The sequence below is a fragment of the Xenopus tropicalis genome, chromosome 4 (assembly GCF_000004195.4).
Source record: "Xenopus tropicalis strain Nigerian chromosome 4, UCB_Xtro_10.0, whole genome shotgun sequence".
Lineage (NCBI taxonomy): Eukaryota > Metazoa > Chordata > Amphibia > Anura > Pipidae > Xenopus > Xenopus tropicalis.
The window spans coordinates 34,280,387-34,388,817 of NC_030680.2; the positions used below are offsets into that span (position 1 = coordinate 34,280,387).

Here is a 108,431-nt window from a genome sequence, read left to right on the forward strand (position 1 = left end):
ACAAGGGGGGTTCAATAGTCCTGTTGGACTACTCCTACAACAAGGAGGAATCCCTCCCGCAATTGGCAGATGGCAATACATATCGTAGTTTACCTAGAGATCCTAAACAGACTTTTAAAAGGGAACTGGATAGCAAATTAGCGCTTGCCCTGCAAGCAGGACGGATTGATCAGAATACCTTCCTTTATCTTACTACAGACTTCCCTCGCATCACAATTATATATACAATCCTTAAGGTTCACAAGTCGTTGTCTGCCCCCCCCCCCCCCCCCCACCAGAAAACAAATTATCTCTGCAGTTGGCTCCCTTTTTCAGCCTGTTGCCACCTATATTGCCTTTTTTCTCAAGCCCAGTGTGAGAATGTCTTTTGGCCACCATGGATGTTAGCAGTCTATATACTGTGATCCCCCATGAATTGGGAATCCATGCATGCAGATTTGCCCTGAGGAGTAGGACTGTCCGGGTGGCTATGGGAAGTGGGTTTGCACCTTCATATGCCAACCTGTTTCTGGCCATGTATGAACAGGAATATTTGATAACAAAAGCAAGGTCTGACTTGCTATTATGTTCTCATTATATCGATGACCTGCTTTTGATTTGGAAAGACTCTCTCACATCCTTTCATAATTACCTCAATCATCTTGACAGACCCATCAGACTGACACCTCACATTCAAGATGTTTCGGGTACTTGTCTTCTTGATTTCCTTTTCTCCTTTTTCTGATTCCGGTTACGGTGTCCTCTCCCTCAGTGGTTTGTAATGCCCCTAATTTTGGTTCTCCTGCAAGTGGGTTTCAGCAAAAGTAAGTCAGTAAATAGTTCCCTTCTGCCTTTTTCAGTCTGCTGTTTTTCTTTTTTCTCATTCTTTTGTTTTTACTTTGCTGTTGCACTGATTTTTTTCCCCTGAACTATTCTGATTCGGCATTACCTTATTTTAACCTGGGCTCATTCAGGTGATTTAATATGTTATAGTCACTTTATTTGTTTACATGTGGGAGTCATCCTTTGGTTGCCTAGCAACTTGTTTTGGCACCAAACACTCCTCTAGAGCAGTGCTGTCCAACTTCTGTGGTACCGAAGGCCGGAATTTTTCCGACGTACGTGGTGGAGGGCCGATAATGGAAGCCAGTTTTGACCACTCCCCTTTTTGAAACCGCACCCACTTGAAACCACACCCGTGTTATCACATGGCCATACCCATATAAATGGTTGTAGTACAGCAAAAACCTGCCATACTCTGCCTTCCCTACCCTGCCTGTGTGTGCCATACTCTGCCTGCCCTACCCTGCCTGTGTGTGCCATACTTTGACTGTGTGTGCTATACTCTGCCTTCCCTATGCTGCCTGTGTGTGCCATACTTTGACTGTGTGTGCCATTCTTGGCTGGTTTGTGCCATACTTGGCCTGTGTGTGCCATACTCTGCCTGCCCTACCCTGCCTGTGTGTGCCATACTCTGCCTGCCCTACCCTGCCTGTGTGTGCCATACTCTGCCTGCCCTACCCTGCCTGTGTGTACCATACTCTGCCTGCCCTATGCTGCCTGTGTGCGCCATACTCTGCCTGCCCTACCCTGCCTGTGTGTGCCATACTTTGACTGTGTGTGCCATACTCTGCCTTCCCTATGCTGCCTGTGTGTGCCAGACTTTGACTGTGTGTGCCATTCTTGGCTGGTTTGTGCCATACTTGGCCTGTGTGTACCATACTCTGCCTGCCCTACCCTGCCTGTGTGTGCCATACTCTGCCAGCCCTACCCTGCCTGTGTGTGCCATACTCTGCCTGCCCTACCCTGCCTGTGTGTGCCATATTCTGCCTGCCCTACCCTGCCTATGTGTACCATACTCTGCCTGCCCTATGCTGCCTGTGTGTGCCATACTCTGCCTGCCCTACCCTGCCTGTGTGTGCCATACTCTGCCTGCCCTACCCTGCCTGTGTGTGCCATACTCTGCCTGCCCTACCCTGCCTGTGTGTGCCATACTCTGCCTGCCCTTAGCTGCCTGTGTGTGCCATACTCTGCCTGCCCTACCCTGCCTGTGTGTGCCATACTCTGCCTGCCCTACCCTGCCTGTGTGTGCCATACTCTGCCTGCCCTACCCTGCCTGTGTGTGCCATACTCTGCCTGCCCTTAGCTGCCTGTGTGTGCCATACTCTGCCTGCCCTACCCTGCCTGTGTGTGCCATACTCTGCCTGCCCTACCCTGCCTGTGTGTGCCATACTCTGCCTGCCCTACCCTGCCTGTGTGTGCCATACTCTGCCTGCCCTTAGCTGCCTGTGTGTGCCATACTCTGCCTGCCCTACCCTGCCTGTGTGTGCCATACTCTGCCTGCCCTACCCTGCCTGTGTGTGCCATACTCTGCCTGCCCTACCCTGCCTGTGTGTGCCATACTCTGCCTGCCCTTAGCTGCCTGTGTGTGCCATACTCTGCCTGCCCTACCCTGCCTGTGTGTGCCATACTCTGCCTGCCCTACCCTGCCTGTGTGTGCCATACTCTGCCTGCCCTTAGCTGCCTGTGTGCCATACTCTGCCTGCCCTACCCTGCCTGTGTGTGCCATACTCTGCCTGCCCTATGCTGCCTGTGTGTGCCATACTCTGCCTGCCCTTTGCTGCCTGTGTGTATGGCACACACAGGCAGCATACAGTGACACAATGCTGGCACTGCTCCTACAGTCTGCACAATAACTATATATTAGAAAACATTTTAATTGCAGTACCACCACAGTATATGTTCTTTTTGTAGTGTGCAGGGATTATTTGTGGGTTTCTACTGCCCCTACAGTCTGAGGTGTGAACAGGGGAACAATGTGGGTGATTACAGTCTGAGCCTGAGGTGTGAACACTGCAGGGGGTGAACAATGAGATTAAAAAGTGTGAACAACACAGGGGATTACATATTTAAACAATACAGGGGGTTTACAGCCTCAAGCTGATGTGAGAACCATGCAGGGGGGGGGGCAGTTAATCACAGTACTTATAGTTACATAGTTACATAGTTACATAGGGTTGAAAAAAGACCATTGTCCATCAAGTTCAACCCATCCGAGTAAACCCAGCACACAACCTATACTAACCAATCTATACACTCACATACACAAACTATATATATATACAACCAGTAACACTAACTGTAGATATTAGTATCACAATAGCCTTGGATATCCCGCTTGTTCAAAAACTCATCCAGGCCCCTCTTAAATGCATTAACAGAGTCTGCCATTACCACATCACTAGGAAGGGCATTCCACAGCCTCACTGCCCTCACCGTGAAAAACCACCTACGCTGCTTCAAATGGAAGCTCTGTTCCTCTAATCTATAGGGGTGACCTCTGGTGCGTTGATTGTTTTTATGGGAAAAAAGAACATCCCCCAACTGCCTATAATCCCCTCTAATGTACTTGTACAGAGTAATCATGTCCCCTCGCAAGCGCCTCTTTTCCAGAGAAAACAACCCCAACCTCGACAGTCTAACCTCATAGCTTAAATCTTCCATCCCCTTTACCAGTTTAGTTGCACGTCTCTGCACTCTCTCCAGCTCATTAATATCCTTCTTAAGGACTGGAGCCCAAAACTGCACTGCATACTCAAGGTGAGGCCTTACCAGGGACCTATAAAGCGGCAAAAATATGTCCTCATCCCTTGAGTCAATGCCCTTTTTTATACAAGACAGCACTTTATTTGCTGTAATAGCCACAGAATGACACTGCCTGGAATTAGACAACTTGTGATCTACAAAAACCCCTAGATCCTTCTCCATTAAGGATGCCCCCAACACACTACCATTCAGTAGATAGTTCGCGTTTATATTATTCGTACCAAAGTGCATAACTTTGCACTTGTCAATATTGAACCTCATTTTCCAGTTTGCTGCCCAGTTTTCCAATTTTGTCAAATCGCTCTGCAAAGCGGCAGCATCCTGCATGGAACTTATAGTTTTGCACAATTTAGTGTCATCAGCAAAAATAGAAACAGTACTGTCTATGCCCACCTCCAGGTCATTAATAAACAAGTTAAAAAGCAAAGGACCAAGGACTGACCCCTGCGGTACTCCACTAACCACACTGGCCCAATTAGAAAATGTTCCATTTACCACCACTCTTTGTACTCTATCCTTCAGCCAGTTTTCTATCCAATTACAAATATTATGTTCTAGGCCAATATTCTTCAATTTGATCATTAACCTTCTGTGAGGTACTGTATCAAACGCTTTAGCAAAATCTAAGTAGATGACATCAACTGCCATTCCAGCATCAAGGTTCCTGCTCACCTCCTCATAAAAGGCAACTAAATTAGTCTGGCAAGATCTGTTACGCATAAAACCATGCTGGCACAAACTAATAGTATTGTGAACTGCAATGTATTCAACTATCCTATCCCTTATTACCCCTTCCAGAAGCTTTCCTACTACTGATGTCAGACTAACAGGCCTATAGTTTTCAGGCTGAGAACGAGATCCCTTTTTAAATAACGGCACCACATTAGCAATCCGCCAGTCTCTCGGCACCATGCCAGACCTCAACGAATGTTTCCTGAAAAATTATGTGAAGAGGCTTGGCAATCACAGCGCTCAGCTCATTTAATACCCTGGGATGAATCCCATCCGGTCCTGGACCTTTGTTTACCTTTACATGTTCAAGTCTCTTTTGAATTTCCTCCTGAGTGACCCATGCGCCAGTAGTTAAATTACTAGAACTGGGCATATTAAAAGGGAAGCCTTCATTATCTGGCTCCTCAGATGTATAGACAGATGAAAAATAAGAGTTCAAAATTTCAGCTTTTTCCCCGTTCTCATCAACCAACGTACCTCCCCGTGATAATAAAGTTCCCACCCCTTCTTGCTTCATTTTTTTACTATTCACATAATTAAAAAATAATTTAGGATTCTTTTTACTCCTAGCTGCAATATCCCTTTCCATCTCTATTTTAGCTTGCCTGATAGCTTTTTTGCATGCTTTATTTGCTTCCTTGTACCTGATGAAAGTTTCCGCTGTCCCAGCTAACTTGAATGCTTTAAAAGCACGTTTTTTATTACCAACCTCGACCCTAACTCTTTTATTCAGCCATAAGGGTTTTGCTTTGCGATGCCTCTCCTTGCTTACAAGGGGAATATACTGTTGTGTATACCTGCAAAGCAATGTTTTAAAGATGTTCCATTTTCCTTCTGTGTCTAACCCCATGAAAAGCCTTTCCCAGTTGACACATTGCAGAGATGCCCTTATACTGGCAAAGTCTGCACGTCTAAAATTGAGCGTTTTAGTTACTCCCTTATAGAGCTGTCTCTGTAGCATTATCTCAAAGGAGACCATGTTGTGATCACTGTTCCCCAAATGCTCACCCACACAAATGTTAGAGATAAGTTCAGTATTATTAGATATTACCAGGTCCAAAATAGACTCATTCCGAGTAGGTTCTTGAACCACCTGAAATAAAAAGTTGTCATTTAGCATATTTACAAACCTACTAGCTTTTTCTGACTTAGCCACCCCATTACTCCAGTCAATGTCCGGATAATTAAAGTCCCCCATAATAACAACTTGACCCAATTTTGAAGCCTCCTCCATTTGCAAAAGTAGCTGGGACTCATCCCCCTCATCTATACGGGGTGGTTTATAGCATACACCAATGATCATTTTCTTTGTGACCTTCAGCCCTACTGAAATTTCTACCCAAAGAGATTCAACGTTTTCATTGGTAATGTCTTTATTACATGGCTTTAAATCTGACTTTACATAAAGACAAACCCCTCCACCCTTTTTAATCCCTCTGTCCCTCCTAAAAAGCGTATACCCATTTAAATTCACAGCCCAGTCGCATTTTTCATCCCACCAGGTCTCAGTGATACCAATTAAGTCATAATTTTCAATACATGCAATAGCCTGTAGCTCCCCTATTTTTCCCGACAAGCTACACGCATTAGCCAGCATGCAGCGGAGATTACTACTTCTTCCTCTACAGCTTACATTAGCTAAAGGACAGTTAGAGCTAAGGTGAAAATTAGTCTGTTTCCCTTGTAACAATGGAAGCTCCTTATCTGATAAACTATATGCCCCCCTCACTCCTCCCCCACAACCCTTTACTGGTCCCACTGCCCCATCTACACTAGCTCTCCCATAAGAATCTAGCTTACCAACCCCCCCCTTGTCTAGTTTAAACACTCCTCCAACCTCTTAACCATTCTCTCCCCTAGCACAGCAGACCCCCTTCCATTGAGGTGCAATCCGTCAGGGCTGTATAGATTGTACCCCAAAGAAAAGTCAGCCCAGTGCTCTAGGAACCCAAACCCTTCCTTCCTACACCAAGACTTTAGCCACGCATTTAGCTCCCTAAGCTCCCGCTGTCTCCCTAAACTAGCAGGCGGCACCGGCAAAATTTCCGAAAAAATGACATTGGAGGACCTTTGCTTAATTTTAGAGCCTAGATCCCTGAACTCACTCTTTAAGGTCCCCCACCTACCGTTCATTTTGTCGTTAGTACCGATATGTACCAAGACAGCCGGGTCATGCCCAGCCCCTCCCAATAATGTGTCGACCCGATCAACCACATGCCGAACCCTGGCACCAGGAAGACAGCAAACTGTCCGGTTGAAGCGATCCGCTCGACAGATTACCCTGTCCACTTTCCTAATGATCGAATCCCCTATAACCACCATCTGTTTAGGCCTAGCTCTGCTCTCCTCCCCACCACTACTAGAGAAACTGGTCTCCCGGCTGTTAGAGAGATCAGCCTCATCTAGAACCGCCAGTCCAGAGTTCACACTCCCATCTTCTTCACACAATCTGGCAAATCTGTTGGGATGCGCAAACCCTGGAGCAGCCTCCCTTTTTCTTTTCCCCACACTAGATTTTCTAACTGTCACCCAGCTTACTGCCCTATCATCCTTTCCTTGCTCCCCTCCCCCCATACGATCTGACCCCGCTAGTTCTTGTTCAGTTAACAAGAGACTTCTTTCAAGATTGTCAATAGAACGCAGTGTTGCAACTTGTTCCTCTAGAGCTCTAACGCGAGCCTCTAAAGTGGCAACTCGCTCACATCCACAACAGAGGTATGCACTTTGGAACTGTTGTTCCACAACTGCATACATGCGGCAGGCTGTGCACTGTGTCATACCTTCAATGTTGCTGCCACTCATTCTCCCAGTTACAGAAACAGTTAAACAAAAATTGGTGAAAAAAGGCTATTAAATAAACACAAAAATTTTTTTTTTTTTTTTTACCTTGTTTTAACTCCTTTAGTTTGTAACTCCTGTGATTATAACTCCACTTACAGAACCCCCACTTAAAGAGCAATCACTTATAGAGCACCTACCACCAGAGCAAGCTCCACTGGAGTGCCAGTGGTTCTATTTATACAGTCTGTTAAGGTGAACTAATCAAACCCCACCCCCTCAAACTGAGGGTAATTACAAAGGAATGTAACTCTGGCAAACCTGCTGTAAGCCTTATAGTTAACCAAACTTTGTAAATTGGCACCAAAAAGAGCAAATACTTTTGAAAAAATTTAAACCCAACAGTTAGAAAACACAGTGATTCTGAATAAAGTTAATAAAAAATACTTATCCCTTTTTTTGTTGAATTGAAAAAGCAGTTGATTCAGTCAGCCACCAGCCTGTTAGTTAGTACTGATACCATTTAAAGCTTACACAAGAGTGTAAATAGATGTGAGGGGATGGAGTGCAGTGTTTGTTTTTCATTTCAGATGAAGGTGTAATGTGTGTCCTTTATTTTCACAATAGCATATAGTGTCTATTCCAATATCTATTTCAATATTTCGGTCCCCCTTTCTTAAGGACTTTTCTAACTTTTTGCCCCTGTTGGTGAGGCCTATTTATCAAAATTCAAATTTGTGTAATTTTTGTGACTTTATCTACCATGAAAAAACTAACAAATGAAAAAAAACCAATGTTGACTTATTTATTATTTTTAGAGCTAATAAGTACAATTTGGGAAAATGAACAATATATGTTTGTACAAAGGCCCCTAATTGTTATGACAAACAAAATGCACAAGGCTACCTCTGCTGTTAGTACTTTAATAAGTCCACTTAAATTTTACATTTCTGCCTGCTCTCATACATACACTTGTTACAGCTATTGCCCACCCTTGGTATAGTGCCAGTGTTCTCCCCTTGCCTAATGGCTCCTACCCCCCAAGCTATCTCTTTTGCATTGGAGAAGGTTGAGGGGCTGTATTTGCACTTTCTACACTGGAAGAGCTGAATTTCTGTTACCTCTGGTAACCTGTACAACTGAAGAGATAATTTTATACATGGCCTACAATGTTCAGTCCAGTAAAATAATTATACATCACTGAAATGATGCCAGTTAATGACTTACCAGACTTGTTCTGGGCGATACAGACATTGTCTGGGTTTAAATAGTTTATAAACAGATTACAAATGGGTCAGGCCAACCATAATAATTCTGATCATGTACACACAACCTCAAAATCTTATGGAATGTCTTGTACAAGCACAATCACCACTTGCACACACATTCTCACTCAGTGAGACTTACCCCTTCACTTTTACAGTAACAATCACAAGAACCTTTTACACTTATATTCACAAAACAAGTTTTATTTATGTTAAGTAAAACAACAAGAAAAGAAAAAAAAGGGAGGGAAGAAAGGGGGGAAAGTCAGGGTTTACAGTATTATGGGTACAGTTTATAACAATATACAGTATCCAAGTTGTAGGTACAAAAGCTTGAAGAATCATTATCTGAGAGCAGTTTTTACATAGGGAACAAGGTATGTATTGAGCTAAGCCATCCCTCTAGGCTTGGTATGTTAGGGGTCCCACAAATGTACTTTTACAATCAAACACAGTTGCTCAAACAGAGACTCTTACACTAATTCCCCTCATTCCACACATACACACTACAGAGAAACAATCTTGAATCACTTACTTTCTTACGTGCACAGTTGCACCTATATCTCATGATTCCAATCTTAATTACTCAAATGAGTCTACTAATTAAAATATTTTCTGTTACGTTCACACTGATAGAATTGCACTTGTAATACAACAGAATTACACAATTTCTCACTTCCTTATTCTTTCACAATCACAAGACCCAAAACTGATTTGCTTTGTTCACAGACCTTTTGAAATTTGTTAAATGTAAAGCTGTAAAGCGTAGAGCCAGAGAGGTCGCTTGTAAAGGAGGGATGTGAGAGCCAAGGACAGTTTGGTGCGATCTTGGAGTGGGCCTCCGACCTTCAGACAGCAAGCAGATAGGGTCAAATGGGTTAAAGAAGTATTAGTTAGGCTGAGATCAAACCAGGTAAACAGAGAAAACAGACAAGCTATCAGAGGGGTGAACTCTTTAGAATGTAAGCTCTTGCGAGCAGGGCCCTCCCCCTAGTGTCTCCAGTCCTCATCCAATGTAATTGCAAACCATTTTTGTGAATTGTTTATATGTACATGTTAATGTTCTTTTGTACCCCTCTACTCTGTAAAGCGCTGCGTAAATTGATGGCACTATATAAATAATAATAATAATAATAACCCAAAATAAAAGTCATGGAAACCAGAAGTCAACACATGAGTGAATACATAACAACAATACAGACAGAACATATGGCAAGATGATGTCTGAACACCAAACAAAATGCAGAATGTAGGCACAATTAATTTTATACACGGCATAGAATGTTCATTCCAGTGAAAAAATGATATGCTGATCAAATTGACAATCAATGACTTGTTATATTTGTTTAAGATCTGGTTAAGAAATTGGTTAGATTAAGAGTATTAACAGTACCCATGTTGCTTACCTTAACAATACCATGCTGAGTCAGGCAAGCCATACAGTTCTGTGAATAGATGGTTGGACAGCAAGCTCCAAGCTTATTTTATAATTAATCTTCTATTTTTATAGTGGCTATATATTCTGGTAACTCCCAAGAAGGTCTATGCTTACTTACCAGACAGGCAATAGCAAGATCAAAGCTCAATTTCTAACTAATGTTCTATTTTTCACAGTGGGAATATCTCCTGGCAACTCCCCAGGAGTTCCGCACCATGCAGAAAAGCACAATGGTCGCAGATATCCACCCAACTGCCAGAAATAATAACTTCTCAGATCTTGCACTCACTGTAGTCAGGCTCAAGAGTTATCTTAGTACCCCCAAAGACACAATTTTATAGTTTTCAAGAAGCAATCCATAAAATCTTTATATCTGCAAAGAAGCTTTTTCTGTTGTAACTTCCATCAGTTTAATCACATCAAAGTGATGAGTGAATTTTTTGCCAGGCATGGATTCGCAGTGAATTCCCCCATTTTGCTATTGGTGAATTGTTTCACGCAATTTCGCAATAAAAATTCGTGGTCACGTCAAAAAAAGGGTGCGGCAGGGTAAAAAAAGGTGTGGATGCGTAAAAAATTGTATGTGGCGCCGGCATTTCACAAATTTTTCTCCGTTTCACAAATCTTTCCATAGTTTTGCTAATTTTTCAGTGTAACAAAAATATATACGTAGATTCGCTCATCACTAATCAAAGTTAAAGCCTAGAAAGCAACCACTTGGTAATACTGACCTCACTCAGTGAGTCTGTGTATATGTTATGATACTCACGTGATCAGGCATACTCTCACTTCCTTTTCACTTCACTTTTAAAAGCAACTTCAGATTACCCATATGAGTCCAGTTGCACATAACTACACTGTAGATAAGACTCTCCCAGACAGTACCTCAGTAGCATACAAGGCATTGTGAAAGCAACTGAGCCAACACATATTTTGCACAAAATGCTGTTATTGAGGGTAAAGACTCTCCAACTTCAAATAGTCGGATCAGGTTAAGCAGATAGTAGGTGCCAATGTGCCATTCCTACTCTACATTTGCTAAATGTTTCTTAAATACCAATAATTATTATAATTGGTACAGTATAATAATTATTTGAAGCATAAAAACTTTTTGCTCCGTCAATTTTTTGGTTTTAGTCATTATCATTTAGCTGAGTGGCAAACACCTCATGGGATGAAATGCCACCCTTCCAGAGCATAAATATAGCAGCATCAAAGGGCAACATGTGCCTCACCCAAAGACACACCTGCTGGCAAGGTAATTAGCTTGCTTTTTCATACAAAATTACATTGGCCACAATTATGGTGAATTTCTAGAAAAAAAAGGCCGCAGGTACAAAATATGGCAGTTTGCATAAATAAAGTGAACTTAGAACCATACACTGTGCCTGTAAATAAAATTATTCATTCACAGTGCGTTCCAATATTTCGGTCCCTCCTGGGACCTTTATCAAGGACATTGTGCAAGTGAAAAATACAAACTTAAATAATACAAGAAATTAAGAATTAACTGTATACCATTCAATAAAGTTATAGTGTATATAGTGTATAGATGTTCTTAGAATGGGCTAATGAGCTGAACAAAATCCCCACATCAGTTCCAGGATCAAAGTTCATACAGTTAACTGAATGTCTCATTATAGGAGCCCAACTGACCTGCAAAGGGTCCTACACAGGGCATGTGGATATGAGTTAAAGTGTCTGTCTTTCACTGGTATCCCATGAGATGAGGGTTAAGGATCACAGGTAACAATGGGGAATGCAAGTCATGATGCACATTGATAAGTTCCTACTTGCCTCATAGACCAACTTTTCATGCTTATTCTGACATTTTTTTTAATTATATATATATATATATATATATATATATATTAGACTCTTTGTGATATTTCTATTTTTGGTAATTTGATAAACAGCCCTCCATCTTTTGTTTCCAACTGCTTGGACGTTTGGACCGTGGTTGCGAGGGTCACTGGCTTCGAGAATATTTCTCAGCAATGTTAGGTTATATGGCTTAGTCTTCTAACAAGAATGTTCAGTTACACTGTAGGGTCTAGGATACCCTAATCAGGGTCAGTTTATTTGCCTTTTTTATGAAATAATGTGGTACCTAAAGATTTTAGGCTTTGTATTAGCACATTCACCCTATTTAAAATGATAAATAAGATTTGGCTGGATTCCTGTCCCTACCATGTGCTGTATCGTTAACATTTTCTAATTATTAAAAATGTTATATCTATTTGTGATGCTTTCCTTTTTAACTGTGCTGCTAGCTGGGAGTGGTACAATTATTTTATCATTGTGTGCAAAACAAGTAAACTGGCTAGACACTCTGCACCCCAAGGTCTAACCATACCCTTACCCCCCTCAGAAACAGTTAGCAGTGGGTATAGACCAGGGGAAGGCTGTGGAAAGGCAGGAGTTAGTCTCAGTATGAACCTTTTAAAGGCTTATTTATCAATTTTTCTAATTTTTATTTTCAGGTTTTTTTGCTTGAGTGTTTGCACAAAAAAAAATCAAATTGCGGCAAATATTTGAATTTGATAAATCACCCCCTAATTGCAGATGCGCATCTATAGAATGACATACTTACCATGATGAGCTGTGAGTATCTTTTGTTACGGGTGGGCAGCAGTAGCACTTCTACTAACCAGGATTCTTTCTGGTGCCAGTTCAGAAATAAACAGAACTCCCTAGAAATTGCTCAGGATTGGGAAGATTATGAATCACATAGTGAATTGCTGTAAGTCCTTACGCACATGTGCATAGCAGCAGATACTAAACTAAACAAAACCGGCTAGTCGACCCAGAAATGCTTCACTCAGGCGCTGCTTTGCCGGCTCCCAGCTCAACTGCCTGTACCAACTTCCGGAATCAGGGTGAAAAGTCTAGTGGCGTCATTTTGTGCATTTTGTCACCATTTATTTTTTGTTGATTGCAGATTTTTTATTGATATTAGAAGTTTTATTAACATATAAAACCTACTGGACTGCATGCTAAGTGCTTTTATAAAGGTCACAGAAATTCGAGTTGATTTCTAATAGACCTTTACATTTTAGCAGGCTCTCTTTCTTTTTAGTCCATCTCTTAAGTGCCACTGGCACTGCACATGCTCAGTGTGCTCTGGGTTGCTATTGAAAAGCCATGCTTTGGAGTTGTCAGAAAACATAAAAACATTTGCAGAAAGTGAAGTTACATCCTTCATCTGTATTGGGGCGTCTTCAGAGGCACAGATCTAAAGTGCTAAATATGTTCAAGATAAAGTGGAACGGGCTGTTCAAAGACACTGGTATGTGGAATAACAGGATGTGTTATCAGAGATTCCACCAAATATAATTTAAAGTGTTGTGCAACTTGCTGCCATCATATAAATGAATAATGATCATACCATATGTATACAATGCATAAACACAATACCTATAGGAATGTGCATGTAGTGTTAAGATAACTCAACTCTTTAGAACAATATTTAGAACACAAAGACAAGGGATCACATGAGAGTGAGTATCCCCGGCAGTGTCAGAGTTCTTCCAGGCAAGTTGCCTATGGGGCACAGTCAAAGGGTGTAAAAACATCTTGTTCCTGATAATTATATAAAACACAAGAGCCATTAATAAGCTGTAAAAAATATATCTGCAGGTGTGTGCTGAAGAAGGTCTCCCATAAATAAGCAACACTACAAAAAAAGATAACCTCACTCATAAAGCACTACGGAAGGGTTTGTCAGTTAATCCTTTCTTGCAAAAGGTTTACTGTAATTGTGCAAATAGAAGGAAAATAGAATACACAAAACATGTCACACGCGGACATAAAGGACCCACATTAACCCTAAACAGGATGATGTGTTATTTCTGTGTGTTATAAGATTGTAAATGTAGATTTTTCCTCTGGTCACAGTTACAGAGTACATGCTGAATTAAAGGTATGGACTGAACAGCTGAATTTTGAGTGACTTGGCCATAGGTGGATATGACCAAGAGCTTCTTAATTCTGCATCTACTGTGAGCTGAGAATAGGGATCAGCAGAGGAGATATCTGTCTGAAAAAATACTTTGTATAAATACTGGCAATATTGGCTTGTTCGCTGGAGTGTGTAAACATGTTAATATTGGTTTCTTCATTCATTGAATTCCAAAATGGCTCAAACTAAAGGCAAATGCGACGGTGTATGTTGTTTACTTATCAAAGTACAGCCGTGAACACTGCACTTACAATAAACTTACAAAAGACCAATTTTTACTTACAGATAAAATAGCTCAAAAAGATAGGGAAGATCTAAATCTCTTGTGTAAAAAATCAACCAAGTGTCTCTCAAAAATCTCACTTTTTGGTCACTTTCTCTGACCTTGTTTTTAGGGTCACAATGGCCCACAGGGACACTGGGAAAAATGTCTCAGTTTTTGCATGGATTTTTGGCAAAATTTGTATTTTCACTAATGCCAAAATGTTTTTATGAATCTGTGCCAGCATTTTGCCATACGTTTTGTTAGGGAAAAAACTGCTTTATTCTGTACAGAGAAAAAAATGTAAGAAAAAAAACCCACTGACATGCACATTTCATGACAAAAAATGCCTATTAACTTTAATGCACATTGCATAAGGAAAAACTTTAGATAAAAACACTCACTGACTCTAACACATTTGGCACAAGACAAATGTCTATTAATAAACTTACCAGTAAATTTGTAAAACTCTTTTGTTCCGCCCCAATCGGCTCCCATTTTTGCTCATCATGTAGATTTTTAAAAGATCTTTTTGTTATCAAATGACCAGGTTTGGAACAAACGTTTAAAAGAACGATTTGTCCATCAAGGAAAACAACCATTTCATTTGATATTGTCAACTGAAGCTAGATAAAACTATGGGTAGCTGCCTGCTTGGTCCTGCAAATAATTGGACAATGGACAAATGTAATCGATTTTCTGACCAATGTCGGATAAAACACAATTAGATGTATGTTCGGTGCACATTTACCTTATGATAATCTGATGGTTTTGTCAGATTGGACTGAAATTGGTCTTAAGGAAAGAAAAATTGTTACTTTTATGTCCAGATTTACCCCCTGATCCACCATGAACATCATCACTTTGCCTACTGATAACATTGTCACCCTGCGACAAATCTTTGTTACTGGAGCGCCTCTGTCAGGTTGTGTTAACTGCCACTTTGCACTTAGCAATGGCCAGCTCTGTGTTTCAGCTCCCATCAGCCCATGTGCAGTCATGTGACCCCAGTGGTGGCAGAATTAATGTGGTTGAATTTTTTTGCACATTGTGTCACACAAGCAAACATCTCATACATTCATTCACAATGAGACTGGAAATCTTGTTTTAATAAACTGTTGAAAAAAATAAAGTTAGAACTTAACGACAGAAACTTGGCAGCTTTTACTTGCTGAGTTTCTTCATGTGACTTTTTCCCTACTCATTACTATTTGAGCTTTCAAAGAATATTCTTGTGTATATTTACACAGGCTGGAGGTTGAATTTTCATAAATTTGCCCTTTTGTCCCTGTGAAAAATGTATAATGAAGCAGTAGCATCAGATGAAACTGAGAGTAGGACTGGCCAGACTGGGGATGACTATGATGTAGTTGGGCAGCTTGAAGTAAAGTGTAATATATGGACAAACAATCCCTGTTTTGCTTATAGGGGAGGGCATTTCTTGGTAGCTTAATGCACAGAATGTCTTAATGTCCTACATGTACTGATATTGGGTGAGTGCAGAGGCCCTTTTGTTTCTGTCTATATATATTTTGTGGTCACTGCCTCCAGCTTATTGGTTTAAAATGTAGTAGTGAGCACAACTTTCCCCTTTTTTGCTATAGAGGCAGTGGCCAGCTCCATGTTGTAGCTCCCACTCTTCATTGCTACAGTCAGGTGATCCCAATGGGCCAATAATAAAGGAAGTTTTAATCTTGAAAGCAAGTTTCATGTAAAACTTAGTCCCTTTGTTAAATGTATATTGAAGCAGTAGAATTCTTACTGAATCAGGTAACAGTGAGTGTAGGGCTGGCCAGACTGGGATGACGTAGTTGTCCAGCTTGTATATATTGTAATATATGGACAGACGATCCCTGTTTTGTTTGACTGGGTGTTAGTCCCTGTGTAGCCAAAAGTGCTTTCAAAAGTGTGCAGTCAAGCGCATGTCCTCATCAGCATTCCAGGCTCATACTCAACCTCTTTCTTTTTTACATTATTAAAAGAATTTTAATATTAAATGTATTATGCCATAGTTTTGTCATTTATGAACTGGCTCTGAACCTGGGCACAAGTTGGGGTTCACCATTTTTAAAGCAACTGTAACTGAATTTGATTTCCATGGAGAAATCTTAAAGCGGACCTGTCACCCAGACATAAAAAGCTGTATAATAAAAGCCCTTTTCAAATTAAACATGTAACCCAAAGTCATTTTTTTATTAACATATCTATACCCATTATATAAGCATTTAAAAGTCCCAGCTGTCAATCATATATTGCCTGACCCGCCTCTATGCCTTAAGCATAGGGGTGGGGCAGACAGTTACTTTCACTTTCAATTCAGAACGTCTTAGATGTCACTGCACTCCTCACATTCCCCCTCCCTCCTCACCATTTAATTGTGTAACTAGTGCATGGATATGGGTCCCCCCCATACTGGCACAGAAACAAGATTTTGGCAGAATGCACAGCTTGCCTTAATAACAATGTCCACAAAATGGAGCCTGCCTGTTTTCTGCAATTGTGAATTCCAGTGCTGAAGAAAATAATTAAAAAAAAATTTTATATAGTGTAATTGAAGTTTATTTTGCTTGACAAACACAATAGAAAACAATTTGTAATTATTTGTTAGGGTGACGGGTCCCCTTTAAGGACTAGAGATATATTTGTGGCTCAACTTGCAGTCATGGTATGGTATAAGCAGCAGGACTCCTGTTGTATTACAGCATCCCATTATACGAAGTCAAAAGAGGGTGAGGCAATGGCTGGCAAGATAGTGTTGGGAGTGTGACCGGATAAACAGGTCTGTAACAAGAACTATTCACTATTTCTAGCCCATAACCTGAAAAAGCGTAATACCATAAATCTGTGACATGTGGAATTTCCCATGTATGTTGTACTAAGCACTATTCAGCTGAAAAATAGGTGCAGCTGTACCTTACGGATAGGGGATGGGAAAATACAGGTGTCGTTTCACAACTCTAAATCTTAATGTAAAATACTGACATTAACTCCTGACACCTCTTGTTTTAGTGGCAATGGAACCAGCACTAACATTCCAACGAGGCATATGTGTATATTTCTCTCCTGGAATAGGAGACCATTAATTCAAAATTTATGAAGAGAGATTTCATGGGTCAGAACCTCCATTACAATAATGATTTAGGATGGAGTTTTCAGGGTATTCACCTAATTTCCTGGACAGTCCTCGGGTTGGAAATGGCCCATTATTGTTTTCAATTGCATTAAAAGGGGTAATTCAGCTTTAAAGGAGAAAGAAAGTCATTTTGGCATTTTACTGCCTAGAAATTATGCCACATTAGTGCCACCTAGAACACTATATTTATTCTGCAGAAAGCATTACCATAACCGAGTAAAGAGCCCTAGAAACTTTCTCTGTTTGTTTAAAACAGCAGCTGGCAGCTTAAGTAGCTTCCTGCTGCAGCTCTAGCTGCTGGTAGCTCAGATTACACATTCCCAAGGGTAGTGGGAGTGAGTTTTAGGAATTCTTATGGGAGGGGGAGCAGGAGAAGGGAGAGAGGAAGCAGACTCTGGCCCTGGGAATGAAGGATTTTTCTGAGAGAGGAAGTCAGATACCTTAAGAATATGTTTACAAAAAGGAGACACGAGTGCTTACTGCTTATGGCTGTATTTACACTTTCTGATAAAGCTTACTTAGTTTTAACCTTTCCTTCTCCTTTAAATGAATGTTTAGTAAAATGTAGAGATTGATATTTTGAGAAAATGTGCAACTGGTCTTCATTTTTTTTTCATTTGTGTTTTTTGAAGTATTAGCTTTTTGTTCATAAGTTTTAGAATTTTAGCTGCTATCTGGTTGCTAGGGTCCAATTTAGCCTAGCAGCCGGGCAGTGGTTTGAAAGAGAGACATGAATATGAAGAAAGGAGGGTCTACAGAGAAAGCCAAGTAATACACAGTAACAATACAAATAAAAATGTAGCTTCACAGAGCAATAGTTTTTTGGCTGCTGTGACCCCCTTTTGAAAGCTGAAGGAGTCAGAAGAGGAAGGCAAATAATGCAAAAACTATTAAAAAAATGGAGACCAGCTGAAAAGGCCATTCTATAACATACTAAAAGGACATATAACCCCCCCCCCCCCTCTGGTTGTTTAAAGGTTAATAGTAAGGCTGAATCATCCCCTTAATCACTTGGAATTCTTCTCCGCCTCGACTTGCCCCCCTCCCTTGGGAATTGACTTTGGCTGTCGGCTACTGATCGTGCTCAGTTCCACGCTAAGGCAGTGAATATTCTCAGCTCAGATTAGTAAACACGCCCCCTCCAGTCTAGCCACCAATGAAGAAGCGGCATTTCTGGTTCCCACAGGAACTCTGCTCTAGCTCTAATCGTGTCAGGGGTAAAATGGCCACTGGGTGAAGGCTGCCATATGTTTTAAGCAATGTAACAGTGCTGGCTAATGGAGGGGATAAATGCAGTACAAATGATGCTGTTTGGGTGGGGGAGATGTGCCCAACTTGTATAAATGGCAGGAAAACCTGGCAATGAGGGGTATTAGAAGAAGGTATTGATTTGTGTTTGGAATAAATAACACAGACACTGAATAATCAGACGTTTAATGCAAATCTGCAGCAGCATATGTACAATAAATACAGTTTCCTGTTATTTCCTTCAGGAAGAATACAATCGAGAACATGTGCCTGGATACGCATGTACAATACAATTTACAGGTTTGATCTAAACTGAAATGATTTTGTTTCAACAGAATACAATAGAAATATACACCATTCTATTCTGTAATATCTGCCAGCAATAGGGTTTGTATTACATTTCATAATGTACAATGTGCTTCCACACTGCCCATAATTAGTGCAGTGCATCTCATCTACTAACACTGAAAATGTATCCCCAAGCAACCAATCATCAACTAGCTTTTTTTATATCCACTGCAGGTAGAATGAGGAAAAGGACTATGATTGGAACAGGCCAAGTGTTGACATATATGACATCTGCTAAAACATTGGTGCTGCTACTTCTTCCTGTAAAGTCCTGGTACAGCTGTGGGGAAGCAGATTGGCTTGACACTGTGGTCAGCGATGTTTACCCAGTACCCAGCCATGTGGTCTGACCACCCCCATAATGGTTTTGACAACTTTGACTGCAGCTTCCTTCTCGCCATCAGCATCTCTCAGCATCAGGAAACAGGGTCACCACCTTTTTCTGTTATGTAATACTGGCCTTCAGGTGAGGGAGTAGGAGGTGATGTCACACAGGGGCAGGGAAATGGGTAGGACTGTCCTAACGGACCCTCTCAAACAGTGGAGAGGGTTAGGGAAGGTGGGATTTAAAGATTACTAGGGATGCAACGAGACTAGGATTTGGTTCGGTATTCGGCCAGGATTTGGCATGGTTCGGTTTTGGCCGAATCCATGGTCCTGGCCAAACCGGATCCTAATAAGCATAAATTAGCATTCAGAAGGGTTAAATGTTAGGGGGAAACAATTTTTGCTGCACGCTGCCCTTACCAATCCCAATTAGCAAATGCTAATTAGGATTCGGTTCGATATTCAGCCGTATCCATCGGAGTGGATTCGGGTTTTTACAAATCCCTAATCATTACAAATTTACTGACAACTATATTACCAGTAAATTCTTTTAATTCCGGCCCCAGACATAGCTGGCAATTTATAGGCAAAGGTGGTTACAACCCTATCTTGTAACAGCCCCAACAGCTCAGTAAGGGAGCAGGGATTTCACTTTTGTGAAAATAGAACATAAGGAGGGAAAAGAAACATGGTGGGATAGAGTAAATAATAAAAAAGGGCAGGAAAGAGTGTTAGAAGAACAAAATGGGATCATAGAAAGTTGGCAGAAGAATGAGTGTACATAAGTAGAAGTTTACATAAAAGGAGAGCAAATAAAAGTAAATGAGGAAAATGAATTGAGGAAAGGCAGATAATACACAGGCAGATGTGGGAGGAGTGGGGAAAATAAAATGTAAGATAGAATGATAAGAGTTTCTGGGATGTGAAGAACAAGTATGAGAAGCACAGAAAGTACAAAATGTGTATATATACCATATAATGTGTTGGAGTGAAAATGGTTATGAATTTGGTTTGAGTGCAGTCTCTAGTTTTGCTTTGAAATAAAGATAAAGCCATGTGAGCGAGAGACCTCAGTAAGGTGTGCTCCATCTGTAGTTAATGGGGATCAAGGAAACAATGCTCCCTCCTAAACACATCAGGGACAAGGTTGGCTTCGGCTGAAACTATCCATAAGGTGTTACTGATATCAATTTTTTTAGTGTTTTTATTTTTCAATTATTTTTTTTAAAGAAAGGGAAAGGAAAACATCAGTCTTACTTTACAATCAAGGATGTGATTGGAACTTGATAACTTTGCTGCGTAGCTTTTTACTTTCATTGCAGTTGGTTTTCCCTTCCCCAGGGCCTGTGCATATGCAGCCCCAGCTGCTCCCAAAAATTCCCTTTTTTTTTCCAAGCATGTGAAGTTCAATGCAGTAAGGCAGGCAGTGAAGTAATGGTCTGTGCACTTACTGAAGTAGACATGATCCCCAGGTGTGGCACCATGATGAGCCCTGGGAGCAGAAACATGACAAAAAAGGTGATACTACAACCATAATATAGAGCTCATCCAGTTGATTAATATGAGGGGTCTGTCACCTCTGTTTGATGCTTCTGCCAAAAATGATCCCAGATGAAAAATGTGCTAGTACCCCCCCCTATCCTGGGGGGCCCTGGGCAAATAGCTCTTTTTTAAACTGGCCCTGGGCCCAAAACATTATAGCGGACGTCTGTGTAGGATGTTGCAAGATGTAACTAATCTCTTTCATTCATTTGGTAAAACAATCCTTTCATTACAAACTCTCGAATTACTTTCAGTTCCGGTCCTGAAGTGCAATATCCAGCAACAATAAATACAATATGGCCAAGTCATTACAGTCATTTGCCCCCAGTTGTTGTCATTTACTGTTCATTGGGATGATAATAACCCATTTGCTGGCAGAGTAACTCCCACCGGTGTGACATTATAATCCATGGTATAATTAATTGGATATCAGAATATAACTTCCAGGCTGATCCTACGTTGGCTTCATAGAAATTCTTCTTTAACTTTATAGCCTCACTCTATCTTTCCAGTCCTTACCGAAATTGGCATTGATCGCTATTGTCTGGAGGAAGAGCAGGAAAAACACTATCTGGCCAAGTAATGACCCGAAAACCTGAAACGGAGAAGTAAAACAAATTGTGATACAATGACCTCAATAAAAGGAAAGCGCTGGCAATGTAAACACTCATAGACAAGGAACTAAGAATGAAGCTGCTAAGCTGTACATTTACCAATATTTACATATATTTCTCTCTGCGCTCCCTCTGTTAGATTAGAAAGTAGTAGTGACAATTAAAGTTTAGCTGTTTGCAATACAGCTCCTATATGCCTACGCGGCATACTCTGTACGTTTCGTACGGTTTGTATTCCGAAGTCTCTACAAGTCATATAGTTTGGGTAATCACAATAATTAATATACTCCATATAACAGGGCTGTCCAACTGGAGGCCCATGGGCAGGCTGTGGCCCTACAAAGAACTTTTATTCCCCTCAGTCTGCTCAAAAGCTCCAATGCACCATTTTACATTTTTAAATTGATCTGGCCCTCAAACATGCTATATAAGAAATATTCCGCCCACTGCATGTAATAAGTTGGACAGCACTGCCATGGAAGACATTTTGTCTTTACATTAAAGAAATGGGGAGGCAATGTACTACCAATTCTCGGTCGATTTTGCAGAAATGCGGTAAAAACATCCAATGTTAAGGTTTCCAGATTATTATTGGCATTAAGCAACACATAAAAACACTGACAGTGCATTCTGGTATTTTCCAAAATATGAATAGTGCTCACTTGATTTTATGCTGTGTCAGGTAGTTTGTGCAATCACATACATATGTGGCAAAAACATATTCATACAAGTATGGGATCCATTATCCAGAAAGCTCTGAATTAAGGGATGGCGATCTCCCATATAGGCAATAATAAGCATATTATTCTAATGTTTAAAAATGATTTCCTTTTTCTGTGTAATAATAAAACAGTATCTTGTACTTGGATTTATTTAATGTTTAAATGATTTTTAGTAGACTAAAGGTATGGAGATCCAAATCACAGAACAAACCCTAATCCAGAACACTATACCCTGTAATTATAATCATTTTTCTATGTACTCAAGAATATGTGGGAGAAAGATGCTGCAAAGTGCCAGTTGTGAGCCAAAAGTGCCAGAAACCTTGTATACTAATCACTTGGTAGACAAAGACATTTATGTTGTTTACATGTTAAATTCTAATGCACTATTAATATTTTTGGGTACACTGCCCACAGTTTGGATAACTATATGCATATATGTCAGCAAGAGCTAATTCTTAATAAAGAAATAAAGTTACAATAAACTATATTTCACTCGATCCAACAGTTGCCCCCTGTGTGGTTTGAACCAATCAGCAGTTCTTTTCCTGGGCTCTTGAGCTCTGAAACCTCAAAAAAGCTCTGAGGGGGCAGGGATTGTACCAACCTGGGGTCCCAGCTGCAAACTCATTGCCCTGTCTCTGATGTAATTGCCAAACCCCCTAAATGTCACTGGTTGGTTTTATAAACCACCAAACCAAACTTACATCAGTTTGATATATGAAGTTACAAGTGCAGTTTTATTCCCATGGAGGAATTAGTGTAACAGTTGGGGAGAGAGGTGTGTGAGGCTGTTATCTCATTGTGCAGCCAACTGACTGAATATTGTGCTGAAGCCGGTCACAGAGGATATGTTACCTGGTTGCTATTTAGACGCATAGTGGGGAATCCTCTCTAGCCCCTCAATGTGCATAAGGGAATGGCACTTTGTGTACAATATGATGTGAGAGATTAATGTGCTTCAGTGGATAATAATAAGACCTTAATCGCACTGTGAGGTGTTAGGTTGAGCTAAGCACCTCAATATATATATACAATTAAAATTCAGCCTTCAAATTCAAGAGTGCTGGCACCCTTGGACTTTTTTACGTATATTGTTGAACTATAACAACTCACAACTTGTGTTTACAGGATATTACCTATGCATCAGGATTTCCACACTACAATTAGATATGGAGGAGGGCTCCTCCGTTGCATATTGCTAAACTACAACTTGAAGAAGTTGTGCCTGGGTTATAACAATTGTAACTATATAAATGCATAGAGGAGGAGTGATTTGAAACTCTGAGGAGTGTTGACAACACATTGTTGGTATTATTGTGCAACAGTTTACAGTCCTTTACTGCAATATTGTTGAACTACAACTCACAATTGTGAAGTTTTTGCCTGCGCACCAGAAATTTGTGATACATGGTCACAAAGGACACAATAAATGGACTTCAAACGTTTTTAATAATGATATGGTGTTCTATTTCTAAATTATATTTAATAATTGGGTGTGGAGCACCCCCCACTTTCATAGACTGTTGACCTGTGATTGTACCTGTGCCAATTATCTTAAATATTTGGAATTACATGGAACATCATCAAGTTCCTGGGTCAAGGAGTGGAGCTTGCCTGTTTGTTTAGGGTTAAACAGAATTAACAAACATACCAGTGTCTGAAGTGGCTGCACCCAGACCAATGGAACAACCCAGTGAGTGTGTCTTTTTAATTTGTGTGCTCACAAATTATTATAAATATTTTGAGGCCACACCTGTGAACACCATATTCTGCATTACAGTCATTATTTATTTGACTCATAGGTAAAAAGAGAGCACCAATGCCTATGCTTTTCCTAGAGAGCCAATGCTAATATAGATGAGTTCAAGGTTACACATGCCTGGGTGTGGAGGCTTTTACTTATTATTAGGAATGGATATTGGAAACACTGCAACTGCCTTAAAAATACTCACCCTATCAAATGCATTCAGATGCGTCATAGTAAGTCTATAAGCATGTGCTGTACACTGACTGAACTTACAATGCATTTAACATCAGTCCACAAAGAATCTCCCCCATCATTGTCAAGAGGTGCTCAAATACAGCATACACATGCATTCAAGTGGCAAAAACTGCCATTGTGCTTGCAGCCTGAGTGGCTGGGAGTGGGGCAAGGTAGCATTTAAAAGCGTAAATGGGCCTCAGCCACCATGTGTGTGTGACATCACTGGTAGGGGAGAGTCCAAGGTATAAACTATTGTGGACATCTGTAGTAGCATATAACTGCTTGCAGTGGCAAGAACTGATCTGTTTGCCAGCAGTGTTACTAAGGAACTGCTTACCATGGCAATTGCTTGGCCTTATATGCCCATGTGATGCCCTCCAAGCCACTTAAAGAGATTAAAGGAATCCGTCATCATGACAGCACCCTGTAGGGCAAGCTCACTATGAACAGCCATTTAGATTGCTTCAAGTGATATTTGTGTTTCTAAAGTCCTCTGCTTTTCCTGTAGGCCTGCCTGCAGTGTGGCTCACCAGAAGCTAACTTCCTTCACCTGTCTGACTTGACTTTCCCCCTATAAATACAGTTTATTCAGATATAACTGAAGCCCGGCCACTGATCTGGACATGCCGAGGGTTGTGGAGCCAGTGGTATTCTTGCTCCCGCCATTGGCTTTCTGAAGGCAGCTGATGGAGGTCGCCCTTCCTTTAATTAAACTTACATAAGGGGGGCTAGGGGAAAATCTGAATATACTGGGGTGGTAACGCTGCGTAACCCTCAGTACATAAAAAGAAATAGAAAATTTGCTTCAGTAGACACTGAATGACACTGCTTAGACTTACAGTTTGTTTTCTACAAAATCCCCAAATTCTTAATAAATTAGGCCCCCCAAAAAATACCATTTGTGAAATAATTATAATATATGTTATTTTTACTGCCAAGTTGCATTTTTCAAGGTTATGAAGCTTATAAATACAGCACAACACATATCATAATAGTGTTAAGTATGTATAATGTGTGTGTGTGTGGACTATGAAACTATTTATAGACAGTACTACAGTACTTCACAGTGCATACCTTTCAGTTTCTGATCTAATATTATTACAGTCATTTAGCTCTCCTGTGTAGTTACAGCCCCCTCGTGTGGTCAGTTTAAGTACTACTCTGTTAACTGGAACTTGCACTTTAAACCATTACTAACTATAGAGACAAGGGTCCCAAACTGCAGCATGATATCCACAAGGGGTGTCCAGCACAAGGGTAAGTTGCAGTGAGATTTCGGGAACCCCCACTGCCTATTAAGACACACCAGAAGGCTAGCTTGAAGGGAAGTTAGAGGAAGATATTGGGTAACAATTATTTGATGCACTTAAAGGAGAAATAAAGGTAAAAACTAAGTAAGTTTTATCAGAAAGGTCTATGTAAATACAGCCATAAGCACTCACAGAAATGCTGCACTGAGTTCTCTGTCAAAAGATTTCTTGTGTCTGTAATTCATGTGCCAGAGACACGCAGCTCTCTGCTCTTTCCCCTCTCCTGCTCCCCCCTCCCTCTAGAATGCTAAGAACTCACTCCCCCCCTTTAGGAATGTGGATCTGAGCCAATCAGCAGGAAGCTGACTCATAGTCTAACTAACTGAGCATGTACACTTGGTCTCATTCTCGGTGCAGGAGTGAGGCATTATGGGAACTTTCTTTACACAGCTCAGTGTTTTTTCTTCCTGTTTGGCTTTTGATCATCTGAACAGGTGAAATATGGGGAGACTTAAGGGCACTATTGAGAGAACTGAAGGTATGCTTGCAGCTTGAGATTAACTCTTTATTAGCCTTTCCTTCTCCTTTAATATGTCTGAATGGCTGATACAGCAATGCTTTTATATATCTGTACTGGTATCATGAGCTAAGAGAGGTCTGGTTTACCATGCATATAAGAAATAGGCATTATGCAGAACACCTCAGTATTCCCATTTATGTACCTATACTCACCCTAGTCAGGATACTACGCATTTACAATTCAGACAGCCTTTTTCACTCTCATCAGGAGGGTTCAACTTCCGTAATTTGTGCTGCCGGATCTCTCTCACCAATGTGTAAAAGGCATCTTCTACCCCCTGCATAAGGAACAGGAATAATCTTAAAAACACTAACTGGTCCTATATGGGCACCACACCACAAACAACTGCAGGCATTATTTAAGGGGCACCAGCTAAATTGTCAGATACAATAGATGCATTCTACACTGCGGACTTACCCCCATATGTAATAAAAGATACTAAGTTTTCCCAGGAGCAGTAACCTATAGCAACCAGTAAGATGTTTCCTTTTAAACAGGTGACCAGTAAATGGTACCTGCTGATTGGTTGCTACGGGTTACTGCACCTGGGCTAACAATGCCTTTTATTATATAATCTTCCTAGAATTTAAAAATAACTATATAAAGTGTATAAGAGACTCAGGGGGAGAATCTGTGATTACTTAGCAATAAGAGACATTCCGTTTTGCCTTTTATGCTTACACCCCAAACCCACATGCCATTCATTTCCTCTATACCACTGTTGGACCCACCCCTCCTCAGTCTTCTTCAAGCAATACAGCAATTCTTACCTGTCTTGTTTTGGCAGATGTCTCTATGTAGGGAATTCCATAACTCCTAGCCAAGTCTTGAGCTTGGCGAGTCTCCACTGTGCGGGCAGGAAGGTCACATTTATTACCCACGAGCACCATTGGGACATCATCGGAGTCCTTCACTCGTTTAATCTGTTCCCTACACAATTAAACAATAACACATTCTATCAATGGTTAAAGGAGAACTACACCCCCCTGGCTATAAAAGCCCCCTTAACTGGCCTGTCTCGCCCCCCCCCCCTCACCTCCCAATTATCGCATAGTCTCTAACTTTAAAAACTGTCCCTATTGCAAACCCCAACCTAAAAGTGCAGCAGTGTACCTGGGCAACATCCTCCCTTCAAGCAAACCTCCTACAGGTCTCTCTGCCGATACGGACCCCGCTTGCGCATGTGCAGTTGGAGGTAGCAGGAAACCAGCTTAAACTGCGCATGTGAAAGTGTATGTTTATCCCTTTCTCTTTTCTGGTTCTGACTCTTGAAAACAACGTACAGTGATGCATGGGCTGTGAGTTTGGCTGGGAACACGTACAGGTGGGGTGAAGTTTGCCCTGTACCAGCCGCAGTGCACTATAATATTTAACTGTTGCTGTTGGTCTTATTGTCCTATGCCAAATATTGGAGGGATAGTACTGCGCTAGACCTGCTCAATATCTAGTCATCTGTGATGTCACCATGTTAAAGGAAAACTATTCCCCCAAAACAATGTAAACATACATTGCATAAACCAACTACTTTTTAATAGTATGGGCTATTGGGTACTGCTAAATAGAACATTTTAGAATTAAGGGCCGCCTCCTGGGATCATAGGATTCACAGTGCACACAAACAAGCCAAGGCACATATACATGCTAGGCCACATCAGCCAATGAATGGGCATTCATTTTTTTTTGCTCCCACACTAATTCCTGTTACAGTTAGAGCTGCATTATTTCTGGTCATGTGATTTCTGAGGGAGCACACAGCCCATCACTAAATGGCGGCTCAAGGGAAAGGATGTAAAAGGGCAATATTTAATGATATATATATTCCAGTTTGGTGAGATTCTTTAACATGTCACTTAACATAATATAAACTATCGGTTGGTTAATTATTCATTCTGGGGGTAGTTTTCCTAAGCAGAGGTAGAAAGGCCCCTCTCCCTCCCATTCTTTCAGGAGTCACAGCCAGACGTGCAGAGGATAAATATATACCTTTTCTTTAATTATGCACAAAAAAAATAAAATAAATGCAGCCACATACCTGTACTGGTGGATATCCTCGAACGATTTGGTGTTGTTGATGGCAAAGACACAGAGAAAGCCTTCCCCTGTCCTCATGTACTGATCCCTCATGGCACTGTACTCCTCCTGCCCTGCTGTGTCCAAGATGTCCAAGAGGCACGTCTCTCCATCAATAACCACCTGTTTTCTGTAGGAATCCTGAGGACAATGGGAGAGGGAGAAGGATTGGGGGGCAAACATTAATGGTTGTTTCTTAGCAACACAGTTTTGGAAAAGTAAAGAAAATGGGGGCCATCTGTTCCATGTAAATGAAAGACATTGCAATTACAGGAAAAGATGCCTGAACTGTTTATTAAAACAATAAAAGTGACAAATCTTCTGATCAAAGAGGCAAAAGTGCAACATAAAACTATTTGCTTATAAGGAAGTCAGAATTCCCCATATGGGATCAAAGCTTTCGCTTGGAGCAATACTGTATTAGCTGGGGAGCTGGAATGTACTTACATGGAGATAATGCCTTTAATGTAGAAACCTGAAGGAAACTCGAAAACTGTACAACATATAATGTTGTTAGTGCTGTTTTTTTTTTTTTATTTAAGGGGGCTTCATGTTCTCCACTATCCCCAACCAGCGGCTCAGGGGCAACATGTTTCTCACCAACCCCTTGGATGTTGCTCTCAGTGCCCCCAAACCAGGTAGTTATTTTTGAATTCCTGACTTGGTGGCAAGTTTTGGTTGAATAAAAACAAGATTTGCTACCAAATAAAGCCCCCTGTAAGCTGATAGTGTGCACAGAGGCTGCCTAATAGCCAATCTTAGCCCTTATTTGGCACCTCCATGAACTTTTATGATGCTTGTGTTGCTCTCTAAGTCTTTTAACATTTGACTGTGGCTCACGAGTAAGAGCCAGGTGACTTGTGCTCTGATAAACTTCAGTCACTCTTTACTACTGCGCTGCAAGTTGAAAAGATGTCACCCCCCCAACAGTGGTGAAACAATAGCTTATCCGAAAGCAGTTCCATTGTGAAGTCATGATCAGACACAATGAAAACAGTGGAATAAATTCAAAATGGAACTGGTTGTTTTGTTCCTTTGCTTGCTATGGAAAAAACATGTAAGGAATCCAAATAGAATATGTTCCTACCTTTATGTTCCCTATCAGCAGATAGCCCAATCACAAGTAGCCAGATGCTGCACTTCTATACTACAGGGCATTTTTAATGGATTTTCTCTGTCTTTTTTCTGCATCAGCTCTTTCCATTTCAGCATTTAATAAAGATTACTGACCAGGTAGCCATTCGGCTTAACAATGTTCAAATTAAAAATGCCTTGCTTTTTTGGGCCTGAAAAACACCCTGCAAACCAGTTCTGTTGTTGGGGTTACACTAAATCTATAGCTTGTCAATCGAGAGCTTGAACATTAAATTTCAAAAGATTACATATAATTGAAACATGTTAAATTAGTTTACATTTATTTTGATTGTAAAGTAACTGGTATTGTAAGCAGAATTTAAGTGTTGCCATTTGCTGCACTGACAGTTTTGACAACAAGTACCACTTAAAGAGGTTGTTTACGTTTAGAATGTTATAAAACGGCTTATTCTAAGCAACCTTCTTCTGCTTCTTTTCAGCTTTCAAATGGTGGTCAGCCAAAAACTATTGCTCTGTGAGACTAAGGTTTTATTGTCATGTTTACTTTTTGTTACTTATCTTTCTATTCAGGCCAGTCTCTCTATCAAATCAAAGCCTGGTTGCTAGGGTAATTTGGACCCAAGCAAGATAGCTGCTAAATAACTAAAAAACTACAAATAGAAAAAATGAAGACCAATTGCAAATTCGCAGAATTGCACTCTCTACATTATGCTAAAAGTTAAGTTAATAGTGAACAACCCCCTTAAGTAATGTTACAATGATCAGCCCTACCCTCGCAGATATTGCTTTCAATAAAATTACATTTACAAATAATTTCAAATCAACAAATATTTGAAATTAATATATATTGGAAAGTTGCTTAGAATAAAGGTTTCCTGCCCATTTACAAAATGTTATATTTGACTTTCACTTTAAAACTACACATTTTTTTAGGAACACCCTGAAAAATACAATCCAACCCCCCCAATATTATTAAAAAGCTAGTAAACCAAATGTCTGTCACTGATGGTTTGCACCCCTCCAGCCAACAATTGTATTAAGGAGCTCACGTGTCAACAAAGATCCTTACGAGGAAACAGCCTGCCATGTGGATGGCCAAGTCATGCAAAGACTCTCTCATTAGGCTGATCATACAAGTAAAGATTTTAAGATTGCCAAAGTCAGGGATCCCCAATATTTTTTTTTACCCGTGAGCCTTATTCAAACGTAAAAAGGGTTGGGGAGCAACACAAAGCATGAAAAATGTACCTGGGGGTACCATATAAGGGCTGTGATTGGCTATTTGGTAGCCCCTATGTGTACTGGCAGCCTACAGGTGGTTCTGTTTGGCAGTTCACAAACTTCAAAAACTTGCCTTCAAGCCAGGAATTAAAAAAATAAGCAGCTGCTTTGAGGCAACTGAGAGCAACATGGGGCTGGAGAGCAACATGTTGCCCCCGAGTCACTGGTTGGGGATCACTGGCCTAACTCTTGTATAGGTTGTAGTTTTGTATGTAATCCATATGTTCAGTGCATACACCTTTCAATTGCACAGCACTGTGGAATATGGTGGTAATTTATAAACACTTTCTGACTGGTTTCATTAAATTTAATATATTTACATTTCTTTATCCTAGAAAGCCTCTCACCTCTATGGTAGGATCATACTCGTCCACAAAGTGGTTCTGTATAAGCTGGATTGTCAGTGCACTCTTCCCCACGCCACCAGCACCGACCACTACCAGCTTGTACTCCGTCATTGTTGAAGACCCTCTGCAAGAGACAGACATATACATTTCAAGTAAACTGGACATTCCATTACAGATGCAGGTACAGAGCGGTTACAAAAATGAAGCCATATAATAAATAATAGCGTGTGGGTAACCTGCAGGCCTTTACACAAAGGAGATTTTCAGTAGGGCCTAGTGGAGTGTCGGAATTCCTATTTTGGACCAATGCCTTGCGGTTCTGGAAGGTAATCGAAGGTAAGGTTTCCTGGTATCATTTAAGTTTAAAAGACAACCCTGCTTTCAGCTATATATTCCACAATCTATAGGCTTAAAAGAACAATAAAAAAGTGGCAAGGAAATGGACATAAATGCTACTCTTTCATAATTTAAAAGATGTCATAATTCAATAGAAAACTGTACATTATGTCCTAAATAAAAAAAACAACAGATGGTAGCAGTTAGAGCAAGAGAAGTTTGGATTTGGAATGTCTGGGGGCCTGGTAAAAAGCTGTAAAAAGAAACCATACCAGAGACCACATAACAAATTGCCTGTGAAAAAGCAACAAAATACCGCCATGCTTCACAGATTTGTAACTAAAAACTTCCTGCACAGTTGCCGTTCCCTCACCTCCAAAGCAACCTCCAAAGACTCCAGTCTGACCCCTTCCAAAGGCCATTTCCTCACAAACACTCTCAGAGGAGGAAACTGGACCAGACGTTCTCCTGCTGCTGAACTATTCTGCTTATTTTATACCAAACACTAAAACAGACCGAGAGGACTAATCAGCTCCATACTGTTCCACCTAATGTCAGCCCAGGGCTACTTCAGACCCTTATAGATTGACATGGTTCCTAATAGTCTTGTTTGGTTAACTGAACCACGCAAAACAGCCAGCTACAAGTGGCAGCTACTAATTTACATACCCATGGGATGAGACAGAATGCTATATATCTGCCAGTTTGTGTGTGTATGTTGTATTTAGGGCTCATTGCTCTATTCAGAGCTTTCTAGACAGCGGGTTTAGAGATCCTATAATGTTTCCTATGTGAAGTGAACTATTTTCAGAAGCATAATCAATAAACATGGCAGCAGGTATACAGCTTGTTAATGCTGCCCTTGTCTCCTCTGTTTTCACCTTATAAACATCATCCAATATATTATATATATATATGCACACCATAAGAACAAGATAATACCTGGGTGCTCGTGCAGGAGGTATAGATACTCAGGGTAGGATTGACAGCACACGCAGGGTTTTCATATGAAAAATCACAAAGGTGTAGATGAATAAATGTGAGGCTTTATTCAGTCCGACGTTTCAGTTCCTATCTGGAACTTTCATCAGGGACAGCAACATCTCAGTGTAGTACAAACGTTTTTAAGCACAAAAGGGCGCCAAGCTTGTTGCTAGGCAACCACTAACACATACATAAAGTGACAAAATCAAATGGAAAACAAAAAAAAACATGAAAAAACGATTACAAAAGTGTTTATAGGTATAGACATATAAGGACAATGTGTCCAGGGCCAAAAGGTACATAAATGAAAGGATCTCAGTATATGGCAATAGCTGGTCGTTTTGTAGCAATATAAGGTTGCAAAACATGAAAAGCCCCAACCACTCTCTGCTCCCATAGCGCTGGGCAGGAACCGCTAGTACAATAGACCAACACCAAGGTACGGAACTTAAAGCACATTAGCATACTGCTAGCGTCGCCGTTGCTAGGCAACCAACCCCACAGAAGTGAATGGGCATCGTGGGCCACATCGTATTCAGCCGTCTAGAGAGGGGGATCATATATAAGGAGCCAACGGCAGACGCACAGGTCACCATAATAATGAACCCGGTGTCGCCGCATACGCTCACTGGTTAGTCAGGAGTGTGCCAGATTCATACAACTCCCAGGAGGCACATATAAGCAACAGACATCTGGGTCACCGTAAAGGTGAACCCAGTGTCTCTGCAATAGCCCCCAAATTAGTGAGAAGCATGCCAAAATCGGGGTGCGCAAAATATTGGGTCCGAGGACCACGTCGAACCAACATTAGGGCTCACACTTGGAGGTATAGATAGCAGTGTAATTGGTGCCCTCCGCAGGGCATATATTCATACCGGGTGCCAAAGCCCTCCGCAGGGCTTATACTCGTACCTGGGGAAAGGGGGAAACGCCTACCCCCCGGGTGTACAGCGGACCTATCCAGACTTAAGGAGGAAGAGAAGCCCCCCGCGGGGCGATACACACTAATGCAGAGAAGGGGCATGGGTACGCCAGCTACCCACATGTAGCACCTATACAGAAGGAATCGCAATAACCAGAGTAGCCACCAGAGGTCATGTGCATAGTATACGTAGTACCTAAACCCAGCAGAAAGAATTGCAACAATGTTGCTAAGGAAAGAATACATAGTAACAAAATGTATCTAGATAAATTGAAACCATGAAAAAAATGGTAGCAAGTAATCATAGTGTGGAAAAGAATGCCAAAGGGCTAGCAAACGGATGCAGATCAGAGTTCATTCACAGAAAGAGGAAAAATATAAAACTTTAGATAAAGCAGCCTAAGGGCAAAGTCTCATTCAGACCACGTGGAGCGACACAGTCCAATTTGTGTATCCAACGAGATTCTTTTCTGAGTAAAGCCAGCTCCCTATTGCCACCTCTTGCTAGGGGAGGCTGGTGGTCGATGGCCATACATTTAAATGTAGGCAAGGGGTGTCGCATATTTGCAAAGTGTCTCGCGACCGGCTGGATGGACTCACCCTCTTTCAGTGCTTTGCTGATGGCGGAGCGGTGGTTTCCGATACGTTCTCTCAAAGTGGTAATTGTTTTGCCCACGTAGTACAAGCCACACGGACAGGTAATAATGTACACTACATAGGTAGAAAGACAGCCAAGTCTATAAGGAATTTTATGCCTTTTGCCCGTATGTGGATGTGGGAAATCTGAGCCGCACAGTAGGCACCTGCAGGTAGCACAATCCGGGCATTTATAGCACCCGAGTTTTTTGTACGTGGAAAGCCAGTTTTTTTGTTTACCTTCATAATTTTTAAAGTCAGTTTTGACTAGCAAGTCTCTTAAACTGCTGCCTCTTTTATAAAAGAGGCAGCAGTTTAAGGCTCATGCCTTACATCCCCTATTCAATCATATAAACAAATATATATCTATAAACAAACTCTCTGTTTTCTATATGGTTGTAAGGCAGGGGTGGGCAAACTACGGCCCGCGGGCCACATCCGGCCCGTCAGCCCTTTCAATCCGGCCCCCTTAAAAGAATGCCGGGCCCTGATTGGTTGCGCCCCGTGCGTGCGCACAGGGTCAGCACGCACGGGGCGCAACCATATAAAAGAATGCACTGGGGAGCCGGGGAACAGAAGGACGGGACGGAGGAAGCAGCGGGTTGCTGGAGGAGGGAGCCGCAGGTCATGGAGGATGCTGGGGGGGAGCTGAGAGGCCCCATAATTTTTGATGGCAGCCCCGGGCGTAACGCTGTCCCGGCCCGGTCCGGCCCGTCTGTTAGTCAATGTGGCCCCTGAGCCAAAAAGTTTGCCCACCCCTGTTGTAAGGAATCCAAAGATTTTAGATCAGGCAAAGTAAAGAATGCTCTATAGAGATTTAGCCAAACCAAATCTGAGCTGGCTTAATTTGGCCATGCATTATAAGATCCGCTCATTTGGAGACCGTACCAAAACGAGTGGATCTTTCCCCCATATGCCCACCTAAATTGAACGATATTGGGCTTATCCAATCATTTGGCCCTAGGTACATGTCTAAGCACAATCAACAGTTAGAAGTTCTACTAAGGTTCTAACCTCTAATGAAACATGCGCCTAGATCAGACAATTTCTGGAGTTCCATTTCTTCATAATGTAAATAGAGAACAAACTCAATTGCCTCCTAGAGAAAAAACCTACCATAAACCCAATACTGTACCAACAATGAATCTCCATGCCAACTCATACCATTGTTCCAAGCAATGGCTCAGTACTTTTCTTCCTACTTCTCTAAAACACCTTTCCTCTCTTGTTCCATGCGAATAAAGGTTCAAACTCACACAGCTCCGCCTTTAGCGGCCCAGGGAGAGACACCACTTTGCCCAAGGTCAGTAGGAGCTGGCACAGAGGGGGTATCAGGTACCAATGAACTCTAGCACCAACAGCAACGTCATCTTTGATCGATCTCTTCTAAACTGATCAAAGTGTTTTCATTTAGAGCAGGCAGAGAGGAGAGGGCCACTTAAGCTAAAAATAACAGCCGCATTGTCATTAAATGGCTGGGCCTGCGGAGAGAGTATTGATTCACAGAGAGATGCTTCCATTAGCAGTGTCACCAAAACATCTGATGTTTCAATGTCTTCATTGTGCTTACTGATAACAGACAGACCGGCCAAGGGAAAAGACATTAGAAGGGATAACATAACATTGAAACCCATATGAAATTATATTTTTCTTTAGTGTGAGACCTAAAAGGCCCAATGATACCATTAGGGCTTTGGCACACGGGGAGATTAGTCGCGGCGGCGCAATTTCGGGAAATCGACAAAAAAGACTCTCGAGTCTTTTTCCGCGATTTGCACGAAATCGCGCCACCGCGTGTGCCATCCCACCGGCGACTTACACTCGGGGAGATTAGTCGCCCGCGAACAGGGAGTTTTGTCTCGGGCGACTAATCTCCCCGTGTGCCAGAGCCCTTAGCGGAGCTTTGAGATGAGTGCCAGACACAAGAAACAATGGGAGTTCAGATAAAGATCTGCATATTGCTCAATTGATAATATGGCTCCATACTAAAATGATAATAAAATATGTAATATAGGTATAGAACCACTTATCCAGAGTGCTTGGGACATGGGGTTTTCCAGATAAGGGGTCTTCCTGTAATCTGGATCTCTATAACTTGGTAAGTCTACTAAAAAAATAATTTAAATATTAATTGAACCCTGTAAGATTGTTTTGCCTCCAGTATGGATTCATTATCTCTTAGTTAGGATCAAGTATAAGGTACTGTTTTATTATTACAGAGAAAGGGGAAATAATTTTTTTTTTTTTTTTTTTTTTTTAAATCTGGGAAAAAAGGAATTTTTTTTAAAAAAATCTGAATTATTTGATTAAAATAGAGTTCATGGGAGACAGCCTTCCCATATGTATAACGTATATAATGGATCCCATACCTGTATTATCATTCTTATACAGGTATCGGACCCCTTATCCGGAAACCCGTTATCCAGAAAGCTCCGAATTACGGAAAGCCTGTCTCTCATAGACTCCATTTTAATCAAATAATTCAGAATTTTTAAACTGATTCCCTTTTTCTCTGTAATAATAAAACAGTACCTTGTAATTGATCCCAACTAAAGTATAAATAATCCTTATTGGATGCAAAACAATCCTATTGGGTTTAATTAATGTTTTATTGATTTTTTAGTAGACTTAAGGTATAGAGATCCAAATTACGGAAAGACCCCTTATCCGGAATACCCTTGGTCCCGAGCATTCTGGATAATGGGTCCTATACCTGTACTAACAATTAAGGGGTATTGTGTAGACCAATAAATGTTTTAATACATGCCTCTTATTTTGTGATCCAAGCAGCAGTTGACCAAAGAATATATTAGAAACGCCAACTGCTTTTACTCAGGTAATACTTATGACACTGTGTTTAACTACAGAAATCTGAACATTAACTGCTATGAGTTACACCACTGGGGCCAATTAGCATCTCTTTTAAAAGGAATAAATAAGCCAAAACTGAAGTCATTCCATATTTTATTGTCAGCAGCAAGAGCCACCTTCCCACTGTGCTAAGGCAGTGATCCTACATTTCTGTCACAAGCTACCGGATGGCGCAGGTACATATCTGTACAGGTACATATCTGTACAGTAGCTTAATCGCTGGTTTATGAGCTGAATACATGGAAACCATACAAAAGGCTGTAGATGGTTCAGTTGGTTTAAACAAATGAAAAGACCTTCAGAGTAGATTCAATCCAATAACGAATAATTAGCAAAACAGAACCCTTGTGGTAATATAGATTTAAAGACCTGAACAACTAAAGGCTATTGTAAACAGAATATGCTATTTTGTTGCTGGTGCTGAGATTTAACCCTTTCTGGGCCATGCATGATAAATACAAGTGTATCAGTGTTGTGGATTGTAGGTGCCTGGGTCAAAATGAAAAAAAAAAAAAAAATACAGCGCAAGCCGCCGCCTGCCCCCACATCCCCAAAAAAACTTCAGAGGAACCCTCTCACCCAGTCGTGCCCTCCACCTGGCCATACCCACCTCTCTGGCCAGTCGCTCTCAAATAGGATATTGGCCAGGGAAGAGGGATGCAGCTACAGCTTTAGAGGAAGCGGACCCCTTGGTCAAGTCCCCACTCCCCCTGTGACGTGGGGGCTGGTCCCACCCCCTCTCTTGCTCTCAAGTAGGAGATTGACCAGGGAGGAGGGATGTAATTACAGCTATAGAGGAAGCTCTCAAAAGTCACACCACTGAAAGGAATCATTAATACAGAGTCCTTATGGAACAGGCTTAATCTGTCATCAAAACAGGTGATTGGGACAAGAATTTACATCTATACAGCTGTGCTTTGTGGCTCATTCACACTGCTATGGCATAGATGGCTAGGTGCAACAAAACTGATGCTAAGCATGGTACAAATCTTTTCTTTATGGTGTTTTTTATGGATGCAAATTTGTTCTTTTTAGGTCTTGTACTATTAAGCAGCTTATTTGGCATCAGTTTGTTTTGTACTTAGAAATACACATTATTCTGTCTAGTTGTCCTAAAACATAGAGTGGAATATCTCCTTATCATTACGAATGCCCAGACAATCTCAAATACTACTCCCCCCACCCCATTCAATTTTTATTATTATCAGTCACTAAATGACTCATGTAGACAATCTGTTGGGACTACCCATATTAATAGCTTAATGACTACTGCCCGAGAAACGAGACATGATCTCGCCACCCATGGCGCCAACCAAAGCCTAGAACACAGGAATGGATTGCAAGGCCACTTATAAAAATCCTTTGTGTGCACTGACAGAGAAAGGTACCTCATTCTAGGCGCCATAAAGGGGAAAAAATGCATACATATTTTATAAAATGTATATATAATGGTCTTTCTTTGTGCTAGAAACAATATATTTCTCCACCTAGGAAAGAATTTAGTAGTTACAGATCAGCTCACCTTGGGATTGATGTTCTGGAATAAGAGGCAATAGTGCCACCCCTAAATATAACAGAAAGGGTTCTTTTCATACTACTGTCAATATATCTTGGTATTTATACCTCTTAACTGATATGATCTACTGTACACCAGCTCAACATCTACTGGTCTTCAGCTCCAATGTTCTGGGCATTGTATCAAATTGCATGTCATTTCATATACAAACATGTCAATAAAAGGTGTCTGCTTTGAACAACTAATACATTATGAATAGGGGTGTGCCTGAATAGAAAAATAAGTAATACAAAGTAACAATAGCAATTAAATTGTTCACCTACAGAGCAATAGTTTATGGCTGCTGGGGTCAGTGACCTCCATTTGAAAGCTGGAAAGAGACTGAAGAAGAAGGCAAATAATTCAAGAACTATAATTTATTTTTTTATGAAAAACCAATTCTATAATCAGTAGGAATAGGCCATTCTATAGTATACTAAAAGTTAACTTAAAGGTGAACCACCCCATTAATAAATACCTTTAGAAGTATACTGAACCCTGATTTTATTTAGTAAATGCCTGTGAATATGGGCTGACTGGTTGCTGGACAGTAATCATAGCAACCAGCTAACAATTTAAGGTGAAGTCCCACAGAGCTACTAGTAGCAGCTTCTTTTACACGGCTACTAAACTCCAGAAAATAACTTGCCATAGACAATACTGAGAATTGACTCTGCTAAAACACACATAGAGACAATTATCAGTAAATGATCAGCATTGTCTATTTTAGTAGCCATGACAAGTAGCTGCTACTAGTAGCTCTGTGTGTCTTTACCCTTAAATACCTAACCGGAGAGCTATAGTGCAAGAAAAGGTAATTTAAAGACCCATAAAATTGAAACACGCATATCGTGGTACATACACTTATACTGTTTCCCCCTCTTCCCCACCCTAACACAACAGTATATCAACATTACATTACTCTGACACTTCCCTTCCTTCCTCTCCCCTAAGGTCTCTCCTAATAATAGACTACACACTTATAACAGGGCTTGCTTTCCTCTAGTAGGAGCATTTGTCCTGCTCTTTTCCTGACAGTGACACGTACACAGGCAAATAAATTCATAGAAATGAAGAGACAAATATTACAACAGCAGTTTTAAGCAGGCTAAATGAAAATCACTTGCCTTTCTGTGTCCCACATTCTTACACTGAGGAGTACAATGCCTTGAATAACTAATAGAGGTAGACAGACATTAACCTGCTGAAAATCAGGGTAGGGTTCACCTTCCTTTTACTTCACCTTTAACAGACAGGAAAGTATAACAGCATAGATTATTTTAATCACTTGCACAAGATATATCTTTCTTGCCTATTTGCAGGTATACATATGTGCGGTGCTTAAGAGGCATTCTCTATGAGCTTCACTAGCACTGTGATGTAAGCAGTCCTATAAATAGTGGCAGGGGGGGTGCTATACAATTTTGTCATGGGCGCCTACAAAATCACTGGGCCTGCTTGCACTCAGTTCCATACCTATAGTGTTCGGAGAGCCACTCATATTTCAGTATTTAATCTTTTAAATGCCAAGCTGTGCGGCTGCTTCAGGGTAGATTTTTCAACGATTGGGTTTATTTACTTAATATATATCCTGTAAATTCTATTCTTATAAACACTGCTTAGTGATGTCATCAGTTATAACCAATGCTTAATGATGTTGTTCCGTCACATGACTCACTGAAACTTGTGTATTAATAAATAATGTACCCCTGCAGTAACATATAAGGATATTAGAAAGTCCTTTGATAAAGCCCCTATGTGTGGAGGGCAAAACCCGCATCAGACGCTTTTTAGTTTTGCATAGGCAGGACTTCTAGCTTTAATAATGGTGACTGGCTGGGTGCTGTAGAGGGCTATTGGGGTGGCAGTGGGTGGTGTTTTGGTTAAGTCACCGAGTGACTTTGGAGCATAATGGTCTGGTATTTTGGTCTGGTTTATAGATCAGTAGTATAGGACTCAAGGTGATGATGTTGTATGGTCACAATTGGGCCCACTCAGGAGAGTTCCTTATTTAGCTACACTTACAAACGCGCCAATACACCCTGCCATTTAACTACCCACAACCCATAATCAAGCAGCGCAACAACCTTATATGCACTACATACCAACTCTTTTGTTTACAATACCTTAACCCTCTGATAATCCTTTGGTAACACAGTGGCAATTTTGGTAGTTAAACAGAGCTGGTTTATTATTTAGCATATATAATGGTTGTTAAATGCCGATCTCTTGGGAGTCTGGTTGGTTGGTCCTGCCTAAACCAACTATAGTTTAATGTAAATTTCAGCTTTGTTATTTCTGCACAACACATCCTTATATTTTATTTTATACACTTTGAATCTCAATAAAGGTTACGTTTTAATTGAGCAAGTTAACTCATTCCCTACGGTTTAAAGAGGGGAAGGTGCAATTCTGTTGGTCATACTTTTTCTTTCGATATTAGAAAGTCACCTCCAAGTTGCATGACCTGAATAAAAACTTATCCTTTGGCCTCATTATATTTTACAATAGGAGGTACATTATTCACTGCATTTATTTATTGATAAGTGACCTCTCGCCCACATATCCTAGACAGTTTTTGTTCCAATACACTATGTTAAAGGCTGTGAGCAGGTCTGTAAACTTACCCTTCTTTCGGTCCTAGTGGCTTCTTTCACTTGTACCCTTAAAACAAAAACAGTACCTTTATTAAAGGAAGTGCTTATGGCTTGATTAATAAACATGATTGTACATTGGTTATAATTCTAAATGGCAATAAGCAAGGTTGTAATGCCTATGCTATTTGCCCTGAAAAGCACCGCTAATGGCGCTGTCAGGTGTTAGGTATGTTTCATTCAAGCAAACCAGGGAATATAGACACAAAAGGGTCAACTGCACCAGGAACCAATTAACCTGCTTTGAAAGTAAGTAAGGGGTACCCAGAGTAAACCCTCGTAACAGCACAACATTCCAATGCTCTGCATCAAACTCAAGACATCATTGCTGCAAATGCTATGTATTAATAAAGGAAGTTTAAAGGTTTTATGATTTTTACATCTGTGTCATTCGGATTTTCTTACCTACTACTTAAGGTGTACCTAGAAGATTATACTGTGCAGCGGGGATGAAGCCCGGGGATGAAGAAGATACAATGTTCTCCCCTTTCGCCTGTAAAAGAAAAGTGAAAGCATTAAAGAGGGGAGCTTAAATTCTTTGCACAGGAATATTTTAAATCATCTGCCCTATGTGGCAATGGCTAAAGGCTCTCACCACATAATTCAAAACAAGTTGTGTACCATCAACCTTAAGCTGGCCATACCCTGTAAGAATTGGTGAAGTTGCCAAACGAGTGGATTTTCTTTGGTTGACCCATTGTCTGTCAGTGTGCACACAAGAGGGGACAGACATTAGCAGATCAACCTTTTCTATGTCAGCAGAAAAGACTCAGGGAAGTAAAACTGCGTGTAAAATCCAGCCAAATGAAGTTTTCAAATCCTACAGCTGTCATGGACAATTTCTCCTAAATTCCAGAAATATTGCAATCTCTCATCTCCTTAGGTATACTATGTCCTTGAATAAATGAACGGCTTTTACCATAATCAGGGATCTTAATAGGGAAGGAGACCCAGTAAAGCATTACGGACTGAAATGCAACCTCAATACATGTCTGACCCGATTTCCATTTATTTTCCTTACCATAATGTGTGACTTTCTATATCTTTATCTTTTAAAATAGGAGGTATATAAGGTGTCATTACCTACAAATATCAGAGAACAATGAGGCACGTGACAAGTGACATGATTAAGTGCAGTTTATTTGGTTTGTGTTAACTCCATATAAAACAGTGGGTATGCACTGTGTACATAAGTCTGTGCAGTCGTGCCCATGTACAACCATTGGTATTGGTGTCTCATGAGATGGGAAATGTAATGGGGAAGCCTATTCCTTCCTCTCAGCCCCTCCTGCTATTCCCAGGAGATTCCTAGCACTTCCTGAGGTACAGAGACTTAACTTTGTTATTGTCAGAATGGTTAACGGCAGTCGTTAGCAGCATAGAGACCATACTTTTTTTATCTATAGATCTGCTCTGACTCAGATCCCTATTGCCATGACATTTTGCTAAGCCTTTCTGTGTATGAGAAGACACAAAGCTCTGCTCAACCTCATGGTTCAAACAACCTGCACTTACAGCATACTCTACCACTGTCATTTGTCTGTTATGATAAATGTACATATGTCAAAACTATTGATTTAGCATGAAACAGGTCCAGTGATTAGGCTGCATGATTATCACAGTGACCATTGCAGCTGCTATGTGTATTGTCAGCAGAAGCCTACAATCTGCCTTCTACAGAGGCGTATTTACAATATAGGCACTCGAGGGCCTGCGCCTAGTTTAATCAGGAAATATAAAGAAACACCAAAAAAAAAAATCATTCCATTCCAGCTGCAAGGTTTGCATGAGCTGAAAAGCCCTACCTACTTAGAAACAACCCTTTTCCCAGCTGCAGCCTTTGCTAAGCTAATAGCACACAAAGGGTTTTCTTTTTCATGGGCAATTTGGGCCAGAAAATAAACAACTGAGCATTTTCTGGTCAAAAGCAGTGGTTGCAATGTTTCTGATAAATAAGGCAGAAATCGCATTCTTTGGTGGATATGTAATAAGGGTACAGGTATGGGACCCATTATCCAGAATGCTTGGGACCTGGGGTTTTACGGATAAGGGATCTTTCACTAATTCGGATCTCCTACCTTAAGTCTACTAAAAAAATGATTTAAACAGTAATTAAACCCAATAGGATTGTTTTGGCTCCAATAAAGATTAATTATACAGGTATAGGACCCATTATCCAGAATGCACGGGACCAAGGGTATTCCAGATAAGGAGTCTTTCTGTAATTTGGATCTCAATACCTTAAGTCTACTAAAAAATCAATAAAACATTAAACCCAATAGGATTGTTTTGCATCCAATAAGGATTATTTATATCTTAGTTGGGATCAATTACAAGGTACGGTTTTATTTCTACAGAGAAAAAAAGGAAATCAGTTTTAAAATTCTGAATTATTTCATTAAAATCGAGTCTATAGGAGACGGGCTTTCTGTAATTCGGAGCTTTCTGGATAACGGGTTTCCGGATAAGGGGTCCGATACCTGTACCTTAATTAGGATCAAGTACAAGGTACAGTTTTATTTTTACAGAGAAAAATTAGAATTATTTGCTTATAATGGAGTCTATGGGAGAAGTCCTTTCTGTAATTCAGAACTTTCTGGATAATGGGTTTCCGGATAAGGGGTCCAATACCTGTACTAAGTTTGCCCAGGAGCAGTAACCCATATCATATACCCAATCAGCAGGTAGAATTTACGGGTCACCTGTTTAAAAGCAAACATCTCATTGGTTGCTATGAGTTACTGCTCCTGGGCAAACTTAGTGCCTTTTATTACATATGAGGGTTTAAGTGGTACTTAAGCTTGAAGTCAATCTAGAAAATCATTATGTACACATACATATAAAGCGCCAACATATGCAATAGTGTTGTACAACAGAAGGATATACATGTTAAGCATACAAAAACTGAATGATGCATTAGGTATAAAGAGGGTCCTGCTCAACAGTGAAGTATTCTGATATGGAAACCAACAGCCATTGGCTAAAATAAGAAATGAACTGGTACAGTTATGGTATCCGGGTGGGTTTTCTACTCTGCGCCGGGCCCTTCCAAAGATTGTGGGATTGGGGATGGGGGGGGGGGCGATTGTGAATCAGTGCAGTTGCCATTTGTTTGTGTAGCCACATGGTACAATATCCAACCAATCAGCAAAGAGTATAATAAAAAATAATCAGCCCATGAGCGGGCAGTAGAGGGATAGTTCACCTTTAAATTAACTTTGAATATTACCCTGTAAATTATACTAAGAAAGAAAATTTGCAGTTGGTCCTCATTTTTTATGTTTTTTTTATAATTTCACTTTACATTCAGCAGATCTCACCCCACCATCACCTTGTTCCACTTAAATCACTGAAGTGATGGATTTCTGGGACTTGACGTCCCTCTGCTTTCAAGAGAATCTGTGAACCACCCACTATCTGTGAAACTCCCACTATGATAAGCAGAGGGATTTTAAGGGAAGTGTTTCATTACACTGTGAGCCTAAAGGGAGTGGTGTAGGAAACAGTTCATACAAGTAATATGGCACACAAGTAATATCCAAATCCTGCTGAAAAAAAAAAAAAAAAAAACTAGGGGGCAGATGTATCATAATGTGAATTTAGCTTAATACATAAAGTCTAACCAGAAAGTGCTTTTTTTGAATAATGAAAGAGAATATGCAGTAACACATCTTTCCAATACACATTAAACATGTTCAATTGTTTGTAAATTTAAAAAGCAGCATCTGACTGGCTGTTTACATTCACTGCAATTCTGGTTCTGACTCCTGAAACAATGTAGCAGAAGTTAGTCTGGAAATTACTGGCTAAATAGCAGATACATTCACATATAACTTAAAAACCACAGACAATCTTCCTACCTGTAGCCACAATATTTCTGATTTTTTTACCATATGACTGGTGACTCTCAGGTGTGGAAGTTTCTCTGGGGCTGGGCCTGCTTGCTGCCTCTTACTCTTTTCTCTGAATCCCCATGCAGCTGCTGGCCTTGGGTCCCGCCCAGTGCACTAATATTGGTAATATTGGAAATATCCCAGTTTGCTTTTCTATTGCTCTACGCTGTGGCTCTGCAATGTACCGGGAGGCACAGCAATGAATCAGCAGCCAACAGGTAGGTACATGACATCACACAGCAAGAGATGCGGCAGCAGAAACCTTAGAGAACTGCTCTGTTATTGACATAAGACCCTCCCCCATAGCAATATGAACAAAACACTGGAAAGCCTAGAGAGACCTCAAAAAGCAAATTCTCCTTAATTGCATTATCGTCATCCCATCAATATTTCAGCCTGTGACATATCGTTCCAGCATAGGCTCCTTGGTAGCATCAATAGAGCTCAGAGGAGGTTTGTTACAGGCAAGTAGCCAGGGTCAGCCAAGGACAATGAGAGAGCAACATCCCATACCCAACAGGGCTGTGCTGTGTTGCAGGGGTCTGGGGGGGTCCCTTCAGTAATTGGTGAAGCTGAATGTTATTGTGATTCTTATATGTTATTGCTTATTTTTCTTTTCAGGTCCTCTCCTAATCCATGTTGGCTTCAAAACTGGTTGCTAGGGTGATTAATGCCTAGAAACCAGATAGCAGTCAAGAGCTGCAGAAAATAATGTAAATGATTCAAAAACCACAAAAAAAAAAAATAAAAATGAAGATCAATGGCAAATTGTCTTAGAATTCTGCTTTCGACATCATTCTAATATGTAATTGATTCCCATGTTCTCCCTGAGATGAGTGCATTGGTCAAAATTCCTCTTTTACCACAGTCCTGACAGTGATTATCTTGGTGCAAGAGCTCACAATCAGATTTCCTTTTATTAATAGAACAAGGAATGTACCAGTCATAATAGCCTTCCCATCATTTCAATTCCTGCCCATATAACGGCAGACTGGGCAAAGTATGGCAATAGGCACCAGCCTAAATTCCAATGTTAATGTCCTATCCTGGGCTGGCACTACTAAACATCCACTGTATTAGGGCATGACAGAGATGGCACGGAATTAGCCCTGGGACCCCAGATTTAAAAAATCCCCTTGGAGGAAAAATGTTGCTTTAGCACATACCTCAGAGATGTTCAACCTAAACCTATTGGGAGGGTGCTGGCACCCAGCTGTAGTTCAACAACAGGGTCACAGCTTGGTAAGCCCAGAATCACATCAATCAATAACATCATCAACTCATTACTCCGCAGGGGGCGGCAGAACCATACTAACAAGTGGGTTGATTTACAAGACTGCAGCTGGGAAGGGAAAAGGGCTAGCACCACAGTTATTTGCCCCAATTAAAGTTCCCATAAATAGTGTTGGCAACTTTCCTTCTCTAATACAGCAAACAGCATAGCAAAACTGAAACAAAAACCCAGCTTCAACTATTACAATATCCCACCCCCGTTTGTATATATAAGAATAAATAGGAAAATCATTTCTGCAGCCCCTGCAACAGGAAACCAAAGACCCAATCAGGAACGCCCAGCGATCGCAGCTACTTACCGCAGGACTGTAGCAGGTGATCCCCCCCACATTAAAGTCAGCTGCTCTCCCTCGCATAGAACATAATACCTAGATCAAGCATTAGGGCAAAAGGCGCAATTTTTGCGAAGAGCAACAGATCTTTCAGCAGGCAATGTGTGGCGCTGCCCGGTGCCGCTATGTGAGCTGAGCACATACAAGCAGAGCAGCAGGGAGCAGATGAATGGGCGGCTTGGGCGTTGCTCTCTATGCAGCTGCTGCATTCACCGCTCAGGAACAATGTGGGCAGCCCACGCCCAGAGAGCTACTAAAAACCACGCCCCCAATGCAGTCAATCAAGAGTGCCTTCAAGTTGTGATTGGCCGAGGAGGAAGGACTTAGGCGGGAAGGGCATCCCTTGGGTTTGTTATTAGTTGGAGTCGGGGAAGGGGACCCATAGGGAAACGGATTCATTCATTTAGTACATTTACAAGTTTTGCGTTTTTATGTGGTGTTTGCGCTAGCGTTGCGTTACAAAGGTTTGTTTATGACTGCTGGACTCCTAAGAATAATGCGCTTATAGAATTGTTAATGTCTACCCATGTGCTGCTCTGTATCTCACAGGGGTAACTTGCCCACTTGGGCGCATTTTACTACCCGGTGCCGATGTATGCCTTTACAGCGTCTGGCGCGCAGTTTTGCAATTATGCTCTGAATTGTGGGAAGGAATTTTGCATTTTTTTTTTTTTTTAAAGTGTGCTGATTTTTGCATTCTGCAATCGGCGTTAATAAATGAGCTCCAGAGTGTTGGCTTTTGCCTGTGTAATATCATGTAAAGTAGTGTAACTTTACTGCTGGCCTGCAATAGCTTGTTTGGGCCATTCCATTAGCTCAGTGCTGTCCAACTGGCGGCCCACGACCCCCATCTGTGTGGCCCCCCACCTGTCTGGCTGCTTTGATGGCTTACCTTTGTGTAAGATTTAAATGGTATCAGTACTGTGATTAACTGGCCCCCCTGCATGGTTCTCACCTCAGATTCAGGCTGTAATCCCCCTGTATTGTTTAAACATGTAATCCCCTGTGTTGTTCACACCTTTTAATCTCTGCATTGTTCAACCCCTGCAGTGTTCACACCTCAGGCTCAGACTGTAGTCACTCCCATTGTTCACTTCTTCACACCTCAGACATGGTACTGTAGGCAGAGTATGGCACATACAGCCAGCATAGGGCAAGGAGGGTATGGCACACACAGGCAGCATAGGGCAGGGAGGGTATGGCACACACAGGAAGGGTAGGGCAGGCAGAGTATGGCACACACAGGCAGCATAGGGAAGGCAGAGTATGGCACATACAGCCAGCATAGGTCAGGGAGGGTATGGCACACACAGGAAGGGTAGGGCAGGCAGAGTATGGCACACACAGGCAGCATAGGGAAGGCAGAGTATGGCACACACAGGCAGCATAGGTCAGGGAGGGTATGGCACACACAGGAAGGGTAGGGCAGGCAGAGTATGGCACATACAGCCAGCATAGGTCAGGGAGGGTATGGCACACACAGGAAGGGTAGGGCAGGCAGAGTATGGCACACACAGGCAGCATAGGGAAGGCAGAGTATGGCACACACAGGCAGCATAGGTCAGGGAGGGTATGGCACACACAGGAAGGGTAGGGCAGGCAGAGTATGGCACACACAGGCAGGGTAGGGCAGGTAGAGTATGGCACACACAGGCAGCATAGGTCAGGGAGGGTATGGCACACACAGGAAGGGTAGGGCAGGCAGAGTATGGCACACACAGGCAGCATAGGTCAGGGAGGGTATGGCACACACAGGAAGGGTAGGGCAGGCAGAGTATGGCACACACAGGCAGGGTAGGGCAGGTAGAGTATGGCACACACAGGCAGCATAGGTCAGGGAGGGTATGGCACACACAGGAAGGGTAGGGCAGGCAGAGTATGGCACACACAGGCAGCATAGGTCAGGGAGGGTATGGCACACACAGGCAGGGTAGGGCAGGCAGAGTATGGCACACACAGGCAGCATAGGTCAGGGAGGGTATGGCACACACAGGAAGGGTAGGGAAGGCAGAGTATGGTGCACACACGCAGGGTAGGGCAGGCAGAGTATGGCACACAGAGGCAGCATAGGGAAGGCAGAGTATGGCACACACAGGCAGGGTAGGACAGGTAGAGTATGGCACACACAGACAGCATAGGACAGGCAGAGTGCTTCCTGTGTGTGCCATACTCTGCTTGCCCTATGCTGCTTGTGGGAGGTGAACCTGGCAGGGGTTTGTTGTGGGAGTTTGTTAGCAGTTGGAAATAGCCATTAAATGGTCCCTAAGGTGTGTAATTATGTACTGGGGGTTGCTCTGCTATCCACAGGGGAGGAGGAGGCATATGGAATTTAAGGGTATATCTTAATATGACATAATTCTTTCACATATGAATGATGGTTGATATCCCCACAGTAATGACCAAGCAGTTGGGATTTTGATGTGCTACCACCATTGTGATAAAATAGGTGTGGTTTGAAGTGGGTGTGGTTTCAAAAAGGGGAGTGGTCAAAACTGGCTTCCATTAGCGGCCCTCCACCATGTATGCTAGAGAAATTCCGGCCCTCGGCACCGTAGAAGTTGGACAGCACTGCATTAGCTGATAGTAGGGTTGCCATTAGTGCTGAGCAGTTTCACCCAAAACCCGCAGGACCCGTGAGTTTGGGGCCAAGAGATTGAGACTGGGGTGGGTGCCATGTTAGATTCTCTGCTGGTGATGTCATTGTGCTGAACCCCGCCCCTTTCAGATGGTAACTGGTCAGTGTAGAAGGGGACTGTAGCAGAGAGCGCAATAGTGAATAGGGAATTTCAGCTTTTTAAGTTACCAGGAGCTGCTTTTTTTGCTGGGCGCTGCTGCCTGAGGCAAGTTTCTCAACTCACCCCTCATGGCAGCATCCACCCATGATTCACCATCCCCTCCACCTTCCCCCCACCCCAGTGACATCACTGCCCCATTCATCTCCTCCATTGCAAATTAAACCACACACCCCCATTTTACCCTGACTATTGCATGGGTAGGTAAAACCAGGTCTGCATTGAGATCCACTAAATGCCCTGTTATTTCAAGTAAACCGTCCCAAACAACCCCCTAGGTCAAATAATTAGTGACTGTCTATGGCATCTTACAGCAGCCCCCCCCCCCCCGGCATTTGCCAAAACCCACAGATTGCCAGTCTGAGCCTGGGTGCAACACTTAAATGGAGCCCCTTGTGTCAGTTTGCCATGTACATTGCACCTTGGACCAAGTTGGCACAACTGGCATTTTGGTGCTAGGTGTAAATATAGAGGCACGTGCAAGTGCCTTTGATAATAGCATTTTGACAGAGGAATTTTTATCCCATTTTGGCACTCTGCACTGCAACTTGTGATCAGTGAGTCCCCAAAACTAAAATGTCCTTAAATCTGCATTTTAGAAGGTGTTTATCCATGCAATGTGATAGATGTGTATTTGTATGCAGTTACTCTTAGTTGCTTTACAGTTTTAGGGTAGTGCAAAGAGGATGCTCAGCACCTCAAAATCAGAAGAAACCTAGGGTGCTTACATAAGCATAGAAAAGACATGTTATGTTGTTACAATGTACAGATAACGGTACCTGTGAGAGCTCTGACCCTAAGATGAAAAATATTATCCCTCAGGGTGCAAAAATCTATATTATAAATAGCTCTCTCCACTGTAAATTCAATAAGGAGCCAACCGAAAAACCATAGCTGAATGCGCCAATCACTCTGCTTATGTACTAATGGTCTGCAGCAAATTGTGCAGTGACATCATTGCTACATAGAATAACATAATTCTGCTTTTTCTTTTCTTAGCATCCGTGAGGTTCTGCATGGAGCTAAACCTTCACTTAGGGCTTCAAATATCCATTAGAAGAAGTTACACTCCATCCATGTCTAAGTGCCACCATGACGAGGTTTGCAGCTCACCTTATGGTTTTATGACCCCCCAGGCAGTTAAAGTAGAAGTAGTCAATGCATTATTAAGGCACAGCTGCCATAGCAACAGCCTTTATGTGTTATAAAGCAGATTCTGCCATTTTTTTATATTTTTGATTAAGTGATTTTCTAGTGTAGAGGAAGTGTGCTGTGTATTGCACACAAGTGAGTTTTTTGTGAGAGCGTTTTGAAAGCAACACAAGGGCACACTTACCTAGACGCAATGTGAAATTTTGACTACAATTGCCATGTTTTTTCCCTTAATGGACCATTTTTTGTATCTAACTGCTACTTATGGTGGCCATACACATTGCAAATATGATGTTTTCTGAGACCATTGGTAAATGATTGCCTTTGCTCAGGGCGCCTTCAAAGGATGCCCCATCAAAATTTCCTGCCCGATTGACAAGACAACCGATATCCAAGGCCTTTGCCAATATCGGTCGCCTTGTCTCCTGCCATACACACACCAAATATTGTACAGGTATAGAATCCATTATCCAGAAAGTTCTGAATTATGGAATGGATGTCCCCCATAATTTTTAATTGATGTACATTGCAAAGTTGCTTAAAGGAGAAAGAAAGGTGAAATCACCTAACATTTTGGCACCCCTCCCCCCCCAGTGATTGTAATTACAATCCAAACTTAAATGAGAAAGTTGAATTTTTTCACTCTGCTGCACATGCGCCGGCCCCAGGATTCTGAAGATAGACGAAAGAAGGAAGAGGATTGCTCGGTAGCATGAACCCGGGCTGGTGCATTTTTCAGCAAACAGGAGCACCGGCCAGGGGTATCAGGTAAGGGATTACAATCACTTGGGGGTGCTTAACATTAGGCACCCCCCAGTGATTAAGGCTTGCCTTCTTTAAAATTATGTTTACATTTAAAAAATGTTACATTGTGTGCGGGTGGGGCTTAGGGAGATTCTCTTTGCAAATTTACATCTGAAATCAATACAGCTCTGCAGTAATTATTTTCAGCTAAACACTGGGTAAAAATCCTCACCGAAGTAATTACATTTTCTTTTGTACCAGTATAGACGGATCAGAGTGTGTTTCTAATAGAACCACTATTTAAAGTTTCAATCACTGGGAGGTGCCAAATATTAGGCACCCCAAGTGATTGTAATCACTTACCTGATACCCCAGGCTGGTGCTCCTGTTAGCAGAAAACTGCACTAGCCCAGGGTATTTCTATAGAAGTTCTTCGACGCAACCTTTCTTCCTCTTCTCTCTTCTTTTGACTGGGTGCAGGCGTGTAAATGCACACTAAAGTGAAAAAGTCAGCTTTTAGATTCTAAGTACGCATGCACCTGCCCAGGCTGGAACAAAAAGAAGACAGAAGAACCCAAAGAGTCGGACTGGGCTGTCGCAACACTGGGAAAATACCCGGTGGGCCCCAGTGGCCCAGACCCGACCCTGTTGTCGCTTCCCCTGGCCGCCGACGTCTTCCCCTGATGCGTTCCACGTACGCGCATTCAGGGGAGGATGTCAGGCCCCTGAGTTAGGGGTGCACAGCGGGGGGGCCCTGCAAGGGATGTGTCGGCGGAGGTACTTTGGGGGGTGCGGGGCCCCCTGGGCAGTAGCCCCGGTAGGCCCTTCACCCCCCAGTCTGACCCTGTGCAGGAATACCTTGAGTCGTTGCAGTTTTTAGCAAACAGGAGCACCAGCCCAGGGTATCAGGTAAGCTCTGCTAATAACTGGGTAGTGTCTAACATTTTGGCACCCCTCAGTGATCAAGTACAAGGTAATGTTTTATAATTACAAAGAGTCAATGCAAGATGAACTTTCTGTAATTTGGAACTTTCTGGATTTTTAATGAATCACATACCTGTATTATTTAGTTACAGGTAAGGTATCCTTTATCCGGAAACCTGTTATACAGAAAGCTCCAAATTATGGCAAGGCCATCTCCCTCAGACTCTCTTTTTTTATAAAATAATTCACATTTTCTCTGTAATAATACAACAGAACCTTCTACTGGATCCCAACTAAGGTATAAATAATCCTTATTAAAGGTCAAATAATCCTAGAGGGTTTAATTCATGTTTAACTGTTTTTTAAGTAGACTTAAGGTATCCCAATTATGGAAAGACCCCTTATCCAGAAAATTCCATGCCCCAAGCATTTTAGATGCAATCCTATACTCTATGCTATGCCGATTCATCCAAGCAAGGTAAACAACTGCATTCTATTGAACTGATTTATAAATTATAAAAAAAACATTTTTAATTAAAGTCTACTTTTATCACTTGCATATTTGCCCTAGTGGCAGTTAAAGGGTTAAAATATCCTGCTTCCTCATTCAGCCACTGCCCAGTTCTCCTGTTACCTAAGTGCATGAATATTTAGTTATGCTAATGACATTCTTTTATTGTCTTGTTGCTATGTTACAGTAGCCAGCAGCAACAGGGCCCTGCAAAGCACCAAAGCCTCGCAGTTCTATGCACAGAAACCTAAACTGAAAGATTTCCCAATGCTGATTTTTCCCAGGTAAGACAATCACAGGGCAATTATAGGACCACGAAGGCTAAGTTTTTAGGGTGCAGCTTGGTATTAGAGTGGGCACGTTTTTATTACTGAAACAAATTCACAATTTAATTGCTTTAATGAGTCCTGACAGCCTAGGGTTGCTAGCTCAACTCTTTAAAGCTAAACTAATAAAATACACCTAATGCATGATTAATTAGAAAAGAAGTTGTACGCCACGCGGTTGCCAAGAAACCAGCGCTGTTTGAACTAATGCCAGACAACAACTGAAATGTATGTTCTTTTTAAAAGGGTGGTTTAATACATTTTAATTTTGTGTATACTCACTTGCATGAAAAAAACTATCTGTGTGGCGCAAGGTATAGAGAAAGTTATCCTAAACAGCAAATTAACTGGCCACTGTTCTATAGCCCTGTGCAATCTGTATATTTATGCTTGGGCTAACACACAGTAATATGCCATAACTAGTTCTGACTGCTGCCAAAAAAGTGGAGACAAAACCAGTCTTAACACCATTAATACAACATTGAAATGCATGTGCTGCTAGGCATTGCTTTTGTATGTACATAAGGGCAAACAGTCTGTAATGCTACAGACATGATAATAATGCTGTCTGCGTAGTGTGTATTGTGGCTTCAAATTCCCGTTTGTTTGCTGTACATAGCCTTTTGGTATGCTTATGTGAGGGGTTAAGCAAAACACCAGCCCCTGTAAACTTTGTGCCCCTCTCCCAAAGAGCAAAATGCTAAACACAAACCACAGTCCAATATTCACATTAAAGGAAAACTAAACCCCCACTTTCAGTTTGTGTTAAGTTAAAAAGACATATTAGATATATTACAATATACATAGTTTCCCTGAATTCCAAAAAGATGCAAAAGAGCAAAGCAGACAAATTAGGCAAATGAAAAAAACCCAGAAAAACCCCACATTTTGGAACTATGTCCTTTAGCAAGGGGATTCACATTTGCCTGGCGTGTCTGCTTTGCTCCTTTGTGTCTTTTTTTGCATTGAGGGCAACTGGGGTATGTATTTTGTCATGTATTAAAATTGTATGAACTGCTGTTATTGCACATTGCACCTTTTTGATTATAAAACATTTACATAATATACCAGATTCACATATGCTGTGCTTTTTTTAAAGGTGTGCGTTTAGCAATATTTATTGTATTTAAGTGCTAGGGTAACTGACCTCTCCTCAGCTGCATCACTCCTGCCACTGGTTAAACCCCCACACATGGACATCAAATGCATAGCTGCACATTGAGGTTGGAGGCGGCCATCTTTATTCTCCTTACTGTGTTAAGCTTCATTTGTCACCAATCAGGGTTTTGTGCCCTGAAAGCCAGTCACATGCTCCTCATCCGCAATCAGTGCCAGTGATTGGCGGCTGATATCCCCTCTGCATAGCTCTTGATATGGAATCCAGCTACATAAGGTCTGTGTAATTTTGGTTAACATCAGGGAGGCAATTATTATTAACATTTATTTATAAAGCGCCAACATATTCCGCAGCGCTGTGAATTAGGAAGGGGTCACAGGATATCCTTAGTTCTTGTACATATGTGGTATATTTATCAAAGAGGGAAACTGAGCTTACCATAGTCCGTAAAAGGCAAAGTTATCAGCTTTCTTTTCATTTCTGTGGGATTTTTAGGGGCAGATTTATCAGTGCTTAAAGTGGGATTTCCTCCTTTAATAAATGTGCCTCTTAAATCCTTGAGCAAATGAACTGGGAATGTCAGACTTTGATATTTGAATATGATAAATGTGATAAATATATTCCTATGAACACTTACAGTGTTTAATGTTCCATCTACCCTCCATCATATTTATCATTTAGGGGCCGCCAGTATTTCCAGGGTTTCAGTTCTTCCTGGCAGCATGAATCCCTATGGTAGTGCAATTGCAGTTCAGTAGGATTAGTATGGAAAGGTCTGAGTGACATTGCACAAAGGTCCAGTGCTCATTCCTTCTAAGCCTGGAAACTCCTGCAGTGCATTGATGCTGTCTCTGAAAAAGTATTTGGAAAATTAACCCATGCTTAATACTGGAGGTACGAGGGGGTGTTGTGCCTGGCAGTAAATTGCTCATTGCTAGGAACCAATGGTGCCTGTCATTAAACAGCAACAGAACTGCAAACTTCCAAAACTACAGTACACTTCCTGTTAGGGTACTGGTACACGGGGAGATGCTGGGGGCAACAGATCTCCTGAAAATGCCTTCCTCCAAAAGTAAAACACATTACTCACAGCGATCCGGCTTTATCAATTCTTATTTTTTCCACAATTACGCTGGATTGCCGCAAGTAATGTATATTACTTGCAGTGATCCAAAGGTATGTGAAGGGAAAGGCATTTTCAGGAGATTTGTCATCAGCGTAGTGTGGGTTTACCACAGACAATAAATCTTCCCATGTGCAAGTTAAAAGTTCAGTTTCAAAGGAGAAAGAATAGTAAAAACTAAATAAGCTTTATCATAAAGGTCTATGTAAATACAGCCATAAGCACTCACAGAAATGCTGCACTGACTTCTCTGTCAAAAGATTTGTTGTGTCTGTAATTCATGTGCCAGAGATACGCAGCTCTCTGCTGTCTCCTCTTTCCTGCTCCCGCCTCCCTCAAGATTGCTAATAACTCAACCCCCCCTTAGGAATGTGGATCTGAGCCAATCAGCAGGAAGGAGTCACTCATAGTCTTACAAACTGAGCATGTACACTTGGTCTCAGTCTCAGTGCAGGAGTGAGGCATTATGGGAACTTTCTTTACACAGCTTAGCGTTTTTTCTTCCTGTTTGGCTTCTGATCATCTGAACAGGTGAAATATGGGGAGACTTAAGGGCACTATTGAGAGAACTGAAGGTATGCCTGCAGCTTGAGCTTAACTCTTTATTAGCCTTTCCTTCTCCTTTAAGAGCATTGGTAGCAAAGCCATCGGCTTATGGCCCACCACCCTCTCTCACAGGCCCCATATAGAGAGGTCAGTGCTATTTTGCCAGGTAGAATAGCATTAAATAGCTTTTGCTGCAGTGCCCTGGGACTTCTAGTTTTGCCATTGATTGTCTGCCTTCCAGGACCAGCTACAGATTGGGGTAATCAAGAATGACTAGCTCTACAGAGCGCTTGTTCTCTGAAATGCAAGATAATCTACTTTAAATTATATGTTTAGTATAGGGAGCCATTTGTCATAAGTCTGGCACTACTTGAAGTTTAGGGCTCGTTAGCCACATTGTCCAACCACAGTGTTAAAGGGACATGTACAAAATGTAATTACACAGGTATCTGTGGGATGGTATTTTTAAATCTCTGTATTTTTAGAGTTATAGCCCTCAAACTGCTAGTCTACAGCATTCTGCAGTAACTATAGAGCACCAGAAGTTATTCATCTGTGGGAGTTCAGAACAGTGGGTCTGTAGGGACAACGGCATTTTGTCAGTATTCCATTTGTCTCATTAATAAACGTCCAACCATCATGAGCTTACCTGCCACCTACATTTTGCCAGCACTAACAGCACAGCACCCCTTTCTTGTAGTGAATAAGAAGATGCTCTTAAGCCACATAAAGAATGCTTAGCAGAAACAGGATGAATAAAACCACAGTAATGTAAAAAAAAAAAAAAAAAGACTGCATTTAAAGAGATAACCTTGGGTTCTTGGGTTAGATATATGATTATCCAGCAAATTATTAATTAAAATCACATAGGTTAAAGACTATTCTGGCAATGCCATAGCATAAACCTCTTGCTTGGTGGACCAGGCCATAGGCAGGCTGTTAACTATTTTACATGGATAAGTAGCAGCTGCTAGATGAAGGTTCTCCTTCCTTGATTTTCCCCTATACTTATCATGCTTACTTGTGGGTCATCCTACTTCTATTCAGCTAATTCCATCCACACACCCATAGCAACAAAGGGATAGGCGAAATCCACAAATTGCACCTGGAAGGTAAGCAAGGATGGAGATTGAGGGTACAACACTGTCTGCACAGGGCTGCTGCATATAGAATTATGTACAGCAGTCCTGTGCCTTAATGCTGTCAATCTGAGCAGGCCTGGACTGGCAATCTGTGGATTCTGGCAAATGCCAGAGGGGCTATTCTAAGATGCTCTGCTAGTGGTGGGCTGTATTGGCCTCTGTGTACATGGAATGCTAGGGCCTATTTTAAAGCCCAGTCCAGGCTTAAAGGAACAGTAACACCAAAAAATGAAAGAGCTTTAAAGTAATAAAAATAAAATGCACTGTTGCCCTGCACTGGTAAAACTGGTGTGTTTGCTACAGTAACACTACTATGATTTATATAATAAGCTGCTGTGTAGCCACGGAGGCAGCCATTCAAGCTGGAAAAAAGGAGAAAAGGCACAGGTTACATAGCAGATAACAGATAAGTTCTGTAGAATACAATAGTGCTTTATCTGTTATCTGCTATGTGCCTGTGCCTTTTCTCCTTTGAATGGCTGCCTCCATGGCTACATAGCAGCTTATTTATATAGATTATAGTAGACTTTCTGAAGTAAACACACAACTTTTACCAGTGCAGGGCAGCAGCAGCACATTATATTTTAGTTACTTTTATACACTTTAATTTTTTGGTGTTACAGTTCCTTTAAGTCAGAGCCATTATTAGCATCAATCTTCAGCTGTACTTTAAATTAGAACTATAGTCTGACAGAGATAAGGCCAGAATTTATTACATTTTACTGTGGGCGTAAAAGGTACCATAAGCCCTTGTGTATGATGTTGCCTCCCGAGTTGCCTTACTGGCTGCTTCACAAGTAACCAGATCACTTGATCAACCTGTTCTTGTTGTTACCTGTGGAGCTGGCTAATCATGTCACAGCAATTAACCTTGAAACCATTATCTTTGTGGCAAATATATTATCTTCTTGTGATATGTAACATGATCACCTTGAAGATAATTAAAAAATGCTATTAGATACAAACAACACTTTTAATCAAATAAACAATATTAATGCCCATGTATTAGAACAGCATTAAAAACTGCCATCTCAGGCTGAATTAAAGTGAAAATTACACTCTATTTACAACCTGCACTTACTGTACATTGCAAAAGGTTCCCTTGAACTACAGTATAAGATCTTGTTATGTGCATAGAGCGCTCCTTTTCTGCATTTTTCAAAATGATACCTGTGAGTAAAAGCTACTATATGGCTTACCCCAGCAGTGCCATGTCTCCACAGCCAGAACTGAAAGCAACTTTATGGCCGCTGGGAGCTGCCTCAGTAAAAGCCAGTGACACAGAAGCTTACAGCTATTTTGCATCAAAGCAAATATACAAATATTATTAACCCGTTTTAGTTTCTTTAATATCATTTTTCAAAGAGGGTGGCTTGTCTAAAGTGTTATTTCATGATTAGTTTTTTCCTGTAAGTATTCGCCTGGTGATGGAAGAATATCCAGGTGAATGAATCCCATTCCAGGAAGCCTGATAAAATAGCTTCTAGTTATACTGCTGCTCATAGAGACACTGCTTGGAGAGAATCTATCACTCACTGTTTCTGTGTGGTAGGCTGTTTAATAGGTTTTAGGTTTTTTTTAGCCATAAGAAAAAGGGTGAATTGCTAAAGTGACCAGGGGCCTTGTCCAAAAATTTACTTATTGTAATTTATGCCTTCCCTGACACTAGAAGCCTCATTTACTGTTGCTATTGGGGCCATTCAGCCCACAGGCCACTCAATAAAAAAAAAACATGAATGGGCCAGTGTAGGGCTATTTTATTGGCTGTACATAGGGACACATCTAGAAAATCTATCTAGAAGGGGTGCACTGTTTGCAATTTAATTTAAATGTTATCAGTGCAGCCCTGCAATGTGTACTTATTAGATGTGTCCCTGAATTTTCAAGTGTCCTGGTCACCCTAGTACATGGAAAAATTTAAGCTGCCAATTCTGCCCATACAGACTAAGTCAGCAGCTTATCTGCCTGTGTATGGGGCGAAAGGGGGGTCACTGACCCCAGAAACTATTGCTCTGTGAAGCTACAGTTTTATTGTTATTGTTACTTTTTTTTAACTTATTTTTCTATTCAGCCCATCTACTATTCATATATCAGTCACTCTCTCAAACCACTCCCTGGTTACTAAGGTAAATCAGACCCTAGCAACCAGATAACTCCTGAAATTCCAAACTGGAGAGCTGTGGAACAAAAAGTAAAATTATTAAAAAAAAAATAAAAAACTACCAATAAAAAATGAAGACCAATTGCAAATTGTCTAACAAAAGCACTCTGTACATCATACGAAAAGTTAACGCAAAGGTGAACAAACCCTTTAAACCTGCCCTTTAAAGTGGCCATACACTTCCCAGTTCTTGTTTGTTTATTATATGTAACGGCCTGTGGGCTTGAATGGAAGGATACCATACAAGTAGCTATACAACGTATGGCAACTCTATCTATTTAGTTTAGGCAGACAGGAGAAGGAATACAGTGCATCAGTAAATGGAATTATTCAACATATTCAGTCAACTGACTGGCATCCATGGTACAAAGATATTGGTTGAGTAAACTCCGCAAGAAATGAACAATAAATGGCGCCTGAAATGACTGACTCTCAAGTGAGCTTGCATAGCTAGGTAGATAGAGCTTACAGCTCTAATGTGGCTAAGGGTACCCTTTGAAGTGCTGCTGATTGAGTTAAAAAGTGGTGTAATCAATCTGTCCCTTTTGCAGACTACTATGTTTTATTCTACTGCCTGCAAATGGAGGCTCTCAGGGGTAGGCCCTGCCTCCTGTTTGAATGGGATTCTGTTAAAGCATCACATATGGACAGCGCTAAAGACTTTTTATGCACAATTTGAATATGTAATATAGCTATAGTCCAGTATCTGAGTGCTGTTACACTGATCGAAGGGTTCAGGGGTAATTATTCCATTCAGGAGAACAAAGAGGAGAAATAATGAAACCTAAAACCTAATGGTTCTTATGGGAATTCAGCATTAGTAGAAGATGTATTTGTGCAATCATAATAGAAATTGCTGTCAAGTAAAAGCTATAGCTCCCTGAATATTCATTTAGATACCTCTGCCTATTCCAGGAACATAGCACTTATCTTGTCATGTTTTTTTGCTTTATTTTCATTTTGTTTTAGGTCATTTCACTGTATTATCTGTCTGTTGTTTGTGATTGCACAGAAAATTGTATCAAAACAGTGTTTGCTGTAAATGAAGTCATTAATGCAGTCTTTGGGGGATGAATATGCCAGGCCACATAGATTCCTTCAGCATCGATATTCATAAGAAAGGGGCTCTGCTTGTGATTCCACTGTTTATTTTTCATAGTGACCTCAGCTTTCCTGCTTACTGCATTGCATCATTTAATCAGCCAGAAGCTAGCTGTATCCTGCTACTGCAGTTCAAATCTTAATTATAAGCGCTTATAAAATAATAGCCAGGCTCTGGCAGTAATGGCATTATTCATGCTTGTCTTCGAATCATATTGTTGCTTAAAGGTTGACCTTTTTGGGGCTTCATTAACGAAAAGTGAACTAAAGCCCAGCAGAATTAGGACAGAAATGCTACACATTATGTTTTGGGTCTATCTACAGAACCGAGCCCACTATAGCCTCTACCAGTAAAGATCTGTGCCTACAAAGATGCCCCCATGGTAGCCCCCTATCTACTTTTCTACTGATCACAGCACATAGTCTGGGCTGTTTTTACCCAATCATAGGGACCATACCACAATATACTGCATATGTACAGTATAAAATTCACATAAAAAGTCACAACAAACAAATTCAGATTTACATTTTATGGCAGAACAGAAACCAGTATATTCTGCTTTAGTATTGATTAATATTGAGAATCAGCTTCTATGACAGATGTAAACTCGCCAAGTGCTAATGTTTTCATAATTTCCCACATCCCCCAAGCAGGCCTGGACTGGGATTCCAAATAGGCCCTGGCATTTCAAGTACACAGAGGCCCAAACAGCCCCCCACCACCCAATAAATCATGACTGTCTATGGCATCTTACTGCAGCCCCTCTGGCATTTGCCAGAATCCACAGATTGCCAGTCTGGCCTGCCCCAAAGTTTAGTTTCTCAACAGCAGAGCTCACTGAGCATGTGCAGAACCAATAGTCCTCAAAAGATGGCAGAACAAGATCAGTAGATGGTGGACAGCTTTGAATGCATGGATCATTATCATTAGATGTTATAGGGCTGCTGAATCTCTGGGCTTTTACAGTAAGATTAGTATATAAAATACAGCACCCCTAACCATAATACTTTGAAGGATTTATTTGTCTTTTAAGCCATTGAATTCCTCTGCACACTTTTTTTAATCACTAATATGACAGTAGGGTTGACACCATCCCAGCATTAGCTGTTTCCTTTCTGGAGAAGAAAGACAGGTACAACTATGGGATTTGTTATCTGGAAACCCATTATTCACGGATTTGTATATACAGAAACACCCCTTATCTTGAAATCCCCCAGTCCTGAGCATTCTGAATATCAGGCCCCATACCTGTACAATAATAATGCTGTGTGCCATGTAGATCACGCACAACTGCTTTCGTTTCCATGAAGGTATCAAACACAGCTCAGCCACTGTGCCTCACTAATAAGTAGGGCGTTTGCACCCACACATCGAGGTGCTATTATAGGTAGATTGTTTTGCATTGATTTATGCATTCTGTTACTTCAGTGTACAATGTCCAGGAAGCTTTTCTATGCATCCTATGGGATTTGTAAGTGCATTTTGGTCCTATTAGTAGTGAAAGGGCTTGGAGAGACCAAGCTAACTGAGCTGGTCTGGGTATTCTTATTTTGAGGTAGGGGATCTATTATCTAGAAACCTATTAACCAGAATACAGCAAAGTGTCTTTATTGTGTCCTATTTAAACACAATTTCTAATACTTTACTGATTTGCTTTTTCTCTATAATAATAATAATAAATCATTGATTTGTACTGGATGGTAATTAAGATACGTAAATTCATATTGGTGGCAAAATAATCCTACTGGGTGTGTTAATATATGAATGTTTTACAGTTTGGTACTGCCTGACCATTCTTTGGCACTCTTAAATTTGAACTTAGAAACCTATAGAAAAAAAGCACATTGTACAATTACCCACTTATTAACAGCAGTAAGGAATGCTATAGCTCATAAGTGGAAAGGCCAGAAAGAATACTTGCATCAGTTAAAATGAGTATTACATTGTTTAATGAACAGTGGTATCCCTGGACAGTAATTTTCCGTTGGTTAAATAATATTACTTTTTTTGTTTTTACTAAATGAGATTCTGCTTGGTGTAGGTTCTGATGTCAGAATTGCTCTAAGCATATTGATATTATGAATATGTATATGTTTATTGTTAAATATGAAAAAGAAACAAAAATATTTTTTTTAAAATGTTTAACTTGAACTCACACCACCCCCAGACAAGATGTTGGGAGCTGCAGTACAATAGATAGATAGATACAGGTTGGTCCCAACCCTTATTTTCCCCAATCTCTAACCTTTTTCCAATGCCTAGTCTGTCAACGCTGAAATAGATACAATAGTATACCATGTAATACTATAAAACACATGAGCCATGATTATCCTATGAATTGTATACTTAGTAATGCGTAGTGATGTAGATGTCATCAGTTAAAATCAGTGCTTAGTGATGTAATTTCTGTCACATGACTCACTGAAACTGTATTATAATAAATAATGTACCCCCTGTTGTAAAATATGAGAATATTAGAAGTCACCTCAGAGTTCCGTAACCTTCAGCCTTGTGCTTTATATGGTCATGAAACTCCTTGGTGACCTATAATATCGCTATATTTTACAATAGGGGGTACATTATCATTATCATTATTTATCATTATATATACTATATACACTCACCTAAAGGATTATTAGGAACACCATACCAATACCCTCCTCTGACCTCTAGCATCAACAAGGCATTTTCGCCCACAGGACTGCCGCATACTGGATGTTTTTCCCTTTTCACACCATTCTTTGTAAACCCTAGAAATGGTTGTGCGTGAAAATCCCAGTAACTGAGCAGATTGTGAAATACTCAGACCGGCCCGTCTGGCACCAACAACCATGCCACGCTCACAATTGCTTAAATCACCTTTCTTTCCCATTCTGACATTCAGTTTGGAGTTCAGGAGATTGTCTTGACCAGGACCACACCCCTAAATGCATTGAAGCAACTGCCATGTGATTGGTTGATTAGATAATTGCATTAATGAGAAACTGAACAGGTGTTCCTAATAAACCTTTAGGTGAGTGTATAATACTATAAGAACAATACTCTTACTATCGCTGTTGTAGTCGGGGTCCTACAAAAATCTGGCCTAGTCTATTTTTCTGAGGCCAAAAGAGAAAGCAGTAACCTGCAACAAGTATTCAGACTCTTTTTTTCAAATCTTCCTTATACCCCTGTTTAAAGGAGACATATCCTATAAAAATTATGAATGTACCAGTGAATTATACTCCTCTAAATATAGAAGGATTGTGCTTAAAAAAGTTGTGTTTCTGACTGATTTATTGAGAAATTCCACAAAAACCCCACTAGCCCTGCCCATCAGTTCCACTTCCTGCTGGCTGAATTCTCTGGATGAGCTGGGGAGCCGGCGGCCCTCTGTACCCTGCACTGTGGGATAGGAACCAATCAGCAGCTAGGCTGACCTGATAGGGAACTGACGCTTGTCTGTGCTTGTGTGAGTGCAGGGCTGTGATTGGCTCTCCCCCTCCTACTGTGCTTCTGGCAGGGACCGTTAGGACACGCCCACTCTTCATTTCAAACTCAGACAGAGAAGCGATAGGATCTATAGGGAGCTCCAATAAAGGGGCCATTGTTACAGATAGGGTTAATGTTTAGCCCAAAGGGAAACCAGCACCGGATATTATTCATAATTGCCTACAAAATTACCTTTTTTCCCATTTATCCAATATGTCTCCTTTAAATAAACCAAGTTTTTAGGACCTGCTTTCCAAATGCATGAGAGGATATAGAGAAATAGATCTAACTATGCTGGTGTGGGCTAATAGAGCCTGCACTACAAATGGGGGAAACAATAGTATTTTGTCAAGAAAACCCTACTTACAAGCACAATGCTGCCCACACTGGGAGGGAGTTCCTGGTGCAACCCTGCTGGGGGCATACACATGAGTCGCTGAGCAATCCTACATAACACACACCACTTTGCAATGTCTTTGTGTATTTTTATTTTGAGATCTGTGGATCATTGCCTGATTTGACCTTCCAAGTGGTGAGTCCTACCAAGTCACTGGTCACATCTCAAGAATGGACCATGCAAACCCAATGTTCTAGAATCTAGATCAATTTCTAATCTATCGCTGATCGTTGTGGTAGGCATGGCCCCATACATGCCCTAATAGGTCTAATCAGTGAAAGTAGGCAAATCAGCAGCAAAGTTAAGGGTTAGCAATTTAGGAAAAGCTCTTTACGGCAAACAGTGTTGGACTGGGACACCGGGGCTCACCAGAAAACCTTAGCACATGGGTCTACTCTCTAAACTAATTTTCCTCATCTGCTCACTCAACCTCTTTATTCTCAAAGTCTCTTTTGTTTACACACTACACTCTATGTAAATAATTAACTTTAACTCATATAATTTGCTTAAGAGTGACATCAGTCTTGCACCATAGAACTAAGTGGATGCATTGCTGTGCATAATTAGCATACATAATAATAATTGGGTAACATTAATGCATTATCACTAGATGTTCTGCATATTATTTATAGTGTTAATAATGATTCTTATGTTTTCATTTTAGGGCACTAGCTTAAAATATCCCTTTCAATTTCTTCATTAATCGGTTAATTTGTGATTGTGTTCTGTTACTTTGTAATAGGAATAGATATAGGCCTTGGGGTTGGTTCAGACTTTTTTAATGCATCTGAGTGCTTCAGGACTGGTAAAGACATACGGATATGGTGTTAAGTGAGTAATAAATCTCTCTCTGAGACACAGATTTATCACTGTATGCTGGAAAACTTCTAGCAGTGCAACATATTTATCATTTGGAGGCAAAAGTATCCACTCAGCTATATAGATGGGAGGTAAACCTGTGCAAATATAGCTTTACACAAATCCGTAGCTAAAGTATACACATTATATTCACATTAGGTTCACACACGTGTACTCCATTATCAGGATAAACATTTATATAGCGCCAGCAAGTTACACACAAAAGTTTACAATAACAAGGGTTATAGAATCAAAAGAGGTCCCTGCTCACAAGAGCTTACAGTCAGTATCCACTAGGAATGCACCAAGTGCAAGATTTAGTTTAGTTAGGCAGATTCCAGCACTTTTTGCGCAGGACAGCAAAATAATTGTATTTTTCACACTGTTGCTTTTTTCTATATGACAAAAATGGTTACGGTTAACCCATTTAAGAATTTTAATATTTTAGAAATTGCTGGGTGGGGGGGAGTGCTGTATTTATGTTCAATTGCCGAAGGTTTTTATATCCCCAAAAACAGAATTTTAATAAATATTCCCCTTAAATTCATGTGGTTCATGTAATTTTGTTGGAATTCGGCTGAATTAAAAAAAAAAAAATCATGATTTTGGCATTCCTAGCATCCATAGAATTTTTGAACATGATCCCATAATAAAAATCAGTGGATTTGGTGCTGATTTTTAACTTATATATATATACATACACACACACACACACAGGGGTTATGCTATTCTTATTCCCCGCCTGAGGTTGCCAACCCCATGCCTCCCCCCACCCCACACACACAACAGTGCCCTTACCTTTTTGTGCTCTTACAGGGACAAGGAGAGGCCAAAATGCTAGTGCAGAGAGCGCAATTTTGCTTGCTGTGATCATAGAAGACAGAAAATTCCATTGTAATTTTGGTTTTTAAAGTTACCACGGCTGCCTTTTTTGCCTTTCTTTGTCACAAGTGGGGCGCTGCCACTTCTGCTTCTCCTTCCTTTACATAGAAACATGCAGACACAGGGGCATTTCAGCCCCTACTGCTGCACTAAGGTAGCCGGAGCGATGCTACACCCTTCCTGGCTTAACTTTACAGTAGGGATCCCCAGCCTTTTTTACCTGTGAGCCACATTCAAATGTAAAAAGATTTGGGAAGCAACACAAGCATAAAACATGTTTGCCTTATGTGGATTGGCAGCCTAAAGGAGGCTCTGATTGGCAATACATCTGTTTATGCAACCAAAACTTGCATCCAAAACTTGCCTCCAAGCCAGGAATTCAAAAATATGCACCTGCAACTTCCAAGGGGTTGGTGAGCAACATGTTGCCCCTGAGCCACTGGTTGGGGATCACTGCTTTACAGCATCAGAATGGGGCAAGGGGGGGGTCACATCACAATACCTGTTTAAAAATCAGAATTTCAAATTGCCAACCCTTCTCAAAATTCTGCTAAGTTTTAGGTATGTGCCACCCCACAAATTGGCCTTATTAAGTACAGTTGGGAAGTATGCAATAGAAATAGCAAGCATTGCCTCCCATTGGGGAGAACAAGAATCAGCCATATGTTAATTTTTCTTATATTGTAATTTTCTTTCCTAGAAATCCAAAAATTCTCCCAGATATGATCTGACTTTGTATCAAATTTAAGAATGATCCATACGTTCCAGCAGCCACATGGTGGAGTGAGAAAGCTTATGGATGGGTGGAATATATATCTGCTAGATATATGGACTGACTGAGCATTTGGCAGCCACATACAAACAAGATAAAGAAGGTGAGCATTGTTATACAGGGATTAGTAGATTGTTATCGTAGTAGATTGTTATCATAGTAGATAATGCAGGTTTTGATTATTTGCAGAAAAGGCAACTTTTTGGCACTAAATGGACATATTTTAGCTGCCAGCTCAGCCTCTGTAGATTGATACAATTTAATGACCCATGTATTCGGTCAAACTGATGGCCTGCCCAACTGATATCTGACCAGGGATGAAGGAATGAGACAGATTTTTGTCCCATCTAGTGAGGACTGCTTTGGTCTATTGATGTGGTCCCGGCCCCTCTCCCTGTGGCCTTATGTCTACCCCTAATATGATTCGATCCTTAGCCACAGGCAAAATGATTGTATGATTCTGATTTTACCTGCGATTTGAGTAGTCAAAGATCCTCTCCTTTGTCAACCTTGCTTTTTTTTTTTTTTTTTTTTAAATCAGGTATTTTGTTTGGCCTGTAATCATATTGAGGCCATCCAGGGTACAGAAGTTCTCAGCAGCCCATACAAATGAATTTTCAAAATAAAAATTGCACGGTTTTACAAAAAAATATGTATTTTAGCTCTGAGGCACCTGTGGTTTGTGGTGGGAATGCTACTGTTTCCACCTGGGGGCCCTATGTGTGTTATGTTATTAGCCAGTGTATTTAAGGTGGCCATACACATAGCAAGATCGTTCCCACCCTCCATTGACTTTCAGGGCTGAATTGTCAGATATGGAGGTAGAAACAATAGAAATTCTACCTCCTTCTGCCAATTCATCCCTGAACGTAGATTTTGCTTGGACGCCTTCAATGGCGCCTGATTAAAATTTTTTAACCTGGCTGATCAACGAGTCGACTGTTATCCCCAGCTTTTTGTGATATCGGTCACCTCGTTGAGCCGCCATACATGCACCGAATATCATACAAAACAAGGTTTCATGCGATATTATCAGTGCGTGTATGGCCAGCTTTACAGTGGGCTTAAGGTTTCTTTTTGTTCATAAAAACTAACCTTTAGTTCTAATGAACATCGGTGTCCTGAAAAGCTCATTTTGAATAGTTGTTTAGATCAGTGCTGTGCATCAATTACATGTATTAGGACCATTATTTATCATACTGCTTTTTGTGGATGGGACTACATTACAATAATGATAACATACAATAAAATGGAGTGGGGGACCATAAAAATCCATTGAAGGGCCTCAAGCAGCCTGTAAGCCTCCAGTAGGACAGCCTACTTTAAGATCATTAAAGATGATGTCAAAACTTGTGATTTTTTTTTTTTTTTTTTTTTTTTAAACAAATTAAATATATTTGTTTAGGTATGTCCCACATGGATCTGGATGTGCGTCCTGGCACTGCCAGTGTCAAGGTGACAGATCTGGGTTGGCAAGGATTGCTAAACCCCTTTCCACTAAACAAAGATGAAGATGATGATCTTGAGGATGAGTGCCTCACACCTGCTAAGCTGGTAAGATTTCTCCAAGGCTCGGCCTGCCAAAAACAAAGACGTCTGTATAGGCGGGCATTGCTTCTAACCATATAAACCTGTAACTATAATAAGATATTGGGGATATTTACTAACCCTAATGTGTTGCACTTCATTTATCTCTTTTCAGCGACTTCTCACCGGTGTGGATGATCTACAGGAAGTTACAACGCTTCAGATGTGTGTTAACACCAGGGAGAACAGTCTTGGGAATTTTGGTGAGGACTATTCCTTAGGTGAGGGGTCAGTCCCAGCTGCTGAGCAGTTTTAGTTTCTAGGCACAATAACTTATGTTTGGATAACAAGACTGATAAAGTGGCCCCTGGCCCAAAATAATTAATAATCAGTGCAGCAGAAAAGAAAGTCTAATACACGGGGAATTAAGTATGTTGGTGGATACAGAGGATGGGTACGTTTTTGCATAGCAAACAGAGGCCTACAGATTGAATATCGCTGGTTAACGTAGTTATATTTCATGCCCCACCTTATACATTGCCCATATTTATAATCTGCAAGTGGATTGGCTAATTAACATACCTCTAAGTTGTCCCTGCCCATACAGGACAGTCCTGATATGAGGTTTGGGGCTTTTTCAGAAGCAAGTGGGGTTTGGAGCAGATCAGCATGTAATTGTTCATGTCAGTGGTTAGTTGGGGAGTGAACTAAAACAACATGAAATTGAACTCTGTAATGTTGGAAATTGGGAGTTTTCAAATGATTTAGAAACAGTTTACATAGCTTAATGATAACCTCTGTATTTTACAGGGGTGAGTTAATCCTAGGTCCCAAGTCTTCTGCATATCCCTTAACTCACTCTCTCTTTAGATGTAGCTTCGGACACTCTGCTAGTAGAAATCTGAAAACAAAGTTTACAAAAGTCGAGGTATTGCAGCATTTGTAGTTTTTGAACAAGAATTACGTCCTGAGACTTTATATAAAGCCTGATTTATTTTGTGCATAAAAAGGGGCACTTAATCATAGGCGAATACACTTAACCTGTAACACATTATTGAGATGAATTACTTTTCTGTTCAGTGTTACATTTTCATAATTGTTTTAGCCTGTGATAAAGAGCCCCTTTTTAATCCCAAACCGCATAGGCTTTTTGTATTGTCTTGGGATGTAATTCCTGTTCTTTAAACAATTCAGTTTATCTACCAATATATACTTGGTAGTGTGGCCCAGGTTCACATGCCCCAAAACCTTCAGCATAGAGGGTACAAATCCAGAAACAAAGAGGCTGAAACTGGGTGCTAAAGTAGAGTTATTGTTGTTTTGTAGTTTTTTTTTATTGTTTTGGGATAAAATTCCTGTTCAGTTAATCACTTTTTTTATTAAAGAAAGCTGTAGCAGGGCCGGAACTAGGGGTAGGCAGAAGAGGCAGCTTCCTAGGGTGCAACGATTGGGGGGCGCCAGGCAGGAGCCTCTCCTGCCTACCCCTAGTCCTCTTCCTCTGTCATTAGCGGTGGAGGCAATGACCGTTCGGATCGTGCCCCCCCTCGCACCTCTCCCCCCCCCTTGCTTGTGCTTTGGCACGCATGCGCCGTGGGGGGGGGGAGTGGCCAACCAGGTTGCCTAGGGCGCCCGGTCAGCTTGCCCGCCCCTGAGCTGTAGCATCTATAGTTTGGTCCACATTCAGTATCAGCATCTTTGTTTTTGGATTTATACTGGCTGCACCCTATAATGAAGATCTGGGGCATGTGCACCTAGACCCCCCCTCCCCATCTAAAAGTATATTAATTTCATATAAACTGCTTATTGTGGATCACTTTGCAGGTTGGATTTTTCATGGTTTCATGTACCCATAAAAGGAGGAACAGTCACGTATTATTACAGATCTTGACATAAGAGCTGGCAGTTCTTAACAGGCTGTGGGGCAGGCGCAGTTTCCAATAAACTAATCTCTCCCCGCTTCCTGGTGTACATGTTGGACACAGCACAGTATATTAGAACAGGACTGAATTGGGCAGATGAGAAAATATTTATCTCCAGTGGCGGAAACTGTAATTCTTTCCTGCAGTGAGATGTCTTTAGCAAAGGTTCCCCTTTATATAGCATGGTATTCCACACTGTGTACCTGGGAAGAATCCATCTGACAGCACTTGTAATGAAAGTTCATTGAATGTATTAGATCTTGGGGGATTGCCAGCTGTCTGCAAAACTGTAACAATTGTATTTTCTCTGTGTTTTTCCCAGGTTCTCATCTTCCCAACCTAAGGCAGCTGAAACTAAATAACAGTATCCTCACATCTGTGAGGTAAGGAAATTGGTCTCAATACTCATAATAATTATAGGGCACTAAAGTGCAGCCTTCAAAATGGGTAAATGGACCTTACAGTGGAGGAAATAATTATTTGACCCCTCACTGATTTTGTAAGTTTGTCCAATGACAAAGAAATGAAAAGTCTCAGGACAGTATCATTTCAATGGTAGGTTTATTTTAACAGTGGCAGATAGCACATCAAAAGGAAAATCGAAAAAATAACTTTAAATAAAAGATAGCAACTGATTTGCATTTCATTGAGTGAAATAAGTTTTTGAACCCCTACCAACCATTAAGAGTTCTGACTCCCACAGAGTGGTTAGACACTTCTACTCAATTAGTCAACCTCATTAAGGACACCTGTCTTAACTAGTCACCTGTATAAAAGACACCTGTCCACAGAATCAATCAAGCAGACTCCAAACTCTCCAACATGGGAAAGACCAAAGAGCTGTCCAAGGATGTCAGAGACAAAATTGTAGACCTGCACAAGGCTGGAATGGGCTACAAAACCATTAGCAAGAAGCTGGGAGAGAAGGTGACAACTGTTGGTGCGATTGTTTGAAAATGGAAGGAGCACAAAATGACCATCAATCGACCTCGCTCTGGGGCTCCACGCAAGATCTCACCTCGTGGGGTGTCAATGGTTCTGAGAAAGGTGAAAAAGCATCCTAGAACTACACGGGAGGAGTTAGTTAATGACCTCAAATTAGCAGGGACCACAGTCACCAAGAAAACCATTGGAAACACATTACACCGCAATGGATTAAAATCCTGCAGGGCTCGCAAGGTCCCCCTGCTCAAGAAGGCACATGTGCAGGCCCGTCTGAAGTTTGCCAATGAACACCTGAATGATTCTGTGAGTGACTGGGAGAAGGTGCTGTGGTCTGATGAGACCAAAATAGAGCTCTTTGGCATTAACTCAACTCGCTGTGTTTGGAGGAAGAAAAATGCTGCCTATGACCCCCAAAACACCGTCCCCACCGTCAAGCATGGGGGTGGAAACATTTTGCTTTGGGGGTGTTTTTCTGCTAAGGGCACAGGACAACTTATTCGCATTAACGGGAAAATGGACGGAGCCATGTATCGTGAAATCCTGAACGACAACCTCCTTCCCTCTGCCAGGAAACTGAAAATGGGTCGTGGATGGGTGTTCCAGCACGACAATGACCCAAAACATACAGCAAAGGCAACAAAGGAGTGGCTCAAGAAGAAGCACATTAAGGTCATGGAGTGGCCTAGTCAGTCTCCGGACCTTAATCCAATAGAAAACCTATGGAGGGAGCTCAAGCTCAGAGTTGCACAGAGACAGCCTCGAAACCTTAGGGATTTAGAGATGATCTGCAAAGAGGAGTGGACCAACATTCCTCCTAAAATGTGCGCAAACTTGGTCATCAATTACAAGAAACGTTTGACCTCTGTGCTTGCAAACAAGGGTTTTTCCACTAAGTATTAAGTCTTTTTTTGTTAGAGGGTTCAAAAACTTATTTCACTCAATGAAATGCAAATCAGTTGCTATCTTTTATTTAAAGTTATTTTTTCGATTTTCCTTTTGATGTGCTATCTGCCACTGTTAAAATAAACCTACCATTGAAATGATACTGTTCTGAGACTTTTCATTTCTTTGTCATTGGACAAACTTACAAAATCAGTGAGGGGTCAAATAATTATTTCCTCCACTGTATACCATACTATTTCACAGGTCTGGACTGGGATTCAAAATAGGCCCTGGCATTTCAAGTACACAGTGGCCCAAACAGCCCCACAGGCCCACTAAATAGTGACTCTCTTTGGTGTCTTTTAGCAGCCCCTCTGGCAATTGCCAGAATCCACAGATTGCCAGTCTGGGCCTGCTATGTCAATGGGCCAAATGCTATTAAATAAATATTCTTAACCATTAACATTGCACAGTATAATAAGAATAAAGTCACTTGCTCCTCAAAAACACTGTATTGTGATCAGCTTTTAAGCTTGGCATCTCCTGTGTTATTGTCTAAGCTTTCGCCATACAAATTGATCATTGGCTTGCTTCATTTATACATCTAGTTCCAATGCACTAAAATGGACTAAATAAATCACTAACTAGGGCTGCTGCTAAATCAGTCATCACTGATTAAATGAATGTTTGGACTGAATAATACTTGTAACTGGATTTCTACCAGAAAGGTAATTTAACCTCCTACGCAGCACTGGATTTGGTCAGCTCAGCTTTTTCCTTCCTGTTGCAGCAGTGTCCCTCCCCAAGCCTGATGTGCCCCTGCCTTCATCTGGCATCCTCCCCAACCTCTTGTTTAGACCATGATGTCATTCTCCTTCCCTTCATTGATTTAACAGGCACTCATGATGTCATTGGCTCTGGCTTTCCGGCTGATGCTATTGGAAAGCACATAAAATTGTGCTGACGGTGAAGGTATTGCTGCTCACAAATGTCAGCAGGAGAAGGAATGTAAATTATACCTTAACTTGGGTGATATTACAGAAAAGCTGTGGGTGGAAGTACAGTGCCGTAATCAAGCTAAAACAGAATGTGACATTATTTAATATGCCTCCCATTATATAAGTATTATTATCATCCATTATTTTTATAATGCTAGCCCGTTTTAGAGATTGTTCATGATTTGTGTCAAATAGGGCCTGTTTTGAATCCCAGTCCTGGGACGCTTTGAGGTATCAGTAGGCCCAGGGCAAAGAGCTTATTGGTGAGCCCCCAAAACTGCTCCAAAAAAATTCTTACAAAACTACCCTCAAGCAGGGAAACTTAAGAGTAATATTGCAGGAAATTACATGAGTTCCATGTGTGCCAACCTATACAACCATGTGGGAATAGATAAACTGTATTCGCAAATACCAGTTTTTATTAAAAATTATAATATAATAAAGTTATTCTTTGGGAACATTTGTTCTAATAAAAAGTAAGATAAATAATTATGTTGAGCTCTTTCAGCTGAATAAAATGAGGGAGAATGCTTCAGTCAAAAGTAATAGCAAATTAAAGTCTGATGGTGGGCATCTGCCCCCTTTGCCTATTTTTTAAAACAGCCCTGCGTATGTTCTTGCCCACAGTGTAAGGCATCTCATTCACACACACTAGGGTCAATTTTATTAGGAGCCAATTAACCACCATGTGAACCCTACCTTGTTGATAAAATCAGTCAATACCTATATGTGCCTGCAGAGCCAGAAGATGCACGTGTCTAGAGCACAACAGGATGGGGGGGGGGGGGGGGGGGGGGGCATCTTTTGCCTGCTTGCCCTAGTTTTGGCCCATGTGAATCTCTGGGTCTTGGTGTACATGTTGTATGTGTTGTGGCTGACGCTTGCTTTGGGCGCCCTCAACCTGACACTGTGTGCCTGGATGATTAAGGAAGAGCATGACATTGATAGTAGGTTGTGTCCTTACAGGATACCTCTTTTATACTATTATTTCTTTTTAAATAAAAAGATGTATGTGTGAATGTAAGAATGTATTCTCTATTTTATATTGTTTGCCATTTCTCTGTAATGTGCTGTTCTTTTAAATTGTGCTTTACCTGTAGAAGCCATGAATAGATGCAAGTGTTACATTTATTCATACCAGGCCAGGACTGTCTTTACTTAAAATTAACATAATAATTCAAACTTGTATTAAATTACATTCCACTTTTGTTTTAGTTTAAAAATATCTATAGTTTCCTATTTTTTTTACCATTATTAAGTACTAATTTAAAAGTTGAGCTATTTTCCCCTTCCTTTAGAAACAAAGCAATTTGTTTAGAGCTCCCTATCTACCTTTAGGCAAACAGACCTCTCCACTGTCTAAGCAGCAGCCTTTGAGCAGCTCATGATCAGGGGCTTCCCAGTGGACTGGTAATTAGTTTTATCAGCTTCTCTGGTGTTCTAAGAGATCAGGAAGTGTCAGGAAGTACTAAAGTGAAACTGGCTTCACATTCTTGTTTATTGCCAGAAGATAGATATTACTTAATTAAAACAATAGGCAAATAGTATTTTTAGTACAAGCCCTATTCATTCAGTTCACATTGAAAAAGGGGTGTATACTGTATGTTTAATATAGATATTATTAAGAAGAAAATTGTCAGAATACAAATAAGGTAACGTTGCTTTAACAACCAATTTCATAATTCTTTCCTTACAGAGACCTTGGTACCTCTCTGTCACAGCTCCAGGTGCTATGGCTGGCTCAGTGTGGCCTTACCGACCTTGATGGCATTGCCTCCTTGTGCTCATTAAAGGTGAGAGCGACCTTTTCTGTACTTTTATCATCAATAAAGTATGGCATGGCAGTTAGCATTGCTGCCTTCCAGCAGTGAGACTCTGAGTTTGATGCTGATCTAGCCACTAACTCTGGTTTCCTCCCACACTCCAAAAACTGGCCTTTGTATGTGTTGTGTCAATGTGGTGGGAGATTTCGTCTGTAAACTTAATGGCACAGTGAATATAATAAACAAAGTATGGTAATAATACTTAAAGGGTTTATTAAGTGGGATATATTTTCAAGCACTGGCAGGGGAGATTTCAAGGTATTGTCAGGTGTTTTATTGCCCACCCAAGTTCCGTCTGTTGCAGCCAATCGCCACTTCTAAAGTGGAGTGAAAAATGAAATGTGTTCTTACTAACTGAACAATCCAATTTCAGCAATAATTGTATGTTAGGCTATAAAAATGATAACTATGTTACCCGCCTAACCTGTACTGTGGTTCTCTGTGCCAGCTCGCTTATTGATAAACACCCTTTGCCCTACAGGAGCTGTACCTGGCTTACAATGACTTGACTGACCTGAGTGAATTAAGCATGCTGGAAAATCTGGAGGTTCTCGACCTTGAAGGAAACAATCTAGAGCAAATAAAAGAGCTGCAGTATCTAGCACTGTGCAGCAACCTCACCACCCTGACCCTGGAGGGTAACCCCATCTGCACCCGGCCGAGCCCGGAGGCTGCTGAGGTAATTTCTTACACTATAACAGCCTTAATTCTGCCCTAGGTATTGTATTTCAAACACGACATGCTAATCTTTATTTAACAAAGATTATCATAGAAAATATTTCATATTTTCATATCAGTCCAAGCATTATCTGCTAACATAGGGCAGGGGGAAAATGTGGCTTTTATGTGGCTAATAACTGGGGACGCTGATAACCTGATAAGTGTATGGAGCCTCATGATTACTGATGGCATTTTTGCTTTTTGCATATGATGTTGGTGGACACTTTAGGGCCAGGGGTTAAGAAATGCTGTTTGTGCCATCACAGTGGTAAAGTTATGTTAAGTCTAGCCTCCTGCCTGAACGCTTTCTGTCCCTAGGCTGCCATTCTAACAAGGTTACCCATCGTTCTGTCTCCATCTGGCTCTCCAGGCTCATCTGATTTCACCTCGAATGAGATCATCCGTTATGGATGTCTGGTGTCACAAGCAAATCAGTCTGCATGATGAGTCCAAGATCCTGTAAACTCTTAATGAAGTAGTCATGCAAATATATACATAAAATAGGAAACTGAAAATACCCAATACAAATTTATATTCCCTTTCTGTCTTTTCAGCAACTAAAACAAAATATTTGTTAGCCACATTCTTGGATGTTGCACTACAAACTGATATTTGTTTTCCAGAGCTATGTGATCAAAGGGCAAATGAATATAAAATATACAATTTTTTTTTTATGCGGCACAATACAGTAAAGGAAGCATGGGTTTTCTTTTATTCCAATAGAATATTTCTCAACTCAAGGTAGAGCAAGCCCATTGAATTGCTATTAAATTCTCTAAGCTGAATGAAACCTTAGGCATAGGGTAAATGCAGGGCCAGCCCGCTCCCAGCCACCCTCTTGAATTTGGAGAAGAAAGTCACAGCCCTAGTTCTCAATGCCCCAGTGTAACATTGGGTATATTAACCACTTAACTGTGCAATTTATAGCATATAATTGTTTGATTGTTTAAAAGTCACCAGTATGTAAATCTGTCAGTACGTTTTCTGAATGGGATGCCAGTAATGGCTCCAATCCTTTGGCTCCCAGGCCAACACATTACATGGTTGGTCCTTGCAGACCCATCAACTTGCCCATATATCATTCTGGAAAGCAATAACTAGCTTTTTTTGTTACAAAAATGAAAAGTAAAACCCCATCTCATTCTGTATAAGATGGGGACAAGTGGCTGAATATTTGTGTAATGTGACCACACATTATGGCCAAAACTTGTCCTGACAGCCAATTTGTCCCATAATAAAACTAAGGTGCAGGGCTGTACAGTCTCAGATCACTTATATGACCAATTATACATGCTGAACCCATAGTGTGATACCACAGTGATAACACCACACTCAGCAGGGCCCACACACAAATACTCATTCCACTATGTGATACATAGACGTGTGAAAAAGACCCAAATAAAAATATCCGTGCAAGTTTAGCTATCTTAATATTTATTTAATCTCCATTTTCCAATCAGTTGTAGTTGGATGCCTCACCGTAGGTTGCTGAGCAGACCTCCATTGGCACGCTTTATGTGTGGCCAGTTTTATGCTTCTCTAATTGCCCTTTGACAGTCAAGAGTTGTTGGAAAGATACAGCCTTTTGGCCTTACCAAAGGTTGCCTATGCAGACCTCCATTTGCATGACGGGAAACTTTGCCACATTTGCTAGAATAATCTTCAGCCCTAATAACAACCATACATGCCTTGTGTCTTCCTTCTACTTTAACGTTTTTCTCTAGAAAAAAATGTCCTACAAAACAACAGAGTTTTTTGAATAGAAATATGTGCTACATGGCATGTTATCAAGATCTAGGCTCTTCTAGCCTAGTGCAAACAAAAGAAGTTTCTATGTACATGTTACTAAGTGTTCACTGGTCTTTCCCTTCAGTCTCCAGACTATAATTATCGAGCTGATGTTCGAAGTTTAATCCCTCATTTAAGAAATCTGGATGATGCTCCAGTTGACCAGATTACCCGAGCCTCTCCATGCATGCCTAGCCCCGACTGGCTGATGGTGAAGGACTATATCAAAGAGAGCACGGGGGACCTGGTGGATGTAGGCTTGGGTGAGTAACATGGTTAAATGAAGCTGTTCTGTAAACATTCCACAGTAACATAGCATACCCATAAAGTTTAACCTTTCCATAGAACACTAGAAATTGATTCTGAGGAAAGCAAAAAAAATCCCTGGCAGGTAAGTGCTACACACCATCAACTAAAATATTGCAACTTACACTTCTCACTGTATCCCTTGCACCTTCCTAATATGATTCCTGTTCATCCCATCTAACCACATGTAACCCTCTTGTGTCTGAAGGCAATGGAAACTTATTGAGGAAGAAGAACCAAAGACCTGCCACTGCACAACCAGCCCTCACGGGAAGACCCCACTCTGCAATAAGGCCAGCCAGTGCAGTGAGACCAGCTACCAGTGACCAAGGCCCAAGAGGACTTCTTCTTACCGAATCAATAGAAGATAAAGAAGTTGAAGATGAAGCTAGTGACTTAACCCACGGTAGGAGGATAAACAAATGGGCTTTAATTGTTGCTTTATCTTACCAAGTCACATTGTTTACTTGTCTTTTTTGATTTCGGCATTACCGTTCGTATTGTTGCTTGGGAAAATATGTTAGCACTCCAGCCCATGAGGAGGAACACTAACTTTATTCCAAACCATACAAACCATATTTTATTACATGCCTAATAAAGTTATGGATTCTGGGAATTGGCACTAACTTTGCAAGAATTCTTAACCAGGGCTTCAGGTTTGTTTCTCAGAAGGTTCAGGGGAACCTTGATTTTTGATCTGTGCCATGTTACCCTGTAAACAAACACATGGCACAGATACAAATGTTGATTAGAGATGTAGGATATATGGCACTGGCACTATGATGGTTTTATGTTGGCACCACAGATTCTAGGTTGTATGGTGCAATGGTGCTAATGGGGTTAAGCAATGCACTCAGACACTATACCAATAGGTGTTGACCTGCTAGTGTCAGAAACTCTATCATTCAAGGCCATTTATTGTACAAAAGAATTCAACCATTACTGGTTAGCTTTTAATTTATTGCTATTGGGTAAACAACACAGGACACATGGCTTACTGAAAGAAACTTTATGAGTAAGTGCTGTATACAGTATTTGAAGTCAGTGTTCTATGAAAGGCTATGATTCTAGTGACAGATTTGTGGCAATGAAGTATGTTTCTGACTGTGCATTTGTGTGGGGTCCTCTAGGTGTTGGTAGAGTCATCTGTGGGAATCCAATCAAAGCCCTCCGAGCTCGGAAGGAGAAGTTTGTGGTAAGCATTGATCTCTCCCTGGGGTCACAGCATTTTTACTCATCGATAAATACCAGCCCCTCTTTATGACTGTTCCCGTGTGCCTGTCCATGTATCACCCACCCCGGGTCCTGCGATTGTATAGATGTTATAACTGATTTGGTACAACCATCTGTGTCAAAGTGATGCATTGGAAGGGACATGGTACGTTTATTCATAGAGACCCTGGTCAGAAAATGTTATTGGCAAAAGTACAAATGACATATTATTATTACACTGTAATCTGGATATCCAGTTATTAACCCTCAGCTGTTAATTAACTAAGCTTCGAGCCTCCCATCCTCAAAGGTTTTGCTGAATTTTGTGTTTAACAATAGCTTGAGTCAGGGGTAGGACACACCCTGATTTACATACTGTAAATTTTGTTGTAAGTAATATTGGCCCCTGTTTCACAGTGGTTCATACATGACTAAAGTTCCATTATTGTACCAGAGCCGATCCCATAGGTTTGGCCCAAACTGTAAATGAGGCGTTATGGGTAAAATGCTTTGGTATATTCCAGTCTAATAAATTCACCATTGTTAGTCTGCTCCAGTGATTCCTCTTCAGCTATTAAGCCAAGACTGCAGGCTGGTGGACACCACTGAAGCCCCACTGGACAAAGACCATGAAGATGTGTTTGCAGAGCTAAGGGCCTGGAGAGAAAAGCACAATGTGTAAGTCTAAAGAAATAGGCAGGACAGGAGAGTTGCATGTGTCAAAGGGGTTTATTATCCACATGCATTGGCTTCATACTGAAGCACAATACAACCTGTTGTGTCTAACCCAGTGGAACATGATCACAAGTAGAAACATGCAACACAAGCTTTAGCCCAAATAGTAGACCAACTAGGATTGCCACCCTGTTGGTATGTGCCCAGCTGGTATTACAAATTAACCCTTCCCTGATTAGCCGCCTCTGCTCCTGCACGTTTCCCGCCTTTTAATGTCATCGCCAACCCCCACGTGCCATCACTGCCCGTCTGTGACTCTAATGCCGGTAACATGCCACAAAAAAGGTGGCAACCCTAAGACCAACAGAGGCACATCGTTACACATACCTTTATTTATAAAGTCACAGATGCACATGACACATAGTATTATTTCTCTGTTCATTTGCTCAAAATCTACCATCAGCTCTAGCCATATCAGTATCATTACTGATACTGCCTCGACCTGCTCTTATGTAAAAAAAAAAACGAAATTCCAGTCCGGAAAAGCTGGCCTTTTGTTCTGATTTTGTTATTCACTCTACTGATATTTACTCTAATGTAAATATCAATGTCATATTGATATTTATATGTATAGGGGTTATTTTCTATTCATGGGCCAATCAGCTGCCAATTTGGTTAGTAGCTAATAATGTCATGGGTTTAAAGGAGAAGAAAAGGGTCAATCACTGGGCGGTGCCAAAATGTTAGGCACACCCAGTGAATGTAATCACTTACCTTGTACCCCGGCCTGGTGCTCGGGGTAGCTGTGAGACAGTGAACCTTTCCTTCTTCTTTAAATGTGTTGAAAATGTTTTTAAAATATAAGTGACATATTTGATCTTTTGTGGAAACATGCAAATCAGATCATCTTTCCATATGATTGGAGGAAAGTGGCCTAACATCTTGCTGTAGGTCCCAGTGACACCTTGTTGCTCCAATGTAGCAGATCCACTTGTACATAATATTTAGTTGTCCTAGTTTCATGTTAGTCAGTCCTACTCAGTTCTCTGGCATTTTATGTGTTTTATTGTACATGGCTCTATTCATGCTGTTGGTACATTATGTTCATAATAATCACACCAATCTCCAAGTTGCTAGGAAACTCTGTTTTCTTTTATCTTAGGGTTTTACAAAGATTCCAGGAGGAGCATACGCCACAGATCTTGACGATCACACACAGTGAGGAGGAGGAGGACAGAAGTGCCAGCAGTGAAGATGAGGAGCTAAAAGAATGCTGGGACTCTTCTGACAATGCCAGCCCCTCCCCCCTTCCTCAGTCGCCTTCAGGTAAGTTGGCAGGTGTCACCTAACAAGTACCCCCTTTCTATAAACTTTAACATAAGCATAACTGTCATATGCTATATTCTCTGCCACATTAGAAGCCTTTACCCCACCTTCCTCTATAAACAGGGTGCTTTATTGGAAGGCAGATAAGGAGCTCTGAATAAACAAAACTTTCCTTCCCTAAGCTGCCTAGGAGATGAGCAGTCGAGAGGTTTGGAGCAGAGGCTTGCCTTGGGCGCCCAAAACCTTTGGCCAACACTTCTTCCAGTTAAATGTCTCTGCTGGCACTTGCAAAACTGCAGGGTATTTCAAAATCATAGTTCTCTCCAGACAGCAGTGCAGCTAATGAAATTTATTGGTAAAAGTGCGTGGCTTGAGGGATACTTAGACTGGTGTTTTTTGCAAGGAAATTAGAGGCAATAATTGGAATTCAGGAAATACAATCTGTGCAAGAACAGTAAGCCATTATCATTATTGTTTATTAAACCAAATCAGAAATAATTCAAATATATACTGCTTTACAGTAAACATATTTTTATATTAGAGACAGTATTGTGATAATTAGCTTTTTGCATCTATTTTGGCTTTACTGAAGTGGTTAAACACTGAGTCTTAGTTACCCATTTTGAAACTGATTATTAATCACCACCACATGTGGGGTTACAATACTCTCCATAGTTGCATTGAGACATGGCCTTTGTGTGTGACTATACTTGCTTTGCCTGCATGGTAAATAGAGTGCAGCTGCCCCACACTGTGTGGAGATCATGGAAGATGTAAGTCACTCAGGCTTGACAGACATAGGAATATTATACAGAGAGCTGTAAGTGCATCCCTGCCCTTGATGGAAAATAATTCAATATTCCAAGAGATGTTTATTAGCACAAGTCAATTCAATTTAGAAAAACAGATCTGAAAACTGTAAGTGTTGCATGAATACTGCTCTGCCCATTGTGACCCTAGTAGCAATTACAGCGTTTGTATGCATTACAGAGCATTGGAGCCAAATGGATCTCATCCAGATATGTAGGTTCCAATTGTGAATGGCCATTTGCCCAAGGCAATATGTCTTGGTTTGCAAAAATTACAACACCTGCCGTCATTTTTTGTTTCTGCATTTTACCTTAAGCACAGGCACCCAGGTTTCAACTCCCTTCGTATGGTGTGCTAACTTTAGTTGGACTTTATATATATTTATAGATATACAGTATTAAAGTTGAATAGAATTTCATTTTGAAAGCATTTATCCCAGAAATAAGTTTTTAACACCACTGCATCTGTTGAACCCATCCTTTCAGACTCTCCACATCCCAGAGAGAAGATTTTGCAGGATTCTCCGCTGGTGCCATCTCCTCCTATCACTCCATGCCCACCAGTTATAGGAAGCGAGAAGCTCAGAACATACAAAGGGGCTGACATTCGAGTGAGGCGTCTCTTGAAAAGCACCAGGGATATTGGTTACACAGCACCAAGACAGTCGGCTACACATGAATGCATTGGGGACGAAGTTTTCCCACTAACAAACAATGATGGTGGCATCTCTAGAACTTTACATACCCTAAAGACACAAGCAACATCTAACGGGCAACTTAGAGAGCAACTTCCACCTGGGACACATTTAAGATCTGTTACTAACAGGTATTACAGTGATATTATAGTTACTAATTTTAGCCATTGTATGTTAGGTCTGTCCTACTGGAGGTCTTAGATATTGAGGCACTCAAATACGCCATATGTCGCAGAATTGTAAAAAAGTAATGATTCTTTCCCGGGGTGAAATGTGGGAAGAATGTAAAATGTTTGCGTCTATCTAGTTACAGCATGCCATGTGAACAATAACTATCAAATGTATGTATATATGTACAGTATAACTTTATTTATAAAGCGCCACAAGGGTACACAGCGCTGTACAATCTTACAAAATTACACACAGGGAGGACAAGTGTTATAATAAATACAATAAATAATTATAAATACACAGGGAGTAAGTGCCATGTGGTATGAGACACAGTAGGAAGGAGGTTCCTGCCCCGTGGAGCTTACAGTCTACGTGGTTGGCTAACATGACCCCCAGGCAGCATGCAGAATTAACAGGGTTGAATGTCATGCCGTCAATAGTAATGGTGAAAGGAGGAGAAGGGCTAGGTTTGGGCAGGAAGATCATGAGCTCTGTTTAGCTAGGTTAAGTTTGAGGTGGCGTTGGTTGAGGAAATAGCCAGGAGGCAGTTAGCAATCTAGGTTTGAACATCAGTGGTTAGTGCAGGGGTGTCTAAATATATCTGGGTGCATCTGCATATAAGTGATATTTAAGACCAAAAGAAGAAATAAGTTCTCCTAAAGAGAGAGTGTAAAGGGAGAACAGCAAAGGACCAGGCACAGAGCCCTGAGGCACCCCCACACTGGAACCGGGGTAGAGGATTTGTTAGCAAGAGCAACAGAGAAGAAAGGGTTAGAAAGATAGGAAGAGAACCAGGATGCAGCTAATTCTAAGCTGGTTAAAGGAGGACTAAAGCTTAACCACAGAAATAAAAATGTTGTACATTATGTTTTGGGCTTATGTACCAACCCAATCTGTGCCTCCATAGGTGCCCCCAGAAGCTCCCCAACTTCTTTTCTGCTCATTCACTGCACATGCTCTGTGCTACTGTCGCTTACCTGAGCTTAGGGACCAACTCACAATATACTGTATATATAGAATATAAATGTAACTGTATAAGGCTGAAACTTTTGGCTAATGCAGTCAGTTTAGTATATTAAATATGGCATTTCTAGCCATATTCATTTTTAGTGTTTAGTTCTCCTTTAAAATAAATTTACTTTAGCCAAGTTCATCATCTGCTTTTGCTTGTGCTGAGATATTGCCATTGAAGATGATTCTGACGGGTGGAGCCCTGGGTTATATGATAGTTAAGGTTATTTGGTAATAACTTCACTGATGCAGATACTATGTTTTACACTCATTTTGTTTTTCTTTAAACCCAGACCTACACTGGAAAGGAACTCTCCAAAACTCATTTCCCATCACCAACCCGTCATCCGCTCTTCCTCAAGAACCCCAGAAACACCATCTCCACCCAACTTTGCCCGGCCCATTGCTGCAAAAGGGGTTCTGCAAAGGTTACCAAATCGTCCCACCCTTCTACTGAACAAGACGTCCAGCTCATAGAAATGTGGGGAAGCAATTGTGTCCTGAATGACATTAACTTCCAAGAGGCCATAATAGATTGTCCAAGGTGGAGACAAACTAAGCAGAGGGTTGCGGTGCTGTTTGTAAGTCTTTCTGAAACACAATGACCCAGTGACATTCAAACAAATACTTTGACTTTTAGTAAAGAATTAATTTCTCAGAATCCTTGCTAAAGAACCTCCCGCCAGAGGCAGGGTGCAATATTATAGTGCTGATACATCCTTATTGTAGGATGTGTCTGCACCACATTTCACACAAAGGTGCCCAACAGGCAGAATACAGATGTTCTGTAATTTGTGAGGCTCTGTCTATAAACTTTACTCACATTGTAATCTAGATTTCCATTGGTTTCATTTGCAATATCTGAAATCAAGAGGGCAGGCACTCCAAACATAATTTCTCCTACATCAATGCTGTCCAACTTATAACATGTACATGGGCTGACCAGTTCTCACAAGCATGTTCAAGGGCTGGATTAAATTAAAATGATATCATACTGAGAAGTGTATGGAGCCTTTGAGTCCACTGGGGGGCCATAAAAATCCTTTATGTGGCCTTCAGGCTTCCAGTTGGACTCATGTCTATGAGTAAGCGCTAAGTGTGATATTTTTTGATAGTCCATTTCCTTAGCTGAATGCTCAGTGTGGTGCACCTGAGCCCCCGGAGTACACCAATAAGGTTACTTATATGTGTATAATGTGTCCCAACACTCTTGTTGGACTTTCGTTTGCAAACATCCAACACTGGGTAAGACTTATTGTGGTGTTGTTTGGATGTATGGACATGTTTCTGAGTGCTGAAGTCTACTTTGTTATTATTTATATCAAGAGGCATTCCTAAATACAGCTGGATCCAAATAAATGAAATGCACTAAGAGCTGGAATTCATAAGGAACATGTAGACAGATAAACTTAACCTGTATGTGCAGAACTTGGCAAGCTGAGAAGTTTAATGTCCACAGCCAAGGATCTGCTGGAGCTACGTGTCGCACATCACTGTATCATCTAAAACTCATTGCGCAAATGATGACACAACTGTTTACGCTAAGGGTAATTTCTCTTTAATGGCCCCCCAGGCAAATTATACCCTGTCAATCAGGGGCCCTGGGTAGCAGAAAGTTTTGCTCAGTCAGCTTAGATCTATTTGCTTTTGCATGTAGCGGGCAAGTATTTCCTCTTACCATGATCTCCTATGAAACTAGGACTTTTCAAAAAAGAAAAATATTTCACACAATCAGACATTCTTTTCCCATGTGTGCTTAATGCCATGCTGTGCCCATGTTCCGCTCTGATACAGACTAATGGTAAGTATGCATGCTGAATCCGCTCTTCTTTCTTTCAGTGTGCATCATGAGATCATGAATTCTGTATCTGCATATGCTTTCCCGAGTAGCATGGGAGATTTTGCTTTAAGACAATCAGATTTTGTACTTGGAAAATATTTTTCCTATATAATTTATTAGAATATTACATGTGGAAACACTTAATTTTGTTTGACCATTTTTATTTTGTATGATTTTTTGTTTTTTTGCACAAAGCTCATTAAAAACAATACCTGGTAACTTTATTTTGTAAGGTGTGTCTATTAACCAGACCCATGTAAAAAAGGCACTTGGCTACTGTAAACAAAGAGAAGGTGCTTATAAGCAGGAGTGTTAATGCTGCCCCCCATTTGATATTCTGAGTGATGCAGCAGTCCCGTGGAGCTGAAGTGCAGGGCATGGGGCTTCTCAGCTGCCTAAAAGTACATCCCATCTTTTCAGGGGCCCTGAAGTTGGCTTGCTTCTTATTAATCACTATGGGAGAAACCCAATATCCATTGCTTAATGGAGAGTCTGGGCTGTATTTTTGGGCAACTGTAGCTCTGAAAATGCAGCAATTTCAGAAAAATAAAGTGCCATCCAAAGGTTATCGGTTCTGGTCCAGGACTGGCAATTTGTGGATTCTGGCAAATGCCAGAGGGGCTGCTATAAGATTCCATAGACAGTCACTATTTATTGGGCCTGTGGGGGCTGTTTGGGCCTCTGTGTACTTGAAATATTCTGAATCCCAGTCTGGGACTAATTTGGTCTTAGGAATGACACTTCTGCATTATTTTAGAATTTAACATAGCATTCCAAAACACTCTGCTGTATACGTTAGGCCATTGACACTCAGGGGGAATCATTTGTATGATTTATAATGGCAAGTCCAGGGCAATGGCGGCACTCTGTACCCCCATCTTAATGAAGTGCAAGTAAGGGACTGTTTCAGGTAATGCTCACAGGACAAATACACCTTCAGGCACTACCTGTGGGGTAAGGCTCTAGGAAATACAAATCCTGCAACCCATCATGGATCACTTTCCAGTGACTTGGAAGCATTTTGGGGGGGATCACTTCTCAATAACACATTATTGGATGAAAGCCTTGTTATTTAGCATCCATCTTTGCATTCATAAACATTGCCCACTCACTGCTGTGGCTCCCTTTCCACTTGTATGAATGTTAAAGTGTATGATGTGTGTATAGCAACCTTTAGCTCTTTCCATTCATGTGAATGGGGTATAAGCCATGGTGGGTAGTTGGTGTACTAAGCCCCAGAGTCATTATCCCCCGTGGTATCATTTATTCTATAGAAAAGAACTAAAGAAATTTTTAGGGCAGAAGTCATTGCACCCACGCAGGATCTGGGAATAGCACATAGGGGCATATTTATCAGAAAAGTGAATCTAATGTGTGTCACTGTCCCAGCATCTCGGCGGCCAAATTGGGCCCAGATCTGCTTGTTTAGAGACCTTGCCAACTGAGCGGGTCGGCCAATATATTTTAACTACTGGCAAATAAATTGTTGGTAAAGATATCTATGTAGAGATAATGGAGTAGTAATGGATCCTGGAGAAGAAAACAGATGGAAATGTATTTATTGAATGCACAGTTAATGTAAACACTCAAAACACGAAAATACATATTTTGGGTCAATGTATGGGTTCAGATCCAAATAAAGCTGTTAAAAAGACAAAACTCTCCAGGTATGTTGAGGTATTTACATGTAGCAACAAATAATTGAGAACTGTACAGTAACATTATAGGCAGGGGAATTGCAACAATGAACTAACAGGGCAGAAACAACAGCAGAAGGGCCTGTTCCAAGGAATTTACAATCAAATGTTCTGGGCACAATCAGAGCATAAATTGGCTTTAGAGAATCCAGACCAACATCCTAGAAGGGCTTTGAGAACTTAAGCTTGGAGCTGGACAGAATGCATTCCCACCCAACCCAACAGACCTAAGAGCAGAGATACAGTAGTGACCAAACTATAGGGAAGCCCACTGTGTTGGGTAGAATTGGGCCCAACATCCATTTATTAGAATAAGGCCCCATTGTACAAAATGAAGCATCTGGAAGAGGCTTGGGTCTCCCATCGAGAGCAATCAGCCTGCTGGTTACCATCTCAGGAGATCACAAGTGAAAGGCACATGACTGAGGAACGGAAAGCCATGCTTGGATCGGGCAGATGTTTGAGCCAAAAGTTTCACAAATGGACTATTTTTATTTAACCTGGACTGGAGAAGAGACAATGTCAGTACACTGATATCAGCTGTAGCACGGTGCCACCTGGGATTAGTATTAACTCACAAAAATGTTTAGAATTTGGAACTGTAATTGTGTGCTGCAAAGCATGATGGGATTATAAAAGCAATAGAAAACTGTGCTTTATTTATAGAGAGAGACCTATGCAATTATACATAATTTGACTCTTTTTAAGAGAAAAATCTTTTGGCACAGGTAAAGGATCTATTATCCAGAATTGCTTAGAACATGGGGTTTTCTCAGAAAATCACAATAACTTAAAAAATGTAAACATCAAATAATAATATTCAGGTATAAATGCTTCCACTAATCAAACTCACGTACGAAGCCAGAGGTCAACCAAATAAGTTTAACAAGTGTATGTGGTGGCTGGCTGGAAACCCACCTGCTTAGACTCCCTTGAGTGAGGAACTGTACTCGGAATATATGTATTTGTATATTATAACTATGCAATGCAGAAACTCAACTATGGCTCTAATCCCCCCTCCCTTCTCCCCCTCTTTTTCTTCTGTATCCCCATCCCTGGTTACAAATATCAGGGAGGTACAAGCGACAAGCGTGGGAGTGGGGTGCGAGCACAGGATGCGAGTGGGGGGAAGGTTGCGACTGGCCCAGGGGCATACCAGCTTTAAATCCGGCCCTGTATCTAATACCCAATGGATCAGGTGGGTTTGATGGTGAAAGTTTGGTGGTGCGGGGTTGGGTGGAGGGTCTAGCTATTGGTATTGCCAAACCTGCCACCCTGTGTAATACTTCCTTGGATTGGATTCAACCCCTGGGAAAATTCCTGGTGGGCGCACAGCACCGCATTCCACTAGTTAATCCACTAACTGCTGTCGTGCCACAAAAAGTATAGGGTCAGCAGTAGTGTGGGGGGGGGGGGGTTAGGAGACATTTGCATGGCATGCCAGGAACTGCATCATTGGTGGGGTTGTGGCTATGTGGTGCAGGCTGTGTGAGTGCGGCTCAGTTTTGTAACCCGCACATCGTGTAAAGGAACTCAGCCCTTATGGTCATGGAACTCCTTATATTTTACAATAGGGGGTACTTTATTCCCTATATCATCTCACTATTGCAATGTGACATCTGTAAGATTATTGCAGTAGTGCATTACAGCTTACACCAGTCACAAGGCGTCCACTTTTAAAATGACAGACGGATATAGATATATCTGGTTCCATTTTAGTATGAGTGTCTTTATATAGTGCTATTGTGTACTCTGTGCTTTTTACAATACAGTAATATTACAAACCGGGACAAACACTTAGCTTTGAGACACAAGAGGAAGGAGGTTCCTGCATCACAGAGCTTGCACTCTAATTACCAATTCTTTACCAGCTTCTGGGAAAGTTCTACCACCCTGGGCCATGGGTGCCAAAATTGTAAACTTTATAGTTATAGTATAGACAGTTACACTTGGGGGGGCAACTGTGAAATGGTGAACCGATAAGAATGCTTAATACTTACTGGGTAACTGGTAACAAAAGTTGGGGGCCTCCTTGCCTGAATCTGACCTATAGAAAGGGTTACAAACACATTGTAAGCAACATGGGGCTAAAGCTGGTCATACAAAGGGCCGAGTCAGCAGCTTATTGGCTCATGTATGGGAGCATTCTCAATGTCTGGCCAAAAATCATCCGCACATCTATTCAGATTTCTGTCAAATGAGGACTGTACATCCCCGACAGGCCAGCAGTATTATTTGATTGTTGGCCCCTGGGCTGCACTGGGCTATTTCAGGCTAAAACCTCATAAAATAAGCAGATATTTATATTAGTTAGCTTAATATTATTTATATTGTGCCCTGGGGCTGGGACTGAGATGGCAATCTATTGTTCATCTCAGTAGTTCCCCCCACCCCCATGCACACTGCATAGAATGCCTTTCTGGACACCAGTTTTGTCCCCACTCCCCCCCAGGCCCAGACTGACAATCTGTGGGTTCTGGCAAATGCCAGAGGTTCTGCTGTAAGATGCCATAGTCACCATTTATTGGGCTGCTGGGGGGCTGTTTGGGCCTTTGTGTATCTGAAATAGCAGGGCCTATTTTGAATCCCCCCACCCCGAGCACCAAATGAGTTCAGTCTGTTACCTGATGTGGTTCTGGGGATAATTGGGCTCCAAGCTCTAAATAAAATGCAAAAAGGTAGAATATTAGGAAGGAATATAAGGCAACAGCAGCTATTCAGTGCATTTAGTTAGGGGCGCTCTATGCCAGTCTGAGTGCATATAGTACTGGCCCTGCCAGAATGTACTGGGCTCCCATACCCCACAGCAATAAATTACTAGTTATTCTATTACTTTACAACAGTCGATGTAAAAAAAGACAAAGATAGGATTGGTTGCTCTTGGTTACGGGCCAGGGTGACCTTTGCTCATGTTACTACATAATTCTTTTATTACCCAGGAGTCCAACTTGGCTTTATGACAGATTCCTGTTCTTCTTCTAAATGGTTTCTTGTTTCCTCCTCTTGAACACACTTTCCAGTCTCATCTGGGATCCCCCCTGGGAGAGAGTGAAGGGGTCTGTATGAGGCTACCGGCTGGAGGCAGAGAAACTGAAGTGAGAAAGTGTCATTGTATCTGGCACTAATAAAACTATAGCATTCTCTAGCCTGACAGGTGAATTTGTGCTGCAAATGGTATCTTCCTGTGGGGGAGACTCTGATCAAGCGCCCCTATTCTGTGCCATGCTAATAAAACTCTTATAGGACACAAACACTTCCCCTTGACTCTTCTTCATCTTGCTGTATTTCTTCTTGCTGCCTAGATTTCCCATCAGTAAATGGACCCCACTGTGAAGAGAATAGGACAACAGCACTAATGGTCATATACAGGGAGCTGCTATAGTGGGTATGAGGAGGAGTAGCATGGTTTTTATTCAGGCCAAGAGGCTGGCTCGTCCCCTGTGTGCCAGGTCCTCAATGTGTGTTAGGGTTGTCACCTTCAGGCCGCTTGAACCCTGGACAATTGGCAATTGGCTATAAAAATAGAATCTGTGAGCCATAGGGTTGCCACCTATACAATGAAACATGTAATCTGGATTTCCAAATTTGCCTGTTGCCACATCAAGGAGAATTTTATCCGGGTGGCCATGTTGGGACACTGAGAATAGTGGCCCAGATTTTGCATGTTTGCCACTCAGTATGCCTCCACATGCAATTGCAAAATAAGCAAGCCGGGAGACTTCACATTATGCACATCACTAAATATGATTGTAAGCTCTTTTGGGCAGGACTCTCTTCACCTCTTGTATCGGTTATTGATTGCTTTATATGTTACTCTGTATGTCCAATGTATAAACCCACTTATTGTACAGCGCTGGGGAATATGTTGGCACTTTATAAATAAATGTTAATAATAATAATAATAATAAATTTGTTTATTAAGGTGCAACAGAAACTCATGCTGCTAATGAGTCACAGACAGATTTTTTAGTTCCCCTTAATTCATGATAGGACTTTCCTACAATTTGAGGAGTCCTCCTGTAGATAATGCTTTGTGCAACAGATAATGTTTAGCTCTCAGAGCCCCTTAGTGCTTTTACACTTTTGCCCTGGGCTTTATAAATGACCTTATAGAATCCTTGGGGCTTGGTTAGAGGTTGCTGCAGTTTTACCATTAGCCACTAGATGGCACCATTATTACATTGTCAGCCTAGCATGAAATTCATTATACACAGATCATGGAAATTAAAGGAGGCTTCTAATATCCTTCTATTTGAAACTAGGGAGCACATTGTTATATATTATCAATAATATGAAACTTCTGTTGAGTCATGTGACACAACACTAAACAGTTTGGTGTATTAAATATGTGTGTGTATATATATACTCCTTGTATTTTCTTATATTTGCACTTGTTGCTGCTCAGCCCATCTGGCCCCCTATTAATGGGACAGTAACACCAAAAAATGAAAGTGTATAAAAGTAATTACTATATAATGTAATGCTGCCCTGCACTGGTACAACTGGTGTGTTTTCCTTAGAAAGACTACTATAGTTTATATAATAAAGCTTCTGTGTAGCCACGGGGGCAGCCATTTACAGGAGAAAAGGCACAGGTTACTTAGCAGATAACAGATAAAACCCCATTATATTCTACAAAGCTTATCTGTTATCTGCTATATGCCTGTGCCTTTTCGCCTTTTTCCCAGCTTCAATGGCTGCCCCCGTGTTGACATAGCAGCTCATTTATATAAACTATAGTAGCGTTTCTGTTGCAAACTTACCAGTTTTACCAGCGCAGGGCAACTATACATTATATTTTAATTACTTTAAAACACTTTCATTTTTTGGTGTTACTGTTTTTGAAGCAGGGCTGGACTGGGATTTAAAATAGGCCCTGCCATTTCAAGTACAAGAAGGCCTAAACACCCCCCCCCCCCAATAGTCCACTTGATATTGACTGTCTAAAATATAAAAAGAGTTGGGGAGCTACACAAGCATGCAAAGTTCCTTGGAGTGCCAAATAATGTATGTGATTGGCTATTTGGTAGCCCCAAGTGGACTGGCTGCCTACAGAAGGCTTTGTTTGGCAGTAAATCTGGTTTTATACAACCAAAACTTGCCCCCAAGCCAATAATTCAAAAATGAGCAGCTGCTTTGAGGCCACTGGGAGCAACATCCAAGGGGTTGGGGAGGAACATTCTGCTCCAGAGCCAATGGTTGGGGATCAGGGGTCAGAGGCATAGTACAGCAGCATTTCTGGTATTTGCTAGAGCCCACAGGTTGCCAGTCTGGCCTGGCACAGAAAACATGTGAAAAGATATAGATCAAGAAAAATGCAAACAATGATTGTGCCTAGTTTGGAAAAATGTTCTGTTTCCCAATGAAACACAGTAACATTGGGGGAAGCGTGACCCATAGATAAGCAGGGAATGTAATCCCATAATCACAGTATGGCAAGACTCACAATGCTTTAACTTGCTAATTACAGCGTGACATATTCAATTTGCTGCTACAGACACTGAATTTGATTTACTCACTAAGATTTATAGCATAGAGTCACTTTTAAACTGTTTTTTATCCCAAGGCCTTTCCTGCAATTAGCTGCTTACACACTGTCTCCCCATGTTAACTTTGGGGATGAATGGTACTATAGAAACACAGCGCTGCATTGGAGAAAGAAACAAAAACGTGATAAAAATAGAATCTGTGAGCCATAGGGTTGCCACCTATCCAATGAAACATGTCATCTGATTTCCAAATAAGTAAATCCAGACAGAGCTTTAAAGTGAACATCATGGACCCACCCACAAAATGGCCTCAAAATGCCCCCTTACATCATCTACCCGACCCCGACATCATCGGTCCCACCCCCTGGGGACTTTCTAGTGGCAGAAGGTGGCAACCCTAGTGGGCCTTGAGTAATAGACAAGGGAAGGAGGTGCAGGGGGCAATAAACAACAGGCTAGGGTAACAGAAGAAACATGGGTTCCAGCATCATAGTGGTCGCAAAGGGGTCATGCTTTTGACACAATTAAGCTGCACCTATATTTTAGTACATTGCTGATGATGTGCTAAATTTTTATTATTGCCAAAGTTTGTCAAATTTGGCATTTAACCCTTTAGTAACCATACCCAGAGTATTCAGTTAGGGTTAGTTACTGAGTCTGTACTTCTCATAGCTGCATGAAATGTGCGACCATACCTGACCAGTTGGGCGTGAAAGGACTGTGATACATTGGGGGTTGGTTCTGAAGTACAGCCTTCCTTTCCATCTTAAGTCTGTAGGAGGGTTATGGGAAACCTTGGAAGCAGATGCCCAAACCTAAGAAAAAAAAAGCAAAGGAGAAAGCTAATGTATTACTATTAGCCTTATTTGACTAAGCTGGGCAGCAAACTGGCAAATGAGGTTCAATGTTGATAAATGCAAGGTTAGGCACTTTGGTAGAAATAACATAAATGTGAGTTACACACTAAGGGGCTGATTTACTAATCCACGAACGGTCCAAAGGCGTCCGAATGCGTTTTTTTCGTAACGATCGGTATTTTGCGATTTTATCGGAAATTGTCGCAACTTTTTCGTAGCAATTAAGAATGTTTTGCAAAATGTCGCGACTTTTTCGCAGCTTTCGCGCCGAGTACGAAAGTTTCGGATTCATTCAAGCTTCAGTATGGTGACTTTCCTTGGGCCAGGTTGGAGCTGCAGAGTGCCATTGAGCCCTATGGGAGACTTTCCTTGGGCCGGGTTGGAGCTGCAGAGTGCCATTGAGCCCTATGGGAGACTTTCCTTGGGCCGGGTTGGAGCTGCAGAGTGCCATTGAGCCCTTTGGGAGACTTTCCTTGGGCCGGGTTGGAGCTGCAGAGTGCCATTGAGCCCTTTGGGAGACTTTCCTTGGGCCAGGTTGGAGCTGCAGAGTGCCATTGAGCCCTATGGGAGACTTTCCTTGGGTCAGGTTGGAGCTGCAGAGTGCCATTGAGCCCTATGGGAGACTTTCCTTGGGTCAGGTTGGAGCTGCAGAGTGCCATTGAGCCCTATGGGAGACTTTCCTTGGGCCAGGTTGGAGCTGCAGAGTGCCATTGAGTCCTATGGGAGACTTTCCTTGGGCCGGGTTGGAGCTGCAGAGTGCCATTGAGTCCTATGGGAGACTTTCCTTGGGCCGGGTTGGAGCTGCAGAGTGCCATTGAGCCCTATGGGAGACTTTCCTTGGGCCGGGTTGGAGCTGCAGAGTGCCATTGAGGCCTATGGGAGACTTTCCTTGGGCCGGGTTGGAGCTGCAGAGTGCCATTGAGGCCTATGGGAGACTTTCCTTGGGCCGGGTTGGAGCTGCAGAGTGCCATTGAGCCCTATGGGAGACTTTCCTTGGGCCGGGTTGGAGCTGCAGAGTGCCATTGAGCCCTATGGGAGACTTTCCTTGGGCCGGGTTGGAGCTGCAGAGTGCCATTGAGCCCTATGGGAGACTTTCCTTGGGCCGGGTTGGAGCTGCAGAGTGCCATTGAGCCCTATGGGAGACTTTCCTTGGGCCGGGTTGGAGCTGCAGAGTGCCATTGAGCCCTATGGGAGACTTTCCTTGGGCCGGGTTGGAGCTGCAGAGTGCCATTGAGCCCTATGGGAGACTTTCCTTGGGCCAGGTTGGAGCTGCAGAATGCCATTGAGCCCTATGGGAGACTTTCCTTGGGCCAGGTTGGAGCTGCAGAGTGCCATTGAGCCCTATGGGAGGCTTCCAAAATCATGCTAACGGCGACGAAAAAAAACGCAAAAATACGAAAAAGTCGCAAAATGTTCGTTTTCCAACCGGAATTTTTCCAATTCGGATTCGTGGGTTAGTAAATGTGCCCTTAAATGGTAGTGTGTTGGGGGTATCCTTAATGGAGAAGGATCTAGGGGTTTTTGTTGATAACAAGTTGTCTAATTCCAGGCAGTGTCATTCTGTGGCTACTACAGCAAATAAAGTGCTGTCTTGTATAAAAAAGGGCATTGACTCAAGGGATGAGAACATAATTTTGCCCCTTTATAGGTCCCTGGTAAGGCCTCACCTTGAGTATGCAGTGCAGTTTTGGGCTCCAGTCCTTAAAGGGAAAACATACCCCCTTTTTGACATGAGCTGTGTTTACGTAAAAAAAGAGGATAAAGATTATCTGAACTTCTAGAAATAAATATGTATGTATGCATATTTGTTTCTATACAAACATACCTCGTTTCCCAAACATGATGTCGTTTCCCAATATCCCTTAGACACACAGTATAATGTAACCCCACCTTTTCCATTGTAAAGCTACAGTCATACTTTTGCCATGATTGGGGGAGAAAGGGCAGTCTGTGGCAATCTGTGAGAAGAAACCATTTTGTTGTGGGGAATTTTCTATGCAGCTCTTGTCTACCTTGGTTTCTAGGCGCACACTTCTCAATTTACAATACTACACAGAGCTGTGGGATTGGTTAGTCTGCACCGGGTTCAAAGTTCAATCTTTTGCAGACTCTCCAAACCTACCGCTCTACTTAGTATTGTAAATTAAGCTTTTTAGCTTAAGTGAGTAGAGATTTGTGGTGCCCGCTGGTTGGGGTCAGGGTGCTCGGCATTGTAGCAGCAACTCACCCCAGAAATTTGAACTCACTCACTGCTTGTTTCCATGCTTTGTGTTTCAGCACAGCTTTACAGCAGCAGGTGGAAATTCTGTAAAATAACACAAAGCTGGGGCCTGGGCAACCTAACCAGTGTGTATGGGGGGGGAGGGGGCAGCTGCAAAATAGACTAGCAAAAGATGGGGGAGAGGAAGGGTAGAATGGAATGTAAAAAGAATAGAGGTCTAGAAGAGAATACGGACATGGGAAGAGAAAAAAATTGTGAAAAATTATAAATCAAAACAAAAGAAAGGAGAGGCCAGAAAAAAACCCATAAGGGGGCAAAAGGAGCAATATAAAAATGTGTTAAGGAACCCACCTACCAGATCTAAAAGTTATAGTTGTTCTGTATAAAAATTGTAATTGTTTTACTAAAAAGGAAACAAGAATAGAAGGTTTAAATTGTATCTTTCTATGATGACAGTACCTAAATAAAACTTTGAATAGAAAAAAAATATGTGTTAAGGAGAGAGACTTGATAAGCATAAAAGGAACAGAGGTGAAACAGAGAGTAGAAGAGAAAATCGAGGTAGAGAACACAAGAAAGTGCAGGAGAGAGGAGCTGAGTGAGAATCACAGGAAGAGGTGACAGGTAGAAATGGAAGAACAACAGCAAAAATATTGGAAGAAGAAAAAATGCAAATAGGATAAGAAAAGTGAATAAAAGAAGCAAGAATCAATATGGTGTGGGCTTCTGCCGCAGTTGTACCTGCAGATATCCTGCCTTGTGTGGTATAATACCTATGTATTTATCCTACTTTGTTTTCTGGGGGAATGATACATACCGTTTTTATGGCTTTTATCCTACCAGATGCTGTGTTTGCATTATAAATTAAATTGTTAATGTATTTACCCTGTATGCAGGGCCCTGGTCCTGACTGTAGATGATGTGTCTAGCGTTCCAGTACCCACTGACTCTCACTGTATATAATGTTCTTAAAATTCACATGCCTCTCCCTGTGTAAAATGTGTTTTTTGTCCCTGAATCCAGTGCCCTTTACTGGATAATGTGCTGGAGGTGCTATTTCTTACTTTAAAGGGACAGTAACACCAAAAAATGAAAGTGTATAAAAGTAATTACTATATAATGTGCTGCTGCCCTGTACTGGTGCAACTGGTGTGTTTTCCTCAGAAAGACTACTATAGTTTATATAATAAAGCTTCTGTGTAGCCACGGGGGCAGCCATTTACAGGAGAAAAGGCACAGGTTACTTAGCAGATAACAGATAAAACCCCATTATATTCTACAAAGCTTATCTGTTATCTGCTATGTGCCTGTGCCTTTTCTCCCTTTTCCAAGCTTCAATGGCTGCCCCCGTGTTGACAGCAGCTCATTGTACAGTTGCGCAGGGCAACTGTACAATATATTTTAATTACTTTAAAACACTTTTATTTTTTGGTGTTACTGTTCCTTTAAGAGGATGCTATCCCATTGTTCTTACTGTATAATGCTCTACGTACACAAACATGCTGACCTAGGCAGGCCTGTTGACAGAGGACCACTTTCTCCAATATCATTTCCCTACCCTACCAGATTTGGATGGGCCCCTTACATGGGCCTATGGGTCAATAGACCAAAGAGATGCTTGCATATTCACGTATGAGAGGCCTAATTTACTAACACAGTAAATTACTTCCTGACCGGCCTTACCGTAACATGCTGACAGGCAGGAAGAAATATGTTTTGTGGGAAGCGGTAGACAGAGACTGGATAGTTCCCTTCTAGCTGCCAGAGGATGTAGCCACTAAGATCAACATGGCAGAAAGGGGAGGAGTTCCATATCCTGACAAAGTGGCCGAAAGGATTCACCTCAACAATCTTTAGGGGACAAGGAGACCTGAAGAAAGTAAAACATAAATGAGACTGTGACGTCACTGTGATGATACCGTTGGTACAGATGATGCAATTTTATTGATTGTGTTCACATAGGAATATGCAAATGAAGGGTCTTCCATTTTATTTAATTTTAATTAAAATTTTTAACACAATAACTTAAGTAGGACAGAAGACAAAGTAAAAGAGGTAAAGAAGAACAGGAAGGCCTATGTGAGCCAGGCCAGGACATTGTACACTTAACTATGAGTTCCAGAGGGCATTAACTTTAGCCGGACAACCTCTGGTCATGTAGTTTAACTTTGGTTTGGGGAACACATCATTGACTAATTTCTTCCAGAAGCAAAGAGATGGAGCTGCTGGGCTTCCTTTGGAACAAAATAGCTTTTTTTTTACATAGAATAACAGTTGTAAGTAACATAAGTGTTGATAATATATAAAGCCAAGGTCCCCAGCACACCCAAGAGCAGTCGACAGTTGTTTGACGGTTGTTGGACATTTCCAGAAAATGTGGAGAAAGGAACCTACAGCCAGATCAATTTGGAGTTTGGGGGTACAACTTTGCAAGCCTGTGGGGTATTAAGAAATTTGATTTGAATCCTTATCTGACGTTGTTTCTGGAACTTGCTCTAGATGTCTTTCTGCCATGTGTCTTTTTGTCATTTTTGTCATTTTGTCATTTCTGGCGGATTAGGGGAGATAAAGTATAAAACCATGGAAGAGCTTTTCCCTTATCCTTATATAGGTACTTCTTAAGGGAGGACTTTTTATACTATAGAGGTCTTTTGGAAAACTGGGTATTAAAAGCCTGTCTAAGTGGCAGGTATCGGAAGTACATTGCAGGGGTAACTCAGACTCCTCTTTAAGAGTTGTAAATTGTTCACCCTCTCTGGGGCCACTATAGCCTCAGATTTTATGTTGGCATAGATTTATTGTATCTGTGTATACAGGCTATGACAGAATTGATGTCCAACGGAGATCCCACATGTGGCCCATTGAGAAATTTTTATAGCTACTGACTTTTATTTCTAATAACATGTGGTACAATAACGTCTTTTACCTTCCCCTAAAGTATGAAGTTGTAAAGGGGTTGTAAATGGATCACTCAAAGATGAGGGTCTATAGCAGGGATCCCCAACCTTTCTTACTCCTGAGCCACAGTCAAATGTGAAAAGACTCAGAGAGCAACACAAGCACCATAAACCTTCATGGGGGTGCCCGATTGGCTATTAGGTAGCCTCCATTGGCTAATCCAGAGTTGTCCTCAAAAGTTTGTAAAAAAGAAAATTGAAACTGAAAAACTTGTAAAAGTTTTATGCAAAAAAGTTGCCTGCCACCCTGCACAAGATCGCCCTTTCAATATTGCTTCATGTAAAACTGTTTGCTGATATATTAAATTAGTGCTGTGTTAGATCCGTTTGCTTGTATCTATTGATACAGCAGAGTTTATGAAACTAAACTATTATTATTACCTACATAGTGCTAATACATCAGTCTCTGCCCCTGTGAGCTAACAATATAAGGTCCCTATCACATTCACACACACTAGGGTCAGTCTCATTGGGACCGTATTAACCTGTCTGTATGTATTTAGAGCATTAGAAGAAAAGCCATAGAGACACTGAAAGAACATAGCTAGTGCTCAAACTGAAATTCAGCTCAGGACCCCAGCACTGCTCGGAGCTAATGCTGCACTTTTAGCTCTCTCTCTCTATATATATATATATATATAAGGGCACTTGCTTTTTTTATTCTTCTTTAATTTCATTGAAATGAATTATTCTCTTATTCCTCATGTCCTGGTTTCTGTCTCTTTCCCAGTCTATGCCAGTGTTAGGACAGTGTGTGCACAAACACACAGTTGTGCACACAGAGAGATAATAAGGATAGGTGGCACCCTTGCCTTTTGCAGACAGACTAGCGGGAGCCATGCAGGCATGGGTCTAGTGCCAACAAGCAGTGATTGCAGCTGACGGAGGAAGAATTCCAGGTGTTGTATGTAGTTTGTCAGGTGCCGCAGGGCAATGTGCTTGGAACATTAAATACATTTCTTAAATAATCAGCCTGGAGGTCTTCTCATAGAGATAGTATCTGGGACTCCAAAACGCATTACTTGCAATGAGCATGTGGTGTTGGCTTTTTCATTTACCGTTTCTACAGATGCATGTCCTTTTATCAGGGAGTTAAACTCGTCCAAGCAATGCATGCTATTATCCAGAATGCTTGAAACCTGCGTACATCTACATAAGGGATTTTCTGTACTACAGAATGCAATGCCTTAAAGCTGTTAGGAACAACCCAATAGCATGGTTCTGACATCAACATGTAACCCTTGACTTCTCATACGTCTGTATGTGGAGGTGGGAAATCCCTATTGGGATGTTAGATGGTGTTCCCCTAGGCTAGTGCTATCCAACTATGGGCCTGTAGGCTACATGTAATCCTCCAATAGCTTTGTTTGACTACTCAACTGCTTCTATAGCCTCTATGAATAATATAACACGTTTTACAATTAATAAATGGTAAGGATGCACCGACTCCACTCTTTTGGGATTTGGCCGAACCCCGGTTCCTTCGCAAAAGATTCAGCCGAATTATGAACCAAATCCGAATTCTAATTTGCATAAGCAAACTAAGGTACACAAGGTGTAAAAAATATATTTCAACATGATTTTAAGGATTCGGATTCAGTTTGGCCACGACCATGGATTCATCCAAACCTGAATCCTGCTGAAAAAGACCGAATAACAAACCGAGTCCATAATAAATGGACTGTATGGAGACAGTTGAAGGGCACTGCCGTTGGCTATGAAAATGATAGGAGAAAGCATGTGAAGTTGGTACCCAGGGCTGTTACCTTTTCCTTTCTGGACCAGTGTAGGCCTTTGCTAAGAACAGTCATCATGACCACAACAAAGTGTGTTGAACCAAAAAAGACTTTACTGTAGGCTTCTCACACGCCAGAGTAGAGCACACTGGAGTAAACTAACCAGGAAACATACAGTTTCACAATTAAGTGCCAAATACACTCTCACACAATATATTCTCTCTGAAGCCACCAGGGCCCCTGTCTCTCTGTACAGTGCCCAAGCTTTGCCTAAGCTGTCACGCTCTCTACTGCTCCTCTACAAGGCCGCTACCCTATTCCTACACACTAAAGCCCATACACGTTCAGATTTTAAGTTCCCCCGGAGTGAACTGCCAGTGTAATAGAACTGGGGTCCAGAGAATTCCTTTGGGGCACCAACGAAACACCAGCTGGGAGATGAAGTTCCATTGAGAACTGCAAAAAGTCGATGCATCAAACCCATTTCTGGGGTTTCAAGGGGTGGATGAGAGAGAGGGTATATCAAAATGCAGCTTCCTGCCAGAAGGTTTTTAATCACTGGATATTCCAAATAATTCAGATTCTCAGAGGAAGGCCTTGATAAAAAGGAATCAGTCTTTAGGCTTATTAAACTGGCCGCCTACAGCTGCTGCTGACTCCATGGCTTATCAGCCAAATGGGAATATTTTCAGCCAGATATCTACTGGAAATGCCATAAGGCAAGGGTCCCCATATCACCATAATGATCGGATCACTGGCCCCTAGGACAAAGATATTACTTTTGGCACCCTTGAACTGATTTTGTACAAGTATGGCCAGCTTTGCTGATACACACGGAGCTAATTATCTATGTGGCACATACTTTGACTTTTAAAAGCAGTTATCTTGTGGTTACCAGGTGTGATGACTGACATGCTTATGGCTTTTCTGTGAGTAATCCTAAGCAATACTAAGTTATGGCACGTGATATTATAAACTGTCATTACATAACACAGACTCCAGAAAGCTCCGAATTACGAAAAGCCCATCTCCCATAGACTCCATTTTTATCAAGTAATTCAGATTTTTAAAATTGATTTCCTGTTTCTCTGTAGTAATAAAACTGTATCTTTTATTTGATCCCACCTAAGATATAATTAATCCTTATTGGAGGCAAAACAATCCTATTGGGTTTAATTAATGTTTTATTGATTTTTTAGTATCAATAAGGTATGGAGATCCAAATTACAGGAAGGACCCCTTATCCGGAATACCCTTGGTCCCGAGCATTCTGGATAATGGGTCCCATACGTGTATAACGTTCCTGCTGCTGCTTTATGGCCTATTAAGTGTCTTGGACCAGTCACTTTTATGGTCCATCCTTGTCAAACCATGTACTCCAGCCTCTCCAAATACAGCAGGTTGGGGAACATGCTGGCCTCCCTACTATGTAATGAGATGACTGTAAATACATTCACACAACTCTCATAGATTTACAGAATCATGAGAAAATGGTCCATCATTAATAAAAGCTTAGTAAAGTTTAATGGTTAATGTATTAAAATGGTGACTTTTTATAGGTGTAAAGGTACAACAAATATAAAAAGGTAGGGTTAGTTTACCTTTCTTTAGAACTGTACTGTACAACCACACATTATTATATAACATACAGACGTGTCTCTTCTCGTCATTATTTTTCCCTTTAAATGTGATTGTTTGTACATCACAACGAGTAAGTCATTAGCAGATCCGTGAAACCTCACACCACAGTGAAATTGTGAAGAGAAACAAAATCTGCGTTCTCTCGTTACACGTAAATGTGTTTGGAGCAAGTATCCAACACTGTCCTATACAAATATTTCTACTTGCCACCGACCAATCATCTCTTACTTCCTTGCGCAGAAATGAGTCACAACACAATCAAGGGAGGTGAGTCACGAAATTTATTCATGAAGAACACAAGCCTCAAGCTAGAACACACACTCGTGAACTTCTGGAATCAGATATGAAGTGGGAATCAGTGGCAATTGATATGCTATAATTAAAAGTAGAGTTTCACTTCCCATCACTTCCCTTTATATAGATCGATATAAATAGATAGTGAACAGGGGAGGATTAATGCATAACCTAGGGATCCAGTATGATCAGGGGCCCAGCTAGCTTTTTTTAAAAATGTTTTTAATGTTTATCTTTATTTGTGCTGGGTCCAGTCGGGTGCAACTGGGAGAAGAAGGCAGACAAGGCACCCAGGCATATGTGCACCCTTGCTATCTACACTGTGTCAGGTTTGGCACTGGCACACACCAAACACAACCTGGCGTAGATAGCATGGGTGCCTGGATCTGCACATATGTACCTTTGTCTTCTTATCCCAGTTGCACCCAACCGGACCCAGCCCAAATAAAGATAAATATTAAAAGATTCAGAAAGAGAAAACAGAAAATAATAATTTTAATAAAGGCTAGATGAGTGCCTGATAACACTGGACCCCTAGGCACACAAGTGAGACATGCCTTGCCTGCTGGCTGTGCCGTGTGTCTCCAGGTAGGAGTATCATAGAAGGGCCTGTGGAACGTGTACCCTAGGGGCCTCACATCTCTTTAATCTGACACTGAGAGTATGTGTTATTTCATGCACAAAACATTTCTTCTTTAAGTTGACATTTATTCATACAGTATTCATTGTTGCTACTTTGCAGGGAGATTGGAGCAAATGAGGTGCAATGTTGATAAATAACATAAATTAGAGGACATACAGAGGACAGAGGGGTTCTTTTTCCCATAGGAAAGATCAAAGAATCAGAGGCCACCACTCAGTGCCGGGCCAAGCTGACCAGGCGCCCTAGGCAGGTGCCTCTTCTGCCTACCCCTAGTTCCAGCCCTGCCACCGCTTCAGATCTGAGGAACAGAACTTTCATTTAAAGCAGCATAGTTAGGGTTGCCACCTCTCCTACCCAGGCAGGGATGTGGGACATGATGTCACAGGGGCAGAATAGTGACATCACAGGAAGGGCCACGCCACCACGGGGGCGACGATTAGCCAATCTTTGAGAATCCTGTCTGGTTTTCCAAATTGGGAAAACCAAGCAGTTAGTTTTTACAGTCAGGGCAGTGAGGTTGGGGAATGCCCTGCCAGGTGATGCTGTGATTAGTAGATTCTGTTAATGCCTTTAAGAGTGAATAAGTTCTTGAACAAGAATGATTTTCTACAACCCTTTGTAGCAGCAGCGCCATCTATTTCTGACTACCAGGTGTCCTGTTCTATTCAGAATCAGAACCCTGTACAATGACTCTCCTGCAGAAAGCAATGCCCCAGCCCTTACTCAAACGCAGGGAGTGTGTTTAGGTGCAAATGTGTATAAATGAATGGCGTCACTGTGAACTTTGTCCATTTTTGCATGACCGCATCTGTGGCTGTGGCGGTAAATGAGCCCTGTACTCTTTGCTTATACAAAGAATTACACAGTCTAATGTGAGTAGAAAAGGAAAGAGGTGGAAAACATGAACGATGGTTTATGAAGCAGTGCAGGTGGGACTAACAGCTTTAGAAATGCTGGGAATGTGGAAAATATTTATAAAGTTTTCTCAGTACATGTCTGATCTTATATAGCAATGCTGCCTGCCTGCGTGTTAACAAATGACGGATAAAAGTAAATACTAGGGATCAATAGCATGTCTAAAAGCGAATTCCAAGAAAAAGCATTGCTGAGGATTCTGAACAAAGCCCAAGTACTCACAAGCAATAACAAAGTGCTCATACTCCCTTCCCTTGTCATACAGTACATTACCAAGCCGGTGCGTAAATATCTCATCAAATATCACAGCTACGTTTTACAGTGCCCACCGATTGCTTGACCTGTCAGAGGAACTGAAACTAGGGGTAGGCAGAAGAGGTGCTTGCCTAGGGTGCAACAGTAGGATTGGGGGTGATGACAGGTCCAGACTGAGACACAGAATAGGCCCTGGCATAGTCTTAATAGCCCCCCACCAGCCCACTAAATAGCGACCATCTATGACAGGGATCCCCAAACTTTTTTACCCATAAGCCACATTCAAATGTAAAGAGTTGGGGAGAAAAACAAGCATGACAAATGTATCTGGAGGTTCCAAGTAAGAGCTATGATTGGCTATCTGGTAGCCCCTATATAGACTGGCACCCCACATAATTCAGTGCTTGGCAGCACACCTGTTTTTTATGAAACCAAAACTTAGAAATAAGCACCTGCTTTGAGGCCACTGGGAGTAACATCCAAGGGGTTGGGGAGCAACATGCTGGTTGTGAGACACTGGTTGGGGATCACTGGTCTATGGCATCTTACAGCAAGCCCTATGGCATTTGTCAGAATCTACAGACATGTACCTTTTTTGCTTGCCTTTCCTAGGTTTAGCCCTTATCTAAGTCATACGCACCGAATATCCCCACCCAATTATGTCTAGCTGTGGGTGATTTAGTTTACGAGTCATGGGGGGATCACAGGGAGTGAAAAGTTTAGGTGGAGTCAGGTTCATGTGTGGCGGAAAGGGAGGTGACCAGGGGAGTGTCCTTACCTTGGGCATCCTGCATGTCGAATGAGTATTTGATCTCCCTTGTAATAGCCAGCTTTACTGGGGTACATATGCACATCCCAGACCTTCATCTGGTTCTCAATAAATGTTTTCACCCAATGGTGTTCACTGAATATAGAGATGTCAGACCCAAAGTGATCCAGGTGCTGTGTCTTTCATGTCCCTGGACCCCCCACTGCCATGCCCTTGCTTCCCTTTGCATTGAGCACATAAATTAGGTTTGGGGTGCAAATTGCTGACAGAGACCTGTTACTGTGGAGATTGGGGAAGAGGAGCTTTAATCGGGGAGACTCCTTACAAATACAGTGGAGTTGAAAGTTAACATGTCTGTGAAAAAGAAGTGATGTATGTGCTGAAACAATGGTTCTGCTGGAAAGAAAGTCCCAAGAACACTTAGTGATTAGGTTTTGTCTTTACTTTGGATGTACACAAAGCTCAAACAGCCCCTACAGGCCCATATTAAAGCACAGGGTTATAGTAGCTTCTATTCCAGGCCTGCCTACAAATAGCAGCATATGTGACAGTACTGAGACCAGTGGTTCCCAAACTGCAGGATTGGCCCCTATGGTTGACTCAAAACTGTGGCGGGGGTGGGGGGGGGTCAGCCGGAAGGTCAGTTAAGGTTAGAAGCATTTGCTGTCCCACATATTCTTGGTAAATGATACCACTGCTACTACTACTACTACCACCACCACTATTTTCCTTTATTCTGTACTCTTTGCATAAACTAAAGGGGCCCTGACCAAAGGGTGGACCTTTGTTAAGAGAGATCAGTCCAAATCCACATTGAAAGGGCCAGTAACTCCAAAAACAGATTTGCCATATATGCATTAATTCCACTTGAGGGTTTAGTTCTGAAGGCATGAAATTTCATGTAATGTCGGCACAATTTGCCACTGGTGACAATAGTAATTAAGACTTGTAATGTGCATATATGTAACTGTAATAAAGCACTTATGTATTTAAATGTCTCCTACTTTGGTTGGTATTAGTGAATTAGTTGTTTGCTAAAAAACACAAAAAAAAGTTTTGTTTAAAGGGAAGGGCATTCCTTAGTAGCTCAGTGCACGGTATGTCATAATGACTTATATATATTGATAATGGGTGAGTGTCTTTATGAATTTTGGTCACAACCTCATTGCACCCCCTACCAAGATATATATATATATTATCTTTAGTGGTTTTGTGACTCAAAAATGTGTGATGAAGTATCATTTGCTTGCAAAACCCAAAAAATAACAGTTTAAGCCTGTTCTAAACTTGCTACAAATGTCTTTTCCCAGCTAGTCAAACAACTATCAACATCTATCTATCTATCTACTGAATTTTGGTCACAACCTCATTGCACCCCCTACCAAGATATATATATATATTATCTTTAGTGGTTTTGTGGCTCAAAAATGTGTGGTGAAGTATCATTTGCTTGCAAAACCAAAAAAAAATAACAGTTTAAGCCTGTTCTAAACTTGCTACAAATGTCTTTTCCCAGGTAGTCAAACAACTATCTATCTATCTATCTATCTATCTATCTATCTATCTATCTATCTACCATCTATCTATCTATCTATCTATCTATCTATCATCTATCTATCTATCTATCTATCTATCTATCTATATCTATCTATCTATCTATCTATCTATCTATCTATCTACTGTATCTATCTATTTATCTATCTATCTATCTATCTATCTCTATCTATCTATCTATCTATCTATCATCTATCTATCTATCTATCTATCTATCTATCTATCATCTATCTATCATCTATCTATCTATCTATCTATCTATCTATCTATCATCTATCTATCTATCTATCTATCTATCTATCTATCTATATCTATCTATCTATCTATCTATCTACTGTATCTATCTATTTATCTATCTATCTATCTATCTCTACCTATCTATCTATCATCTATCTATCTATCTATCTATCTATCTATCTCTATCTATCTATCTATCTATCTATCTATCTATCTATCTATCAATCTATCTATCTATCTATCTATCTATCATCTATCTACAGTATCTATCTATCTATCTATCTATCTATCTATCTATCTATCTATCTATCTATCTATCTATCTATCTATCTATCTACTGTATCTATCTATCTATCTATCTATCTATCTATCTATCTATCTATCTATCTATCTACAGTATCTATCTATCTATCTATCTATCTACTGTATCTATCTATTTATCTATCTATCTATAATCTATCTATCTATCTATCTATCATTCCTCTGTGTGTATCCATAAAGAAATGGGGCACACAAATATTAGAGTTTTCGGGGTCAGGATCCCCGAAAAATGGCTCCTCCAGCTATTTAGGGAGGGCCGCCATGATCCCGCTGAATACACTTACATTTCCCCATACATAAGAAAATATAAACATGCTCTATGAGCCACAGCAAATTCTACAACATAATTAGGGTTCCCAGAAAAACTGTGAAGAAACCCTGCTCTAAGCCTCTGAGAATAAAGGATACAGATTTTAGCAAGAAGAAAATGAACTATTTCTATATACATTTACCTTAAAAAATGTCCAGTTTCCATTAGTTTTTTTCTCCTGTGCTCGTCGTATACTTATGCTAATGTACAAGCCATTATTGTTGATGTTTTCTATAGCAACTAGGCATGCTGCTCAGCCCAGTCATAAACTCCCTGACCTGTTACAACAGAGCAAACTTCATTGACTAAAGGAAACAGCCATTCTGTTATATGATCCTCCTGTAGTAAATCCTACCTCTCCTATTGCCCCCAGGTCGTTAGTGTAAAGAAAAATAAGGAGTAAAAGAATCTTTCTCAGAATATTATATTCTTGGAGCTAACATAAAAAATCCAATACTTAGAAACCATCATATTTTTTCTCCTGGATATAAATCTTATATTTTCTTTTTTTTATATCAGTAATAGGAACATTGAGTAATTTTTCTAGAGCAGTAATCCATTGTAAGCAATCAGCAATAAATTCTAATCAATTAGTGACAGTAAAGTTGGGCATAGATGTAAAGATCCACTTATTTGGCAAAGTCACCAATTGAGCGGATCTTTCCCCATTATGTCCTGATCGGGCTGATCAGATCACAACAAAGGTATATAGGCCATTGGGGTGAGGATTGCATCACTGACCTGCCCATCGATATATCTGGCTGATTTTTGGCCACATATCAGTCAGACAGCTGCTTTGGAAAGCCTGATACATGGGCAGATAAGCTATTGACTGAATGGGCCGAATCAGCAGCTTAAATCTGCTGTGGGTAGCTACATTATAGGAGAAGGAAAGGTACAATTACTGGGGGGGGGGGGGGGGGGGTAGTGACCCAGGGCCTGGGGTGCATGAGAGCAAGCAATCCTCTTCCTTCTTCTTTCTTCATGCCAGGGGCACATGCTCAGCATATGAAAAGCCGGACAAAAAAGCTGACTTTTTCACCGTACTGCTCATGCATTGGCCTGGGATTTTGAAGAAAAAAGAAGGGAAGTAGAGGATCACATGCTTGCATGCATCCTGGGCTACTGCAATGTTAAATAAAAAAAAGAAAATATAGTCACTTGAGGGCCCCCAAAACCTACTGCCCTAAGCACAGGCCCTTATTATAAATATGCCCCTGAGCCAAGGTTTCCTCCAGATTAATGCTACATGTAAAAGCTTTAGTTTCTATACACTACAACTACAAGACAAGACTTGGTAAAGTCCATTATAGTCAGCAGTGTGCAAACTTGTGCACAAAGCAGCAGGTGTATTGCAACTGTTTAAGTGCCCTATGCCATTTAACCGACTTAACTATGCCATATTAAGTAAGTTTTTTTGCTCTCAAGCAACATCACAATTGCAATAATACTTTCTAAATACACTAATCTATCTATTATCTATCTATCTATCTATCTATCTATCTATCTATCTATCTATCTATCTATCATCTATCTATCTATCTATCTATCTATCTATCATCTATCTATCTATCTATCTATCTATCTATCATCTATCTATTATCTATCTATCTATCTATCTATCTACAGGGCACTTTAGCCTGTGTGTTTCTGTATATATATTTATTTAGGATATACAGTACCATTAAATATGGGGGGTAATGACCATAAAATCTGAAGGGTGAGTTCTGAAAAATCTGAAAGCAGGTCATGGAACACCAATATGACTTTTACATCTTCATATTTTCAAAATACACATATAATACACAAAAGCCACAAATATCCTGT

The 108,431-nt window shown here is 41.2% G+C and overlaps 3 protein-coding genes across 9 annotated transcripts; 1 reads left to right on the forward strand and 2 right to left on the reverse strand.

Annotated features, from left to right (window-relative positions):
* Positions 1 to 18,571: 18,571 nt before the first annotated feature.
* On the reverse strand, positions 18,572 to 46,272 carry hras (Harvey rat sarcoma viral oncogene homolog). 3 transcript variants are annotated; one of them, XM_012961161.3, is made up of 9 exons: positions 46,009 to 46,272; positions 40,929 to 41,016; positions 40,497 to 40,533; positions 38,997 to 39,112; positions 30,566 to 30,689; positions 27,805 to 27,983; positions 26,543 to 26,702; positions 25,925 to 26,049; positions 18,572 to 21,214 (listed from the first exon to the last, which is right to left on the reverse strand). In XM_012961161.3, the coding sequence occupies exons 4-8, from the start codon at positions 39,011 to 39,013 to the stop codon at positions 25,930 to 25,932; spliced, it is 600 nt and encodes a 199-aa protein (XP_012816615.1). In that variant the 5' UTR covers positions 39,014 to 39,112; positions 40,497 to 40,533; positions 40,929 to 41,016; positions 46,009 to 46,272; the 3' UTR covers positions 18,572 to 21,214; positions 25,925 to 25,929.
* Positions 46,273 to 46,400: 128 nt separating this feature from the next.
* lrrc56 (leucine rich repeat containing 56) lies at positions 46,401 to 84,927 on the forward strand. Of its 3 annotated transcripts, none has more exons than XM_012962390.3 (16): positions 46,401 to 46,505; positions 49,833 to 49,933; positions 52,352 to 52,448; positions 65,990 to 66,164; positions 67,467 to 67,615; positions 67,764 to 67,869; positions 69,830 to 69,890; positions 74,029 to 74,125; positions 74,637 to 74,834; positions 76,749 to 76,926; positions 77,178 to 77,375; positions 78,100 to 78,164; positions 78,729 to 78,859; positions 80,019 to 80,182; positions 81,478 to 81,817; positions 83,162 to 84,927. In XM_012962390.3, the coding sequence occupies exons 5-16, from the start codon at positions 67,469 to 67,471 to the stop codon at positions 83,343 to 83,345; spliced, it is 1,869 nt and encodes a 622-aa protein (XP_012817844.1). In that variant the 5' UTR covers positions 46,401 to 46,505; positions 49,833 to 49,933; positions 52,352 to 52,448; positions 65,990 to 66,164; positions 67,467 to 67,468; the 3' UTR covers positions 83,346 to 84,927. The 3 variants fall into 3 exon arrangements, with proteins under 3 accessions (XP_012817844.1, XP_002938750.1, XP_012817843.1); XM_002938704.5 differs by having other exon boundaries at positions 46,402 to 46,505; positions 67,764 to 67,851; XM_012962389.3 differs by lacking the exons at positions 46,401 to 46,505; positions 49,833 to 49,933 and adding an exon at positions 50,627 to 50,753.
* Positions 84,928 to 86,249: 1,322 nt separating this feature from the next.
* Positions 86,250 to 106,851, reverse strand: lmntd2 (lamin tail domain containing 2). 3 transcript variants are annotated; one of them, XM_012962387.3, is made up of 7 exons: positions 106,747 to 106,851; positions 96,656 to 96,842; positions 92,590 to 92,709; positions 89,341 to 89,480; positions 89,030 to 89,064; positions 88,406 to 88,452; positions 86,250 to 86,910 (listed from the first exon to the last, which is right to left on the reverse strand). In XM_012962387.3, exons 1-7 carry the CDS (start codon positions 106,767 to 106,769, stop codon positions 86,791 to 86,793), a joined length of 672 nt encoding a protein of 223 aa, XP_012817841.1. In that variant the 5' UTR covers positions 106,770 to 106,851; the 3' UTR covers positions 86,250 to 86,790. The 3 variants fall into 3 exon arrangements, with proteins under 3 accessions (XP_012817841.1, XP_031756494.1, XP_031756495.1); XM_031900634.1 differs by having other exon boundaries at positions 89,341 to 89,495; XM_031900635.1 differs by lacking the exon at positions 89,030 to 89,064 and having other exon boundaries at positions 89,341 to 89,495.
* Positions 106,852 to 108,431: the final 1,580 nt, after the last annotated feature.

Bases quoted from the DNA above. Each gene is read 5' to 3' on its own strand.
- hras (XM_012961161.3), bottom strand. The intron at 26,703-27,804 runs GTATGTGGCTGC...TTAATTGTGTAG, and splicing joins GAGGATATCCACCAGTACAG to GGAACAGATTAAACGAGTGA. The intron at 26,050-26,542 runs GTAAGAATTGCT...TTCCTTATGCAG, and splicing joins CATCTGCCAAAACAAGACAG to GGGGTAGAAGATGCCTTTTA.
- lrrc56 (XM_012962390.3), top strand. From the start codon at position 67,469: ATGTCCCACATGGATCTGGATGTGCGTCCTGGCACTGCCAGTGTCAAG. The intron at 67,616-67,763 runs GTAAGATTTCTC...ATCTCTTTTCAG, and splicing joins GCCTCACACCTGCTAAGCTG to CGACTTCTCACCGGTGTGGA. The intron at 74,126-74,636 runs GTGAGAGCGACC...TTTGCCCTACAG, and splicing joins CCTCCTTGTGCTCATTAAAG to GAGCTGTACCTGGCTTACAA.
- lmntd2 (XM_031900634.1), bottom strand. From the start codon at position 106,769: ATGGAAACTGGACATTTTTTAAG. The intron at 96,843-106,746 runs GTAAATGTATAT...TACTTTCTTCAG, and splicing joins GAAACTGGACATTTTTTAAG to GTCTCCTTGTCCCCTAAAGA. The intron at 89,065-89,340 runs GTAATAAAAGAA...CATTTTATTTAG, and splicing joins AAGCCAAGTTGGACTCCTGG to AGCTTGGAGCCCAATTATCC.